The sequence below is a fragment of the Bombus huntii genome, chromosome 8 (assembly GCF_024542735.1).
Source record: "Bombus huntii isolate Logan2020A chromosome 8, iyBomHunt1.1, whole genome shotgun sequence".
Taxonomy (NCBI): Eukaryota; Metazoa; Arthropoda; class Insecta; order Hymenoptera; family Apidae; genus Bombus; species Bombus huntii.
Window position 1 is genome coordinate 11873299 of NC_066245.1, and position 123824 is coordinate 11997122.

The window sequence follows — 123824 nt, forward strand, 5'->3', positions numbered from 1 at the left end:
TGCAACGACAGAATTCCATCTGCTTTATAGATTGTTTGACAGACTGCTTCAACTTTTTATTGACAATTTATTCGCTGCTTTTAAGGTTCTTTCCCCATGATGTTGATACGCTGATTAAAAAGTAGCGGAAAAGGAAGAATACAATAGTTCGATGAAAGACGGTCGTTAGGAAAAGCTGTGAATAGGAAGAGGATTTTCAACAGAATGGATATAGAATAAACAACGCTCGATGTTCCACAAAGATTCTTTGATTTATTGTAACCTATCGTTGAACACTTTTACACAAATTTCTCCTTGGCATTTTACACGACGAATACACTTTGCGACGACTTTCTTCTCACATAAGCATATTAGCAGTCATAGCCTCGTGGGATAAAACAGAGACACACCATCGAACATTAACGAGCCACTCGAGACTTGGCCGCAGACACGAACAGACGCGACGAAACACGATTGTTTAATCACCCATAACGAGGGAAAAAGCAAGCCGGCGGTTATAATCGATTCGTTGTACTCCTTGTCCGTATTTCCACTTCCACTCTCTTGACGATTCTATCGTTCCTGATCGCTTCATTCCGTCACAAAACCCGGAGAAAACAAGCAACGGGGAACCCTCTTTAACTAACGAGTCACATCAACTCTTCTCCATCGTCGATTAATTCAAAACATACCTAGTCCGACTAACAATCAACGCTGAAACATAAAAACACAAGCGGAGAAAAAATAAAGAAGAGTAATAGTTACGGTCGAAAGAAATTACAGTTCGGCATAATCTATATTCCATTCGGGGAGAAAAAAAAAAATGGACCGAGTGAAAAGCACGGAATCTCTCTAGAATCGGGCGTGTTCCTTGTTCTATATTAACGATTCATCGACTTTCTAGTGGGAGGATGCAATGCAGCCCGGCGCCGTGGCCCGATAGAATTTGAAGCGTTACATTAGTCCAACTAATGACCGACATGACTATCCGTGGGTAGATACCGGTTCTTCGAGATCCAAGAGAACCAACAACCATGCCCTCGAGAAGATGGTTGTAGACGGCAGAGCAACGCAGAGGATGATCACCGTGTCTGGCTTACGTGGAGGGCGCCACGTACTCGAGCACATTCGACGCGATTGCACGTATACACGCTGCAAACTATCCGCCCTATCGTCCTTTCTCTTCTTTCTAATTCATGTATTCCGATCTGAACGTAATACGTAGTCTGTTTAAACGTCTGCGTTCGTCCTCTTCCGTAAGTCCACGATTTGGAAAATATCTACATACACGGATGAGACGTTTAAACATAGAATCATAGGAAAAACGAAATCGTCATGGCAGACAAAGGAAAGTGCCTATTACAGATTCCATACGAAACGAACCACTATCGATTACTTGTTCTAAAAGAGACTGCTTTTTCTCTCAGCTTGATAGACACTTGGACAAGAAGAAGCTTTCTACGCGACATCCCTTTTACCGAGCACGAGGAATTATTTGCACCCGCGAATAGTCTCGTGAAAACTAGACGAAGATTAAAATCTTCGGAAGACGCGAAAGCGCCACACGTCGGAGAAGGGAAACGCGGCGAAGAGCAGAGAGAAACGATGAGGGCGCGTGCCGAAATTGAAACAGGAAACGAGAGGACTAACGACGATCGTAAGTCAAGAAAGCACTCTCGCTCTTTTAAAAGCCCCCGCGCGTCTAGATGATAAAAATGGGAGAAAAGAAAACGACGAGGGACGCTAATTCATAGGACTCGAGGCGAATCGTGATCCGGACGAGCCTCCTCTCTACCACGCGCGGTTCTGCATTCGCCCGCTCGTGCCTACAGCTGTATGGAAATTTTCAGCGACGGTAATGAGGCTTAAGGGACGGTTGTGTAATCAGTGTGCTCCAACTCGATAGAAACAATGTTGCCGTGCACGGTGAGGGCCGTCGTTCGTCGTTCTGGAAATTAAATTCCATCCGAGTTTCGCAATACCGCGCCACACTGGCCGCGTTGCTATTTATCACGCCGCTTGCTTTTGTTAATGAACGTCAAACTGTCTTTGCCGGCGCGTACCGCCGCAACGCCGGCCGCGACGATCTCAGAACGGTTTCTGGACACCCCGGAATCCTCCGGTCCCTGATTAAACGAAAACACATTGTCACGAACTTTCCCTAACTCGATCATCGTGTTCGTTGCCGTTTTCATTAAATTGCGGAGGGTCTCGTCTAAATCGCCACGAAAAATAGAAGAGTCACGGTCGGTATAGTCGATAAAAGGAATCGATTACTTCTCAAAACGAATCGCTTTTGTTTTTAAGTTAGAAAGTCGGTGCCGGATACGTAACGAGGTGTTTTGACACGCGTCTGCAGAATTTTAGGAAATTTTTTGACAGATTATTTCAAGGGAGGATTACGTGGATAGATTTTCTTGATACTACTTACGTAATGATAGAAGTTTAACCCTCCACGATCCGAATTCCGTTTGACATTCTATCTCGACCGATTTACGTCCAATAAGCTACTTGCACGTAGTAACTCGTCTAAATACGTTGACGTATCTCTCGAATAAATCGAATGATAACACGAAAATTACAACACTGGCAATTTTATAACTACGCGCGATATCGTAGCTGGAAATAAGAGCTTACGATATTGCAAAAACACTGGAAACTTTGAAATAAAAAATACGTCACACTTTGTAAACTTCAAATTTCTAAACTTCACTGGAATAGTAAGTACTAAAACACAATCGACCTAAACTGCGAATGAATACTGTTTAAGTTAAATACTTGGATATTTTCTATCGATATGTAACGCAATAAAGCGCAGAATAGGTTTCTTTCCAGGAAACTAGAAAGATCCGAGAAATAGAATGGCAAATAATTATAAAGCGATATTCAACTGGCAATTGATAACTCGTTTAATTATTAACTTCGAACCTCGGCAACGTACAATTGAGAATTTATATATTGAGCTTTTACCGCTGTCGAAAGTGTGATACAATTTAAGAGATCGTTACGATCGCGATCAAAGTTTCGGTAATCGTACACCTTCGACAACTACAGTGACTACGGTAAAAGTTTTTTGCACACGACCGAAACACCCCGTGCATCCGTGTACGAGGCGATATTAAACGAGTGCGTTGAACGATAACCAAGGATCTTAAACAGGAAATTACGTATCTTATCAACGGCGCGGTAATTATGCGAATTTATTTAATAGTGTTCGATCGACCTCGAAAACTTGGGCCTCACGGGCCAAACATGGCACGCGATGAGTAGAGTTGCCCCCCCCCGCCCCCCACTAACGCCCCACGAAACGTAATTCCACGGGAAAATTGCTTTTAAAAAAATCCAATTCCCGCACCTCGTGAGCTCGCTGCGATGAAATTTGTCCGAAATTCGCGCCTCTCCTCCTCGTGCCGCCCCGATCAAATACTCTCACGTTCACGGTCCGCGCCCAACCGCCCGCGAACTCCTACCCAACCTTCCGCCACCTTCCTATCGAAATCACCTATCGTCGTCGACATCGATCTGCACCTTCTCTTCGAAGATATACATGGATGCCTGAACAACGTCGATCAGTTTACAAATAAACCTGTCAACCGAGAGAGTTCGGTTGAAAACTCGAACAACTACGAACTCGAAACTGAGAACTGCTTTTCTGGCGCGACGCGATGGACCAAAGAGCGAAAATTCACCGCGTGCGATCCACACGGGTGGTCGCGACGATTGCAACTCGTGCGAGAAACGAGAATCTCGCATCGCGTACCGACGACACTCTCCGTATTCGCAGCTTCGAACCGAGCTTCGAGACGAAGCGAAGCGACGGGAACACGCTCGCAGGGAGAGCCACTCGGAAACTCGCGTCTCGCGAGCAGGCGGCGTAATACCGCGTAGTCGCGGACCAAGGCAAGACACGTCGGCGAAGCCACGGAGGGAACGAGGGTCCTCGGGCTTCGTGCGTTTCCGGCAACGTTCGGCGCTCCCCGACACCCCCGGTCGTCGTTCGAGTCTGCCGACGCGAGACGAACGGCCGCGACAGTCCGCTCGGCCGACAGACGCGTCCGCGACACCGTGCAGGAAGGTACCGTTCTCTCTGCGTTCACGGGGCTCGTCTCGACGCAGCGAGTGCCTCTTAAACCATTGCTCGAGTCGCTCCTCGACGCGAGTAACGCGTGTCGGCCTACGATCGTATCGAGGCGAGAAGTCGACGAAGAAGTTTTCTCAGTGTTCTATCGTCTTCCTGGATTTACACAGAAACCGATATATCGGTTCGGATCTCGCGATCGAACAAGTGAGAGAGCGTCGCTCCGTTTCACTGGTTATGCGACCCGTGCGGATCGTAAGTGCGTGAGAAAGCATACGGGGGTGTGTTCCTGGTGTAAAAGGGCACCGCTCCGTTTCGCTAGATTTCTGGTGCTGGTCCATCCGTGAGATTTCACGGTGCGATCTCTGACGACTAGAGTTTCTTGTTCCTTGTTCCTGGTAGCTGCCAGGATTGTCACAGAGGAGACACTGGTGCTTTTATCGTTCAGTGAGAGTTTGCGTTTACAGTGAGAAATCTTCGATAGTTACTTAGCCGAAGGTTTTCATTCATCTGAAGCAACGTCGATCCGAGAGAAAAGGGTCGCTGGTGAGATGCTTGGCAGGTTCACGGTTGTACGGTGATTCGCGTGATCCCGTCGCTGAGCGTCGGATACCCTCACTGTCCGCGAACGACAGCTTTCCATCTATCGAACGGTGGATTTATCGTAAAATCATCCCTCCGATGCGCCGCATGTTCGACGAAGCTATTAGACAGAATCCTCTATCGACAGTTCGTCGTCGTTTCTATCGGATTCCGGCAAAGTTAGACCAATGAGAGGGCCAGTAAGGTGCGCTCCAGGTGAGAGAAACACGGGGTGGACCCATGGAACGCGAACCACGGTGGGCACCGTTGGAAACAGAACACCGGAGAAATTTCGCCGATTCTAACGACCAATCGCGCATCACCGACGATTTCATCAAAGAATTTCGCCACTCGTCGAGTCAACAACGTTCGACGACTCTCTCGATCTGTTAGACGCTCCGGTAGAACGCACCGAACCAGAGGAGCGTGCAAAAAACGTGGGAAGATTTGTCGGTCGTTGAAAGTTGAACGAAAGCTGAGAGTCGCGAGAGGAATGTATCGAGGATAAAGAGGGACGAACGAGGATACGCGAGTCCCAGAATTTCGATCTTCGACGTGAGAAAAATAGGAAAGAAAAGAGATAGGACAGGAAGAAGAAGAAGAAGAAGAAAAGAAAACGAGAACCGATTCTAACGAAAATAGTGAAGTGTGGATGTGGTGTCCGTGCAACAGTGGTGGAAGGTGGTTGTGGACGACAACAAGAAAAGTGCAGGTGTCGTTGTTTGTTATTCTTGTTTTTGTCGTGGTTGTTTGTTGATTGTTGTATTCTTGGTGAGCAGTGGTGACGCGGTGCGCGCTGCTCGTTCGTCCACGTTGTTAACGATGGTTTCCACGTCCTTTGTAACTTTGGTGTTCTTCGTCTGCCTGCAAACGATTCTACTCTCCACTGTGAGCAACTGCGCAAAGACGATCAGCATGTACTGGAACACCACCAATTCCATGTAAGCCAAATACAAATTTTCTGCTCCGCGCGAGGAAAATCCTCCGCCACGTGACTCTTCCCGGACCTTGAGACGGTGAAAGATTCATTTCGTTGGCGTCTGCTGTGCTCGTCGGGTCTCGCGCAAATACGCGTACACGCGTACACGCGTTGGCACGCGTGCCAAACGCGTCTCGTAGCGATGCTCGCCGGAGAATCGATTTTTCGCGGCGTCGTGCCTTTTGAGTAACGATCCTGCGCTTCCGGCGCGGCGGAGCTTTTATCGCGACGAAGCCGCGGTATCGTGTCTGCCAAAATTACAGGGGCGCATCGCGACGCCGGCCACGCTTTAATGCGCTCGCGAAATGGACCGAGCCATGGGGATCGTTCCGACGTCGACTCGGTCCAAATCGCCGACGATAAAAGCGAAGAAACGGCGATTTCCAGCAGCTAGAACCACGGGAAATTGCTTTCGGCGTAGCCGCGTGACCGATCAATTTTCTTCGTTCTACAGGAGTGCTTGAACTTTGACTAACTGGCTGTAAAATTCGTTAGCGAGTGTCAACTTCCTTGCGTCGTTTTTATTCGGTACCGATGTTCTTTGCGACTTTAAACCGTTAAACCCGTACGGTTCCTTTTAATGGTTCCGTGCGTCAGTCTCGCCTATATAACAACTGCTCGAACACCGGTGACAGGTGAAAAACGTCGAGATATATTAAACCGCGTTTAGACCATAATTTGCGGCGCGACTGTGATTGTATATTATAGGGCAATAGGTTAACGCGTGCGCTTACCTCTAAACGCGCTATCCGTGGGAATTTTTATTCGGCTTTATCAACGAATATTTTACCAAGTATCGCGTTTTGTTTTTCCCAACTCGACCGATCTTCTCGCGTGGAGAAAGATTACGACAGACGCGTTGCTTTATGCGGAATATTCGATATTCGCAGTCGTCATCGAACGTGCGCGAGAAACGATCGGCTATAAAGCGCGAGAACTAGAACATATCCATGCAGAAAGGGTGGAGAATGAAGGAAGCTACGGTAATTCAAGGTGTATAATACTCGTCAGAATTTACGCGTCACGCGTTTTGTATCGCGCATAAGCATAGTTTCACGCGAAACGTGTAAATCTGGCCGGGTAACGAGGCTCGTTATTTTATCTGGAAAAAAAATCTATAAGTACGTTCTCTGTTGCTCGCTTCCTGCTCGGACGACGAGCGAAATCAAAGTGGCGCTCGTCAAACCGAAGCGGCAGGCTCGATTCACCACACTGCCAATTAAATCCACATTACGTAGTTAATCTAATCTGTCACGGTATTTTTCTACTTGTCCCGGATAACTCGTTTCGTGTGTGAAACAACGGTAAAAAAATCATATTCTCGTCGTGTACAAGAACGTACCGAAAATTCGCGTGTAACTTGGTTAGATTTCGCGTGAAAATCATCCTGGGCTACCGTAACAGTACCCTGTCGACGAATTGTGCTAGTAAGAGGCTCGTAACGTTCCCGTTCTTTTTTTCTTCTCTTTTTTTTTTTCTTCTTTTTTTTCTTGTTACTCGAGGAAGCGGTGTGTCCTTATAAGCAGCTTGTTAGCCGAGCAATTTCTTTGGCTGGTTTTGCCCGGCAATTTGCGTAGTTCGCACTACTTTTTAGTATCCTCGCCGGTGCGGCGGTGAATGCGTAAATTCGCGCACGATACGCGTTGGACAAGAAACACGCTGGTGATTCGCGTCAACGTTATAATCGACGCGATATCGTTTCTTTTTTCGCTCGCTTCGCCTCCTTTTCGACGAGCGTGAAAAACTTGCCAGCCTCGTAATTTTCTCGATCGTCTGTAGTTTCTGGCCGATCGTTTTCTCGATCTCGCCATCGTTGTCGCCGCACATCCCGCCAACTAATTCGGTCCGAGAAAGAACGCTCGTAAAACGAAATTTTTGCTCGCCATCGAACTTTCAAGGACGCGGCCCGAAGATCGGTCGAACTTGGACGAAAAATTACCAGAAATTCGATTGCACGATCGCGAAGGATATTTTGTAGAAGTTCTGCCGTAAAGAATATCTCGAAATCACCACGGTAGAACGAAATTTTCGAAGGAACGCCCCGAAAGGTATCGCGTGGATATTCGACGGTAAGTTAACGTAACTTTTTATCGTGCACGGTGTGCTCGAGAACTTGAATGCGCGTATTCAAGTTGCCCGGCGCATCGGTGTGTGCGTGCACAGCGCGCATCGTACAACGAAATCCGGGCACCCTATTCTCCTCTCTCGTATAAGGCCCCGACGTCCGGCTGACTTTGACGATCGGTTTGAAGTCGCGCATGCATTACTTACAGCCAGGACGACGTGGACTCTGGAACGTGTGCGTGCCCGTACGTGTGAGAATCCATTTCGCGAAGGAGAAGGACGTTGTCAGACTGTCTTTTTCAAGGGACGTACGAAGGGCAGTAAAAAACACGTCCCGCACGGAAAAAAATCGAAAAGGAAGTAACACGTATATAGCGAGCAAAAAGGAAACGGAGAAGATAGGGCAGAAAGAGAGAAAAACGAGGGAAAATATACTGCTGGAGAGAAGAGTGTGTTCTCGTCGAAGAAGCGAGACCGAGCGCATAAAGAGGGTGTAAATCTCGGCCGCTTATTGGAAAATCGAAATTCGCTTGAAGAAATTCAGCGTAAAACAAGGGTAGAGGGGGGAGGGGGTGCGGAGAGAAAAAAGCTGTCACGCGAAGCACGGAGATCAGTGGCTCGTTGATTATCATAAATCCGCGATGTTACATTCCATGATGTTACGCTGGCAAGTGTATTCTCTGCTGGCGGGCCAGAGCGCGCCAGCCTTGACGTTTACTACCTCGTTGTGTTCTCGACGAGAATTCGACTCTTTGTAACTATGGTGGAACGTATTAAAAACGATTGGCATCTCTTTACTTGCCTGTGTCGAACACGTTAAAACGATTTAATATTCGCCGAAAATATGGTGAAAGATAATTCTGCTGGTTAATATGACGACGAAACGTTCAAACTGTTCTTTTAATCGGAGCGGCAATGGATCTAAATCGTCATGGGATCAATTACTCGTTCAAGTTTCGCGGAGATAATTGATTTAAAGAAGAATTTTAAACGATCACGATGTCGTTGGCGAAATAACGACGACAGAGGCACGATCGCGGCAGCAGATGCTGCAGCGCCGCTGGAGACTTCAATGCCGGACAAGAAGATCTGCCGCGGCAGATTATTGAACTCTCTACTCTTCGGAGCGCGCGCGCGCGCGCACGGCTAGACGATTCTATCGGGTCGAGGAAGGCATGGAACGGCCCGTGCAATAAGCGTTTCTGCTTGTCGTTGCGCTTACGGTTTCGTATTCGACTTGTTTCGCACATACGCGTAACACGGCCTGTCGTATTTTTGATCGGCCACGTCGTTAATTCTGCAACAAGACCAACGTGCTGACAAAGTATCAAACTGTACTTTATATTTCACGATAACGGTGCCGGTATTATCGACACCTGAGAGACGATTATACTCGTTCGTATTAGAATATATTTATGACACTCGTTTGTACTATGTACGATATGTACTACGTTCCTGACACTTTATGGCATTCGAACAACGATATTCGTCACAGCGTGTCAAAAATGTCTCGCACTTTACCTAGCTTCGCGTAAACATATCGAGCTCTAGTGTCAAATAATCTGATCGTGTAAATTTATTTTTTTATTATATTATATTGTATAGTCTACAGTGGAGAGGAAGCGATATATCTGGACCTGATAAGAGAACGTTTCCGTACAGTCACCTGTTCCATCGATTCGTCAGTTACTTATAATTTGCTCGCAATCTCGCAACTCGAGTCGAAAAATCACGGTCAATGAAAACCGCTTGTCGCTTTGCAAGCGATAGTATGAAAAATTGAGAAACCAGCAGTTTCGAAGCAGTTCACGACTGTCAGAATTATGCCGTTAACGCGTAATGCTAGCGACAAGCGTGACGGATTTCGTCGATACAATCGCGAATCGAACGTATCGTCCGCGAAACCGATACGCGATGGCATGTTAACCGCAGCATCATTGTTCGTTACATACGAAATATCTATGCGTAATAAATATGTACGCGAAGAAATTGCTAATTGTACGAAAATGGCGGTTTTAGCAAGTCGAGCGTTAACGATGCGCCACGGCCTAAAATTAGAGTGCAGCGTGGCGCGTTACCCCGAAAAATCTTAATTTCGGCGCGGTGTAGATTTCATAAACCGTTACACTTTAACACGGCCTCGGTACCGTTATTAAATTGCCGGTGTACACGCAGCAAGAAGCTCGTTTTTGAAAACCACCGAAGATTCCTATTATCCGGCTCTCGGTAGCTTCGTTTCGTGGCGCTTTATAGCTTCGAGTATTAAGGCAACATCGATTTGCAGCAGCCACAAATCAGTGGTTTCCCCGAGGAAACTAGTACCCTTCGTACCGAAGATCGAGAATTCGCTGCCCGATTCGTGGAAATAACCGACGGCCGGCACGCCGTTGCCGTGTCGAATCACGCGGAAACAAAGAAACACCTTCGTCACGACGGGACGATAGGAAACAACCCGGAGATCACGTACGAATCGACCGATCCTAATTGCTCCGCTAACTCCGACGAAAATAGCAACAAGAATTTCTGTTAAAATTCTGTTGTCACAAAAAAATGTAACTTTAGGAAAGACACGTTGCGGCCTTCGTGCGGGAAAAACGAAGTCTTCGTTTAATCACGCGTGGGAAAATAAACGACGAAACTACGCTGAAGGCAAATTGCACAGAAGTCAAATGGTACGCTGCAAATAGCTCGCTCTGCGAAGTATCATTACGAACAGTGTGAAATCTTTACATTCGCGAGTACCGCCAGCCTGAAGTCATCGGTTCCCTTCTCGTTAAAGCGACGCCCTTTCTACAGGAAAATTGAAATCCGCTTCGCGGAGCGGGCGAATAACGACCTATAAAATCGCTTGTATCCCGGTCTAATCGTTTCATCTAATAACCTTACATTTTATTCCTGATTTAACGACGGTCGAGTGATCGGTAGTTTAGCTATTGAAAATAGAAGACGACGAATTTATTTTAAACAGATAAAATGGTATTTCATGCAATTACGGAAGGAAGCCTCGGAGCTTCTTCGTCTTTACATAAATACGACGAAACCACGACGAACAGAAGCGCGTCATTTTCCTATGATTGAAGTAATTGTAGAAGAAGAAAACTCGATTTGAAGGAAATGTTTCTGTCGAATCAGCTGATTACGAGCATCGTTAAATCGCGTGTGTCTGGAGAATGTGGCGCATGGCTTAACGAGCGGCAAATTAATTATTCATCGTTAAAAGCTAACGGGCCGTAGTGGCATCGCGTCAACGCGGGTCTACGCGAGAAAAACGAGACGCAAGACACACCGGTGACGTTTACGAGTACGCGGACAGCGCGTAAATATCTCCATGAACTTGCAGGACGCCTTCTTCCTGTTACCACGTGTTTAACGTTCTACGACTCGCACGGATCAAAGAGAGAGAGAGAGAGAGAGAGAGTTTCTCTTAATTCTTCCACCACTAATACACTCTTATACACCTCTATGTGGTATTCGCGGAGAACGATTTATGATCGCGAAAAAGTGCGAAAACGTGGCGCGAAACGCCGATCGGAAAACTCTCCCGACTGATTTACGAATTATAAGTTACATCCATCCACTCGCGCGTGATTTACTTTCGACGACGAGACTATTACCGCTTTGTAACGCGACTGTCTCACTAAGAGGAAGTCATCGTGATTAATTAGGCAATAAAAGACGCACAGCAAAAGAAAAGTGGAATCGCGCGTACGATTTGTCGTTAACCGAACTCGATATCCACTAATTTAACGCGAGTTACACCGATAATCCCGTGGCCACGTCTCTCGATGTCGAGGAACCGTAAGCGAAAGGAATATTCCGTTCTCTTCGTCGTTAGCGTTTACTGGCGAAGCGACTCGGAGAGTTCCAACCATGGAAAAAGTTCCTCTTTCTCCACCACCCCTTGTGTCCCTGTGAGTAGCTCAAAGAAAGAGAGAAAGGGAGAGAGAGAAGCTGCTCCAAGAGGCACGTTTATCTCCAGCAGACTCTGGCGGCTGGCAATAAATCCTGGCGTTATCAGTATTAAATATCTTTCGTAAAAATCCGCAAAGAGGCCGAGAAACAAAAGATCATTATTAGCGTAAGCACGCGTGTACATCATTACTCGGTGTGTCCCATGCAACCGGTGCTCTCTCCTCCCGCTTGCTGCTCCGGCAACAATACACGGATGCCTTACGCTCGAGAGTCACCAGCGTAAGGGAGAAAAAGCGTACGTCGGGGCGTTACGAGCTACGAAGACCGCGTTACGGTTAATTAAACGCGAACCGAGCCTTCGACCAATAGCTACGGATCGCCTGGAAACTGGAAACCAGACGCGTCGAGAAAACACGTCCAGAAAGAGAGATGGAGAGAAAGCGGCGGCGGCGGTGGCGCCCATCGCATCCGTGAAAAGGGACCCCGGTAAAATCGTCAGAAAAATGTCCTTCTCGAACGGCAGCTGTTTCCTGTTACAAAACCCCTCTACGGCTGTCCGTGTCTCTGGTCCATACTCGGGGAAAAAGAAGAGGGGCACCCTCGCCAACAGCGAAAAACCCCTGTAACATCGTGGTTAGGACTTACATGCGATTACATGTTGTTGGCGGGGCGTGTACGACACACCGTAATCCGTAAAACGCGTGCGTACCACAGGAATTTATGTCCCAATTCCTCGTGCGCCTCGTTATATTGCTACAAATGGACGCGATGGATGGGTTGTCGGTTAGAGGGATAGAAAGGAAGAGGGAAAATAGCGTCAGAGTTTACGGTAGGATAAATATCACGATATCCTAAATCTTTACTAGGTAAAGAACAGCGTAATACGCGAATTAGTGCTCGATCGAAGCTTCGTACATTCTCAAAATTTCTTCGTAACGTTGCAATTTCAACGAACAGACCGCGTACGCCCACCCCAAAATCCTGCCAGCGGTTAAAATCAATTTTCCCGCCTGTGGAAATTAATATTTGCCCAAGAAGAACCGAGGGTAGGGGAGCGATCGATGGGGACCGGCGGTCGTATATCAGACTTACGAAGTAATCGCGTATTGTGCGTCGACAGATAGCCATCATCTAGCACGGAGCGTGAACGATATTTCGCGTTACCCACGCATTCCATTTTTCCCGGATGATCCCCCGAGTGTGGTCGCGTCCGCGTTTGTCAGTCGATAGGGCGTAGCGAATCGCGACGTTCCCATAGGTTTCGTCACCTGAAGGGCGAACGGATACGCGCAATGAGAAATTTCCACGGCTCAGCAGGTGGCGAACATTTGCACGAGACTACGTTACACGTTTGTCCGCCAGAAAAAAAAGTGTATCGTTTGATTGTAGACGGTGCACCGTAATGATCATTATTATACCAATTAATTCGCGCCTACGTGTATACACTATACGCTGTTGGACGCGTTATCCCTGGTCAGCACGCGATTTCATCTGCGAAGGAACGTCATTAATAGCTGCTCGGATATCGCTATACACTTAAAATAATTGCGGGCCCGAGCAGCGTGTATGCACACACGAGTATTTCACGGAGGCACGTGGCGTTTGTGTGGGTTGCGTGAAGACGAAGCCGCATATTTGTTCGGCCGTAGGTGTGCGCCGAACGGACGAATAATTTTATTCCCACGGGAACTCGCGGGATAAGTCGTCCCGCGTTGGCCCAATTAGCTCGTAATCGACGCGTTCGTTTTTTGTCTCTGGCCAGAAGAGAGCCTCGTACTCCCTTCGTTTGCTGAGAATTTTAACGCATTTTAATGGGGCCCCGGGCGCGGCTATAGCGGCTCAATTATCGATCGTAATTGACGGAGTGTTAGGAACGAGAATGAAAAGCTGTCCGGTTTCTGAAACATCACGTTTCGCGGCCCGGTGCAACGTTCCAGGATGAATTTTAAAATACCTAACGGGCTTCGCTTCGGTTATGAATTCAGTGGAAACGACGGCCGTACTGGATCGAGTTAATAAAGCCGCTTGCCGTATCCTTCGGCTTTATTTTTATCTGTACTTAATTACTTTTCCAACTGACAGAGCTTTCGGGACCTTCGTCGTAACGTGTACGTTCTTTTTTTACGTAGAAATCAAATTCATCGATGCCGAATGAAAGAAACGTTTCGTTCGAGCGTGAAAGACCAATAGGAGAACGGACCAAAACTCGGAGAATTTAGGACAGAGTCATAAATCGCCCTCGTCGCCAAAAAGAAAAACTGCGATGTCGGCTATGTTAAATCGATACCAATCGCGTTAACCGTACCCTTTGTTCCCAGTTTCCTACGTCCTAAATTCCGTTCCACCTTTTGTCGAACGATTTTGCCGCGTCGCTTGGACATCCTCGAGACCGCGAAAGGATTCGTAAAATACCAATTTCCGTTTCACCGCACCGGCAAGAGAGTCGTCGAGCTGTCGATGATTTCCGTGCTTCGAATAATGGAGAGACTCGCTCGATGTTACGGAAGAACATGCGTATTTGCGTGTTGCGTGGGAGAAAGAGAGAGAGAGAGAGAGAGAGAGAGGGGGGAGACGGGAAGCATATGCACATGATGAGTGCGTATAAGTGCACGTTTCGTCTGCAAAACCGTGCAGGAGATTGCACCTCGAGGTCCTGCGGTGCGCGTTCCATGAAGAGACGTTGAACACGCTGAGAAAAAGGAGGATGAAGGAGAAGAACGAACGAGAGAGCAACTGCCTCACGGTCCCTTCCACCGACGTATCCTCGCTCGCTCGTCCTCATTTGTCTCCTCGGTTTTCGAGCCACCGGCCAAAACTCTTCGTGCCTTTCTTTCGGCCTGTTTCGTCTGACCGTGCTCTCTCTCCCTCTCTCCCCCTGCCACCAGCCGCTCCTCGTCTGTTTCTCTTTCCTCCTCCTCCTCCTCCTCCTCCTCCTCCTCCTCCTCCTTTTCATTTTATCGTCCTTTTTTTTTCTTTCTTTCTTTACGCCATCTCGCTTCCAATCCATCGCTCGCTGCTGGGACCCTGAAAGGACTCGCGGCTCCGTCAGACAGAAAGGAGAGGGAGCGCGGGCACAGCAGCGAGGCTTTTTCGAATCGAATCCCTCATTGTCGACTCGGTAATTCGAGGAGGATCGAAATAACCCATTATCCCGTAATGAGCGGTGCATTCACGTCCACACAGGGATGTACGCAGCGCTGGTCACGTGTGCATACGTGTTTCTTCGCGTACACGCGGCCACGCCACGCAACGATGTTACATTTACACAGTCACCGCTCGTGAGTCGTTCGCCTCGGCCGACGTGCAAACGCTGTTACAGGCTTCTTCGTCCGTAAGGAGCTGCGCGTGTCTCGAAGACGTATCCTCTAACCACAAATTCTTCGTCAAATGTCGATAATACGCGCGGTTGTTTGTTCTTTCGTAGCCTTTCGATGGAATCGAAGCAACATCTTGGTTGGAAACGTTAAATAATGCTTCGTGCTAGATGACGCGACTGTCGCAAATACCATTCTACGACGGATTCTTGGTACGTGGACTGTTTTAACGTTACAGGAGGTCACGAGTAATACTTGTTTATTCCGTGTTAAACGTAGATATGGCTATCTATTTTTATCAAGCTAGCAGACAGCTACTTTTATAGACTTCGCGGAAGGGCAATGCATACGATACGGCACAGATACGAATAGAGTACATGAACGCCGATCGATAGTTACAAGCTACATATTATAATCTTTCTTAGATTTCTAGCTTCTAATCGGTTCTTTCCGTGTGTCGAATGGGATCTCTGCACGACGCGTGCTAGCTTTTCGAAATTATCGAAGACTTTTTCGTCACAGGGAACCAGGTATTCGATCGCACATAGTCCACCCGAAATATTATTCTACCAGTTTACCCTGTTTCTCCCCCAAAACACGAGTGGCACCAACAGTTGTTTTATTAGCTCAACGTGAGTCACGCAATTCCCAGAACTAATCAAACGTAATCAATCGTTAAGAATTTGTCGATCTTCTATCGTTAAACCACAATTCCAGTAATGTCCAACTGGAAGGGTCGTCCCTACGTTCTTGCTTCAAAATTCGCCTAAACCTGTTCAAAAAGTCTTTTTACTCTATAAGATCGTACAAAGCTGGATCAAGGAGCGGAAAGGATATTAATTTTATCGATTATCGATTAAAATCTTACAACTCGCCGATACCAATAAATCTCCCGTAACAGTAACAAATTTGCTAATACGAGAAATTATACGTATTAGGTTGTCGGAAAAGTTTCTTTCGATTTCATACCGGTGATAATAAACGGACGACAATTTCTGTTTTACGTTATTTTATCGAATTAGATATGATCCATTTCGTTCTATTTCTGTTATTATGTTCGTGCGTAATTCAATAAACTAATATAAAACAGAAACCATTCCGCGTCTATTATTTCCTTATAAAACGAAAGAAACATTTCGGACAATCTAATATTTACAAATCTCTCTTACAAATGCATTTACAAAAAAAAAAACTCCTTAGTTTTGTAAATTATGGTGCAAGTGGGTGCAAGGATAATTTGCAAAGTGGATGGAACAGTTCGGAAGGTCTTCGAACCTCGTAGAAGCCTTGGCGAAGCGTTTCTTAACGATACAACCGGCGCCATCTCTGGGGCAGGCAAGAAACCACTGGACCGCTCATTTACGACTCTTTCAAGGACCTGGTCGCACTAAATCCTTGCCGCCTGGCACCGTGTGCCCGCTCCCTTGCTGCCGTCGCTGCTGGCGTTCACCGCTGTTCCGCCTCCAAGTCCTCGACATACCTTCGACGAACGGGGTACGACTTTCGCGTTACCGGACGGTAAGCGGCGACGCGTAATGAAGTAATCATCCCCGTTATCGGTCCTCATTAATCGATCCACCTCGAGGAACGGGCACGGTTGCCTTTCCGAGCGACGCCGCTGTCGTTCGTTACGCCCGAAACGATCGTTCGATCCCATCTCGTCGCGAGTTTCGCGATGTTTTCCGCAATGATGCCGTTGCATGAGAATGGAAAACAGGATTCTCGGGATTTTCATTAGGTATAGCGGTTATCGAAGAGCAAACATGTCGATACTGTTACTCGTTAACGAAGGTTCATCGACGATCCTCGACGATCTACGTCTCTTTGTTCCAACTTCCGCGAGCTTCTCAGGATGCCATGCGTTTATCTACCGTCTCTTTCGGCGTTCTTCTCGAAATAACAAGCCGAGGAATATAGGACTTTTCGCATCGATCGTACTACGCTCCGAGTGAGATTTTTCATTTGGTGCCAAGTCCAGCGATAAGGGTAACGATCAGTTTCGAAATTGACACCGAGAAACGCTTCGTCCATGGATACGAAGGGATCAACGATGCGATATTTAGAAAGAGATTTAGCTTGAATTTGAAAAATAAGTGGGTATATTAATATCTTATCCGTACGAGATATCGTACGTTTTTGTTAAGAAACATAGCAAAATTCGCATAGAACGTTAGGACTTATCCTGCGAAAAGTTCGGCCTATCGAATCCTCAATTAATTCAAAAAGCAAGATATCCAGGAATCCCGAAACGAAACCGAACACGTCCGAAGATAGCATCGCGAAACTTTCGTGCGTTTCCATAGAATCCACTCGATTCGAAATACCTCGAATTCCGTCGTTGCCGCGGCTCCACGAATCGTCCCTTACTTATCGGCATCGACGTATCTGTTCCCTCTATTTACTCGTTCGAAAGTGTACATCGTTTTCCTCGATTCAAAAAAAAAAACCATAGAATTTTCCTTCCTCATACCTAGCCGTACTTTGTACGCCTCTAATCTCTCCAACGAGCATCGTGTTTCCCGGAGTTTCTTTGCCCCGTCCATTGTTCTAGCCGGCTCTCGTCGTCCATTCTAATCATCGTGTTAGATTCCATATTCCCTTATCTATTCCCCGACAAGACAAAGAAATCTAACAGAGTTATCTGATGACGTAGAGAAAACCGGTACTCTCGCGGTCGTGTTCCTCCGATCCGCGCTAATGGCCACGGTCTCCACAATCGTGGATTCACGTGGACACACCCTAAACAGCCGGAATTTTGCCTGCTAATGGAACGACGTGTTGACACGGGTTCGGTCTATTTGTACGAATACGATTTGCTAGAGGCGCCGTGCGCCACGAGGTTATTTGCGAACGGACTAATCACGAGTTCCCAAGATCCTATACCCACACACGGTAAGACAATGGAAATACCTGGCGAGAGTGCTTTTTCGTCTTAGAAGGCTCGCGCGCCTCCTTGTTCGTTTATCTCGACAAACGATCTACCTAAAAATGTTTGTTCCGCCGGCCGCCTGAAAATTTTGGTTGCGCGCGAGTTACAGCCAGGCGCCATGTGCTCCGAGTTGGAACGATCCGATCGCGGATCTAAGGAATCTACTAGTGTAACACGATAGGAGGTTTTAAAAACAAAGACGTAAAAACCTAGGATACGGCAACGTAACACCTGGACCTGGCTACCTGCTGCTGGATTTTTCGGCTCACCGTTTTGTCCGGACTCCTCCTTTACACGCGTTTACCTATTCGCACACTTGCACGATGAAGAGCGGATATTTCCTCGAGAATCCGCGTAGATAGGTCTTTGAATATCGAAGAACGTATCCCGTATCAATTTATACGACGTTATCGGATCGTCATTGACAAATAAATAATTTGGCTGAATCGCGCCACCTTCGATACGGCCAGGTTCCGTCGATGCGTTTCTCGCTAATAACGTCAACCTAACGAACGACTCTTTTGTGAAAGAGGACCGAGTTGTGTACAAAGGTTATACCGAACGACCAGAACCGCTCGGTTTTAAAAAAGGTTTAACGTAATTCAATGGGATATAACAAATTCCACGATTCGAAGTCAGAAAATCGAGGGATCGCCTCGGAACGGCCTACCTGGGTCCCTGGCCTCCTCGTGTCCGACCGTTTCCCTGGCCCGGAGATCCTCCTTCGTACATATCTACACATATATTTTTTTTAATTTCGGAGTTTCACCCGACAGAAGAGGATTAATGGGTGCTCCGAAGCAACGAAACCGTGACGCAGAAGGAGAGAGAACGGGAGAGATCGGAGCGAAGTCGGGTATCCTGAAACACCCCATTCCGTCCACCCCAGGTTGCCAGGTTCCTCGAAGCAGGAATGCCATAATCTAGATAACCGAGCATAATAGAATACCTGGACCTGAACTGGTTGCTTTCTACCTCGTTGCACCTTCACCTTTTTTTCTCCCTTCTCAGTGCCAGCTCGTATCTCCCTACACTCCTCTTCGCTGCTCCTCCCTCTCTCAACTTCTTCGCTCTCGTGCTCGTCTCTTCTTCTTCTTCTTCTTCTTCTTCTTCTTCATCTTCGTCTTCTGCTTCTTCTTCCGCTTCGTGTTCCCTTCGTCCAGCATCTGGCTGATCAGGGTCCAGCTTTTCCAACGTGATCGTCAATGATGATGACGCAAGGATACGTCTTTCATCTTCCCGGTGTTCCTCAATGACACGAGGATGAGGGAAGACATTCCTCGTGCTCGACAAGAGACAAGGAATGCCGAAACACAGAAGGAGAATGGAACAACCCTCTTGTTGTACGTCCTGTAGCTGGAACACGTGTTTTCCGCCGGACTACCGACCACCGTAACAAGGAAAAGCGCTGTCGGCACCGACAGACCCACCAAACTACGATCGTATCGAATTTTTGTCCGCTACGTCAGCAGCCTGAACCTGACCTCTGTTTCACACATGTGCATACATATACATATACATATACATATACATATATATATATATATACACGTATCCTAGAGGAGAAATTTCGTGAATGTCCTGATGAGAACTCGCCGGGCAGCCAGTCTTCGTTATTTCTTCGCCTGTTAACGGTTCGACGATAATTCAACGTCCATGCCGCCGTGGGATTGGACCCCGCGGTGGCACGCAGCTTTCGTCGAAACTTCTCCTTTTCTTCGCCCGTACGCTCCACGAAAATTATAGTTTGGTCTCTCCGTTGTTCGTTGTTCACGTGTCTTTCATCTTTCAGGATAATTCACAGAAATTAGTCACACGATAGAGAATCGATTCCGAGCGTACGATAAAGTATATACGAGGGAAACGTGATTTGGCGTTCGATTATCCGCGAGCAGTCTCTCTCTCTCTCTCTCTCTCTCTCTCTCTCTCTTTCTCTCTTTGCCTCTCTCGCTCTCTGTCTCCCTGTTCGCATCCCGAGAACATCTTGGGAATAAAGTGGAGGTCCGGCGAAAAAAATCGATTCGACACCGCTCACCGCGTACCATTAACGAACCGTTCACGAACGAGCTGGCATTCACAGAATTTTAATTCGTATCCGAGCACGCCGGAACGAACGATACAGCAGCATTCCCGGATTGTGTCTACAAGGAGAAGGCGTCGTGCCGCGATCGTTTGCCTTTACGTTTATGTCGCCGTTACGAAATCTCAGTTCCAATTGTCCTTCCAGTCGGTCGATACGGATCGTTGCCCCGCGAGTCTTTATCTAGATGGATCTCGACTTGCCGCGCCGTACCTCGAAACCACGAACCTAGCAAACAGGTCAAAGCTCTCCTTCTCCTTTTCCTCCGTTCCCCCGTTCCCCCGTTCCCCCGTTTCTCTTATCTCTTCTTATTCCTCTTTTGCATTCGTTGCTTCATTACGTTCGAAGATAACCTCGAGGGAAACAGAGAGAAAACATAAGGAAAATAATAATTGTTGTACTATTTCGTGGTTAGAAGGAACGACATACCAAAAACCTAAACTATGCTTTTCGATACTTTCGAGATCGATGTTTTCATCGAAAATCTCACAACCAACGAAACAACAGTTTCGATGATATGCGATTTCCTTATAAAACGAAAGAAACTTTCTGGACGACCTAATACGATCAAACTGTACTTTTCTCTGTTGTCATGGTTTCGTTTCACGACGTCGGCAGATTATCGGAGAAAAAGCAAAAGTATTGTAATTAAACGCACCCGCGCAAAAGAGATTTCTCGCGACGCGCGATCATTAATAAACGCAACACCGGTTGCCTACGGACAGGGGATCGAGTTACTCGGAGTTGCTGCGGAGTATAGTAACGTTCAACTAGAAATCAGTGCCGGCCGATAAGCGCGCGTTCTCGCTGTTTCCCTTCCGGTTATGCTGATAAAGCGAAACGTCGAATGGAGGTCGCGAATGACATTGATATAGGAAGTAGGCTGGAACGATCGGGGCGAGGATCGTCTCGCACCTGGGTCCATTCGCATCTTTCGCGGGAAACCTGTTCGTTTCGACGCTGATTTAACCATGTCGCGCATACGTTGTATGGGTAGAATGAACTTCTTGACGACGAAGGACGAGTTTCGAGTTATATCGAAGCGTGTTTAGAGACTGGCAGAGAATGCAGCCGTGCGATGGTCTCTGTGATTGTCCAGCGCTCCAGATGTTCGTTTCTAAGAACGTATCTTCGTGACAGAGTGATGTCATGGATTTGTAGAATAAGACTGACCGCGTTTGTTCCTATCGAAATTGGAGAAACTCGATACCAGAGATTGCAACAACGATTTCGCTTTTGAAGATGACGTTCTTAGAGGACTGCGTGTACTTTGACATAGATGAAAAAAGGTATTTATGTAAGGCTGACGGTATCTTGAGATCGTACAACGAAGTAATTTGATGTAAGTCTAATAATGATTTCTCTATCCTCCGATACAATGGAAACAATAAGAAATAAAATAAAATTTCGTAAACGTCGAATTTGGAATCATACAACGTGTAATCGCACGTAAAACTAGCAATTTCTTTGTAATTAAATTTCAGAAGAACGATAAGAGATAAAATAGAATTTCGGAAATTCCGCAAGCGTTCGTGAGTAAAACGAACAAAGGATAATTTACATGCGATGAAATTAGATTTTTCTCGATCGGACGTCTCGTAAATTTTCCATGTGGAAATTCCGAGGTTGTCGATGATCCTTGATTCGGCAAAACGCTCATGGACCTCGCATAGAATTCCATAGGCGCGTGGAGCAACGGTACGTGACTCGCGTAATTAAGCGCGTAACCTGACAATATGCGTGACTGCGTGTGCGTACGCGTTATGTGGAACAGAATATTTCGAATTTAACGGCGAATCCTATTTAACACGAGCGCGCAATGAAAGTAATTCCAAGCTTTGCGCAATGCGATTTTAACGAACACCGTAATGACGTTTCCAGGGCCAAATAAAATGTTTGGAAGTAATCAGATAGCTTTCGTCTAATTGTTATGCTCCCGTACGCTCGTTATTACTCGCACTGTATCACCGTATTATCGTTATCATATTATTTTTCATTCTCATTATTTTATGCAAAATACAAAATAATACCGAACATTAGCGATCATTATGACGCAGTTAACGAGTCACCTTAGCTATTCTCGTCGTTGTAACGATCATCCGCTGTTCGCGTTCGACGATTTATTATTCGATACGAGCGTAATAACAAAAACATTTTTAACATAAATTGTATAGCAACAATAACGATGTATAAATTACGCGAGAGATTCGAAAGAGATTTAACTGAAGAGATTTGAACTGAAATCTATAAAAACTTGAAGGAGAGTTTATATACGAAAGAAATCAGCTGCACCAAGACCTTCTCTTCTCTTTTTCTCCTTTTCTCGTTTAATGTTCTTCGATATCTTACTTGGTTTCCAAATGGTATATAGTACGGTTACAACATCCAGTTACAGTTAAACACGATGCTCTGTACCGCTTCTTAAAGCGATTACACCGGTGTTCGTACGATCATCGTGATCACCAAATGGCCAACGAATGCTTAGGTGAACGTGCGAAACTTTTTCTAGGACGACCGTTACCAGATCGCGATTTCATAATCTCGGCGAAAGTACATACGACTCCCACGAAGGAAATCAATCCACTTACAAAATTACCAATCGATAATTACCTTTTGCGTAACTCAACTACCGACTCTTCGTGCATTTTTCAATCAAATTATACTAATCGCTACTTATTAATCTTGGAAATTAAAAAATCCACGCTGGCATCGCCATGTACGTGTTTTTACAGGAAATGTTTCTCTGTAAGTGTATTAGCGAAGCGCGAAAAGATGACGGAGCAGGAAAGGTCATTTCGATACACGGTTCGATATTAATTTCTTCCGACTTTTTGCATTTAAAGGCAGAGGCGCGTAAAAGGGGGCCTGTTGGAAGCGTGTCGGGAAAGAGAAGGAGAAGCGAGAGCGAGTTACGCTCTCGCAAAGCCGGAACGGTTCCCTTCGGGGCGATCGTGGATCGTTATCGCGTGGAAGAGTACAGTCCTCCCTCTCAGTTCGACCTGACAAAAAACGCAAAAGGAGCAGGCCGACTCCAGATGCGCCATCATTTGTAATATTTAATTATGGGCGAGTCCGCGGGGAAGATTGTGTCGCTACTTTAGATCAGAGGAGAAGCTCTTTCTTGTCGTAAGCTTCCTTCCCTCCTCCCTTCCTTCCTTCCTTCCTTCCTTCCTTCCTTCCTTCCTTCCTTCCTTCCTTCCTTCCTTCCTTTCGGCCGTCGATTTCGTTTCTTTGCCTGTCATTTAGACGGCGGCAAGTGACGAGTGCTGATAACGTAAGATACTTTCACCGATCACTCAACCAAACGGTTTATATAGTTCAGGAATACTAGACAGAATCTATCCTCGGACAAATTGTAGCGCAATTAAACTCTATATGCGAATAATTCTTCCTATGTAATTCTAAATCTATTAAATATTTTTAATAGCAATTTTTCTTCTATTTTAAAAGAAATAATCGAAATCCTTTCTGTCTCGAAGGTCACGTATCTCTTACAGGCATTTAGGTTGATCGCGTGCTTCCAAGAATATTTAGTAATCTCCAAAGGAATAAAGCTTTCGAGCATCCAAGATAAAATATTTCTCGCGCTTCCCACGAAAAAACAGACTTTTCAATTTCCTTAAACTCTCCAGGCTAAATATTTTGTAATTTTTGTCGAGGTTAACTGATAGAAGAACGATTGGATAAATTTGTAATAGAAAAATATATTGAAATAAGTATGAGTATAATATGTGCTGATCCAGACCGTTACTCTTACAGTGTTACAATACAATAGAAGAAGCTACGATAGGGAGCACGTTCATATATTTATTACAAAGGACAATTACGTACAAAGGACATTACCAAAAAGTTAACCTTGTAGCTCTAGCTGAAGACTGCAAGAAACTGCGATAGAAATCTACCTATAGCTCTTTTCTTTCTAAACCTTGTAACCCAAAACATAATTTATATTCAAGGACACAATAATATGGACCTCTCCTTGCTTCGAATTTTTTTGTTTCACTAAATTCTATTCTCTTCGTACTCTCAATATTTCTACTATTCTCCAGGTCACGGATATACGAAAGTAAAGATGTAGAGTTTTTCTCGAAGTAATCGCTACAACAATTTTAATATTCCTTCGACTCCGGTATTTCTTAGGATATCGAATTGCGTTATTCTCATTACTATAGTATAATATCGCAATCGTTGACCAGGACCTAATTTATATTAAATATCACGTTCGGCCAAAAAGTATGGAAGACTCGTGAGAGTATCGGAGCAAAGTGCTTGGTTACAGTGTTCGCACCTTTTTCGAATCCACGTTCCGAACCTCCAATTCGGGGTTATAAAAACGTATTGATCGTACGAAACTGGATATCGTATCTGTAACGGTAACGACGACAGCCACGAGTGTTGAAAAGCCGTAGCATGAGTAGTCCATAATATCGGGCAAATTGTCGGGTATGCCCGGTGCAAAATGCGAAGCAACGTTATTTTTCAGCGGCGTTCTTCTAAAATTATCGATAACTTATCGACGATTGACTATAATTCCCCATCGTACGTAGACGTTACCCGATGACGAAAAATCTCGTTCTCCGTCTCGCACGTCCTCGCCATCTCATCTTCGTCTTTTTTTCGTACTTATAACTCGATACGCGATCCTACGTAGTTGCACTTTCGAGCAATACGCGCCCCTATCCTCGGGCTAATAAAGTCGTATCGCTTTATTTCTTCTCTCCCCCCCCCCCCCTCGTTTCCTTTTTCTCCTCTCCCGTGGCTATTTCCTAGATCTTCTTATTAAACGATCCCTGAACGCGCCAAGACAATGGAAACTAAGTATTTCTCCGGATTCGAGGAAACAACGTCAGAGAACCGCGTATCCTGTAATCTCCGCAAATTATCGTAACGTCTCTACGATCGTTGAAAATTCTTCCTGCAATTTCGACCGATAGAATTTTGGAAGAATCTAACACGCTTTTCATTTAGTCGGAAACGTTACATCGGATTGGAAATTCTAGAAAACATGAAAATTGCCATTCCCCGTCAGGATATATTTTGATATATATTACGTATGAATAATTTTAACGTATATATATATATATATGATCAATTAATTAGTCATACATACAAACGATGATATAGACAAACGTACCATCGAGCGCACGCAAATACGCTATATTCTGATAATTCTAATAATAAATTATTCACTCTCCACAAAACGCGAGTGTCTATCGTATCTAGTAACGATTAACGATGCTCGAATCTCATTTGAAAACCTTCTCTCTCTCTCTTCTGTCTGTTTACTGCTGCAAACTAATCTTCCACGTGTCTACCGTTTAGTTTGAAACCTATGCCAGCAATGTCGTTCGCACATCGAAAGTCTTTGCGCCTGTAGAAACGAGAACAAGAACGAGACACGAAAATTCGACGATTACGTCGAAGTTAAATGAAATCGTTCTATTTCGAAAGCCCCGTTCGTGCATCTCTCGACCCTGGTCCACTTGAACGATCCGCCAGAAAACGTCGTCTTGTTGCGTGCCAGAAACGTGGCACGGCCTAATGCGATTCTGATGTACGAAGCGATGCTGCGAAAGGTCGAGACGGTCAGAAAGCACCGGAACGCGTACGTACACGGCGGAAGTGGTAAAAATCCTTTTTCCTCCATGGCGAGGCACGCCGACTTTCACGCGTCCTCGAAAACTGGTTTTCGAGTGTCACGTTTGTCATCCTCTCGTCCGGGTCTTTCTCGCGGAACTTCCTCGTCCATGTATACCCTGGGGCACAACGGAGATAAAGAAGATCGGCCGGGTGCGTGTTTACTACCGTCCCAAGATTTTCGTGCAGCTGAAGTGCTTGCTGAGCGACTTATGTCCGCATTTTCTGAATGGAACTCCGGCGACGGGGGATTTGCGCGCTGCGCCATTCAATGGAGGTTAAACGCAGTGCCCCTCCTCTTCTACAATGCACGAATCGAAAGTTTCGGGTTCCTCTTGCTTTTCGTCGACTTTCGACCGTCTTATGGTGCGCACGATTCGCACGCACCGATACAAAGTGCTCTCCAGCACAGTGTAAACAGCATGCGTCGAAACGTTGAAACGTTGAAACGCAATCCTCTTGAGAAAAGAATGTCTCGTTCTTGTAACAGTTGGGTGACTATCCGAAGAAAAAGCAGGAACGAACCGCGTCGATTGAGAGGAAACTTCGATAATGAGTTTTGGCCGGTTCGTCCGATGAAAGAAGTCACGAGGGGTTGTCGGTGATTAGTTCGATTTCGAAGGCGTATCAGGGAGATTGTAGGGAGTTTTTACGCGTTAGGGTGGGACAGGGGGCAAGATTGGTAAGCCGGGTCCTTTGAACTGGTATATATTCGGAAGTGAAATTTCGCCCTCTTACTTTTTTGTACCACCATGTTATATAACTTGGTCAAACCGGTGACAGCTTCCGACGGTTAAATATAGAAACAGGAGATACGATCGTAGAATCGAATCATCTCATCTTGCGTATTGTAGCGTAGCTACTTCGTAATATAATATTTATGTGGACGTAGTCTCGCAAAAATAGACAAGAACGATTTCAATCAGAGTCGTGAGTGTACCGATTCCATTGGAGTATTTGCAATTAAGATCGCACGCTTTGCATAAGGAATTATTCCTCCCCGGAATTATGCTTACATCGTATAAAACGAACCTGTATACATCTACACGGTAATAAATTAACAAGTCAATAACTCCATTGCCCACCCTTTCCCGTTTCATTTTAATCTCCGATCAGCCCTAATCTCTCGGCAACGATTTTTTTTTCTTTGCCCCGTCAGTCACTTGATCCTGGAATTTTCGTTATCGTTGCACTGCGCCGACCTGAGGCAACGCCAACAGGATCGTCCACGCAGTCCCAACCCCGTCCACTCTCCGTCCATTCAAAAAGAGAGAAACTTTCCTTTCGGCGACGTTTTTCCTTTGAATTTCTTAAAACATATAGGCGAGCACAGTATGCCCGCGCACCGTATGATCAGCCGAAATATTCATGAATATATTTCGTATATTACACGTATCCCGAAATGCGAAAGATGTTATTACGCGGGTCCCGGGTATTCTTCGTACGTAAGGCCAAGAATGGAGATCGGGTCCCGGTCCTTGGAAGGGCGAGTCTTCCAGAGAAAGTATATGTAACGCGTACTACGAAAAAAATGTGCCACGTAATGCGCCGCGAGGCCCGAAACGAGGATGACCACAACCTGGTGAACCGACGCAGAGGGGCAAGAAGGCAGAGGCAGATGCAAGAATCCAGAAAAAGAAGCAGCTGCACCCTGTGCACCCAACTATCCTTTCCCTCTCTCTCTCTCTCTCGCTCTCGTTCACTCTCTCCTTCGTGTTTTCTCTCTCGAATCTTAAGTTTTGATTCTATGCGTCGCCTTCTGCTGCCCCTTTTCAATAAAAGGCAGCGATACGCGTTTCGAAATATCCCAGTGTGTACCTTAAGGCTTTCTTCCGCGGCTTTTGCGGTATATCCCGTGTCCAAACAACTGCGTGAAATCGATGATACCGAATAGCTTAAAATTTCGAATTCGGATTTTCAGAGCGACAGTATACAAAATAGTCAGAAGCATTACAATCGAGCGGAATGTACTCACGACTGCGACTACGTAAGTCAAACGCATGGAACATAGACAATTGACATAGACAGATCGAAACGTTCTGCTAAGAAGAAAGAATTTCTATCGAGTTTGATCAGTTTATAAATGTAGAAAGGATTGGACCAGTGTCGAGCCAAGTGCAAAATGTTGAGAGATAGAGGAACCTGGTGCAAAGGATCTGGAAATCGCGCATCTGGCCAGCTCTACCTTTGCTTTGATAAGAATATATCTCGGATCCGTAATCTCACGGCTGTGCGCGGGCTTATGCTATATTTCTCGTCGAACGTTATCAAATACGCCGAAGGATAACTGGCTTCTGAGAAGGAACAATCTGCCGATGTACGATAAGCTTGTTAGTCTCGAGCGATGTTCCCTCCTCGTGTTCGCCGTCCCCTCTTCCTCTGTTCATCGTCAAGCTACACTGAATCATAACTGACACCGAATTAAAAGCGAAGGTCCCCTTTGCTCTCTCGGCCTCGTCCTACCCTTCCATTCGTCTCTTTCCTTCCAACTCTTTGCTCGTTCGTTCGTCGTGGTAATTACCGAACACCATGTTTATAAAAGGTGTTGCAATAAAGTTAAATTGGCCTGTCTTTTGTCGATGAACGACGCGGATCGGGTTCGTTAAACATTTACAATTTGTCCGTGAAGCAGGTTCGGGCTATCGGAACGCGCGTCGTGCAATCATGTCGGTTCGAAAATTTAGAAACACGGCCCGGTAGAAACGTGTCGCGGCAATATCAAATTACGCTCGTTACGACGCATGACCCGGGTACCGATTAACTCATCGTGAGTCGGTGTATAAACGAAGCGGTAACTCGACGAGTTTAAGAGGTTTAACACGTACCTTTGGTGGAAGAATGCAGATCTGATTAGTCACTTCTAATAAACCCAACACAACTGTAAAAATGGTAGTACACGGTGGACAAAAGTTCACATCCATCAGCGGGATTATACTGAATCTTGCCGGACACTGAACGACAGTGTCTATTCGTGAGACGTACAAATTTTCCCGAGTACCAACAACACCGAGTTAATCCTTAAAAGAAGAACAGAAGGACTCGCGTTCCTCTCGAAGTAAGGTACGGCAGGTGTCAAATCTGTGCGCGTTTAATTAGCGCAACTCGTTTCTCAGACCGTTGGAAATTACGCGTTCGTGCATCTTGCTGGAGAAAAATAGACGAGTAACGGGGGCCCGTGGACAGAGATCGATCCAGAGAAGGGGGAGAGGAGGAGGGGGAGGGGGGAGAGAGAAAAGCGAGAGAGAGTGTGGAGCATCGGCTATCGAAGGTTCAATCTTCGTGCCATGGGGCCGGTCACTATATGGGATTCTGGGGATACGGGGGAGGTAATCGATTACCATGGGACCGATCTTTCTCCTCCTCCTTCCCTTTTTTTCTCTCTTTTCTTTTTCTCTTCCCTTTTTTCCCTTCATCTGCCCACCCCCACTCTTCTTCTCTCTCTCTCTCTCTATCTCTCTCCCCCCCCCCCTCTCTTTCTCTCTCTCTGTTTCACTAGCCTCCTACCCTGGTCTTTCGAACCGACGCCAAAATTTATACCTGGCGGCTGCTACGGAGATGCACCCTCGTCTGAATGGAGGCAGGGCATTCAACGGCGCCGCGAACTGTGAAACGAAAAATATATGGTTTCCAAAAGAACAGCCGTAGGTCGATCCTCGAAAGGCGGAGGAGAGAACGGCAGCGAGAGAGGAAGAAGGACGATCGACGAGAGAAAAGAAAAATGCCAAGGGGTGGGAGTTGGATGTGTGCAAGAAGGTGTGCGAAGAGAATAAGAGGCGAGAAAGACTCGCGAGACCCGTGAGTGTCCTGTGCTAGGAGCTCCGAAAACGAGAATCGGATTCTTTGAATTTTCGAGACCGGCAAGATCGATGCCGTGGAACGTTCTTAGACGTCGGTGACCGTGGCTCCATGGTATTGTCGACAGACAGTTGGACGTCTAATGACGAACGATGGGGGCTCCTTGTCGTCCGAACGGGACGACCCCCGGTGTTATATCGGTAATCTCTGCGGCCGGTCGCGGGATTTAGAAAAGTATCGATGATTCGATCGTAGCTGACATTGTTCATTAGTTTACCTCCGAACGACTTCGCTTCCTTTCCAGCGATACCATGTCACGATTAGAATTTGCGCTACGTCGCTCCAATAAGGAGCCGGGTAACGTTTCAAGTAATAGCAGAATATCACGGTCACTTAGTTATTTTAAACAGCTACATAATTCTCTGTCTCTGATATTCCATCAATCGGTTGTGTAATTTTGCGAATACGTTTGCCATTGCGTGGCATACTTTCTTTTTATCTACCAACGAGTACGCGTATTGTTCTATTCACAAACTTTTGTAAAGTTCGCATGACACGTTTTTTTTTATGTACGCGTGTAATTTATGCCTGTTACGCCGCTAATAGTACGATTCAACGTGAATTCAAAGAAAGAATAACGAAGGATATACAAAAAGAGACGAAGAATGAAATGAAATTATCAGAGGTCGGGATTTGCGAGCAAAAGGAGCTATGTAAACGAGCTGTATACACAAAAATCCTCGTTCAAAGTTCGTACGTGCTGCGACCGCGGCTCTAAACTTGTTTTGGAGCATAAGCTTACAAACTCTAAAACGATCCTCGGTGATCATTACCGTCTCTAATCCCCCATTCATAGACATTAAACTGTTACGCGGAGCCCAGCCAGCTCCGAAAAAGTACTCGACTGGAAAGCACTCCACCAAAAGAATCTCCAAACGACAAAATACCCTGCCAACTATTAACCCACGGCGACAATGCCGAGCAAACAAAACGCTGCACTTCTGTCCGCAATAATTCTTTTTTATCCCTTGCTGCCTCTGGTATCTGGTTCACAATGGAGAACCTTTCCCGGTGTGTCGATCCAGATCAGCCATGGACTATGACGACCCTCTCGGTCGCATTTTCTCCATCCTAACACCCTAATCGAGGATATTCACAATCAAGTAGTCTATTATTTGTTGAAAACTCGACAGGATGGTCGAAAGAAAGAGAAGAAAAGAGAAAAATAGGGGAAAGGGGAGGGGGGGGGGGGGGGGGAGCCAACAAGAAAATCGTGCAAGATAAAAGACACGAAAAGACGTCAGGTATCCTCGTCGAATATCTCCGGGTCAACATAGAGCATCGTTCTCTACTTCTTCCTCGTCTAATTCTCGTCAGGTATACGTAACCTTCTTCTTCTTCTTCTTCTTCTTCTACGCGGGTCCTTGAAACCAAAGAGCAAAAGAAGCCGATGCTCTTGGCGTGTCGGGACAAAAGCGAAGCGAGACGATACGATGGCGGTGGCTCGTGCAAGCGCGCAGAATCTCCCGAAGTATATACGCACCGTTAGGCCCCATTTGTCTAGAACATCAGGATTTATGCCGAGGTTACTCCGCCCTTGGGCCTTCGAGAGTTCCACCGATTTACTTTTATGGCTCCGTACTACCAGCAGCAGCCGGCACGAGGGACCGGGTGAAAGTCGCGCGCTGATGCCATTCCGTGGTGTTGCGCAAGGGAAAATGTTACAGGAAACACGCGAGGGGACCACTGACTACGACAGGGAAGGAACAAATTGTGAAACACGCTCCAAACTGAAAGAGACGACGCGTACAAGAAACCGCGTACATCGCGAGTGCACCCTATCGTGATTCAACGACACGAGTCTCCGACTCAACGATGCATATATCGAGGATAAAAGCGCGGATGAAAACGAGTTAGAGGGTCGTTCGGATGAACTTTATCGACTTCGAAGCTTTCCATAAGATGGAGCATAACGTTCGACACGATTAAATCCTCCATTTACACTTGCGGACAGATTTTCCGTTTCACGCGACTTTAAGCTCTTTTTCGTCCGTTTCGTTTAGTCGGTGGCTCGTCGAAGGTTTCCTAGAGCTCGAGATAAATGCGCGTCATCGTCGTTCGAACAAAGACGAATACCAATGCGCGCACGGAATCCCTGCACCGTTGGTCTTCTGTAACGACGGGATTCATACACGAAGGTAACTCCGCCCTGAACCCGACGGCCGCAGGCCTAGCTATTCACATCCGTTTGCCTCGAGTGTCTGTGCTTGCGTCGAAAAAAGGAAGAGACGAAATAAAAGAGAAACGAAAAGAAAAGAGGGTTCCTCAAGGTTGATTTTTACGCCACTTGTCGCTCGCGTGTATTGGCACGGACATTTTCTTCTACCGCGTTCTCTAACTAAACAGTGCCCCTGCCCCTCCTTCCTCTCGTCCTTACCGAAGGCATCCTAGTTATCCCAGAAGTCCCTTTGTCCCAAAGGACGCCGCATGTGGTGCGTCCAGGTATCAGCCAGTGGACCTTGTAGCTCGCGAACACGATTTCGCCAGGAAAGTCACGTGCGGAAAGCAGTAAACGTAAAAGTCGTCGCCTGGGCCAGAGATCCTCCGAGCCTCAACGAGGACTAAGGCCTTCGTGTTTACTCGACTGCTTAGCACGTCGTAAAGGGATGACGAGTCTATTTCCTTGAAACGAATGGCGAGGACACACAGGGCAACGGGAGAAGGGATTTGATGTATGTGCAGAGGACTTGTCGAAGAAATCCTTGAGTTGTTGACAGAGAGAACGGAACAGGGAGGACAGAGAGGCAATACGAGGCAGATGATAAAGAGGCGGAACGAAGTAGGAGGATGAGACACGAAAAAAAAAAAAAACAGAGAGTCGCGAAGAAAAAGTTATCTGCCGCGAAGAGGATCTGGCGCGGTCGAAGAGTAAACGATAATGACAACTTCCTGATTCGATGCTCGGTCAAACGACAAACGCGAGGAATTCGTGTACGAGCCGCTCCAACATATGCCGTTCGCATACAATTCTGTTTGTTTACACGTCGGCAAGACCGTGCAAGGGGAACGCAGCTACGAACAGCAAATCGACTCTCGGCAGACTGACGCAAACCCCATGAATCGTAAATATTCCCTGATACGGGAATGCTCCGTTGCCACGAACCGACTTAACGCGCCTGAAAATCTCGATAATGATCGGCCCAGTGTTATCGCGTTAAGTGGAAACATGGATCACCAGGCAATCGACGAGAACGAATAGCGACGATTGGACCGTTTTGAAATTTCGTGAACGTTGAAACTACCGGTGCCTGCTCTGCTCGCGTCGTGTTTGCAAACACTGGCTCAATGTGATTCTTGCGAAATTGAGATATACGTTTGGCTACAATTGGTTTCCTCCAAGTTTCATTTCACGTTGAAAGGAAAACTCGTTAACCTTTTATATCTCGCAACACGTTCTATTCTCTTCTCGGTAATCCACGGATAACCCTACAATCCGTAACGCCGCAATTGTAAACGTCGCAAAAAGTCGGAGAGCCAAAGTGTATACACACATGGCGCGTCTGACGTGGCGCAAATCAGCGACCAGAGAGATCAGAGGCTGGTTACACGCCCCGTTTTCCCAGACGAAGCGGCAGAGCCGCGATATACGCTATATACATCTCTCACCGACGCGACGCCGAGCGAACGAAGAAGACTCTGGAAGGACGTGTCGTTGTTCGAAACAGCTCGGAGGAAGGGACGAACGGCTAGAAAGAGTCGGGATGGTGATTTTCCGCGAGTCACGCGAATTCGTGACCGTATGCCGAGAATCTCCGGCGATGTGTCACGCTGGTGTGAAACGTCACGGCACTAGGAAGTGACCCCGAACTGTCGTTGGGCCCGCGTACCTGTGCACGACAATGTCCATAAACAATGGGAGCTATCTCGGGGATATCAACACGATGGCCAGGCCGTGGATCTGACCCAGGAACGGGGCCCTGACCCCGAACGTGCACCGGGACACGGGTTATCTTCCATATCGGCCGGACAGAAATGTCTCAATGCGCAATGCGGATCTTCGTCGAAGGTGCAAATACCGCGCAGCCGGTCTGTCTCTGTCAAGGAAATCCTCTAAACGGACGCGCGCCGAACCTCGCGATCAAACCGCCGAGGGACAGATTAATAACAAGCATCGTGGAATCGTGTCTACGAGATAACGCGTTTGATCGATGCCGGTTTGCTATTGCTCGATTATTTTGTTCGGATAACTCCGAAGCAATAACAGGGCGGAGAAGATGTGTACCGGACTTGCGTTCGAGGTATTACGGAGCTTCGTTTTGCTATCTTTCTGACTACGTTGAAGACAATCGGGTCTATTGTTTGGAAGATTCTCCGTTTCATTGCTTGGGTACACGATTGGTATATTGTTAAACGACAAATGGCCGTTCAACCTTCTTTTCTTAATTCTTAATTTCTCTATCAGAATACACGACAATTCTCGCGACTCTGTTGAATTTCCTATATCATCGACCCATTAACCACGACAGAGTTCGTCGTTTAGCTCATAAGCTTCTGTGCTTATGAGCGAACGATGTAAATAGTAAATTCCAAGGTGGCATCGGCACACTTCCCCTTCCTTCTCAATTTGTGCGCATAAACAATGTGCCTTCTAAATCGTTCGATTGTTATCGATGTTATTCTGCTTTCTCTCCGTACCTTAGTAATATGGTTATATGTACTTACACGTAAGTAGTAGTTACTTTCGTTATTTTCACCTCATAGGAGGTACGATGGTCGAAGTATCATAATGAAAGGTGTTAAAGTTTAATGATCTAAGCTCTAGAAGATAAAATTAAAATATTGTATTCCACTATGTAAAATATGGGTTCCTCTATCTTTATTTCATTCTCTTCTATTCGATCGAATGTTTACGCGTTCTCGGAAGCTCGGTAAAAAAAATGAGCACGCGGAGATTATATGGGTATAAGAATATTTTCCAAGTAGGCGCCGCTACCTGGAAAGATATCGAAACAAAGTATCCGGCGTGCCATAACACCGTATGGCTGCGGACTGTTCGAAAACTGATCCCGACGTTGCGTTTCCCCGTCGTAGGAACAAACATTTCCATAATCGTAAACCTTTCATCGGCTCCCTCGTACACCGAAGCTGGTATCAGCTATAAAACTGAAGAAGCTATAACGTAGCAAGGTCAGGCCGCAAGCTCTACGTTTTCTTCCCAAACTCGAGTGCTAATATACCGAACGGTACTTGACCGAAGAGTGGCTCCGTCTAATCGACGCTCGAGATCGCCATAAAGTTGGCGATCGTAAAATTAAATCGTCGTTAAATGTCACGGAGGGTCGCTCGATCTCTCGTTGCTTTCACGACGATTACAACGTTCGACCAGAAGAAACAAACAAAAATTACTCGGAGAAGAATTTCGCTAAATACTGTTGGTCGCGATCGGTCGCTAAATTTTCAATCATGGTAATTAATACTTTGTGTTAATCCTTTCGCTACGGTAGTTTTCGAGGCTAAGGGTATTTCTGGTATACGGATGAAAGGGATTTGCGTTAATTAAAGATATATATGCATGTTTAAACGTTCATAAGCAACCTGGGTCATTAACACTCGTGCATTTCTTCGAATCGAATTTTCTAACCTTTGAGATATTCGATTTAAAACCTGATTTTCGTATCTTCGTACTCCTACTTGTATACATGTATATATATTTTTTCAACCGATGTGATACAAACTTCAAGTATCGGACAATTTTTAAGGCTTTTCAAACGACGTAAATGGATAGTTTGCCACAGAGAGTTAACTGTTTTATATATAGAAGTAAAAATGATTATTACGTTCGTGGTGAAAGGGTTAAAGCTGTTCACGTCACACGAGGTTTCTCATGTTCGAGCGGATTTTTTCAAGAAACACAAATTCCTCGAGAAAGAATTTGACTAAACGACGACGTTTATAGGCTATCCCGGTGGTTCGTTCCTCGAGGAGAAAAATATTCGGGAACTAATGGTAACCAAAGGTGAAGCGGCTTACGAACGCTAATTGGTAGTTAAAATTAATTAACGAGTCGGCGATACACACGGCTCTATTACCTACGTCCTACGTCTCCGCATCGGCAACGCGCGTACCTTCTCCGCCGCATTAACCGAGTTGGCTGCAACTCGAAGGTTCAAAGGGTGAAAACTGCGGTCGCTTTCGACACATTCGAAACGCCGAGACTGATAAATCTCTGGCCCGCCAGCCAGCCAGCCAGCCAGCCAGCCAGCCAGCCAGTCAGCCAGCCAGCCAGCACGGAACTCCGAGAAGCACGTCGTCGTCGTCGTCGCCGTCGGGATGCCTGAACCACGTGGTTTCAGACTCGACTCCGACCGACTACTATTTTCTTTCAACGACGAGCATTTGATCTCCGATCGGGACAGACACTCCTCTACTTACGCCGTTAGTCCAATTACAAAGGAGTGGCATGCCGTTGCACATAAATTACACGAGCTCTGGGACAATCTGAATCGTATCGAGACTCGGCCATGGTTTAACTCACGATGTTACTCCGTATTTGTACACAAACCAGACTAATAGGCAAATCATAGCCTGTTTCCACATTTTTATACTCGAAGGTTACTTTGTACGGCTCCTAAACGAGAATAGCGAAAATGTTTCGGTCTTAACGTCTCTCAGTTTCCATTATTTTATTTAATAAGAATTTTATTTTATTTAATTAATAGTTATTCTAAGATTGGTTCGATGATATTTTTAGATAAACAGTATTACGACCGTTCGCGGAGAGACGCGGTCGCTAGGAAAAACGCGTCAACGAGAGGCGTAAATTCTCGCTACGATTATGTCAATCGACGCCGCGAAATAGTCGTTCCCCTGTTTCGGTTAAGATAACAGAGGTGGTTTAATGAATGTAACACTGCATTAACAGGTTAACATAGAATAATATATTTTACAATAATACGATGAGTATGTTACAGAACTTTGACTCGACTTTACGATATCTCTAGATAAATTCGTTTGCTCGTAAGATTTGTCAAAGTGTCACGCTTGACTCGTCGGAAGGAACTGATCGCCCTTCGATTATTCCTTTGTCTCATTTGGAAGACGACACCCACTATGCTCGGGTCACGCCACCGCTCGCGCCTATCATCACGTATGCCTCTTCTTGTGTGAAAAACGTAACGGTCAAAAATCGACGTTTCTAGAGCTCGCTGCTTGGCGACAACTATGCTTTCGTCGATACATTGTATATGATCCGGCGAGCAGATAAGACGGTCTGCCTGCCACACTGTAGAACCGCGAGCGACGGTTAGAAAATACAGCCTGTGGTAAGCCTCGTGGCGTAACAAACAGGATAGGCTTTAGTTTGCAAAACATAATTAAAATGTACGATTTTTTAAAGGTATCTGGAATATTTTTATAGATATACGTAATCCTTGTGGCAACTCTACGCTACTGTACAAATCACATCGCATCGAAATTTTATTCGTCATTGATACTCGTTAGTAATTAGTTGGCGATAATTCTAAATAAAATTGACGCGTATACAACCTGCCGTTGAAATGAAATCTAAACTAATCTCTTACCACGAGTGTAACGACTCGACATTGCACAACAAGAACTTACCAATATCCGTAATTTGCTCATTGAATGATATAATACCACGCTAACTAATTTTTTTCAAATATTACAATCATCCGTAACGACACCTACTTAAAAACGAATAAACAGAGACGAAGAAGAGAACAAGACGTAATTACGACAAATATCCTCTACCCACTCAAATACCGCACTACCCAAATTTCCAAATTCCATATTCTCGACTCGAAGCAAACACGATTACATCCGATCTCCAAACTCAAAGCCTCTCCTCTACCTATAAATCGTCGAGCAACACCGTCCTCCGATAAATTCGTATTAAACGAACACGATACGTAAAAGAAAAAAGCATCGTCACCTGTTTGAAGGAAATTCGGCCAGACCACGGGAGAAGAAGATCGTGTTGCGGCTTTCGACGCGGTTGATAAATCGACGCTACGAGACGGAACCCCGAAAACACGTGCGCGGACGTGGCTGCGGTATAATGTCCCCGGCGGACTATTTCTTTCAACGGCGGCCCTCTGATCTTCGGCCGGCTCTGACACTCCGTCTAGCCACTTTAGTGCCTCCATTCCACGCCTCGCGAGGGAGGTGGAACGGCGAGAACGTTTGTACACCGTGCACGGCTTTTAATAGGACGCAACGTCGCGGTACGCGTGGATCGATGAACTTTCGGTTAGAAGCCACACGCTACGCCAGCAAACCAGAATCCTGTGTTGTCTGTTTCGTACGCCACCGATCGACTGTGTTGACCCCGAGCGAGTTTCCACCTCGAATAGAATCGCCAATTCGTCGATTTTTCCTCACCCCGTGTCCTCGAACGTCCTCGAATTGTCTGCGATCTCGAATAACACGTGGTAATTTAATTTGGAGCGCTCCAGGGACAAAAGATCGTGCCGTAGATGTCGAAATTTTTTCCTTTGGCGTAGGTAATGTATCTTTTTCTTTTGATCGTGTGTCGGTTATTTCGATCGGTTAGGAGGCTTTTTCGTAAAAAAAAAAAAAAAAAAAAAATAAAAGAAATACAGTTGATATTGGAAAGAACGGAGAATCGTCGCTGATGTCTTCGAACGTTGTAAATTTCCTAAATGCTCTCGTCGACGATAATCACTTTGTCCTCCCCTCCTTTACATTCATAAAGCACGCGCTATATTTTCTCTCGGAGATTTATCTTCGCGAAACAGCGCCGATTTTTTAACGACCACCCGTTTGATGGAGCTGTATTTTAAGCGGGCTTTTTAACTTTTAAACTACCGCTCCTTTGAACCTCGTGACAAGTGATCGAAATACAATCCGGCCGATCGAATCTACTTTAAACACTTACCATATTTCCAATGCATCGATCAAAATAAAAAAAAGAAAAAGAAAACAAGATACCTACGTAATCATAAATCGTAATTGTACATAGCGAAGATGCCTGTCAATTTTCAGTGTCAGAAATCGACCGCAATTGAAAATAGACGGCAAATTCGATCGACCCGGTAAATGTAAACCGCACGCTTCGACCGCAAACCTCACGGTTTCGGTCGTGTCTTTAAGAAAAAAAAAAAAACAGAGGACGATTCGTCGTTTTCTCTTCGAAAATCGACACGTCACGATTTCGTGTATCTTTAAATATTCACAATTCTCTCAAAATCAGAGTGAATCGATCGATCGTATAAAAGTCGTCGACGAAACAACCGATTAACTGCGACTCGATGAGAACAGTCACGACGGAATCCCGTGAAATTATCAACGCTAACAGGTTCCGTATTCGCAATCGTTGAGCTCTTTAACGGGCGAGCTCGCGCCGGGACAAAATTTTGCCCCGAGGGAAGGAAGAATTACCAGGCGCCTCGTTAACTTTCGTTTCGTCTTCTTCCCTGTTCTGTTTTCACGCGAATCGTTTCTTCCCCTATCTTTTCCCGCGCTCGTAAATCCGATAGATTATCGGCACCGTTAAGAAAAAAGTTGCGGCGATCGCTCTTATCGCTCGATCAACAGCTATCAAATAATTTTGTATACGATTTTTAGCTGCGTGAGTGGCGTCTATTGAGCTAGAATTTCTGAACGAATTCGTAAAAAATTGTCCACGATGATAAGAAGATACAGGACAAAAGATATGTAAAATTCAGGAACCGTAGAAAGTACGATAACAGGAAACGATTCGAATTATCCGCAGGATACGAAAATAGATCGAAGACGAGAAAAATTCATGGGTAGGAGGGGGCGGATGGTCGGTGGAAGAATACGATAAATATTTGAAGTTAACTAATAATAACGCCGGCACGTTCTAATGGCACGGAGAGACGAAAAGACGCCGCCGCCGACGACGCAGACGACGACGACGAAGACGATGACGAAGACAACCACGACGACTGGTCTTACCCAGCGACGTCGACAAGAGAATCACCCGCACTGCTTTTACATAACGCATTAATGTCGTGCATTAAATGGACCGACTGCGCTGTATACTGGACCATCTTGCAGGAAGTTATTATAAATACGGCACGAGACCGTGGAATTCGTTACGGTAGGGAAAGCCGCGGGAATGCAAGCGGTGCTCTTTTATAAATTATTTAAAAGTTCAAGGGGCCCCCCGCTAAAGAACCAGGCCACGTTTCGGCAAAAATGCTTCTGACCCCTATGAGATAGAAATAGATCGACGGAAATCCAGTGCACGCAGCTACCGTCTTTATATTTCTACCGCCGACGAGTTGCGTTGACGTGAATTGTTACGTCGATGCATATGAAACGTCGTAAAATATTTTTTCTTCAAATGAAACTACAAATAAAGCTACTGTTTTCCTTGAAATATATTATTTGATCAAAGTATTCTTCGATCATCGAGTACTTTTTCGATCATTGATTGGTTTTGTTATTCCTAATTTATAAAAAGTGGTAGGTAGCCTCATCTTTAAAGGCTCGAATACTATTTTTACGAGATGTAACTTTCCGTATTAGAATTGAGTTGGATTCCGTCCGAAATCGTTGGCTCTCGGTCTTTATAAAACACAGTTGGAGAGAAGAATTCGTTTAGGGCAACGATTAAATTCGGGCTGATTTACGAGAGCTTCTTGAAATCTTCGAGGAAATAGTTACGCCTTACAAGGCATAAAACGATGATTTCGGTGTAGCAATGGCCTGAATCGAGGAAATCAACTTGGTAGAGGACGGTTCGCGTTCATTCGGACTCGTTAAATCTACGCCCATAAAAACGACGACAATAAACTCGGTCCACAGTCTCGCGGCTGTTTTACGTCGATTTTCAACGCTGAAGAACTGGCTGCGGTTGCCAGCTCCGGAAGAACAAAGGCTTAGTGTGTGCACGATGTAAAAATAAGATCAGCCGAGGGGAACCAATTATGGAGCGTATTTGATGTCGCGGAGACAAGCAGGTGCAAACGAGAGAACCGATACGTTACACCTTTGCCCCGAACGCGATTGATGTTTCCTCTACGTTCCAAGGTTATTCAATGTTACCGTTTCGATCGACTCTATCAAAAGTAATCACTGGATTTTTTAAGATTTGAACATTGGGTTATCACGTATTGTGATAATTAAAAAAATTTAAAATGTTCGATATTTTCGATATCGGCAGACGATGCTTGGATCAATACTCTGAGTTATCACGAAACAAACAAGATCGAAGATATTCTATCTGTCCGAGAATAAGGAAAGAGAAAGAAAAAAAGAGACCAATCAAAAAATCAGGAATCGTTCGAAGCTTCGACTTTTTCAAATAATTCCTGACGTCTCTCAGTCACGCCGTCAATTTTCAATACTAATTCACGCAGACGTTAGAACCACGAGCGTCGAGTCGGTGACGAAATAGAAAGAAGAGGGAAAAATATGCATTATACGGGTACAATGCTTGTCTAAGGAATGAACATGATGAATGAAAGAGTCGAACGATGGCCCCAAAGCCGGTAACGTCCAAGAATGCTTCCTCATAGTCGTTTTGCTTTCTTCCAGTTCTCTTTCTCTCTCTCTCTCTCTCTTTTCCCCTTTCCTACTCCCTCTGTGCGCCCTCTTTGATGCAGTCGCAGCTTTGATATTCCTGCCAGAATATCCCACTTATAGTTAGCGCATAAGCCTGCTCTTCTCTATTCGTTTCTTCTCTATCTCACGCTCTCTCGCTTTTCTCTTCCAATTGTCCTTTCTCACTCGCACCCCATTTCTTCCAAGCTTGCACTATCCCTGTCATACGTTTCCAGCTTTTCCTTCCTCCTCTCTAGCGCACACATTCTAACACACGTGGGTATAGTTTCCTCGACGTTTCTCACCGACTCTTTGTCCCGTCTTCCACGGGACGACGCGACGACGTTGAACGGTTTGCGAAACGTTCCTTGCTTGGTGTTCACCTCGCTAGGATAATACCATGCACGCGTGGATCTCCCCTCTCCTAACGTGATGAAACGCGGGTCAAGGATCGACGATTAAAGGATTCGTTGGCGAGAAGAGCGTGTCGTTTACACGCTGACGCGAATTCCCGCGGTTTCCGTTGCTTCCTCGACGCTCCAAGATTCCTAGATTCCTCGAAGAACGCCGGTAATTACGTCGATAAGAATCTCGCATAATTCACGTGGTTGGAATAACTCTTAGGCATCGTGGCTAATTTTCTTCTCCTATGGCTGGAAAGAGGGAAGGTGTCGATAGAGCTTGATCCAACGTTCGTCGAGAAACGAGAAAAAAGTTAGACACGGATATGTTCGCCGACCAATGAACCGTGTCGATTGGGACACGAAGTTGGGAAAGGAAAGGGTGACGTATAAAATTGGTCTGGCTGAACGATCGACGAGAATTTCCAGAGGTCCCGAAACGATGGAGGTCCTTGATCGGTACACGCCCACTTTTTCGCTGTTCCAATTAGGCGAGGACCCTTGCGCGCACGTTTTATTCGCTAGTTGATTGGTGTCGAGCAGACAGTAGTGGAAATTAATGAAGACGGTTTTCGGGGTAGGATATGCCGAACAGTTATTGGCCCTCGAATAATTTCGCTGAAATTCGCGGATTTTACAGGTGTTTAGTCGACAATGCAATTAGCAGCAACACGGTCCACTAGACTGCTAATAGGATATCCGCGATACACGTGTTTATACGATCGACGGAAATTAGGAATGTGAACGGAGTAAATCGACGATCGAGGTGGGCAAAAATTGAGAAGATGCAAAAATTTTAAGCGCCATTTTTGTTCATGTAAAATGTTACGAAATTCGATTACGACATTTTGTAGGTTTTTCATCTTTACCTAGATATAATGCGCGTTAAGTTTCTCAGAAAATGGATATCTTACTTCCTCGATTTTTTTTTTTTTAGCACAAGAGAATAACATAAAGTATCGTGTGTTCCAAAGATAAATTCTAAAAATAATATTTCTTATACTATCAGTTTTCTCTATCTATCTTCAACATGGTTTATGAACGGTTCGATCTTTCAATGTACATAAAGAAATACCGATATCAGCGTTCGAAAAAATTCGTAAAAAAGAAGAGCAACGATAACGATGATTAAATAGCGTTATCGTCTGTATCGAGTAAAAGCAAAATGTGTTTCTAAGCAAACCTGCGATATTCGCAACCGTATAGGTTTTTAGGTTCGGAGGGGTCATCGAAGACACCCCATACATATTCATACCGACTATTTACCTAAGGCCAGAAAAGAACTGTCAAGAACGAAAGCAACGTATCGCATTAATGCAAGGGTCCTCGAAGATCCTACGAATACGTAGGTATATGCAAATGACACCATTCCCGCCGAGGAAACCTTTAAATCACACATCGAGGCTACCAATAACATCGTCGACGATCATAATACAAGACCGCCTTTATGCTCGCTGTACCAGCAAGAGTAGCAAGATGTTCGTCCTCGACTTTAAAAGGATCACGTTCTAAGTACCGTAACATGCAATAACAGCCTTTCATCGGATATAATTCGTACCAGGATTAAAATAACAAATAGACCAGAGAGCGACGCGTGTTGCATGTCGTAATTAACATACACCGTTCGACGTGGAGCAACAAGTTTTTACAAGAAACGAAGTTTGTTAATCGTTCTCAGGGGACCTGATTCTCGCATAGAATCACCGGACAAGCTATCGATGTCTCGTTCCAAACGAACAATCGAGTAACAACTTTTAAGTTTCACGCGATATCTCATTATACCGTTGAATATGTATCTTATTATGCCTAAATGAAATGAAAGATGAAAAATTCGAAATCAACGTTCGCGCGCGCGCAAAAAAAAAAAAGAGATCTTTTACAAGAATTAGAAAATCTCCGACGATGCAGATAGGTGAGCAAATTACCGTCACGGACAAATTTCAGACAGATCTCGGTTATTTAAATTTCTCTCCTTCCCACCGTATTCTTCTTATCTCAGCTCGTTCACTGGAACAGTTGGAACGCGAAATAAAAGGTAGATACAAAGCGAATCTTTTTTTCCCCCCTTCAAAACGAATGCCCCGGTAAATTTATACATCACAATTCACCGCGCATCGCGGCCATTAACGCGTCGACGACCGGGGAACATGACGGCCATGGTACATCAACCTTCGTGAGGAAACCGAGCTGCCCGGTCCAAAGTACCAAAAGGAGCCACGCCGTGCTTTTATCGCGAGTAATTCGGGCCACGATCGTACGTATACGGTGTCTAATAAATTCGTGAATGGCCAGCCAGCGACTGAAATGTTCTATACACCCACGCGTAACGCACACGAATTGCCATCGTGCAACGGTCGCTCTCGCTCTCTCTCTCTCTCTCTCTCCTTTTTTTCTTTCTATGGGTTTCGTCTATGGTTGTGTGCGCGCGTGCCTCGATTCCCGAGGTTGTTGGCGTTTGGTTGCGCGCTTAGGGTGGGTACCGAGCCGACGAACCGACATGGGGGCACCAAGAGAGAGCGGATATTATCGCCAAACGTTAATTTGGTCGAGGCCCGGCCTACCTTCCAATTTTCGAGCCCTTACACGCCCACTTACGAGATTGTCCGTTAATGCTCCGAAACGTCGGGACGCGTTTTCGACGCCCGCGTTTTACCGCCACGGAGAGCTTCACGGACTTCGCGTACGGCCGACGGGTACATCTCGGACGAGGCTTCTCTTTAGACTTTAGACGCTCTCAGCCTTTGCATACGAGACACACGTGTTGCCAGAGTACCGTATGTGTATACTTGAAAGGGTAAATAGAGTTCAACTCGAGCGGCAAGTCTTAGAGATAAAGGGTAGTGGATCTGCAGGTGTTGGACATTTCTAGACGTATAGAACTTTTTAGAGTTTAGAACTGCAGCTATTAAGACTTTAAATAGCATGCTTTTAAGTTAGACTCTGTTAACTAGAGGTCTAATTACGAGCAGAAGCCGTCTAGACAAAAGGAATTCAAAGTTTTTAAGGTTTTCGTCAAAGATAGCCTGTAATTAGAATTTCAAAGACGACAGGCGAAATACAAGAGGAATAACAAGAGGCGTTTTACGAAAAAGGAAGGGTATTCGCGAATTTAACATCGATAACGGTCCCACGAAATGCGTCGTGTACGCGCGTACAACCTGATAACGCTGGGATAGTCTAACGTTAACGGAGCAAGGGCAGAGTCGTATGACGGAGAGCATCGCGATAAAATTAAATGAAACGTCGAAGAAAGGAACGACGCGTCTCCGATTGGACGCTGAGAAAACAGGGAAAACCGTATTTCAGTCTGTGCCTTAACATTCCCGCGTGGACGCGCGCATCGCATACGCCCGCGCGCCTAATTTATGTAACACAGAACAAATATACTCGTGGTAGCGTACGGCGCGTACGTAAAGCGTGGTAGAAGCAAAGAAAATAAATACAGGACGGAACAAGTGGAACGTCCGCGAGAAGCAAGAAAATAGTTCGCGCGGCGATTCGTAGACCCAAAATAGGGCGGTGTGAACAGCAGGAAACTTTACTATACACCGTGCAACGTGGAGTAGGAGAGACGCGTGTATTTGGCGTGTGTGAGTGCTGTTGGAAAGAACCGGTTATATAGCAACCGTCCTCCACCTTCTCCACCTTCTTCTTCTTCTTCTTCTTCTTCTACTTCTTCTTCTGCTTCTTCCTCCTTTTCTTCTGCCTGTTCTTCTCCTTCTTCCTTACTTTCCTTCCTACTCATTCGCCGACCTTTCGTTCCATCCTCGCCAAGTATCCAGCGAGCTCAGCTACGTAATACAAGCGATTCTATACATACAAACAAGCACGTGCGTGTGTGCGTGCTCGTGTAGAGACTCTGTCTCTCTCTCTCTCTCTCTCTCTCTGTATGTACAGTGTACACTTACGTGAGGTCCCGACACCATGGGCGCCTGCCTATCTGACATTGGGTGCCTGCCTACGAGGGCGAGTCCGCGACGTTTCTTTTTTCTTTCTTTACTGACCTGGCTACCGACGGACGGACCCTGGGCAACCGTGTATTCCTTCCGAGGACCCTCCGGGGGCGTTGGAATTTCGCGAGCGTTTCACGGATAGCCTTGTTTCCGATACGCGGAAACCCAGTCAGAATTCTATTGTACTCGACTCGCAACGGCAGGATAACCCGCGGCGAAAGAAACACCGCTGAGTGAAACGTGACTGTTAATATGTTTAATCGCGCCGATGATATCCGACGATTAATTTTTTACTTGATGCGTTTTGAGCGGCGTCGAGATCCAGGCGTTGGAAATATAAATGATTCCCTCGACTATTGTTCCAACTTCGTTCGATCTTCTTTACTCGTTGTATTCGTGTATGTATGTATCTATGAATGTTTGCGCCTATTTACTATGCGTATACGATTTCCTATATTTCATTCAGCGATACGAGAGTCGAATTATTAGATATATATCGATGATTAATGTTTTCTGTTACAGATTTCGAATAGACAACACAGACCACATAATAGACGTGAACAAGAACAACGCGGCGTTCGAGTACGATCAAGTGAACATAATATGTCCTGTGTACCAGCCAGGAACGTATGACGAGGACGCGGAGAAGTATATTATTTACAACGTAAGTACTTTCGTATCGAATCGTAATGCTAAGAATCTTGCCCTCGACATTGGTAGAAAGATTGTCACGAGTCCGAGCGTGTACCCCGGTCTCGCCATCCATAGTGGGATCAACAGATAAATCGAGTTACACGTCTGTCGACCCATTATGCGAAATAAAAAATTGTCAAAGGGCGTTCCGTGCTGTTTAGACAGCTGCTGCTACTCGAAACTCGTTCGTTAACTCGCTCATATCGGACCCCCAAGAACGACTTCCGCCTCGTAGCCAACTCTTGACATCGCGTTGCCCTCGAGGGGCTGTTCCAACTCTATTTCACCCGCTTTTAAAAATATTCATGACAAACTACCGTGTCGCCGTTATTCCCGAATTAGAGAAACTCGTATATACGAGACCGATAACGATGTTTGTTCTTGAGACGAAAATTACAGAGTTTCATAAATCAAATCGTTGCTAGCATCGTGAAAATCTTTCGTCCCTGTTCTTGCCTTTATCGGAGATTCCAGCGCAGTTTCCAAAAGCTGCAACGCAAACGTCGCCAATCATCGCCGAGATCTAATCATCTTATCCTACCCTTCTCGTATTGTCTCGTTCGAACTCGACGATAGATACTTTCTACCCCCTAATCGTATCTTGAGAGGGCGGGTGGTTTAGGTAGCGAGGAACTAGTGAACGAACGAAAATTAGCTTTTTTCACGGCTAGTCGTTAGAAAGAATGGCAAAGAAATGTCTTTGTCTTTATCTTTGTAAAGAATCTTTGTTTGTATAGACTCGACAAAACGATAAAGAGAACGTTCAAGGACGTTCGACTCGTACGTAACAAACAACTAACGCGACGAATCGATTGGTACCGGGAACTTATTAGCTGCATCGTATGTTTCACAGGTGTCTAAAGAGGAATACGAAACATGTCGGATAACGAATCCAAATCCACGGGTGATAGCAGTTTGCAACAACCCGTATAAGACCATGTACTTCACGATCACCTTCAGGCCGTTCACACCGCAACCTGAAGGCCTAGAGTTCCTGCCAGGCCACGATTACTATTTCATCAGCACTTCGTCCAAGGACGACCTTCATAAACGCATCGGTGGACGATGCACCAGTAACAACATGAAGGTGGTCTTCAAGGTGTGCTGCCGCAACGAGGCTGACACCTCGTCGTCTTCGGCTACATCGCGCAACAATTGTGAGTATCCTTCGTTTTATTGTAAACATCGACACAAATATCACCATTTTCTTGTTAATATCGATTCGTTCGTTTAACCAGAAAAAGATATTCTTTTCTATTCGCATTGACGCGAAATTTTTAAAGACGTTTGATGCACATGCATTAAAGAAACGATCGAATTTGCCAGCGTTTTCACCTTCGGTCCCATTTACGAGCATTCCTTAAATATTCCTATTCCGAAATCGTTTCGACGTGCGAAAACCTTTGTCCTACCGAAAGGTACGCGTTTCGCGTGTACGACCGGTATTCTAATGGGGTCCGATTATCATAATCTGAAATTATAGTCGTTGTATACGTCGTCTACGCCGCCTTTTCATTTCGCGTGTAAATCACGTTTAAAAGCTTCACGGTTTCGCTTGAGCGTGCGAGCTCCCTTCGTACACGCTCGTGGATGAAACGATTGGAAGAAGGGCCGTGTCATAAATTCATTATCCCCTAATCAGTTACAAAGGGAAGGACTACTCGTAACGACAGACGGTCTACGCCGATTCCTTCATCTTCCGCTGCGAACACGATCCACCCTCGATCCCCCTCTCTGTTTTCCCGCTCGTACAGACGGCCAGCCCGTGCTCCTCCCCTCTTAAATAATCCCTATCAATTATAATTCTTAGCCGTGCACACCATTTGTTGCGGTTAGAGGACCAACGCTGACCCAGAACACAATAAATTCCACTATTTCATTCTAGCCCGTTCTCTTCTCTCCCTAATTCGTTCCAACCGTCCTCCCAACACCTCCTCCGCCTCCTACCCGCTACCACCGACCCAACACTCGTCGGAGACGATTCATGCGCCGTAATGACTAGCTATTTCGCCGGCCGAGAACTCTGAACTCCCTTTCTCTCTTTCCCTCTTTCACCGTTCGGTGTCTCGGGCATTCAAGATTCCAGCAGGCTCTCCACCGACCTCGAAATCCTTCCGCGGCTTTCTACCGTGCCGTGTTGCGGGATCAGACCGTGAGCACCGACGCTCGTGTACGATGCCCTACGATTACTATCAGCGGCCACGAACCGCGAGAAATGTTAATCTCGCGGAAAATTTCAGGCTGGCTCCTCTGCTTTGCGCCGCGAGCGCTTTGCGCGGCGAAAGACATTTACGCCGGCAATTAGCCGACGAAAATGCGAAATTAATCTTCGACTTTATTCCACCGGTAGAAGTTCATTCTCCCCGAGGTCTTTGTGCCTGTGAATTTCGGCCGAGAACATAAAGCATTTGTCATTCATTACGGTTATCGTGTTTTCTTTCAATCTTTTATTCCTATTCTTTTTTATTTTTTTTTCTTTTCTTTTTTTTTTTTTTTTTTTTTTTTTGTTCTCTTTGCTTTATCGCCGAAAGTCGATCGGTTTCAGGAATGAACTTCGACCGCAAATTGCGTAAATTTCGATTTAAAGTCGCGTAATAAAGAAGATTATTTTTTTCTTTTATATATCGCATAAACGTTTTAAACGGACATCGGACGCAGTAACAAGAATTCACGTTCCCATCGTTTTCCCGTGGCGATCATCGCGGATGTTCGATCAAACTTTTACGATACCGCGTTTACGGTTATGATTGTAACGGTTTGCGCGCGATTCTATTATTACGTACGATCGGCATCGGCGAATGATCGCCGGAGCGATTAAATAAAATTTAACGGACGCAATCATAACCGCCTGTATTTCGATTCGGGGGCCGGCTTTAAAATATCGACCTCTGGCGAACGCGGGTATGTACATAGATAATTGAAATCGATGTCGATTCACCGGACACTCGGTCCCGTTTACGAGCAATCGTGGAACGGCGGTCGCGTTCTCCGTCGTTGAATCCCCCTGTTGAAAATTACGCAAAACCGATGCGCGATTTGGACCGCGATTGCGGAGTTAAAATCGAAACGCTCGTCGACGCGACGTTATCCTAAATCATCCGGCTGGAAATGCCGGTGAACGACGATGTTGGACGGGCGCTCGCGCGCGCGTAACAACAGTAATCGAGACTGGCTGAAAATTGCACGCAACTCGTGAACCAGCGGAAAAAAATCACTGGCGGAGATTACACGCTAAAATTCAATAGCCGCAACAAAGTATAGCTCTGGCCGCACGATGCAGCCCAGACGAGACTACGTCGTACGTACGGTTCTCTCGAAAGCACGTCGCGTCGTCGCGTCGTGCCTCGCGAACATGACGATGTAATAAGAACGTTAGAGAAAGAGGAATACGTTAACGTTGATCTATGTCATTTTTCAGCCGTAGCTGTAACCAGCAGCACCGTGCCAAGCAGCAGCTCGACCAGCACCGCAGTTTTGGGTGGAGGAGCCGTCGGAATACCACCCCCGCCACCACCGAGCGTCGTCAAGAACGGCGGCCCAGATCGATTCTACCCAGGGGGCAGCATTCATCATCATCACGATCATCATCAACCGGCCACGGCGGCGCCGACCCTGCCCCACGTACCCCCTCCGGCCATCTACCCTGTGCATCCGCATCAGCCTCCGATTCACAATGGACCGCCGTCCTCCTCGCCGCCCAAGACCTCGATCGGCCAGAAGAAGAAGAACAGTACGTATAACACAGCGCCCCACCGCCTCTTGCCACCTGCTCTCTTTGCCGCGAAACGAGTTTCTCGATGCTCCTCGCGACCATTATCTCGGCCAATGATTCTTTCATTTTTTCTTTTTTTTTTTTTTATCCTTCTCTCTTTCTCTACCATTCCGTGTTCCTTCGTTGCTTTCTTCTTTTTCATTCTCTTTTCTTACGCCAAATCTCTCTCGTCGTCGTCGCATCTTGTCGAAATTAATCATGCAAGAGGAGGGTCATTTTATTAATCGACGCGAATTAGATCGTCTATAATGTATCTGCGAGCATCGCCGAGTTGCTCGAATTTAATTATCGAATAGAGTAATGAGAAATTCGAACATCATCGAATAAAATAGTCGACGACAATCGCGTCAGATCGCGCCTATATTTTGCGAGAACGCGTTTTCTAACTTAGCCGCTAACTTGTGCCGCTAAATCCCTTGTCCCTTATCGTTACTTTCGTTTTGTCCGGCCGATAATTATCGCTTCGTATCGGGATTACTGTTGCATAAAATTAAGATAAACCACTCGTACTCGACGATTTTACCGCTCGTTATCGTCGTGTAAATCGTTTTTTCAGGATAAAGGAATTACCGCGTTGTATCGCTACATCGCTATATCGTTATATCTTCGTTATTAACATCGCATAATTGATATTTCTTCTTTTCGATCGGAGCAAGCGTGAGTCCATATTCGCGCGAAAGTCTTTCTTTTCCATCGTTCTTTCACGATAGCTGGACGCGAGTGCGAAAGTCAAAGAGAAGAGTCGTCGTCGCTTCGGTCATTAAATTACCGTTATGTAGTTGAACGTGGCGGTGCACTGCGTGCCAAACAATCATTTTACGTAATTCATTTGGCTTATCGTTTGCTCGTATTGAAACGGATAAAGTAAATAAACGAGTAACGAGCAAATAAATTTTATCAGGTTTTAAAATTATATTGTCCCTCGTCATGTCTTATTCTACTTATTATCGCTACTAATGCATCCTACAAATAATATCGAAAAGGGTAATACGTTGAAAATTGCATTGATTGACCGGACGTAAAACTTCCGAAACATACCTCGAGCATCATACATCCTATCTTTATTTTTCGCGTTCAGATCAAACGTTCTATACTCATTCTCGTATAATTAGAAAAGTATCGAGTATAAAAGTTAGATCAGTTAATACCGCGAACGAAGGAAATTATTTACAAAATTAAGAGTAAAAAACTTAATAAACGAAGGAACATCTTTGGTCCCCAAAACGCGTGCCAGATGGAGAACAATCGAACGCGGTAGGCGACTCGATTCTAGGTGACTCTCTCGACAACCATCTGTCGTCTAGTCGCCCTTCTTGTGTTGTCACCTACGATAATTTCACTTGAAAATGCGCCACGGATATGCACACATTTGCATTCCATCGATAGCCAGGACACGGACGTTAACGAGGCAACCTGCTTGGCTCGAAACGCAACAGGGAATTCGTGTTCCGGAGGTGTTGAATTGAAATTACTCGAGTCGGCCCCGTTCCGCCTTCCTTTGTAACAACGATTCGAATTTCTCCACTGTATTAAAATCGTCCCTTCGAAATCGAATCGTGTCCCACGAAATTTACAACTTGGTTCGTGACCGACGATGTATATCCGTTACGACGCGTTTCGCATCGAGCAGAAGCAAAAAGTACATCAATCTCCAAGTACTCACCAATAAGCCGGAACCTAGATGGAAGTTGAAGCTTCCGCTCCGATATCGCCGCGTTTCCTAGCCCTGGTAATGAAGCAACTTTTTCCCACGGAGCTCATGGAAGTTTCATTTCGAACAGGAGAAATTTAGAGACGTCGTTGACCTCCTTTCTGGAAGAATAACGTGATTATTTATTGGAAAAATAACAAAGAAAAATAAAATTAATCTCAAGAGCTCGAAGTATTAATAATTGCTAACAGAAATCCAGGATCTTGGAATTACTCGCTGTAAAGTATTAATTTCTACATTGTCCAAATTATGCAAGAAGCACTTCTATTTGCTTCTGTTTCATCGGATAACTGAATTCCCAATTAAAAATTTCCATTTGTTAATCCACGTTAATCAATTAAGTTGGCGGATAAACGTGTGTTTTTTTTTTTTTTTTTTTTTTTTAATAACTACGATAAACGATCAAATGGCTATTGTCCGGAAATAAACAATTGATTTTTTCTGTCTACAGAGGAATATTCGGACCATCCGAACGAAGTTGTGAAGAACGAAGAATTGACCTACAACGGGGCGAGTTCCAGCCGTGTTCAAGATCGGTACTACCAGCTGGTGATGGTGTTGACGGGAAGCTTGTTTATCAGCGCGATCATGCCGCAATTATTACGGTGAAGCGACAACACTACCGACGAGAACGTATATCCCATACGTCGAAACCCCTTTTTCTGTGATTATCCTACGTTTAATTAATTTCTTGAGGCACGCGTGCGCGCGCGCGCGCTCGCGTGGCCGCCCCTCAATCGTGAAAAATAAATGAAAAATAAAACGCGCACGATTTATGGTCGGACTGCCTCGAGAGAGAAAGAGAACGAGAAAATTTAATCGGGAGGGAACGAAGACAAAAACGAACAACAATGGTTTAGAGAAAAAAGAAAAATTAAATGAAAATAAAAGAGGATGCGAGTTATAAGAAGAACGAAGAGTCGGCAGAAATAATAAAAAAGAAAATAAACGTAAATGTCAAGAGAAGAGACACGCACGACACACGAGCAGCAACGCCATATTGAAACTATTCGAAAACGAAGAACGAAGACGTAGATAGTAAGATTACAAAGACGAAGAAAGACGAAACGAGGAGAAACGCTACTATTAGACACTATTATAGTATGCCCACTATTATCACTACTATAAATGGTAGTCGTATTGGTTGTCCTTCTTATCATTACGCTAATTCTAGGTATTTATTGGAAATACGAGGAAAGAGAACGAAGTCGTGGACAGCGTGCTAAATATCCTCGAGCGTGGCATACGCCGCATAGTGAATAAATACGTCCGTCAAAGAGAAGCGCGAAAGTTGTTTCGTTTAAATATCATAACCTCGCGCGTGAGGATTTCGAATAATAATGATATCGTACGACTGACATCGACGTTGGTTGACGAACGGTCCTCTGTCATCTATGCCTCGATTGCTTGAGAATTAGTATCGTACTTGAAAAGTCAAACGATTAAGTTAACTTAGAAACTTATATGTATATAGAGAACCAATTACTTACTAGGTTAGTATGATTTAAAACTTGCCATCTTAGTAGATGTATCACTTAGCACTCGTTTTTCCGTTAATATTTTCAGTATCACGCCCGCGCAAATGTAGATACGTCATTTGTTTAACTAAAGATTTCAGATCAATCACGTGACTTATTGCGATAATCGAATCAAACGTTAATCCGCGATTAGTCGCGATGGTCGCGCCAATATTCGGATCGAAATCTATCGAAGGAAACAGTCATGGCGGAGGGTCGTTCGGTTTGCGCGAGCACAGTCGCGAGCAGGATAATTAGCACGCGTGTAAATAAATTCCTAATGAATATGTACAAGTGGCTCTTGCCTCGTCTTCGGGGCAGAGGAATTTAAGAGAGTGCCGTATACTAGGTAAAATCTTATATATGACACACGGAAGAGTGCGATACAGCGTGAGTGAACATTTCCGAGTGTGACAGAGTATGACGTGTGTGGGTGTATTGCGAGGCGTATGTGAACATTCGTGAACACAAAGATCGCCCATTTGGTTAGGACACAAAACTGTGTAAGGTGCGATAAACTTTTGTAAGTTCCGCCCGCGATTCTCGCAATCGTGACACTTTCGCGAACACGTGAAGTATTGTCGGCGAAGAAATTCGAAAATTCCTCTCTTCGACCGAGTTCGTCGAAGGGAAATGGCGAACGAACGAACGAACGAACGAAAGTATGGTGTGTAATGCGTGAGAGAGACTGATCGCGGAGCGAACGAAATAACAATTTTTGTATCATAGTTGTACCATACCGAACTTTATCTATAGATCTGTATTATATTTATTATCCGCTATCATTACGCTACGAATAATCACACTCGATATTCTATATTTACTAGTAAAAAATATCAAATTTAATAGCGAATAAATTGCGTATTCGGCGGGGTAATGATAAAAGAAACGACATGACGCGAGCAAAACGATGAATTCTCGACCCCTGTCATCATCGGATCTGCCATTTGTTGTTTCCTTCTATTTTCTTTAATTTTTTTCTCGTGCTGTATTGCTCGAAAACGTCGAACACGCGCGTTCGAGTGCTTATTTCGACGTGTGCTCGCTATTTCAATAAATTGGCCGTGCGATGGTCGGTTTCATTTCGTCGATTTCGGTATCGTCTTTTGTGCTATGTACATCGTTCTTTTCAGTTGTCCCTATGATTCTCCTGTTTTTTTTTTTTTTTTTTTTTATATACTCTATTTATTGTTCACCGCCACGCAGATTTCGTTTACATCCGCGTACTGACGAACGTACGCGCATGCAAATCGCATTTATTTGTAAAACGTACGGGATTACATGTATACATGCACAGTGGTCACGATCGTTACACGCGATCCCGCTCTGATTTGTCGCGTGCGTCGATAACGACGCCCTCTTCGCTAACGTTCAAGCTCTGTTCACGCTGCGATCGCAGCCGATTTTACGTTATGAACGCCCATTAACGTATAACATTGTGCACGTATCCTGTACGTATCCGTAAGCCCGTGTTTCGCTCGATCACGATCACGGATCCATATTTCTATCGATCACACAATTTTACCATAATCACACGACAAACGTCAACTATGTATCTCGAATTTTATCGCGCGGAATACGTTGTACCGGCAATTAATTATATAGTGCGCGCGCATCTTGCGCATGTCGCGTATCGTATCGTATAAACGTAACTTGTAATCTTTAAAATTGCGTTCCCGCCAATACATTCGATGATTGGCCGCACGGCTACGACGGCGCTATTTTATTGCTTGCGTACTTACACAACTCTTATTTACGCGCATCTCATCTTCCAGAATGCAAAATTATCGTTTTTGCGTCCGACGTCTAGTTTGGCGATCACAATATACCCGACCGATCACAATATACCAAACGTATCTACCGATTCTGTATCGGCGATACGAACAACACGGCGAATATAATTACATACAACCTGGTCTTAAAAATGGATCCGTGAGCACCAGTGTGAATGGAGCTTCAATAAGTGCACATAGTTGTTACCGCGCGCGTAAAAATGCACACACAGCGACCGAAGAGCGTTCGTGGCACGAGGATGCGAAAGGAAGAAACTACAACGAGCAAATGATCGTTTCACGTTGGCCACGAGAAAAAGAGTTCGACCGAACGGCAACTAGAGTAACGAATTATTGTAAATACGAATATGCGGAGAGAATTACGTATTGTATAAGGCAGAGCGAGAGAATGTAAGAAAGATTAATGAGAGCGCAAGGGAGAGAGAGAGAGAGAGAGAGAGAGAGAGAGAGAGAGAGAAAGAGACCCCAATTCCGAATCGTAGATAATAAAGAAAAGATGTATTCTGATGGCTGCTCGATTGACCGACTCGTTTTCATCGTTCATTGATGGTTCATCGTCCTTAATTATACGCGACAATTAAAATGGAAATCAATGACCACGATCAGCCGGGAATGTTGAGGGAAACGATGGAAATTAAATGCGTGTATAATGTTATCCATTACAGTATTGTAAGCCTAAGTATTACATGCCTCCGATCCACGTCTGTTTGTCTGTCTGTCCGTTCGTCTGTCTACAGTTTGTACTTTTTACCCATGTGTTAACCGCAATAGCAATTTCGTACACGTACGAGCGATCGATTACGAGAAAGCAGTTCGCGACGATACCTACGATTCCACGATTCTTAGCATGTAGATTTCTCACAAATGATCATATTTTCGTTTCGTTAACTATAGCTGCTACGATGACAGTTTCTTTTAGTTTCTCTCTAGTCGTTTTCGTTCGCACACACATGTATACACGTGGAATTGTTTGTGAGCCGCTGATCAACCCGCAAAACGAAACCCAAAGACAATCACCTGCACCATTGTAAGGAAAAGCGTTCGAAGCGCTTCTGCGTAGATCAGTCGTCAACTATAGCGTCACGATATCATTTAGGTATATACGATTCGTTAACCCTCTCACACGAAGTAGAAGTAATTTAACACACGATTGTACAAAACGTTTCTCGTACAAGTTCGCTTTGCGGGTCTCAGAGGATATTACATACAGTAACGTACATTTGTAAAGGGACGCAAATAGTAGAGTGCGTTTACGTTTCGATCGGCATGATCGACGATCCATGTAACACGGTTGCACACACGTCTTGAATCGTGGATGTATCGATAGAACTGCTCCGGGCGGCGAATTATCGATCGACTCGAATTAATCGAATTAATCAGAGCCAGCATGAAAGCCCGTAATCAATTAAACATAAATGCAATAGCAATGCAGCAAAGTTACATAGATCCAATGTGAATGGTACTCATTCTTACGGACGATAGATGATACGGTATAACAATAATATAGACTCGAACTATCGATAGAAAATAGACAAGGTCACTCACTGCAATATTTTTTTATTTTTCTCTCCTTCATTTGTCTTTCTTCTTTTCTTCTTTTTTTTTTTTTTTTCGTTTCGACCGATCCGCTCCGAAAGCACCCTCCGGTCCATCCGTAACACCAATCCCGACCACCACCACCCCCACCACAACCACCACCACCACCACCACCACTACTACCGACCACAACGTGAAACGCTGCTCCTCGAAAGTTATTTTTGTAATCATGAACAGGGACAAGCATCGTACCATTTAAAGGTATTTAAATCGTTAGTAGAAAGTATACATAGATAATCGATATAATAGAAAGTTTAACGACACCGATATAACAGAGACACACAGGAATAATCATAAGGTCGATGAACCTGAAGATTACGATTAATTAGATCGCGCGTTAAGATTAGTCTTCGCTCTTAATCGCGTACACAGACCGATATACAGTTACGCATAAGTACGTAGACGCGTTGCAGATGGCACGTTTCGAGCAGAAACACACGAAGAACAAAACGAGGAACAGGTTTCACAGTTTTCTAATCCAAAGACGTCCGAACCTCCCCTTCATTGCGATTTTTATCGTTCATTTTCGCTATTTCATTGTGTTATCCTCTCGTGTGCGTGTTTTGGAACAATGTCAAGAGATTAGAGGTCTTCGCGGATGGAGATCACAGCAGGCGACTATTCGTACGCGAAAAGGGCTTGTTCCTCTCTTCTCGAGACAGGGGGTATAATGGGGATGAGATAAAACGAGGGCAGTAACGAGAAAGAAAGAAGCAACAGGGATGGGAAAGGGAAAAGTATGAAGGGATCGATTAATTAGATTTACCGCGTCGAATTGACAACGTCGCGGATTTATCGAGCGTGAAAATGGGATCGAGATGATTTCGTAGGTACGTCGTTGTAAATAGAGAAATGAAGAAAAACAAGAAAAAGATTACGATCAATAACGATAACACGATGAAATTTATATTAAATACATAGCAAGTATGAGGATAGGTTTCTAATAACAATTTATTATAAAAGTGAATGTACGTTGATGTCTAAGATTTTTAACAAGATGGAAAAAAAGATAAGAAAAAACACAAAGTGGTTATTATTAAACTATGATTATTAACTCATAATCGAGAAACACAAGTACTAATTAAACAAAAGAGCGTTTGAATACAGAACCACACTTTTTAGCCAGGTCATGAATTCTCTCACGTTGCATATATTAATTTTGTAACAGGTAACATTACATGACACATACGATCACGGTCACGGAAGCCATACGGCAGGCGCCACGTTATCACCGGAGCAACCGTTAGATCATTTCTTTTCTCTCTCCTGAACACGGTACACGTATTTACATATAAATTAAACAACAGTCGGGATATCATGTTTATAAAATGGGAAAAAGACGTCGAAAGATGATATCACACAGTTTATTCGATCGATCGATACGATATATCGAGGATAAGAAAAAAGAAAGATATGAAAACCAGCTTGGAGAAAGAAAGTATCAACGGTTTGAATAGTTCGATCGGTTAGCGTTGTCTGACAATCAAACCACCTAGTTTCCAATTACGACGCAACAATATTTATTCAGCCATTATCTCTCTTTTGCCTCACCGTCGCTCGATCTAAATTTGAACCGAGTAAACAGATAAAAAGCAAAAGCTGAAAAAAATTATAAAAATAGTAACGCGGTCCACGTGTGGCATTCGTGAACGGGATCGATCAATTATAGATTGCGTGTGCTCGCTAAGTATGCACGTTCAGTACAGTACAGTCGTTCATTACAAAGCATTACAGATACAATACAAAGTAGCGTAGTGTTCATAATGGTAGTCCACTTGTAGCGAAATAGTGTTTAAACAGTCCAAACAGACAACCAAACAAGCAAAAAAAAAAAAAAAGAAAGAACCGGAAAAACGACATAATCGTCGGAAAAATTACAGGTAACCATAAAAAGTACACAGTAAACGTGAATCGATCTTCATGAAGTACGTGCAAGACACGCACACACATATACACACTACGACACGTGCACACGACACATATACATGTATATTGGCACATATTGCGATACAAACAGTTTCAAACATTGTCGAGGGCGTCGCGAGAAAAGGTGCGGCGTTACTCTAGAGATATGAAGAAAAAAAAAAGAAAAAAAAAGTATATATTTAAATGTACACTCATACACAGATACAGAGACACGATATACACATATGCAAAAGCGACGCGACTTCGACGACCACGCGACGTAAAACGCAAAAGCGCGTGAATTCACTCGCAGAAGCAGAGAAAGAAAGAAAGAAAGAAAGAAAGAAAGAAAGACGAAAGGTGGGAAAAAGGGTCGACGATGCTCTAAACGTAAACTCGTCGGCGTCGCGCGATTTATATAGCTATATTGTATTATGCATGTCGATATACGGTCACATATAACGATGGAAAATGAAAGTAAACCAAACGAAACAAAATAAAAAAAAAAGTGAAAAAGTAACTGGAAAATGTTAAAATGCCGGACAGGGAGACCGGGCGTCCCCCGATAAAATAATAATAATACACGTACATACTCACTCACATAACACATACAAAGTACGTCGACGCGTACGACGAAATACGTCGGCGTCGAAACGTTTCATTTTGAAAGTACCTTGCGCGAGTCGTCTCGAATCGTTTAAGTACAAATAAAAAAAAAAAAAAAAAAAAAAAAGAAAAAGAAAGAAAGAAAAGAAGAAGATGATGACGACGACGATGATGATGATGATGAAGAAAAAGAAATGTTCTTCTCGATGGACGAGATGCGTGCGATCCACGTTCCACGCGATTCAGATACCAGGGTATCGAGTTCTAGTTCGCGGATTCGGTGAAGAAATCAGGTTTCCTTTTTTGCGTTTGAGGCCATCAGCGACGAGCACCATTGCGTGGGTTGTATAGGAACCAGAGGGATTCACAGTGCTGAATGGTAAATTTGGGGAAATCGCGTGTCACGCCTCTTTCGTTGAACCCTCGACAGGCATTAATGAGTTCCTGGAATCAAATTGGTTGTAAAAAGAATTATATTTAAACGATCGTTGCCTGCTCGATTCGAAAGGTTGTAAGCGCATCCGTGAATCCCCTCGCGGTTCATTTCCAAATGTTTCTATTTTTTAAACGAATGAAAACGATTTGCGTGTAAAACTGCATTCGCGATCATTTCGATGGATATTTATTGAAAACGGTGAGAACACAAATAAACGATATATACGCTCTGTTGCACTGATTTTTCCGCTTTTACCGATTTTAGACGTATACACATCTTTTACCGTTGTTTCGAAACGCTGTAAACACGAGATGCAAGAGGAAATTGATAGGTTGAATTACGTTTTTATCGAAGCTCAAACTTTTCATGAAATTTCGTATTGTTTTATATATATATATATTATATATATATATGAAATATATATATATATATACACACGTATACGCTTTGATCGATTCGAAGGATTTCATATGTTTTAATCAATGGTTGAACGCGTGAAATTCAAACGCACAGACGTAAAGACGACGATTACTTCTTGCGTCGCGTGAAACGAGCGAAATGTAATTTAAAACGTAAAACTGCCATTTTTAATTAACGTAATCGATAGCCTCGAAAGCGATTGGTAATTATCGTAGCCGTAACTTATTCGTTGTTCTACCCTGCAAAACGAATGTTAAAAAAAGAGAGATAGAAGCTATAGAGTATGGAGGAATGTGAGTTGGCAGCGAAAACGGATGTCCGGTTCGATCGCATTCTTAAATTTCGCGAGTCTTTCGACGCTGATCATATATAAAAATCGTTTCAATTCGTTCCACGTTCCATCGAAGTTGAAATACCGTCTGTCAAAGATGAACGCGCTACATTCACAAGCAGTACATCTTAAAAAGCACATAATATCCACGATGTCGTTCAATGGAGTGTGTATACATGGAGAATTGAAGATTTTAAACAAAACTTTGCCAGAAATTTCTTATCGCTTTATATTTTATATATGTGACATTAAAGGACATACAACACGTAGAATACTAAAACATATTATTTTGAAATGTTAGATACGGAAAAAAGAAAAGGCAACATTACCTTATCCACCACCAGTTTGAAATGTTAGTAATCTAAAAACAAGATCCACACTGACTGACTGTTAACTCAGACTGAATTCATTGATCCGTCGCTTCATTCCCTCCTTCTTCCTCCAAGTCTTTCATTTAATTCTAAGATATTTTGTCTCTATTCAAACATTTCAATCGTTCAAACTACTCAGTAACGTATGAACCACATCTTTGGAGTTGTAAAAACCTGTTATATTTTATGTCTGAATATTTTATATTTGATAAAATAATAATTTCACCTGAAAAGTTAACTATCGATCCGGATGTTATGTGCTTTACAAGATCAAATGTACATAGCGTATACATAATAGAGAAAATCGCGATGGCGTGTAATATACGAAATCTGACGATTCGCAATGCCGAAAAGAACGATGCTTATGTTTCGAGCCGCGTTGCTTGTTCACGGGCATGCGACCATGCCACTTCCTTTCGATCGATTCGATCCGATTAATCAAGCCCCCATTCGATTCGCCTAAGGCTTTCAGCCGTGTATGCTTCACAGACAACGAATCTCTCGACTTACCAAGCGACTCGCGACTGACAATAGTTTCTGCGATCCCTCGATGCAATTGTTCTAAGTGCAAAACTGTCGTCACGTAGGACAGGACTTATAAATCGTTGAAAAAACAGAGTATTTGGCAGAAAAAAAGAAAAGAAAGAAGATGCGCTCGAACGAATCGTTTCCCCTACTTGAATCTGTAAGGTACGCTCGTCGCGTTGTTTACAGCTATTTATCGATTCTAAATCCGAAGCGAGAGTGTTACACATGAAAACGAGAAATATTTTTGCGGTGCAAAATTTTCGCAAAATGAAAAGTCAGTTCCTCTGTGGCGTGTCGAGATATACGCGAGATTTGGAGCCTAAATCGTTGTACGATTGTTTATATAGAACGAATTTATATTATATAGAACGATGCGAAAAAATGTTAAGTGTGCTTGTAAGTGTGCTGTATGATGATTTCCGGTGTTTACGATATTCGTTTGCGGTCACGCTGAATAAGTCTTGTCTTACACGTTCGCACGCATTCTACTTCTAACCACCAAAGAAATACACTCGCACGTATTTCTTCTCCAAGCGCTTCTCCAAGGCACTTCTATAATGGGAAAGAATGCAACGATAAACTGTGGTCTATATTTATCACAAGTTTTAGTATTAAGTTTCGAAAGTTAGCGTTAACAGGTGCCATTTTTGTGCCATCACTTTCCTTCTTTTCAGGCAGCTAAGTAAGACGAATAGAAAAATTATTCACCGTTAAACTCCATAACAATTTGAGATAACGATTCCACTGGTAAATTTCATTGATTCGCTGAAAATGGAAACAATCGGGTGAGCTCGCGGAAAGAAGAAAACGGAAGAAACGAGAAGGAAAAACGGATAGATCGAACGAAAGCGATGCCTGATTTGAAGCGCGCATAACTTAAGGATCGCGCAACTCGAGAAAAGAAACGCGAGACAAACGAGAGAAAAGGAAAGCATTTTAGGCAACACGTGTCGGAGTACATAGACTTCTCGCGAAAGTAGAGCCAATGGAGAAGAAACTAATCGGGCGGGAAGCAATGCTGCTTATTCGGTCATCCGCGTAGAAGCATACTTGCAGTTATAAGGTTCTAAGTAAGAGTGAACAAAGAAATTTAAATAATGCGAGACGAAACGATGGAAGAAAACCATACCGAAAGGCCTAGGTCGTCGCACTCGTTTGAAAAACATTCCTGCAAGAATGCATACAAGAAGTAGCGTACAATCGCTGTACACTCGTTTGTTGACGCGAATATAAGGGGAAAAAAGTCGATTTGATTTGTATATGTACACGGTGAGCCCGAGGTTCGTGCAAGGACAGGTGCATTTACGTATGAATGAGGAAGAGATCTGGCGAAATCGATGCTCGTTTCTTTCTGGTTCGTAGTCAGTAGACGCGAATAAATCAATGGCGGTAATCACTTCATTCTTGTAAACGCTAATGTCCTCTGCGGCGATCATTGTTATTATACGAACGAACTCAAGACGGCATGGTATACAAGACTAAGAACAAGACCTAAAATGGGGACATAATATTTTATAACTCAACTTTTGTACAGAATAAATAAATACTTGTACTGTGGACCAATATTTCTTTTATTTCATTCGCATGTTTACGACTCGATTTCATTGTAAATGAGATATTCGAAGATAACAAAAAGTCAGATGACAAATGTTATGTGGAAAAATAAATGACAAACATCAACTATGAAATAATAAACAATATATTTTTTTGTTTAATATAGAAAGAAGTTTGTCGAGATAAAACGTGTAAAAAATTATACGATCTTTATTTACCTAACTATTCATATTCAATTTACAACTGTTCGTTTCTTCTTAATATTATAAACTATTTATTCTTTGTTTGAATTAACGGTATTATAACTATAGAATTTTTTGCTTCTGATATCCGCCACCATCTTCCAAGTCTGTGTTCTTGACCAATTCCAGCAATAAGTTGAGTCCCATCCGAAGTGAAACATAGCGCATTGACGAACCCTGTTAGTTGTATCTCAAATAGCGGATTCAATGATCTAAAGGAATCGCCGCATTGCCATAATCTGATAACACCATTTCGCGATCCTATATTCCATAATTACGATAAACGATTAACATTCTTTCATAGAGACAAACGAATCACACATTTAAAAAAGAAAACAGTATTTAATACCTGATGCAACTAGATCTGTATTGAGTAAAGTAGCTATACTCGATATCCACATTGGTTGATCATTGCTTTCATCTCTTCCGTGTGCGTCTAGCACCGAACACAAAGGTTTTTTCTTTAAACAACCCCAAACGCATAATTGTCCGTCGTCTCCACAACTAAAAAAGTGTTCTTCGTTTATAAGCTTTACGGTATCTATGCTACCACCATGTCCATTGAATATAAGTTGCGATTCTTCTACGATTTTCCAAATTCGTATCGTCCCATCGAAACCACCGCTACTTATAGCTCGTTCACGCGCAAGCGCGTCAATCGATGTAACGCCATTTTGATGTCCAAATCTAAGAAAGTAATAAAATGCGACTATAATAGAGTAAGCTACGTTAAAATGATGACAACGATAATGATATACTCACAAAGATTCAACGTATGCCATATCACCTAAATTCCATACTTTTACGCTTCTATCGTTAGAACCGGAATACAACGTGTGCGTATCTCTACGGAAGACTAAGCTGGTAACGCTATCCCTATGACCTTGCAAGTTTTTTATGTGATTCAAGGTATCTCCACAAAATACTAGAATATGTTTACAACCGCTATCTCCTGCTACCTTTCATCGTAAGAAATAGATATTTATATATACTTGTGAATGCAGATATATTATAAATGAAAGTTTATATAATCTTACCAAAAATTTACCATCGGTACTAATTGCCAAACATTGTACACATTTCATTCCAGCCTCTGATTTCCTTTTTCCTTTAACGGCTTTCAATTTTGCTCCTTCTTTTAAGCACCCTATTATGTAATATTCGCTTAAGTAAAATTGTTCTCGTAATTCAATGGTTGTTTTATCAAAAGTAACATACATTTAACTAAACTACCATCCTTTGAACCAGAATATAAAAATTTTCCATTGCTAGAGAGACATAAACAGGTAATTGAACTTTTATGTTCTTTACATTTTAGAACAATTGGTTCTCCATGATTGATATAATTTGAAGCTACAGTCTTCCGTAATCTTCCCTTTTCTTCTAAATATTCCTCTTGTAATCTTCTTGCTACTGCTCCTTCTTCAAATTCTGCTCTATCTCTTTCTATATTTATTTACAAAACTGGCGTTAAAAAGTGAACACACAGAAGAACCATTTCATATAATAATTTACCTTCTTCTTCGATATGCTGAAGGTATTTCTTCGCAAGCCTTACGCGCTTCTCCTGAGCAGTTTCTTCTTCTTCCTCGCTTTCGTATTCTTCGTTTCTTCTATACAAAATAATAATTAATAACAGTTAAAAATAAAATCATTAAATCTAAATTTGGAAATATATAAACACCTCTGATTTTCTTCTGCAAGTTCTTCGTCTGTACTGGCAATACTTTCGTTATCATCAGGTACAGGCTTATTTATCTTCTTTGTCTTCCCCTTTGTTTTAGTATAACCATTAAACTAGAATATGATAAATTTGTAATCCTTTGTAGTACATTACAAATAAATTCAATTGCATCTTGCGACACAGAATAATTTTTATATATCAAAAATCAAATATTTCTAAGTATATACACATTTTTTTATACCTTTCTTTTAATTCCTCCGCTACCTTGTTTATTTCGAATGAAGAATGACATATTTACAAAATGCTTTTTCAAACGAATTTTAACCTATTTCATTCCTACCACATGGCTTATTTTTCTTAAACAAGCACTGCCAGCAACCGTAATCAAGAAAGCCCGGTATTAATCTATGTAACAAACTGCTACATGGAAAGTCACCGGTAGGATCCGGCGATGGCGCACTCTATATTCGATGAACATAGTACACTTTTCGAATAATGCGTAATTGGCAGACCTGACCGGAAAATAATACATTTTTCTATGGCTATTATTTATAGTTTTATTATTCATAGATAATGTAATTATTTGAAAAAAATTAACCCCTTGCCTTGCGATTTAGGTTCCAATAAACAATAAGCAAGATCGGTCACACGTCGAGCGTTCAAAGTTGTGCAGATCGCACATGTCTTCTGATATATAAGTGCATGTGTAACGTACAACTAATTTTATTTTGCAAGATGTTTGATAAATTTCATTACCAATTGATCATTGAACACGGAAAATTTATTATCTTGGAGTAAATAATAAATCAATAACAACGACGTACTACGTCTTTCACACGATACTGTAAGTTACAGGGTTAAGAACCGCTGTAAATTCTTATTGATCCCTTATATTTATAATATTTATGTAAAAAAAAAAAAAAAAAAAAAAAAAAAAAAATATGGTTCAAAAAAAAAGGGTACTTATGGTTTGTTTAGGTATGTTTTAAAATATTTGAGTGTATAATAAATTTAAAAAATCGTATACCATAACAGTAAAAAACATTATTTTTATTTTACAGGGAATATTTGTCGTTCGCCAATAGCAGAAGCAGTTTTCAGCAACGAAATAAATGCATTAGGCTTGAACGAATCGTGGGAAGTAGAAAGTGCGGCAATCATAGGATATCATACAGGTAAATGTCCAGATCCAAGAGCCATGGCTACGCTAAGAGAAAAGGGTATCACTAACTATTCTCATAGAGCACGAACAGTGAGTAAATTTATTGTTATATAAAAAATGTCTAATGTTAGTATTAATTTATTTTGTCGTTGTAGGTCAAGATAGATGATTTTACCACATTTAATTGGATATTTGGAATGGATAATAGTAATATTGAAAAATTAAATTATATGAAACCTGCGAATTGTACTGCTAAGATTGAACTTCTTGGAAAGTATGATCCAAAGGGAGAAATCATAATCAAAGATCCTTACTATGTACATAATTATTTTAATACGAAATGTTAATTTAAAATTTTCTATTATAAAACAAGAGCTAAATTAAAACAGATTTATTTACAGATGAACAACAATAATGGATTTTATAAGGCATATGAGCAGAGTACACGGTGTGTAAAAGCTTTCTTGCAACAACATAAAGGTATTATCAAAAGATGTATTGCACTTGTGATAATTTATAAATTAAATTTAAAGAAATATAATTATAGCAAGCTTCTTATTTCCAGATGAAACTTTAAAACCAGAATAAAGCTTAAAAGCTATTAATATGTATAATTAAAATTATTAAAATATTATATGTGTATAAATTCTTAGAGACAATAAAAATTCATTACAGAATTAAAGTATTGATTCGTTACTACTTATCATTTACAAGTATTCTTTAAACGAAATTCTCAATCGTCTTTCATATATAAAATAACTCTCTAGTTTCATATCATACTAATGCATGTAACTTATACCGATTCTGATTTCTATTAACTTAATACTCGTGTAACTACATATTTACTTGTACAAGCAACAGTTATTTAAGATAAAAACATATATATGTATTTACCTCGTTTTACAAGGTTTCTTACATAACCTTAAGAACACTATTGTATGAATACCTTTTTTTAAAGGTGAAAATTAATTTAAAATCAGTAAACAGCAACATGTCACCAAAAAAGAAAGTGTTAATGGTGTGTTTAGGTATATTAAGAATGTTAATTGTCTGTGCAGAGTAATATTGTAAGCGTATCATCTTTCGTTATACCAGTATTAAAAATTCTTAGGAAACAGCTGTCGTTCTCCAATAGCAGAAGCAGTATTTTACGATGAAATAAAAAAGTTAAATCTTTCTGACGTTTGGGAAGTAAATAGCGTTGCACTTTTACAGTATCACGTAGGTAACGGTCCAGAGCCTAGAACTATGTCTACGCTCAAAAAAAGAGGCATTACAGATTATACTCACATAGCGAGACAGGTATATATAACAAATTGTTTTATTTAAAATGCAAGATAAAACGTGTCCTTCTGTTTTCAGATAACAAAGGAAGATTTCTACAAATTCGATTGGATATTTGGAATGGATAGTGGAATAGTATTTGACCTCTGTCAAATGCAACCGGAAGATAGTCAAGCAAAAATTGAACTTCTTGGAAAATATGATCCGAATGGAGAATTAAATATAAGAGACCCGTTATTTGTAAGAATTGTTAACGTATTATTGTTGAATTATTTTTGTTGTTATTAAATATTTAAGTATTTTTCGATTAAAATAATAGGACAGTGACAGCGCTGGATTTGAAAAGGCATTTGAGCAAGCTGCAAGAAGCATAAAAGTATTTCTGGAACGACATAAAGGTAGCTTTATATACCATGATATTTCATTTATTAAGTCATTCGAATAATTTATTTTTATATTATCTTATCAAGAAATAATTTCCTTTACAGATATAGTAAATACATAATTACACTGATTATAATTGCATTGTCATATATACCTTATATATAAACTATTGTACATTGGAATAAACATGAAATATGTAAGTATTACGAATATGAATTATTCTTATTTAACTTTACAACCACTTATATACACTTCAATAATATTACGATCATCTCCGGAATAAATGAATTTTTGAAATCGTTCTTCCAAGCTACTACTTTGCAAATTATTCAAAAGTCCATCACTTACATCTGTATCCACAATAAGGGCATCGAATTCTTTACCGACTTCGAAATTCCCTACTTGGTTATCCATCGCAAGGGCTAAAGGAATATTGTATTAGAGATTCGGTAACTTGATGCAGTGAATAATTTTGATTTAATTCTAAGAACAGTACTACCTGCTGCACCACCTAATGTAGCCATATGAAATACATCTTTATAATTAACTGCTTTATAATTATCCTTCATTAAGGACAAATGGATCGATACTTGTAAAGCTGATCTCATTGCATCTAAAATACTACAACTTTGTCCACCTGATACATCTAAAAATAAAAACTGATTTATTGAAGTAAACTGTATAATTATCATATAACTATAAAGTTATTAAATAAAAATATTAAATTTATACCAGTGCCAAGACCAATCTTAATCTGTTTGCTTTTCAGTCTTTGAATATCGCAAAGACCACTTTTTAAACATGTATTTGACGAAGGACAGTGTATGATTGCTGTATCACGCTCATTTAATAATACAAGTTCATTATCTGTAAGATATATCCCATGAGCTAACACTGTCTGAAAATAAGCAGTTTATAGTTTCTTATATTTTGTATATATGTAATTATTTATTTTGTATACCTTATTTGTAAGAAGTCCAGCTGCATCATATACAGCTGCATAAGAAGGATATTCAGGAAAGTTATTCTTCACAGCTTTTACTTCATCTTGATTTTCTGATACATGAGTCTGAAATATTTTACATGTATGTTAAAACAATTCATACACATAGAATATTTTGTACATAAAAAATATCTCATATATAGTACCTGTATATGAAGATTTTTTTCTTTTGCTAGTTTTCCTAATTTTTTCATTAGTGTCATATCACAGCTTAAGGCAAATCTTGGTGTTATAATTGGCTTTATTAGAGGACTCTATAATAATTATCATATAAATAACAATTTGATCTTTATAAAGAAGAAGTAAAATATAAATTTAAATGATATTCACAACCTTACATTTAATTTAGCCAAATCTTCTATAAATTTGTTTATATTTTCTATAGATTGTTCAGTAGTTTCATAATAATTATCACTACGTTTTACATTCATACTTATTTTTCCAATGAATGCCCGTTGACCCTTATTAGCTGCTACTTGTCCAAGAATTATAGATGCTTTTGGATAGAGAGATGCAAAATAACATGCTGTTGTTGTACCACTCTTTATAGTCTGTTGCTATAATTTCAGAAATAATACGATCATCATTTATATAAAACATAATCTAAAAAATATTTTGATATTACGTTACATTGAACTCACCACAACCTTATTAAATACTTGTTCAGCAAATTTTTCATCTGTATATTTCTTTTCTAAAGGAAAAGTATAAGTCTCCAACCATTCTAAAAGTTGTTTATCATATCCAACTCCTAAATTAGGAAGTTGAACAGCATGAATGTGACAATCAATAAATCCTGGTACTAAAAATTGACTATTGCTGAGAACACTAACATTTTCGTTTTTTATATCATCCAAGTTCGGATTTATTACTATATTAGAGATCTAAGCATAAAAAAGTATATTACATAATTTAACAAATATAAGGTTTACATTAGGCGTAATATTTAATTTATTATGATAAATAATGATATTGCAGATTAAAAATAAATAAAAATAGACCGATACATACTTTGCCGTTTTTAACGTGTATCATACCACGGTCGACGACAATCAGTTCTCCCTGTTCGTTAGAGTGAATAAATGGACCAACAAATATTTTTTCTCTGGCAGACTGAGACATTGTGTTAATCTTTCTTAATATTCCAAATTTACTGTAACGCGCACCATAAATGTTTAAGAATAAGATAAATGTAATATAAAATAGTTACAACAATTTTTTATCTTTCTTAATATTTATCATTAATAAATATTGTATATTTTTTTTTACTTTTCACCTATTTATTAATATCCTATTAATATTCTTTGAATAGTACGTCTTGTATTGTCTTATAGTATAGTAACGGAAAACATATCGATGTAACAAACAATAAGAAGATAAAACTAATATCGTGCCGAAGCTATACAAATATTTATATTTGTTTTTATATACTTATCTTCGTATATTATACAGAACCCAAAAAAAAAAAAAAAAAAAAAGAAGATGATCGTAAAGAAAGAACAAAAATCTGAAATCTTAAAAAAATCGGATAAGATGATGGATACTCATCGAGAATTTTTGGATATGGATACCGATGAAGAAGATTTTGGTCACCAAGGTACGATAATTAAATACATACATCTTAAAATTTCGATTAAATCATAAAAGATCAGCGATCGGTTAAGATTTAGTTATATTGAATCGAATTACTAAATTCGAATATATTTTGAGGAAATGTGCAAAACAATTTTAAATATATGCATGATAATTCTAATTTCTGTTACGATATCTAAATCTCTGTTCTCTGTAATTGAGAAAATAATTTAAGATATTTAATTGTATTGTAGAATCACCTGATGCAGGCGAAGAATTTGTCGTTCCCTCAGAACCGGAAAAGCCTATTTTCTCCGAGAAAGATTTAATTGCTTTAGTAAGAACACCAACGTAAACCAACGCAATTTGAAATTTTAAAACTTACTTGTTGCCCAAATCGGGTCATCAGAGTCCATAACAAGATAATTTATTGCAAAATATATATTTTTTTTTAATATCTACTTAATATATATGTACAGATAAAAACATTGTGGACTTACGATTATTTATTATCGTTTGATTCGTTCTATCTAAGAAGTAATACTAAATTAATTATGCATCAAATTTTATATAGTATTACAAAATTGTAATAAATCAGTCTAATGAAACATTACTGCAGAACTGATTTATAGTTTGAATGAAAAAGAATTAGACTAGAAGTCACACTTTAGTATTATGAAAAATTCCTATCAGTCTAATGATAGGAATTTACTGTAATGCCATCTACGGCGCGACTTTTAAGATCCTGTTACAGAAGTGGAAATACTTTTGTAGGTTTCATTGAAACGATTAAATGTTTTCGTTTGAATATGCTTTTAGGTGAAATATGTGAAAGATTTAACGATATACTCTTGCAATGGCGTAAGTTGGAACGAGCATTCCGATGAAACAATTCAAGAATATTTTAAAAATCCGTCATATACAGTGCTAACTACATTTTACGATAAAGATGAATTAAATGCTACGTTGGATATCCCGATACATGCATCTAAGGGATTTACATATTTCTTAAGATCATCATGGCAAATTTATACCCCAGAAAATTTTTTAAAGACCGTTTCATTTGGCAGTATTAACAATAATATTAAGAGTAATGTCCTAAAATTTGTGGAAAATATGTATGCACCGATTGTGCTGCACAGCGAAGATTACGCTTCATGTATCCAAATAAAATATTATAATTTTATTATTTTAATTTTGTTCGTGTAGAATAGTATACGTGGTATAATAATTACAAAGTTTCAAAATTTTATTTCTATTTGTTATCATTACCTCATTATCTCGAACAAAAATAACCCATATTAGAGCTACAATTTCCCATAACGAACAGTTTTAAGAAACGACGTATTTTTAAATTTACACGAGTTTATCGTACATCTAATGGAGGAAGTTTATAAACCAATGGGTAGAACTATCTTATACGTACCGAAAGAACGTCTTCTTCAGACATTTTTAAAATCGGATACAGGCAATTATTCTTTGTTGGGTACAAATAAAACAACGGCCATTTCCGAAGAAGATGAAAGAAAACGAAAGTTAGTCGACAGGCTAGAGAAAGTAGTTTGCTTTTGGATCAGACAGATACGTAGAGCAACGATGACGTCGATGAGAAGACAAATTAATAATATACAAGATGAAGTGGACTATTGGAATGCAAAGCGTCAGTTTCTCATTAGTTAAATTAACTTTTCTATCTTCAGCTACACTACATCTTTTCTTAATAAAAAGTATCTGTTTCGAATTCCTTGTAGATTCAAATTTGAATCATTTGTGTACTCAACTTCTTAATACGGAAGTTCGATTAATCATCGACATTTTGAAAAATTTGCATTCTCCAAGCGCGAGTGAATTAGAGAAATTAACTATCCACATTGATGCAAGATTAGAGGAAGCGTCGTCGAATTTAATGTACTTAAATATTCTACTTCGTTTTTGTAAAAATTTAAACATTCCAGAAGATGTCGAAAATTCTGTGACAGAAGCATTACTTCTTATATTATTCATTTGGACGGAATCGTCATTCTATTCTACGAAGTAAGAACAATGACTTATGTTGAAAAATAATATTTCCGTATGTGATATTTCTATATTTCTAGTAATATTTCTAGGCGTAATATAAAAATATTATGTCGAGCATTAAGCTCACAAATAATGGAGCAATGTAAAAGATATATCAAACTGGACGTTGCTCTTGGGAGTAATCCCGAAATGGGAATACAGATGCTAGAGAAATGTATATTTTGTTGTAATGTTTATAAAACAATATATGATAACGTATGCTTTCTATAAAATATACTTTCTTGTATTAACAGCTGATTGGTAGATTATTAACACTTATTGCAGGTCATGATAAATGTTACATGTCGTATCAATCTTAACAGAAAATGGGACATAAACCAGCAAGAAGTTTTTAGCAAAATTAATATTTTTAAACAAAGATGCTACGATGTCATTGAAATTTGTGAAGCTTTAATAGTATTTGGAAGGTATTTGAAAGAAGAAGAAGAAAAAAAGAAAAAAAGTAAGATAGAAATTAATAATCATTTTTATGTGATTTAATAGAGACGTTAAAATAGGATTAATCGGAGGCCCAAACGGAACCGAGTATGAAGCATGTTTACGGGAAATTGAATCTTTATTTTACGAAAACTTAAATGAAATTATAATGGCACGTGACATCGTGTTCGATGTTACAGGATCCATTTGGTTTACAAAGATCAAACAATTTAGGTATATGGATTTGCAATTAGAAAATATGGTAGTAAATTTAATTAATGATATATTTAAAAATGTAAAGAATATAGAAGAAGGTATCGAGGCTATTTACGTTTTACAAAAATTTAAAAAAAGAGAGAATTTACGAGAATTATTGCAAAAAAAATGGATACAGGTATATATCGATGCTGTGTGTATTAATTGATCGCTAGTAAACGTTATTTACAATAGTTATTAATAATAATAAACAAATTCTTAGATATGGAAAATATTTAATAACGAAATCGAATACTGTTACATCAGTGCGATTAATCGATCCAGGGAAGAGACTGATGTTGGTGTAACTTTGTTATGCATTTTACAATACTTAAGAAATCAGCATTCTATAATCACAAATGCATTAGATTGGATAGGGGATTGCGACTTTGGAAAGTGAGTAAAGCAATCTAGATTATTTAAACAGATTTATTGAAATGATAGATTTCCTTCTTTAAATATCTTATTCCTTTCTGCTAAACATCTTTTTTATAACATGATTTCTCTACATTCGTATCTCTGAACAGGACGTATTATGCATGATTTCAGCTGTGTTTTGCAACGATATGAACATGTAGTAGATGTAATTGACAAGAGAAGAAAGATGTTTAACATTTACAATACAAATGGAACGCAATATATATAATGCGAAATTTTATGTTATTGAAACTGTGGTAGAAGGTAAAAATAATTTCATTTTAAGAGAAAAGATAATAAAAGATTGATTTAAAAAGTTTCGTATAACGAGAACCTCTTCTGTCACTTCATTATCAAAATAATGATATTGCTACAATTTCGGACGGGGTACTGTACTCGTAATTTTTCTAAATATATGTCGTTTTATCTTCGACTTAAAAGAAATGATAGGAAATCAAATTAAAAAATTAAGTATCTATCTGACATAATACGGAATATATACCTTCTTATATTTTATTCGATACGAAATATTATATTATTTATGTTCACTCTGAATTTGTGACAGACTTATAACACAATTCACATTGTTGATACTCTTCAGGATAAAAGTTCATTCTACGTGTTTTATTTGTTTAAAATCTTGAGTAATATAGCGTACATAGATCTTTCAAAGATTTGCATTATATGAATTCCTTCTTATCAATCACCTTGCCTTTTTGTAATAGTGTAAAAATAAGATTTGTAATATAATTGGCATAGGATGAAAGAGAAATCTCAGATGGCACTTTACACATTGTGAGGTATTTGAACAGTAAACTAAAGTAAATATTATGCTTTAGTAATTTACCATATCAAATTGAATTCATACAGGTTGTAGTAGTCATAATTGAAAATGATAATAAATTATATTCTATTAAATCATTATTATAAAAATCTTTTGAATAACACAATTAATTATAATAACGCAATTAATATCACATAAAATGAATGAATATCACAAAAAAAGAATGAAATTACAATATTGAAATATATATATATATATATATAAACTTTTAATTTACTTATAGACAGCATGAGTGTATCTTCTGTATTAAAACTAATTAACTTTGGGAATTTTTAATATTATATGACGTTCATGTAATGCCTAAAACAATTCCCAATTTCTTACTTACTATATTCTACCTTTCCATTTGAAAATTTCTAAAAAAATGTTTATTTAGAACATAAATCAAATTGAATACTGTTACAGTTTTTACACATAAATTTTAATATCAAAAACGATAAAACTCTTGTAATTACTCAATTATTTAATTTTTGAAATTTGAATACTATTCCCGAATAATTTACCCGTATTTAGGCACAACATTCATACTTTCATTTCCTAATATGCTATTAGTACCTTTTATCATATTCTGTGGTCCCTTACACAAGTGTAAACACTAAATGTGAAAAATAGATGTAACAATATTGGACACATAACATGTTCTTCTACGTTCTTAAGATACATATGTACTGCATTACATTTTCATGTTTCCCAAAGTTATAGTAGTTACACAGAATATGCACGCGATATATATTATATTTTTTTATACATAACAAAACATATTTAAACGATAAGAAATAAAATATAATGAGTATTTTTGCATGTAATTTGCCAGTGGCAATATGTATAGGGTAATCTATGCAATTAATATTTTTCTGTACTATTAGGCACATAAAATACATAAATTACATACATATAAGAATGCTTCTGAGAGAAATAAATTATTTTACAAAACAAAATAGCAAACAAAATAGCATATTAAGTACTATCAACAAATATAAGAATACATGTATAATCGTGTATTTATGTATATAATAAATTTTATAACAAGTTTCCTCTAAAAATCATACCTATGGCTATAGAGAAGATCATGAAGAAATATAATTATTACTGGTGTAATAAACTCAATAAATCGTCATCAATATTTTACTGGTACATATTATTAGATTTACGTAACTTCCTAGAAAAAATAGATGTTAACTTTTCTTTGTGACTTCTTTAACACGATACGATACAACTTCCAACGATAAAAATATAAAAAATATTTCGTTAAATATTAGTGTTGTTGGTTATATTCTAAAAATAACATAGCGTAATAATAGAATAGCACCATTTATAAGTTCGTTCAGCTTTTACGGCTGAAACTAGTTGTATATTACGTTGAGCTGTGTTAAATTGGAAACTTTGGCATAGATTACCCTATGATCAATTATGCATCTTTACTTAGGAACTATTATAAAATACATAAATATTTTATGTACATATACACGATACTAGTACATGTGCATTCATTTTTTAAATTTTGATTATCATAATGCTATAATCTACTTTTTGCTTAGAGAATTAGAACACTCTTTTGGCACAGATAACTTAAATAATAGTATGTATTTGGTTTGTTTTTACCCTACCTATTTTTACTGCAGTTTCAATTTGATGCAATTACCAGATTTTCCTCACCACTCGTTACCGTAAAAATTGGACTACCCGGTGTGTCCTTATAATCAAGTAATTCACTATCGTCGCTAAACGAGCTGGTACCCGAAGAACCAACTTGTTCTAACCGCGATGGTGGTAAAAGAAATATCAATGAGATCGCTATTATCATATGCCATGCACTATGAACATACTACAAAGAAAATACAAATACTTCTTATAATAATAGAGACAATTTTTCACCTTTGTTAATATATATATATATTAATTTACAATGTACGTACCTGATAATTGGCTTCTGTCTCGACTAAAGAAAAGAGCAATAAACCTACAATAGCTAGTGTTAATCCTGTTAATAACTTTGAGATCCTCTCAGGCTTCTTCAGCCTTCTCAAGTGAAAACAACGATAAGCATATGTCCCCATCTGGAAATATATGAATAACAAAAGAAATAACGCAGTTATAAGTGTTTCTTCTAAATTACTTACTGGGATCATAATGCCCATTCCTAATGGTACTAATATACTAGTTAAACTTGTTTTATTGGATTCAACACCAAAAGCTATAATAAGAACTCCAAACATATGACATAATGATACAAAACGAGTCGGTATTTCAGCCATTGCAACAAGTGTTACCCAAAATGCTAATATACTTGAAAAAAAGTCACTGTATTGCAAAACCTGAAATAAATTTAATAAAACTATTTATAAAAGAAAAGATATGATACAATTGTTATGAAACAATTTACGTACTTCATATTTAGCAACACAATAAGTCATAACATGTTGATCACAAGCATGGTACAGAGATGAAAAAAGCATAGTTGCCAAATAGACTAATCCCTCGGTATATAATCCGCGCTTAACAGCTAAATATATAGCAGGTATGAAGAAACCATTACTCAAAGTTAGTATCAATGTTGTTATAAGAAGAGAAGATTCTAGATTGGCGTTAGTAGCATCAGTGCAGCCCCATCCTTTGTATCCTGTGTAATAAAATATATATCGGTATAATAGAAAGAATTATATGCATAAATTATAAATAGTAGTTATTCTAACTAGTAATCAAACCTTCAAAACATTTGCATGTTGTGTAATAAAGAATATCACGATGAACTTCTTCACAAATTCCGTGATGACCACATGGATAATTACCATCAAATACACATTGCCTAGTTCGTATATTCAACGATACTAACATTACTCCCATTTCACAATTTACAGGTTTTCTATTTAATGGATAATATCATTTTGTAATTGTAGTTTGATTTTAATTTTAATATTTTCTATTTATATTTCCAAAAATATGATCTTACCCGTTAAAATAGCACGTTGCATCTAAACTAACATACCAAGTGTCTGGTTGTGGATATGGAATCAATAGTGTTCCCTCATGTCTATCAAATGAAGACAAGATTATTGACATTTCGGAATTTTCACATATAATATTATTGTTAATTCTATCTGGAATTCGCCCACGCTGAACGCAAAGTGTAACTTTAACTAATTGCCTTGTTGTTTTCTGAAAGATATATATAACAGATTGAATAGTTTATGAAATTATATACAAGAGTTTCAGTAATTATTGCTTACTTCATCCATTTCCAAATGAGCACTTATATCAAGCGTACCGCCAATATCAATTAATGGCAAAATATCAAACTGCGTTATTACTGGATGCGCATCAGTCAAGATTATCCAAGAAGTGAACCATTCTTCGCTCTGAAGATCAGTTTTTTACACAAACACATTTAATAATTAATATATTTCATATTTATTTGTTATATTTATATTCATGAAATGCTTGATACCTGTAGTAAATAGATCCCTGAAAATATTTGTGAGTGCTTGATTCTAGTAAACTGATATCTTGGGAAACATAGATCATCAAAATATTCATCCGGTATACGAAATATATGTTTCGTAACATCTCCATTATAAGATGATTCATTATGTTTATCTTCATCATGTTCTGTTAAATCTTTCATGCTCAATTGAGCTAATGCTTTAGAAAATAAAGGTGCATCGAAATATTGTCTTATAAAAGATTTTTCTGTTATTCTAATCGGGCATTCTGAAAAGAATAAGATAGAGCAGAAATAATTTATAAGTTTAACATTAACTGTTAACTAAACAAAGTCACAAGTAATGTAAATTTACCTGAAGCGACTACCTTCACATTTACTTCAATAATACTATCCGAAATAATCATTAAATAATAATAACTATCTTCATAAGGGGAAGATTCTGTAAAGGTATATGAACCCAGCATAGTTAAGTTTCCAGTTTCAAATGATTGAGAGTGATTGAAAACGGGCAAAGAACGCCCTTTTAGTGCCATATTTTTAATACAAAGTTCATGTACATTACGAGATTTATGCACAGTAAAATTGCAACCCCAAATATCTACACGAAAATTCCATGTTCCTGACGGGATATATATCCTAAATAAGAATACAATATATTAGTAATTCTCAATTTCTATAATGGTTTGGATATGATAGTTATACCCTTTACTTGTAGTAAGAAGTAGATTCTTTTGTTCTCAATGTTTGTTGGTAACCAATAGGAATATTTTCAATACTATTGGTTTGTGTCCATACAGCTATAGAACCTATACTATAGTGGCATTTATGGCCAAGTCCCTAAAGTATATAAAACTTTAGAATTAATATAAAACAATACAACATTGGAAGATAGATAAAATCAAGATATACCTGCTGTTGAACCTTTTCATCCCAGTGAGACAAATATGCTCCAACAAACCAATCTCCAGCTTCTGGTCCATAAACTGGTATAATCGCAGCGGATTTTAGCTCAAATGTTGTAATTGCAGAAACTCTAATGGTATGATTACGCTTATGATACATATCATTAGGAAATGTATCATTATTTATAGATATCACAGGGTAACTGCCCCATTGCAGGTATCTGAAAATCATAATAGTAAAAGTAAATATCATATTACGAATACCTATACGTTCACGATAGCAAAAACAAATATTTACATATGTACTTTTCTCTCTGGGCAATCTTGCCCATCCATAAATGCCGCAAACTGCCAAGTAGCTCTAAGCACCTCTTTTGGAACTGTATAATGAAACATGGCTATATCTGAATAACTTTTGAACGAATGTAGCGATCCTTCCTGACTTGCTTCCGGCATAGTACATTCTTTAGCTGTCAATATAAATTATTTGCACGTTCTAAGTTAAATATAAATTTATTTACATAAAATACATTTCATAAAGATGAAAATTATAACATTCTCCATGCTTAAGTAAACGTTATTTAAAAGAAAAAAGTGTAGTATCATCTTGGAATATAAACTGTTAAAAGATATAAGTCGTTAAAAAATAAAAGATAGGAACAAAATTATCAATTTTGTAAACGAAAAGATCTGTTTTCAAATTTACCTGGAAAAAGTAATAAGATTAAAAAGACGTGAAATTGAAGAATCATGAGATATCGCCTTGGAATATAACATATCGGAAGCATGATAATATTTTTTGACATCATAGAAAGATGAAAATTTTTTTTCGATCGGATGGTTCCATCCACTTCTTATTAATTATCGATCATTTTCCCATTCCTGTGTTGACTGTACATTTTGCACAGACGATAAATCACCGCGACTAGCTAGCCCGCAATGTTTGCGTGTTTAGTCTATATGGGTTTCCTTCGATCAGCTGTAGTGGACGACATATAAATAGCAAAGGGTGGAATGAATACAAGCTGTAAACTCCTAAACGAATGCTAACTTGGTTTTATTGAAAACCTTTATTCACAACAATTTGTGATACTACTACAATGCTTAAGAGTGCATGAATACTTTAATTTCGTCGGTGTTAAAAATTTCCGTGAAGCGCGCACGTGGGACAACTGTACTCGAGATGAGCACCATAGTAACTGCCTAGCGCAGTCGCCCGGAGATAACGTTTACTCCTTGTCCTCGTCTGACAGCAGAAGCTGCTTGCGCGGGCGGTGTTGCTTGAAAAGCGATGGAGACGACGAACGCGGAGCTGCGCTGGCGCAACAGAGCGATAGTGACCTTTGTGACGGTCTAACGAAAATACCATGTGTTGGACCGTTCGCGAAGAGACGCGATCGCGAGAAAGCGCGCCAAAGAGAATCGTAAATTCCCGTTACGATTATAGAATCGACGCCACGAAATGATCGATCCCTTATTTCGATTAGGATAATAGAGGTGGTTGAATTGATCATATCAGAGACCGAGAATAACAGATTACAATGCACTGTATTCCAACAACTTGTAGACAAGATAGTTACGCACGGTACGTATAGATATAAGTCAAACAGATGACTGAATTAACGGCCTTAATTGTAAAATAGAAAAGCTGAGGTTTATGACAGTTCCTTAGGATTATTACGGTCCGACTAATTATGTTTGCACAGGTAATGCACCGATGACTCGCCAACACCACGATATTTTAAACATTTCGAAGAAACATTGTATTCATCTTAGCACAGATGAAATATGTAATGAGAGGAATAACAACATATAAAATACACAAATGAGATGGACAAAAATATAATTACGATAACAAGAGGATAGAAAGAAAATGAAGGGAATATCCTTAGCGCAACATTTTCTTGGCTTTTTATAATACAGTTACAAAATTTACACAACGATATATTATAATACTACAACGTAATATATGAACATTTTTATACAAAGCACATAAAAAATATCTTTTCATAGACTTCTACTTTCTAGAAGATTAAACTTCGATATCTTCTTCGGCAGCAGGTAAAACTACCGTGGTCACAGTTACTGGTTTCGTCTTCGATTTCTTACACAACAAAATCTCTATCCTTCCGGAAATGTTACTCTTCAAAATCGCATTGATCATCATAGGAATCGAAATGGCGTTTGGTAACAAAGGTACGTCCATCACTCGTGGTTTCACTTCCGTGTTTTCGCTTCTGCAAACGATGTACAGGTCCGTATCGGACAATTGGTCGGATATGTTCGTCAATAAAATACGAATCTGATAATTGGGTCCCAATCCCAAAACGGTAGCTTCCATGGTAAGCAGATGTGGTCCCGCGACTTGACTATCGTTCAAAGATTCGACTAATTTTTTGACTACCATCAATCTCAGTCGAAGAAGACCTTGCTGAAAAGTAGAATGAATCTTCTTCGCTTCTGACCTTTCTCGTATCGTTTGCTCAACGAACAATCGCGTTTTCTTCGGTACTAAAAATTTGGTGCTATCGGTTGACGGTAAATTGGATATCGCGTTGTGAATATTGAAGTCCGCAGTCCGTTTTAGAATTTTTACACACAGTCCACCTCCCACGGTGACCATCGCCATCGTTCGTTCTTCTTGACCCATTTTACCGTACTGTTTCCAAAAGACAATGCACAATATTTCTATCTTATTAGTATTCAACTTGGAATAATAATTATTCGTAAATTACCTTCATCGCAGAAACTGGTTCCATGATTTTTAACGTGTCCACGTGATGTTTCCCGTCGTACACGCGGATGCCATAACCAGCGGTACTCACAGCGAGCAAAGAAAGGCCAATTTGCGGAACTGGTAAACTCACCGAATCCAAAATCGCACCCGGAACACGAACATGCCAAATTTTAATTCCCTGTATCAATAATTTATTATTATCTGTAACGATTCGAGTAAAGATATACATGGCTGAAGTAAAAATATTCTACGTACCTTCCTAGAGAAGCCGATCAAAGTGCTATCCATGATGGTAACCGCGACGCTTCCGTTATTAAGGGCTGAAATGGCTACAGCCGGCGATGCTAATTTTTCCCAAAGTTTCACGGGTCTTCCTCTTCTTATCGCGCCTATCTTACCATCTCTTCCAACAATTACTACACTCCCATCGCCGGTCCATAAACCTGTACACGCGAAAGCGACCGGCGGCCATTCCAACAAATGTTTATCCATAACAGAAAATGTTCTGCAACGAAAGAATGGCGAGCGAGGAGCGTTTAATCTTATAATTTTTCATTATTCGTATAAGAATGGTTTTTAAAGGGAAGTGGTACCGAGGATCCAAAATAAGTACTTCTCCGAATTCCGTGCCCAGCACGAGACAACTACTCGCTGGATCGTTCCACGAGTCTCTTCGAATCACAGAAATCGCGGTCAAAGCATTACTTTTAATCAGTGGAACTCTTCTGTATTGTTCCGCGAAGCTAGACCTCAAATTCGGATCCATGGATAGGAATTTTAGTGTTCGCGGTGAGATAAATCCCGCTCCGAGTTCCTTTAACAATAAATCCAGTTCGTCGGCCAGTGTTAACACGTTCAATTCCTCGTCCATTCCAGCCTTATGCCAAATCTACGAATAAATTTATTGTTTCAACTTTGAAAATCAGAGACGCATTGGTCACTAAGAAATCAGAGAATTGCCTGTACCTCCCGTTCCTTCGGGTGTACGTCAATGTGTGGCAAACAGTACTTAAAATACGGTCTCATGTTTTTGAAGATGTAGACGCTAGAACCAACACCCACTGCCAGTACGGACGATCGAGGTTCTCCATTTTCTGTGTAAAATCCAACCACTCCACAGGGTGGATCTATCATGTTGTGTTCTGTTATCTGGTCACCTCCTTTATAAACTCTTATCTAAAGATAAAATATTAGAACATCGAGAATTCCGACATTTTTTTAGCTTTGAAAATTCTATTTCATTACTTTAGGCGAATTGACACCGAGGGTCCCCAGATCGACGCAGACGAGTCTAGCGTCTCCATCGCCGCTTACATCTAGCATATCGAGCGCATTTGGTAAAGTGTATAATCGGGTTGCCGGTTCCCAAAGCGCTTCCAACCATCGACTGGTACCAAGATCACCAATGTTATGTCCAGCTCTAAAAATTGCACGAAATAATAAAAAGACGAATGTACCTATCACGTTTAATCGCGATTAAGTTAACGTTGAATAGAAAGGATTGAAAGAGAGAATCATTTTTTCTTACCGTAAACCGTGCATGTTCGAGAATCCTTTCTTTTTTTTTTTTTTTTTTTTTTTTTTTTTTTTTTTTTTTTTTTTTTTTTTAATGTTCACGACAAACCGTTATCTTCAATCAAAATGCATTATTAGTACGTCTGTCTAAACGTTTACCCATACGCATTCTATGTACAGTAGCAGTGTAGCGCAGCGTATAATAGATAGATCGTCATGTCGTTATTAATACGCCGATGAGTCTTCTTGAGCTGAAAGAATTCTTTCTTCGAATTAATCTAAATGAACACCGTGGCAATTGTAATTTTCGAATGGAGGAGAGATCGATCATATCGGAAAATCTGTTTAGAAAACTCGCTAAACAATGAAACGATACCAATGAATCGCGCTTTGTTGTGAACATTTGTATCCATAGAAATGTTCACGTGCACAGAATATCAATGATCGCGCGCAGCTCGTCTCATTTAATATTACATCGTAATGAATGAGAAGTAATTTATATAACAGATATTGTAGAATTTTAATCAATATAAGGTATCAATATAAGATAAACCTAGATTATCTTTATGATAGATTAGATCGATGAGTCGATCGTAAAATTCAGTTTCTTACTTTATGTTTTCAGGTAACGTTCCTATTCTATGTTTTCAGGTAGATTCTATTTAAAGCATTGTTATTGTCGCGTGTTTCCTTTCCTTCGAAGATTAAATCCAATTTGACCTTTATACAGTTTGTATATATAAAGCGGATTTCGAGATGAAGCATGTTTTCAATGAATTCTTCGCCGGGTAGTGAAGCATCTACATCGAATTTTCGAGACCGATAATTGTTGACCCTTATTGACAAAGTTCATTTTGTAACGGTTTCTCTTAGAATTAAGAATAATACGGGCATACTCGATAATAATGGACGCAACATTCGAACAAACATTAACACCGGTAGGAGCCACAAAGAATGATTCGAAAATACCATTCTGGATATTTTGGCAGGAGAACGTAAAACCGAAAACTGATGACACCAATTCGAACCATCGATCTGGACATTGTTGGAGAAAATATAGAGATTCGAGAAAGGATCACAATTGGGACGAGATTGAATCTCCGCAATTTGTGGATTTTTTTAATCCATCGGATATAGGAGATTCGTTTTTCAGTAAATAAAAATTATAAAGATCGGACAATTCTTGAATCCTGGTGTCCATTCCTCTTTATTATTTTCAGACAAAGCAATTGTAACTACAAGCACGCCAAATCAGGGTCATACAAACACAAAACATCCGAATATGGTAGTAGACGATGAAACGTTGACTGCGTAAGGGTTACAATTGTGAATTTCTTTAAATCAGATTTAAGTTATTTTCTTCTCATCTGATAATAAAAAATGTCACTTAATATCTTTTAGATCTCTAAGCAATTTCTATTTATCCGATATAACATTCGATAATCATGAAAGAACATACGTAAATCGTGATGATTCTCAGGGGCAAAAAGAGAAAGAAAACTATGTGGTTCATAATGCTAGCAAACTGGTATGTCAATTTACATAGCTGATATTGTCATTATTATGATTGATCTGTAAAAGATCGAGGTTAACATTTTAGGAGCCTAAAGCTAACGTCAAAGCATGTAATAAAACAAGAATGATGCAGAGAATCGGGGTCGTATACCCCTTCACTTTTAATTTGCAAAAAAAAAATACGCAAGAGGGAAAACAAGAAAATATTAAAAAGGTATGAAAATCACACCCTTTAATCTTACAGGCTATTAAAAGGATATATACTTTTGTATTATTCTTAGATATTGAAAGATGAGAACAAAGCGAAGGGGGTAGAAAAATCAAATAATTGCAATAAGAAAATGAAGAGGAGTACCGACGTAAGTACAAACAACATCAAACTTCGCATTAACAAGTAATAAATATATTTTTCTGCTTTTGAAATAAACCAGCTGTGGAAGAAACCACCATTTGTACCATATTTGTCAAAACAGAAATTACCACCACCAAAATCTCCACCTTTACGTACAGCGACTCGAGCGCAAGAAAGAAAACGCTTTGACGAAAATATGCAGGAGAAGAACAAACAAAAAGAGCAAATGATACAAATGGTAATAATATTCTGTAATTTTGTAATTAAATAATATTCTGTTTTCAATATTATAGTATATATCCTAAGAAATATATACATATATATATATATATATATATAATAGGCAATTGCTGCTAAGAAAAAGCAAGAGGAGGAAGAAATTGCATTACTAAGAAGACAAATGGTTCATAAAGCTCAACCAATTCACAAATATAAAATTGGTTTACCGCAAATTAAAAAACGACCTTTAACCGATCCTGTAAGTCCGATAGTATTGAAACGTCGTCGCCGCATATAAATATTTAAAATATATATATATATATCTCGGGAATAGTATGGCACATTGTAAAAGATTCTGTATCTCATTCGTATCAGTACATTAGTAATTACGTTTGAATTAGATATTTTTCTTTTTACTCCCTTCTTTTCAAATAAATATATTTATATAATGATGTAAATTAATAATACTTGATATTACACCTAGTAATATAGTAGCACATTCATATACATTTTGACTCTATAAATTTTATCAGTAAAGGCAATTTTCTTAGATCTGTATCTCTAATTTCTCAAAATAACATTTGTTAGGTCCCTGAATACGGGCTGAATTCCATCCCTCGGACCGTAATAATCCTAAGAAACTGTAGTATAACAAAGCATTTCCTTTATGGTTATTGCCTCATCAGGTAAAAAGGGGCAAACGTTTTCCCATAATAGATTTCCACCCGCAAGCGACCAGTGGTGAGGCGATCACCACCCAACAAGAGTTCTCCTCTGCGACAGCATCGTCACCGAACTTCTCTCGTTTCTCATCATCAGATCAGTCAACATTTTTTCACTGGCTTTACATTTTTAACTCGTGTTTGTAAATGCTTTGTAAATGCTAAATAATTGTTAGTTAAAATACTAGAAAAAAGTTTTTGTAGATGTAGATATGATATAGTGAAACTTAGATGTAATTTTTTATAATTTATATTTACCACAGCTTATGCTGGATAAATATTAACATGAAATATTTAACATACATAACAAGCTCGCTCTAATATATTGTAACATAGATATCCATATAGTATATATATATATATATTGTAGATATATGATGAAAGATTGCCAGTGTGCATTCTAGATTAATATCGATATATATTTCTAACATACGATAGTTACAAATATTTAAATAATTGATAAACACATATACAGTAATTACAAAAATGAATGTTTTTTAAGAGCATAAATTCTTATGTTTTCGAAGGCATGATGTTGCACTACATAAACTGTCAATTCGTAGCTTCCTTTTTAAAATAACGAAATGTGTATAAGGTGATGAACTTCATTTTCTGTTACATGCAATAATTTGCAATATTACAAACTTAATAAAAATAATTAATCAAGCTATCGAAAAACATAATAAATATTCATTTAATATTAAATATTGCTGCTATACGTAGTACTAGCTGTACTACATGACAGCTCAAAAGATATTTCTAGATAAATGTTTCTGAAAAGAAAAGTTGTTTTAAATGTTGTCTTATATATTCAATAATATCTATTGATAAAAATCATAAAAACCCGTCAGTCTTTTTTTTCTTTTTTTTTTTTTTTTAGTATATACTTTATACAGTTTATAAATATAGATAATTTTGAAACAAAATCATGTGTGATATCTATACCACATTTCGTTACTTTTTCTTAAATTTAATTGCAGACATACACATCTTTTTATGAGGTTGAAAGCATTATTCGGTAAAACAGCTGAATCGATACCTCGTTATTTTTTAATATGTAATAAATTCATTCATTCCATTAAATTTATTGTAATATTTTATTCGAAAACTAAACAGTCTCTATATGTAAACTTTGTTATGAATTTTACAAACCTATATCGGAAATAACATTTTTTATTTCTTTCCCTTAAACTGGTATAATAATTAACATATTAAATTATTCGTAGAATTAAAGTCTATTTATTTTAAAAAGTTATTTTGTAATATATAAATTTAATGTTATCAAAAAAGGTAACTAAACCTATTAATACTCAAATGTAAAAGATATCTATATCTATGTCAAATTAAATATAAACGAATAATAGAAAAGTTTTAATAAAAAAGTTTAAGTTTAAATGCATTCATAGATATGTAAATGCAAGTCTAACAGTACAATAATCTATCAGTATCATCAGTTACTGTTACGTCCGGTGACTCTGCGTAGTCCAAAATCTATCCCTCGATCGGGGCGGTCGATAGAATTAGTCGGACCGCAAGGAACAATCCTAGGATTATTGCGGTACACAAAGTGTCACCGGACGTAACAATTACATTAAAGCTACATCTATGAATATAGAGCAATTTCAAAATTGTTTAGAAACCGAAACTAAAATAGATCGTAAAATATAAAACAGTCTGCGATATATTTGGCACATAAAGCCTGACTCATATCACAATGTATACAATATGCATATTCTTGCGTAACTGATAGGAAGCCCACTGAATGTTAATGATAGGCAAATATACAAATAATTATCCTAAAACTATTTTGAACACAGCCAATGACACATTAGTCACACACATTATCATAGATTATATAGGACATAAGTTATACATGAACAAGTAAATTCATCGGTTTAAAATCTGGAAGTGTATATATCATATCATAATTATTTTTTCCCCTTTTGTCTAAAATATGCCCATCTTATCACTTAATCTTCATCTTACTGAAGTAATGCTGATGACGGTGATGGAGGTAGCGATGGTGATGGCGGTGGTCTTGTGAAAGTTTCTATTTCATTACAGTGGAATTGACATACTGTACTAGATGTACTTAAAGTAGATTCTGACCACATTCCTCTTCCTTTAATCTTTCTTCTAGCTCCACTATTATCTGTACTTGATTCAGGCACATCTCCAGACTTGTTCTTGCGAAGATATTTCCATAATAGATTTAATCTGCATGAATTTGAAATGTTAAATTATATAAACATTTTAAACTGATACTTGCGAAATTACTTGCGAATTACAACTACGCGTTATTTACCTGGGATGTTGAAACTGAGCAAACTGAGACGATGGACCTATTACAGCTAATACCGAACATAAAAAAAATGTAGCATATATCCAACTTATACTCATTACAAGGAACAAAAAGATTCCAATTTGTATATATGCTAATACACACGAAGGTAACATAAGAACACCAGCCGCACCGCTTGTGAGAGAAGCCATTAAAGTTGGACCAGCCATCTGTGCAAGAGCCGTTTTTACTTTATCTTCTTTCTCTTTAGAAGTACATGCTCTGTAACTTACTACATAATGTAAACTAAAATCTACAGTCAAACCTAAAAATAATATATGTTCAGTTATGTACATTATGAAGATTAAAATTACCTATTATTAAAAAATACCTATTGCTGTAGATATTGCGACACTTTCTAGGACATTTAATTTCCAACCAAGAAGAATCAAACCAGCAATTGTTACTACAATTGCTGCTCCAATTGTTACAATTGCATAGAAACTGATAAGAGGATTAAATGTTACTAAAGCTAACACTATGAGAGCTAGAACCAATGAAGCGCCCATTGCCCAAAGCGTTCCTTCGTACAATGTTCTCTGTAATTCATAAAATTCTAATCTACTAACGAACCAACCACCGCGCATTCCTAACGGAGCTTTTTTTAACTGATTTTGCATCCATGTTTCAACCTGTAAAAAATATAATTTTTATTAATGTTTTATCAATAACTAAGCATTATGATTGCTTCCAAAAATATGAAATATTAAAAAACAAATATATATATATATATATATATATGTCGGAGACGAAAGGACGTCGGAGCCGCCCATTGGAACTTCAGGATAACCCCCCGACATTGTAATCTAGACTACTAGTCTATCTAGTATACTAGTCTAAGCTAGTCTACTATAGCTGTAATTAAACAACCGTAGTCACCCAAGCCGATTGTAATTGTCCGGGATTAGTGACAGTGAGCTTTGGCTCGGGGCGACAGTCTGTCGCCCAACGTAGCCGCGGTCAACGGGACGAGCGCTTCGTCTAACAAAGGTGTGGAGTGATGTTATGACCCTCATTAAAGGAAATACCCATAGAGCTACCTGACAGTAAATACCTGACAGTAAAACATGCCAACGGTTCCTTCGGACAATGAATACCAAATGTTGAGGCACTTACACAGCACAAAGGCACTTCCGTGCTGTACGAAGATGGATAACTTCAGTGACGAATCATTACCTACCCCAAGTCCTCGCCGCGATAGCGACTCGAGCCCGGACTCGGATCGTGACTCGGATCATAACTCGACATATATATATATACATACTTACGAAATACGATTTTATTTTACCTGATGAAAAAACTGATCCATATTTGCAAATGAAAGGCTATAATTATATATGCTGTCATACTCGACGACTAGAGCTTTAATTTTAGGCGTTGGCATTATTATAGAATTTGTTTCATTTGATACTTGTAATTGTTTAAGATTTGGTTCATTCAAAAATTTTAAACCAGCAGAAACACCATTACGAACCCACAAATACGATGGAGTGCTATATAATTTTGCATTTGCTTCAACCGCACATCGTTGTAAAGTGCTAGCATTATATGGAAATTCACTTTTTTTACAACACGGTGCATAATTAATATGTGAATCAATGGGATCTTCACAACGTCTTTGCATCCAATGATGTAACGATTCAATAAAACAGTTGGGTAATAAAGGTCCTAATGTATCGCGATAGAAAGGTTGAGCTCGTAAATCGCGGCAAAATTTTTTAAGCCATACTTGTGATTCTGGATGAGATACATCAAAAGATTCATCCCATTCTGGCATACCAATTAAACTAGGATCTAAATAATTGCCATTATCAACTGGTTTAATACCCCATACAAATCTTAATGGTAACACATCTTCATTATCAATCTGCAATTATTAATTATTCAAAATTTTTGTGAGAGATACATTAAAAGAAACTTTGTAATTTTCTGTACATACCATCCCATGTTTTTCAAACCAAAATTTTCGCGAATATACTAAATCATATTTTTCAAATGGATGAGAACTATCAAATAATTGGAAATCAGCAGTATCCGGCAACTGTAAGCCAGGGTATTGAAAAACAATGATGCAACATGCTATTGCTATAATACCTAAACTTAACGACCAGCACCATCGAAAATTTATAACTACCCTTGTAAGGATAGTATTAAAACCTATCGTCATTTTATCTCCAAATAATCGTAAAGGTCGAATAATTTTTCGTGTTATAAAATTTGCAGGAGATAAAACGCCTAGTTTGAATCGTTCCGACACAACGACACATGCCGGCAGCCAAGTAATCATTAAGAAGAAGTTTGCAATAACAGTCATTCCTGAAAATAGACTGTATTTATGGGATTAGTAAAGTTCATATTTCTTTATTATTTTTATATTATCTTTCCTTAATATTTTAATATTAGTTAAATAATTATTTCACATACCTAAAGCAATTTATAGCGGTAACGTTACTAACAACTGATGCAAAAAATGCTACTGCAGTAGTTAAAGATGTAACAAACATAGATGGAACAGCATGTTTCATTGTTTCTTGCACCAGTCTGACCAATCCATTATTTGATATCTTTTTTTCTTTTTCTTTCTCCCAAATTTTACAATATATAAATGCATCATCTGCTCCTATTCCTTTAAAAAAATAAAATTGTATGTTAAATAACTTTTATTATTAAAAATCGTAAATTTAACAATTTTCATACATTCTTTAGTTTCTCACCTACAACAACGACGATTGCCAAGAGATTCATGAATGGGAAAAACTTGATATGTAAAATTAAAGTGTAAAATGCATATGAAATGCCAAGACTAAAAATTACAGCAATAATGGTTGTGACAGTTAATAGAAAAGAACCAGTATATGCCCATATGCAAACTGTTACAAAGGCGAAACCAACGAGCAGTAAGATAGAATCTGACACTAACAATTGGTTAAACAATGTACTTTTTAAACCCAATTGCATGCCCTTCACGCAAAATTTTCCATAGGATAGATCATTATCACCAAGTCCTTTATAAAAGTCTAAAGTTGCTGAGCTTGTAGCAATCGGTAAAAATAACATTGCATACTTCAACGTTGAGTTTTGTTTATTTTGAGGATCTTGTCTCTAGAACAAAATATGAAACATTTTATTGACAATTGTTCTATTCTTCATAATAATTTCTATGATATAAAAGTTTTCTCTTACATGATCTGAAATAAAATCAATATCTAATAAGTAATGCAACAAGTGATAGGCTGCATTGTGCGTATAGCATTCACTTGGAACATGTTTCTGACAATTTAAGTCTTCTTCACAATTTGATGTTAGATGACCATTTTTATAATAATAAACACATTGTTTCAAAAGAGTTTCTACACGGCTAAGATCGTTTTCTGTTACACCCAGGCAAGAACTTCGATTAGACAGAAGTGCAACGTAATTTGCCGGTGACCAACTTCTGCAACACTTTTGTCCTATATTATTATGTCCTATTTGTGTTTGACATAAAGAAGGAAAGTGTGGGTTTGATCTAAGTTCTGCATCAATATAGCATTGCGCTAGTACACCTTCCATTGACCATAAGTTTGAATCTTCAGACTTTCTACCAATAACCACGCGTGCATAACCAGGTAATGGTAGATTACAAAAAAATTTCTCATTTTCAATATAGTCTTGACTCGCATTTTTATTTTTTAGCTCTATTAGTTCTTCCCATTTATCTTTAATTTCAGCTTTATTTACTTTTTCTTCTTTATTAGTTACTTGTTTTTGATACTTTTTCTTTCCTTTTCTCTTATTTTTGGGTTTTGTTCTTACGTTTAAGTTCTGAAATATTGTAGTGTTAGTTTGTAAATCCAATGGCTTATATTTTACGTGCAATATCCTAAGCAACTTATACACAGTTAAAATAATATATTACATACAAAGCTCGACAGACATACCTGTTGCATATAATGATAATGTTCCAAAGGATTATCAATCAATTGACCGCTTGGCTTATTTGATTCTAATAAGTTTTGCCAAGCAATAAGTCTTTGTGCTAACATTGTGCCTCTTGCTTCAAAACCCTTAACAGCACAAATAAGGTATAAATTAATAAAAACATTATACACATATATTATATTTCTACCTTAATTTTATATACTTACTAACTGAGGATCAGAGAAGTCAGGAAACTTTTTAATAGCTAAGGGAACAATCACACATGTTGAAGAAAAAATAAATATTGCCATTAGAATGGTATAAGGATGATGAGCTATTACTCGAGAAATCCACCATATTTCCATTTTGACAATTATATCTTTTTTAACTTAAGTCATATTTTCTTATAAATTATTGTAATATACAAGTTACTAAGGCAGGATTGCCTTAATCTTTGTCTAAATCATACGATGTTATAGCTTTATTTTTTAAACAATTTTCAGATTGGAAAAACTCACATTAAAAATTATATTTTGTAGTATAGTACTAGCGAAAATCAGTTTTTGACGCGTATAGTTCAATAATGAACCACTGAATAGAACATGTACTATAAATAACTTGAAGTTTCATACATTTTTATGTTTTCTTTTATTGTAATCGTCATTAAATTTGTAATATTTTCGCATAATCATTTTGTCTATTTTTTGAAGACTTATAACTAACTAATAGATATAAATATTACAAGAGTGAAATTATAGCCACTATTTATGTAAGGACTTCGAAATATAAACGTAATTTTATATAAAACATTGAAGCATGGTTGTTCAATTTAAAAAGCAACATGGACTTCCCACTTTAAGGAATGGCACGTGTTCACATTGCAGTAACAAATGGGATGATCCGTAGAGACAACGACCGTGATCCGTAGGCTATGGTGGATAGATATACATACACATGTATATGTACATATACAATATACACTAGTATACTGATATATATATGTACATATATACGCATATATGTGTATAATTCTCTAGAGTATAAAATAAAAACATTTTATTCTGCTAATATAGTATTAAAATATTCTTTGCTTTTTTAAAGTTTAAATTTAACTTTATCCTAGAAAACTACAGGGACAATAAATAAATTTTCTTATTTCTGCCAGCTTCCATATATATTGTATATATTTGTTTAAATAAAATGAGTTTAGATAAGGATAGCTATGAAAAGTTTTAAAAACTGTTCCATACATTTATTGAAATTTATGTTTTATGATTTTGTTTAGAAGATTAGTTGATTTTTGGAAGATCGATTATAGCTGGTTACATTGTTACAGTTTTAAACTGCGATAATGTACTGTGTTGTTGCATTCAATAGTGTCTTTTTGCATTTAATAGTGTCTTTAGTCCATATTCTTTTATATTGGTATCTCTCAAAGTGACACGTGATGAAAGCTTATTCGTGTTTTGTGGAGTATTTAAGTATATATACGATAGTTAATATGTATACATCAGTACGTATGTATAAAATTATAAGTAATATACACGTGTCTTCTTCAGCGTTAAAAAATAGATAAATATTATTAAATATGTTGATTAAATACGATGTAAGTATAAATTAAATGTTTACAATTCCATTTCTTTATATTATTTTTAACAATTCAACTTATTAATGCATATTTTCATTATAGATGAAAATTCTAATAGTAACATTTTCCCTCTTTCTCACAAATGGTTTTGTCAAAACTGCGGAAATTGACAATAAGCTTTTAAAATGTTTAGGTATGTAAAATAAGTGTTAATAGTAAGTTATAGCTATTTACCTTGAATATAAAGAATGATTATAATAAGTTAATATTTGTAATATTTGTAGTTTGTAGGTCAACAGTAAAAGAAATTGAAGAAGAATTAGCAAAAATTGATCCTTCAAGAGAAATTGAGATAGGAAATTATAGATTAGATGCACAAGGAAATGCTATTCATAAGAAGGTAATAATAAATTTTTATATTTCTTGGATTATAATCAAAACATATTTCTACATAAATACCTTTATTTAAAGATTCCACTTGCACAATCTGAGGTACATATATCTGACATCCTAGATAATATTTGTGAAAAAATGTCAGACTATGTAAGAGCAACATATAAATCAAATGGTCAATTAACAATCTTAAATTTAATGAGTCCATCTGGTAGTATGAATCCTGAAATGAGCAAAGTTGATATTATTCAGGATGGCGATTTAAATAAAAGTTTAAAATATTATGTAAGTTTTCTCTTTTTATTTATACTTCATAATAGATTTTATCAGTTATTATTTTGATGTGCTTTATTTCAGTGTGAGGGAATAGTGGAAGAATTTGAAGACTCTATGATTTCACTATTTATTCACAAAGAAAATGATATTAAAGAACAATTATGCACAAATGTTTCAAAGCTATGTAATTCTACAGATCTTAATGAGGATGATGAAGATAATGAGGAAAATGATATAAATGAAGAACATTATGAATTATAGTAATGTATAGGGGAAAATGAGATACATTTGTATCTATATATATTTTTGATATTCAAAATTTAAAAAATTAAATATACTATTTATAATGTAGCATGTCTAGAACAGGAATAAACTACAAAAATATAAATGTTAAAATATAAATTCACTTTTCTAAGAAAGAAATGCGCTTATATGCTAGGTATAAGTAACAAATGTAAATACGTACTTTAATAACAAAAGACAATATTTATTAAAACTATTTATTAAAACCGTTATTTTATTTCATTGATTTCCCGATAGAGAGCGCTCTGATCGACGAATCAAATACGTAGGGGTTCTAAGAAATCGTTCTGTGAGTTACGGTCATTTATACCCAGGCTTCTGTGCGCGATTGTTTCGTCTTCGTTCGTCGCCATCATTACGAAGACGAAAGAGGTTGGTTTCATTCATTTTCGTGTGGCAGTGTCATTATACGAAATCCAGCACAAATGAAGATGGTTGATAAAATAGACATGAGTCTCGACGATATTATCAAGCAAAATAAAGGAACAAGACCACGCGGCGGCAGTAGCAGACGTGGAAGAGGTGCCGGTAATTCACCACGTAGAGGAGCACGGAGAACCCAAAGAGTTGGTGGTGGCGTCATGCGGGGACGCAATCGTGGTGGCATTACAAGAAATTCTCTTCCATACACAAGGGTAAGAAATCAAATTATTTATTCTTCTTTCTATTATTATCGTCATTATTAATGTTATATTAATTTTGTCACGTGTACCGTATATGAGAACCTATCGTATTACTTCCGCCTTAAGTGCTTATGTATGAAACAGTTTAATCATGAGATAGATTAACGATCGTATTTTAAGGTAAAATAATTGTGTAAGATAGAAACGTGATTCCTGTGATTCTTATACTGTTCAGATGAGGAATACTTTACGTATTTCGAGGGAGTATTCAACTTAGAATTTTTCGGAAATGATAAAAGTCCGCGCTTTTATGGTGGGATGTTCGTTAATTTTAAAGACGACCATGTGTATTTTTTACATATTCAAATGTTAATGGAATAGCATGGAATAGCTTATTATATAAAATAATGTGAAATGTTTAGTAAAAATATATATATATGAAATGTTTTTAGTTTTAGATGTAATTGTTATAGATTTAGTAATTTTTTTAGTTTATAAAAATACACATGCGACTAATACTATGTCCTTAAGTATTGCAAGATACCACAAATTTTGTACAGTAATAAATAATTTTCATTCATAGGGTGATGTAAACAGTGCTTGGAAACACGACATGTTTGATGGAGTAAAAAAGGTTGGCCGAAGTTCAATAGGTAGCGCAGGGACAACCAAGCTCCTTGTATCAAATCTAGACTTTGGAGTATCCGATTCAGACATTCAGGTACTTTTTATTATTTCACACTGGAACTACCGACATTTGAGATGTAGTTATCTCTACCAAAACCAGGCAAAATGACCGGTCTTTAAAAAATACGTAATAGTAGAATATTTTTATATTTATTGATTTATTATTACCTTGCAAAAGGAACTCCATGTTCTGAGATAAAAACTATATAATAACAATAAGTACAGTAATGAAGGATATTTAGTACCAAGATCTTTGGTAACAAGAATGTTAAAATAAATTTCCATTGGTAAATATAAGAAGTATAATATAATAATAAGCATAACGGAATAAATAAAATACAAATATAACTTAAATTATTAAGTACAAAACTTATCATTCGTCATATTTCTTACAAAAGTAAAAGTTCTTCCGCGTGTACCTTCCGCATACATATTTTTTTTACAAAGATTGCAAATGGCGGTGGTCTTATTATTATTACAGTACCCTATCTGACGCCATTTGTGTGAATAAGGTGAGTTCTTTGACATATTGTGGATCTCGGATGCTCTTTGTTCTATCCATGATTTTTCATTGTCAGTGGAAAGTTCATCTGCTAATTGAAAAATAAAATCTTTTCTGGATATCTGCTCACCTGTGGTTTCCTTATATAAAATCCAGGCATTTATGCCAGCTAAATCTAAAATATTAAAAAATACTTGAAGTGTCTGTCTTCTTGATCCCGACTTCATACCATATTTTTTCGCCATTTAGTCTGCTATATCTACCCCAAATTTTGTTTTATTATAAAATTCGACCATTTCAGGTAGGCCCTTTTCGTTTTTTCCAATTTTGTATAAGTAGCCATGATATAAAATTACTTTTATTTTAAATGAATAAAACAAAATTAAAGTTTATTATATTATTCCTTTAGCTATCCCTGTAAAAGTCATTACGTCATTGCGGAGAAGAAATATAACATGAAATAGAAATTTTAAATAAAGTTGTCAAACCAGCCATTTTGACTGGTGTGGTAGTTCTAGTGCTCCAATATTACTTCAAATTCAAAAATTAGATAAATTTTCAGTCTCAAGTTCATAAAAATCATTTAGCTTTTTCATTTTTAAAAAGTTACTATAAAATTGCAATAATCTACGTATTTGTTTGTTCTAGGAATTATTTAGTGAATTTGGCCCCTTAAAGTCAGCAGCAGTACATTACGATAGATCAGGTCGATCATTAGGGTCTGCAGATGTTATATTTGAAAGAAGAGCAGATGCTATTAAAGCAATGAAACAATATAATGGCGTACCCTTAGATGGTGTGTAGTTAAATTTGTGTCTGTACTATAAGTTTTGCTTTGAATGTCTCTTTTTAATTATAAAATTCCGCCTATATTTAGGGTTTCAGTATCACTTATTAATCTGGTCTCCAGTTTATACCTAGCAACATACAGTTTGAGCATTTTCTCTTTTATCCTTCCATAAATACTCCAACATGGGATGACATTAAAGAAAAACAAATTTCAAAGAAGTTATTGTGAATTATGATTTGCACAACTATTCACATCTATTATTGCAATATGTGGTATACATCGGCAGGTCGTGAAATGAACATACAAGTTGCTACCTCTGAAATACCAGTCACATCTATCCGAGGAGGACCGAGACTTAGCGGCAGTAATTTTACACAGAGACCTCAGTCCCGCTTTAGGGGTAGCCGTGGAGCAGGATCCGTCAGAGGTATGTAATTGGTGTATATTAAAAATGAGGCGAGTGAGTTATCAAAAAGTACATTAATATTTACTTTTTTAAAGGTCGTGGAACTGGTCGACGTGGTGGCAGAGGCGGCAGTCGGCAAGTAACGAAAACTCCTACGGCTGAAGAATTAGATGCAGAACTGGAAGCTTATGTGAAAGAAGTAAAGTAACAACGTCACAAATCTTCGCACTTAAGATTTTGTTCTGATCTGACTTAACACAATACAATGTGTTTCTCTAATTTTCACGAGAATATATAAAAATAAGTATAAATATATCATTAGCAAAATGTTGTAAGAAATTCTTTTTAAGTGGGTATTTTTTATTTTTGACAGTTTCTTTGAAAATTGGCGTACAATTTTTACAGACACTTAAGAAAAATGATTTGTAGGAGTTCATAGATTTTTTTATGGTATCGTAACAAGAACAAAAAAAATAATAATAAAAAGTTATAATGTAAAGACTGTATGGATTTGTATGTACTATCGTGCGTGTGTGGTTATCAGATGAAAAATACAGTAAAATTCATCTTTACAAGTTGTTGTTTATCTAAGTACAGAAGTGCTTCTAGCCCACAATCTAATTAGTTCATATGAATAATTAACTATCAAAATATTCAAAACCTATCTTTGAACATAGTTTATATACTGATATACGTGTATCACTATGTTTAGTAGCATCAGATCTTTGTAAATTATGTTTAATGAATTGTTTTTTACCATGAATAATAAAACGTACGCACCACTATATGTAGCTAATAGCTTCTAGTGGAATAAGGCTGTGACATACTGTTATCGTCTAGTCATCTACTAATGAAATATTTTACTGCGCAGTAATGGGCTTGTAAGGCAATGTACATGGTTTTATTCATGCAGCATATGAATGCCAATGCAGTGGTACAAGACTGAAGCAAAGAAACTGATGAGCCATTACCTAATAAAGAATAATGTTCTTGAAAATGACCATCTTCATTTCTCACCTAATCAAAGATTTATGTTTAATTTTCTTAAGTATTGCAGAAATAAATTTCATTTAAAAAGTATACAAAATTAGTGCATAATTGCAAATATTAAAGTAGAAACAAAACTTTTATTTGAAGAACACTTTTTATTTAATTTAAATAGTCACATGAGGTATCATTTTGTACATATGTAAAAATATTCGCTAATAGATACCACAGAGTGGACTATATTATTTTCCACTCCTGATTGTAAAGTAGATCACTACAAAGTTGTACTTGTTTGTATCTTAGGAAGTCATTTTTAATGCTTCTAGAATTATTAATTTTCTAAATACTTAATAATAAGATCAGTCGAGTTTAGATAATAAATTTTTACTATGCAATAATTGTGTACAATATGAGGCAATGTTACCACACCAGTGTTTTAAATTATAAAAGATAGATAAATTGTGTTGATTTTTTTATAATCTTTTGAGTGTCCTCTTCTTGTCCTTCAATATCTTTTTCTTTTCTGCTGATAGTTTTTTATCTCCTGCATGCTTTTTTGGGAGGGGTCCTCCGATTTCAGAGGATGTGCAACTATCCAGACCTGCTTTGCTGCCTTTCCCGCCTCCCTAAAACATAAATGTATTTTTCATTATTTATTATTATGTATGCGAAATTCAATTTTAATATATGTATATGACAACAGGTTTACCTGTGCATGTATTTCTGTCATCATTTTTGCTCGTTCGGAATAATCGTCATACCTTTCTAATAATAATTTACCAGCTTCTTCATTTAAAGCAGATTCTGCATTTGGCACTATTAAGAGACATTTTACAGTCTGCAAATATAAAATAGATATGTTAATTCAATAAATCCATTAAATATCTCTTGTATCAGTTATACCAATTAATAGCTTACTAGTAATATATGTTTAATTCCGAGATCTGATTTCCAATCCTTTTTTAAGGTATTGACACAAATTTCTCCATTTTTTGCAACATTTGGATGAAAAATTTTTGTAAGGAAAAATGCCTTTGGTGGTCCTTGAGGAAAATCTTTGCCAAGAGCTAATTTTACTCTGAAGAAACCGCCAGCATATGGCGTTCCCGCTAATATTAGGAAAATTTATACTTTTAACTTATAAACATTATAATATACACAAACCTCCATAAATTTTAATGAAACAAATATCCTACATGTATATAAATTTGTGAAATATGTAATGTTAAATAAAAACTTTCAATGACATTGAATTATATCTGAATAGATGTGAATATTAAAAGTTATATTATAGAATATATAGGTTTTTATTAGTATTATTTCTGTTGATCTATCAAATTGATTATGCAAATAATATTTTCTCTTATAATTGATAGAAATAAAATTATATGTATATCTATATCTGTATGTATGTATGTATGTATGTATGTATGTATGTATGTATGTATGTATGTATGTATGTATGTATGTATGTATGTATGTATGTATGTATGTATGTATGTATGTATACATGCATAAATGTATTTAGGTGTGCATGTAAATCTGACATTTGGATAGGTTATACTTCAATAACTGTGCGATTTTTTATATAGTACATAATACTTCATTGAAATTTTGCAAGAAGAGTTTTTTAAATGAACTTTAATCTTACAGGGTCCTTCTATAATAGCTTGAATGTCAGTAACATCTTCTTCGTTTAAAACAACTCGAATACCCTCGGGTGGTTGTTCAGCTAATTCACTCATTTCTTTAGCCACACGTCGAATAATTTGTGGAGATAAGTTTTCGACATTTGATATCTGAAATAATAGACGGTGACAGATGATTTATTTATTTGAGAACGAAGATATATTCAGAGAAACCTGTCCCCTTAACCAGGACATAAACAAGAAGTACCGCTGTTAAAGTTCGCAGACAGAAATTAATACGTATCATCGAGTACTTACAGAACTCACAGCAGCCATATTTAGCAAATTTTGAATAAAGTTTCAATTAAACGCGTTTAGGACGCGATTGTTTGAAGTATACTGTTAGAAAATCTTTAACGTCACAACATCAGCACAGTATCGCCTGCAATAACCAACATTTTGAACTGATAGCCAATCGCGTGCGAGTTACAATAATCTCGAAACTAGAAGTCGATTCTTCGTCATTTCGTGTGTTTTCAAGCAAGAAGCATCCGGCGTCTCTGAGTTTCATCGAGGGCACATCACGATAATCAAATTAAAGAACAAAGAAATGTTTGAATGAAACGGAATATAAACCTAGATGATGTGAATAAATTGTAGTTGCATTGTACTATAACTTCGGCGTAGTTTCAAGTCTTTGTCGTATTATACTGTTTCTTCACAGCGAATTTGAATACTTTATTTAGTAGCCAGGATGGCTGATAGTGCAGCAATAGAAAGGGTAAGACTTCACATCTTTTAAAGGTTGAATATTTAACGTATGATCAATGCGTTTTATTGAATGTTTAATCAATGCCGGATTTTTGTATTATACCATGTAGTCTTACTATGGTAGAAAAATCAATGACAGTGACGCTCATTTTTGTCCTCAAACAACATAATCTCATTGCAGGAAAAGCATATGAAACAATTAAAACGTAGAATGGAATGTTGGCGTGAAGTAATACTTCCACTGAATTCCATTCTATTATGGGAACGGTCCTGGTACCCTGGCCTTATATTTGGAATTACAACCATAACATTTTTGTGAGTAGAAATTTTAAAACATATAACCATATATATATTTTTTGTCATAAGTTATTTGTTTTATGTGTTATTTTTTAATACTATAAAAGAAATGCATTTTTTCCTTATTTCTCATTTTAATTGTTTCTTAACATTGACTTTAGAATAAAATATTAATATATACTATACTATATGTATTACTATATCAGTCATTGATTATTTTTATATGTTACATATTTGTAAATAATTATATGTTAATATATATTTTACAATGTTCATAAAAATTTGCTTGTAGTCTAATATGGATGTTGGAACCTGCTATACTTACAATAATATCTATAACCCTTCTTATATTGGCTTTGGTTGATTATCTTGTACCAGTTGTATTATCATTGCTGAGCCCTGTCAACAAATGGACAGGCCAGAAAGAGAAAAAGTTAAATGAGATATGTCAAAATTTATCTGTAACAATCTTACAGTTACAAAGTTTGTGGAAATTGTTGTTAAAAACACGAAATGATCGTCCCAATGTGGTGAGTTAAGAAGCTATCCTAGATAAAAGGAATCTTTGTTTTAGAAGATATTTATGTAACAAATATTAAGTACAGTATTTACAAGAAAAATTGCTCTAAACTATTTTTTATCTTCTGCAGTATTATCCAGGCATAATACTCTGTCTTGTTCTTTGTATATGGATTGGAAGCACAGTTAATAACTTGCTTCTATTTTATATTGCAGGTAATAATTTTTTAATTAATTTATTTGATATTGTATTTTGTAAGATGAATGTATGTTAATGTAAACTTTGCTTTACTTAAATGTTACAGTGAGTGTCCTTTTACTTACACCAGGATTCAGACATAAGGGACGTGCGATGTCAGTTAGTATAGCATATGTGTGCGAATTTCTATTTCACGAAAGACAATCATAATCATCATTTTGTATGTGTTTTCCTCTGACTTTAACTACAATAAATTAATTTGTAATTTATTAATTCATAGTTAGGGATAACTAGCTTTTCAGCTTTTTAAACGTACAAGTACTGTAATATAAATTGTGTCTTCATCTATTTTCATCGTTTTATGTGATATTTAAGATTGCAGTTCGTTTTACACGCACTTTTATAAATATAAATACACTTCCACATTATTCTCCATTCATCGATAACAATAAAATTATTTCATCTTTCATCAGACTTTATTTCCACGAAAGTGGTTACTTAAGTAATGAGATTTCCGTTAATGAGATTGGATTAAATGTTAGCGTTAATTTTATACTTTTATGAACATGTTTTATGAAAATGTTTGAAAATGGCGGGTTAATTAAATTAAATATCCGATGGCGCTAGTGGTATAAATAAGAATATTATATATACCTAATTTTTCGAAGTGGCAGTTGCTCATTTAATACTATAATTTATGTATAATTTATGTATATTACGAGATAAACATTGCGACCGAAGCAAGAAATGCATAGCGTCATTATGTTGCAAATAATCGTCAATGTGGATTCTTTGATAATCATTAGTAAACGGTATTTTACGTATCAATTCGTTTAGAGTAAGTTATTCAATATGAATATTAATAGTTTATATTAATTGTTTATATGTGCTTACAAATAAACGTTACTATGGTGAAACTCTCATAAATTACTTTTATATAAAAATTTATTGCAATTAATCGTTGCGTTTTGAAATATATCGTTCATTATGGATATAGTAATAAAGCTAAATGAGCAAACAATAGGCAGAGACAGAATTATCAGGTATATAATTTATTTACTTCTGAAACATATTTAACCGCATTAAGAATAATTGATTTAATTGATATATATTTATTATACGATCTAAATTATTTTGAATTGATATAAATTTAATGGTACGTTTTACATAACCTAAATTTTATTATTTACCATTATGTTTAATGCTACTATTTTTCTCATAATATATTCAAAAATGCATGTTATTAAAAATTTCATAAAAACCTGTATATTAATTTTCTACATAAAAGAATATACTAATTTTATTTAACAAATTTAGTACAATTAAAAGTAAATAGATAATATTAACATTATATAATTACTTTTTAATAATACTTTTACAGATTGCTACAATATGGAAGCAGAGCTTATTGGTATTATGGTCAGAATATTCGTAGTACACAACATTCTGCAGAAGTCTTAAGAAGTTTAGAATATACATTTAGTTCCTTTAGAAAATGTATTTAAAGCGATATTTATAATTTTAATACAATTACTATCGATAATAACAGTTTATTCCCATTTTCTTTATAGTGTTACGCCTAGGGAGATGTTTGGACAGTTTATATTCTGCTTTAAAAATGATGAAATATCCAGATCTAACTATAAGAGCCACTTTGACACTATCAAAAATTGCCAATGCTCTATTCTTATTAACGGATCATATAATTTGGGTCGGCCGTGTGGGTTTATATAGGGTTAATATTGAAAAATGGAGCAAAATATCTAATAAGTATTGGTTAATGGGTATTATAATGAATCTAATAAGAGATATTTATGAAATCATAAAAATTTTTGAACATGAAAGAGAGAGTGTATTAACGAGGACATCGAAGTTCTCGCATCATTTATGGAAACGATATAAATTACTCTGTCATTTAAGAAATCACAAAGATGTTGTAATGGATACAATTAAAAATGGATGTGACTTGTGTATTCCTCTAACAGCACTAGGTTTTACCAAATTTACCCCTGGAACAATTGGTATACTTGGTGTGATATCTTCAATTGTAAGTCTGTATACATTAACTTATCCTCTGTATAAATTAACACCAACTTAAAATTAATCAACATAATTATTTTTTATGTACACGAATACGATTACAAAGCATTTATTCAAATTAAAGGAAGTATATCATTAAAATTAAATTAATATTTTTTTTATGGATTTTCATGATTTCTATATATATTTTTGATGTATATATTTTTACTGTGCGTCTAGAAAAAAAAACTATATGTTTCTACACTGTGATACTTAAATAACTATTTTGTGACCAATTTTTTGCAAATTTTTAAATAAAGTATCATGAAAGTAGCATAAAATACTATACATAAAATTGAGAAATCTGTTTTATATCATAAAATTATATTTCAGTAAATATATTTACATAATATTTACAATGTAACTTATCTCTATGTCATGTTATTATAAATAAGTTTATATTTGCAAACAAAACATTTTTTATAAATACATTTAATAAAAATACTCTATATAAAAATTGTTATATTCATTTGTATAAAAAATTCTTAAGCATTATCTTCTGTTAATATGGCTGGAGAGTTTATTGCGATAATTAATCCATATTTGTGAGAATAGTACATCAAGAAAATTCCCCACTTTCCACAAATCATAGACCAAATAGCTGATATCGTTGTACTTTCCCCAATGGGTACAATGGCTAAAATATCAGGAATATGTGTACGTGTTTACATTTACTTTGCCATGTATATACATATATATATATGCATATATATATATGTACAGTTATATATATATATATATATATATATATATATATAACTGTATTTTAACTGGAGATTAAATAATATACATACGGATCTTGTAATAAAATGTGAGGAAGAGATACCAAATTAGCGCAGTAGTTCCTGCTACAGTACTGACAAAACCAACGACATTTAAATTTTTCAATGTAGATGTGGTATGCCATCTTTCTAAAATTTCTTTTCCTTTAAGCCAATGCAGGTGAAAACAAACCGCAGCTAACATACCTATGTGATACGTGAAGTAAAGCAAGATTTTATTTATATTAATTTTGTGTTAAATTTATTATATAAAAATATCTCTTAGCATACGAATAACTCTTATGTACTATTAAGAATATGAAATTTCTGAAGTAATAATTTCTACTATTTGTAATATGTTTAAAAAATGAGCAGAGGGTAATATTCCTACAAATATTACGAAAAATATTGCCTAATTATTGAATGAAAAAGCATAGTTCCATAATTAAAACCATAATTATTAGAAGATAAATATGCACAGCAATAAAGAGGTAATTTTTATTTCGTATGTAATAAACGAAGAATATGGTTTGTTATTACTGTAAAATATTTGTCTGGTGAACTTTCAAATCGTTTGCTATTAATTTTAAACCATATTTAAGGTTGCAAAATTAGATAATTTATATAATAAGATGTTCATCATGTAACGCGTGATGCTAACCTGATAAGATAGACCAAAATCCAACGTCGAAATTCCCATACACAACAAAGAGTACAATAAATGCTGATATAGCAAAAATCATACCAAAGACGCTTATTATTAAATGTATTATAACACCTCGCGGCATTTTTAGGTTCTTGTAATTATCTACTACGTAGTGCACTAGCCGACTATATCACGTCATGCCTTAAGGAAACTTAGTTTGCTTGTGCAGATGCCCGTCTTGATATTTCAAATTGTACAAAATAAGCTATTGGTAATTAATAACAATATTTTTTACAATTATTGTATTAATGAAGTTTCAGAAGTATTTTATCGAACCTTATTCTCTAAGTTGGATTACATTCTAAACATTTGTGAATAACATTTGTGAAACATATGTACTGAATAATTGGTGAAATTCATGTAACCAAATTTAATACCATTAAATGAGTGTCATTCCTTGATAAATCGATGCGCCATCTATCGAGGTTACGTGGAAACGATGTTTGCCAATTTTGCTGCAATATTTTCTCTGACTTTAGCGAAGACTTTACAATCTCATTTAGTTTATTTAAAAATTATTGTGAATAATATTATTAATATATTCGCGGAGAATATAATTTATAGATACTTGGTCTGCGTGTTTCGGTTGCGTAAAAATTCCTTTGTGATGTTTCATATTCGACAAGTGAAGAGAAATCGAGGTACAAGAATTCGATTACTTTTTACATTTGTAAGTTTTTTCTGCTATACCTACATATATGTAACATTGCGTAAACGATGACTTCACAAGTCTTTTAATTACCAAACGATAGATAAGTGTTTTCTATGGTTATTCGTGCAATGTAAAAGTTTCCAAATAATTGTGTCACTTATGAAAGCAGTAAGAGGCCTATTTTCACTGTGTACGTTGCGTATGTAGTAAATGTACAACAAATTTAATATAAATATAAAGAAAGGTAGAAAAATTAAATTATTTATTTTTTATAATCAAGATCCGCGCAAGGATCTTTCGGTATTTTTGCATTTTTGGAAGTTCTTGCCTTTTTCTTCTCGTGTTCTTCTATAATTATCGTCGCACCTGTACGACTGAAAGTATCTTGGTATATCGAAAGATCTCCGTGCAATAGTTTCGGTCTTATATAGCCGAGCACTATATACATTTAAATATATTTAGATGTATTTTAGTAGTTAAAGTTGAAGTTGTATTTAAAAATCTTTGTACTCGCTTCTTTTTGCCGTCACTGGAGGTGCAAGAACTTTTTCATCTTGAGCATTGAAATATAAATCATGAATATACGCTACTAATTCACTTTGCAGATCCTTTTCTTTGATCTCTTCCCCAACTTCTCTCGTATCGCGCGGAGCCTCTATACTTCATCATGTACCAATTTTTCAAGAAATCGACTATTTATTATGTCATTTCTATACGTTATTAGCTTACTAGGATGTCTATAGGTGACTTGATAAACAGATCGCAGTCTGTCGAGGATATGTTTACGAACCAATTGTTCAGCAGCTTCGTCCAATCGTGTAGGGATCGATGCTATACGAGGATCGATTTCTCCTTCTTCTATACGATCCGTAAAATAATCTTTGTGATATATTCTGAAAATATATATAATTCCTGTTCCTAGATAGAATTTGTCCATCTGTTTGTAATTTCGATAATATACATCTTTTTTTCTTACATCTCGGCTGGTTGTAGCTTTTTCTTCCTAAAGTTGCGGCTATATTCCGTAGAAAAAAATTCACATAAATCTGTCATTATGAAGTGGTAAAAAAATAAAAAAGAAAAAAAACGCGAGATACAAAAAAATTAGGTTATACACATATGATTCCGTCGGTTTGAACTTAATTGGTTATAATAACAAATAAATGCTAGTAATCGTATGTCTCTTTTTTTTTTACGCTGAATTTTTGGGGAAATTTAAGGGATTCGTATCTTTTTTTCTTATACATTAGAAACACGAGAATGCGAGCGAATAATTAACAATTGTATTCATATAATCGAATATTTGTACAATAAAATATTTGAGAAATCGGCAGTGTCTGGTCGATGAGAGAAATTTTTATCATTCGAATTTATAATTTACAGTCCCCAAATCTTCTTCTTGACGAAGGTAGCGGTTCCAGATATTGTTGTCGATTTTTTATGTTACTGAGACCCATCTTGCTGATAGTATCCATGTATTCCGAGCGACCGGTGAAAGGTGTCTCCCACATAGAGAAAGATTCTGGAACTGCAAATGAATTTTCATAATATTAAATTCTCATCGTTTAACTTCTGTTATCGTAGAAACATTCGCGAGCAGCAGCCTAATAACATTCTACAAAATATCTTTCCTTCGTAAAAATTGTATTTTATTTAGGAATCTTTTGTCGAGCAGGAACGTCTGCCAAAACGAAGTGGCATTTTTTGTTATAACAGTTATCGATCAATAATATAATATACACGCATACGTCTAGTCGCTGGTATTTAATATTCACGCCAAAAATATTAAATATTTTTTCTTAGATTAAAATATAACACTTTTCCTCTAATAATATCCGTTTCATCTACAATGTTTGGAGATTTAAAAGGAACGGGAACATTCGAAAATATTTCATACCTTGGAACAAATTAATCGTTTTGGCTGGCTGAATATGCGGTCTTTCGATGGCGGTGTATCGAAATCTCGTTGGATCTCTGTAACCCTCCTTTATTTTCGTAACTTCCGCCGGAAAAGGTGAACAGTACGATGAGTCGACCGCAGCCTGTAGCTGTCTGTACACTTTGATAGGCAATCCTGAATTCATTCGAACGAGTTATTTGCACGATATCACGTTCCTTCGATGCCGGTCCATACCTCTCTTCGCGTAATCCGTTTTATAAATACTCTTCATCGTCTCGTCCATTGGCTCGCAGTTAGCGTCTAGCATAGCCTTCGTGAGATTCGTCATTTCACTGTTCACTTTCTTCAGTTGGTCCAGAAATTGTCGTTCCTTGTCAGCCAGGTATTTGTATCTGGATGCATTTTTTTAAAGTATTACTTTAAATTGCCATTCCTTCGCCACGGATAACGACGTCGAAAGTCGTGATTTTAATTTAATTAATTTAACGAAGGATTATACAGCGTGCAGAATATTCATATCGTACAAATCACTTTGTATTTTCATTTTACTTTTACCTATCCTTATTACTCTGTTGGCCATGTTCGTCGCACGAACAATCCTCGGGATCGATTCTGGGGGTGTATAATCGAATTCCCGTACTCTTCGGTGGTTGTGCCGGTTTCGTAATAAGAGGTACAGGATACGGCCAATTAAAGTCACGATGAGTGATCGTGATAAAATTTTCCAACGCGGTGGTCATCGTGTATACCGGTAATTTAATCGCGAGTTAGAGCATACAATCAGGATTTACATGGGTCTCTGTTGAAAGAATATTCGTTTAAATGTACGATATTTCTTCGCCGTACGAAAATACAATTAACTCGTCAAAAATGAAAGAAGAAAAAATAGAGAAACAACAATTTTTCATTCGTCGAGGTTAACATTCTTTTTAAACAAACATTTATAATTAAAGGTTATAATAAAAGGTAAAAGATTCTGAATTACGTCATACCTGGTTAATCTTCATTTTTATCGACGAAATCAACGGATTTCGAAGGAAAATTTGTCTCGGCAGAAATTTCTTCGCGAAAAAATAATAACAAAAAAAAAAAAAAAAAAAAAGAAACAGCGACTAAACGTTACATGGCAATGGGGACTGAATCGATTCGTCGGTTCTAGTATTACGAAATTTCATCACCTTCCGGAACAGCCAAAGAATCGTTTCTTTGATCAGCATGATCGTGGCAATGACAGCTCTGTAAAGCGCGTAATGTAATATAGCGTTTAAAAACGTGATACCAATGTGCGCGATCACGGAATCGGTTGTTAATCTTAAATCGTTCATCTTGAAATTTGGGAATTATTTCGTCGTTTTAGTCGTTTCAAATGTTCGTAGACGTAATAAGCTTTGTATAATTCACTGGTGATTTATCGAAACTGACTCGTGTTCTACCAATCTGATATTTGATACAAACGATTCAGTTCGAAGAGTTCACGTTTATTAAATACTTTCAGGTAATTTCACGATGCCCGAAACGAGAGTAATCGATATGACAATTTTCATCGCTAATAAAAGTACGCATCAGTACGACATATCGTTGTTAATTATACACGAAATACAGTACGTTTAAGTAGAAAATAAATTTGCATTTTAATACGAAGTCGCTGATGTATCGCTAAATTTTCGTTGAGGGGACGTTGTTCTCGAAATATGTTCGGATATCTTTTGTTCCGGTTCCTTGTTTTTCTTCTCGTTTTCCGTCTCAAACTCCTGATCGCCGGCAGGAGAGATCTTCGGGCACATTCGCGAGTCCAGGGACAACCGTTTCTTCATTTTCGCGCGATACGTATCCTTAGGTTGCTCCAACGACGAAAACAAGTGTTCCTGGGGGTTCAACGAAGTCAACTTCAAAAGCTTCTCATCTTGAGATAGATTGCATTTTCTCCTTTGAACACGGCCCCTTGCCGTCGTAAAAATTGGCCTCGTCGTCTCCTGAATACACCCACAGTCCAACCGCGTGATCGTCGTCATTGTGCCACATGGCTCGAGATTCTGAATCGTCAGACAATTACGATGCAGTCGATCACATATTAATCGATTAAATACAATTAAAATATATTTTAATATTTTCATTCCGTTAAACGCTACATTTAAAAGATACTCTTAACTACAGTGGAAATTTGATTTCGTTGTTAACTTATTAACCTTTCGGATATAGATGTACAAACACTAAAATCCACGATCTCGAACAAATTGTCTTTACTCTTCGTTTTTAATTTCATAATTATAGAGGTTTATAGTTAACAGATACGTTAACAGATGCAGTTAAGCATCGAGCAACGAGTTTCCTAACGTAAAATGTTATACGTATAAAATATTTTATGTCTAAATAGTAGTTTGTCTCTCGACGATACTTTACATACGTTTTTCAACCGACCTCCCGAAGATGGATGAAAACTGGAACTTTGCAACGTTCCGGTGGTGAACTTGGAGGACGGTGAGGCAACTCTCGGGCCGAAATAATATTCGCCGATCAATCGTTTGATTTCTTGCGAGTAGTATCTTTCGCTAATGTCTCGTTTCATCTGCAGCTCCTTCAGCCTTTGTAATTTTTGCATCGCGGTTACCGCCTCTGGCATATTCAGCTCCGAGTAATCGTTGAATCGTTGGTATCTCTCACGAAGCGTGGCGTGGTTACTCTTTGGCAGCACTTTGCCGTAAACCGGTTCATTCGGGTATGGATTATATATCTATACAAACAAATTTTCCGCCTGGTGAAATTGCAATGGACGAAAGCTTCGAATAAAAATTCCCACCGCTCGTTTAAACGAATCGTAATTTCTTTTCGATTCATAGGTCGAACAGATTAAAAATCGTTGGTCCATGCTTAACACAGGGATAACAAGAACACACGAGAATCGTAGAAATCTAATTTCGTGTTCAATTTCTACTTAATTACATAAATATAAACAGAAGGGAAAACCACTCGCCTGCACAATACCAAAAATTTCATTTTTGGCACTTACAATGTCTCGCGTTCTTACGTCATATAATTCGATTTATAAATACGCAACGATGCTAAAATAAACGCCGTTTAATCATACGTTGTTTTTATTAATGCCAGGTTCCTCAATCTCGGAGACACTTTCCACGGAAGATCTCTCTTCTGGCAATCGGATATCGTGCTCGCTGTTGTAAGCCTCTTGATAAGCGTTCGAAGTACTATAACGTGGCAAATTATGGTGTATTTCTCTATGCGACGATGTTTCCCGATGATTGTCCATTTCGCTTTGAAGGTACCTTCGATTATAGCGTTACATAATATTACACGGTAAAATTAATAAATAAATATATATGTAATAAGAGAGGTAAATAGAATGTAAATAGAAACAAAGGAGATAAAAGTAAAGAAATATACGACGAAAAAAGAAAAAATAATTACGATAATATTAGTTTCGAAGAAAATTCGTAAGTTACAGCAGATGTAGGTTATTAGAGGAGGGAGATTACTCGTTGGATAGTTCGTTGCGAACACGATTCGAAGAGAAAGTTGCTATTTTAATTTATTCTGCGAAACACGTTGTCGAGAGATGCATAGCGCTTTTGTGCATTATTACACAGAATTTGATGTACTATATTATTTTCTAGTTCTACGTAATTTGTCCGTCTTCCATACTGCGAGCAGGCTGACTGAGTTCCTCGAGCAACTTCAAGGTTTTAGATATTTCTGAATGTCTTCGAATATTTCGATATTATTTATTTCTGCGAGGAAAGGGACATTACGTATTTCTGTGAAATAAGAACGCTCTTTTACACGTATCGGCAATAGGAGTGAAGATCGCGTTAAACGTATTCGAGAACTGGATCCGGATGGAATATCGTTTATTGAACACAGCGATACAATTAATTTCTACAAGGCAGCTGCCGCCCAAGCTGGTGCACTATCGTGTTTTTGATGAATGTTGTATTTTAGAATCGATTGGCCTAGTTTACTGATAGTATCTTGGTATTCCGATCGCCACGGAAGTAATCGCGTTTCCTGCGATTCGTCTTCAGCCCCGGCCACTCTCTTCGACCGCCTCTTTCCTATTTTGTCTCTGTCATCTCCACTAGATACTTTCGATAGCTTAGCTCGAGTAGAGGGTCGACAGTCTATGTCCTTTGCTTCTTCTTGTCCGATACCACAGGGAGCCCCCGTAGAGATATCCTCCATTGGCGCGGCTGTTGTAACATCGAACGACGATTCAGGAAATTTGTTTTCCGATAACACCGAAAGTAACGCACGGCGCGTTCGTAGGGAATAAAATAGAACGTATCAGGTATAGACTTTCAAATTACAAGATATTTTACAAATTCTTCAGCTGGATCAGAGTTTCTACGTTTTTATCTCGACCGACAATTACGTTCTGCGGAATTATACGCGTATATTCTTGGTTGCGTTCTCGAAAAAACTCACCTTTGTCGGAATAATCCAACTGGTATGTTGTCTTCAGTCGATCTTCGTCAACGCGTTTAATTACTTCGTCGATAGGAGTACTCTGTAGAACTCCATAGAGATTAGGATGTTTCTCTTCCAACTGAAACGAGCGTCTCGACGTAATGCGATCGTAAGGCGATTTACACCATTATTGCGTTTACCTTTCTCATGTACGTGGCTGGTTGATCGAATCTCGTGGCTTCGGTTTCCGGATGCGGTCCCGTTTTTGCAGGATAAAGCTTTGGGTCCAGAAGCCGCCCCATGGGACCCGTGCGACTCCAGTCGTAATCGTCCCCGCAACGTACCAGCGGCTTTATCTCTCGTGGACGATCGTGGCATTTGCAAGAAGCATATTCGCTTAGCGAAGTTATCTTGCGTTTGTACCTGGTCGAGGGCCACGTGTAATCCTTTTTATACGTCGTAAGGTATCGGGCCATAGCGCGTTCACCTCTTATTTTCCAGCGGTGATTTTATTTTTGAATCGATGGTTCATTATAGACTTTTTATATCTCGCATTTTTCATATCAGTCTAATTTCGACGAAAGGTATATGCGACGAAAGGTGAGTCATGCGTGTTATAATTAAATTTCGCGTCGAATCTTTTCGTACCAGGCCATCCCATAAAAAGTATCATCCGTTGCTTTACTAGTTCGAATTTCGAAGGTAAAATCAAGTGGCAATTGCTGAAATTTACGATCAACAATTACGATCAAAATTCGTAGATAGTAGATCTAGAAAAGATCTAGAAAAGATCTACTATCGTAGATAAAGATCGTAGATAGTATTAATACGGAATAATTGTTTGATCGTGACTACTACTACACTTACATCTTCGTTCAGTCGCGATATCTACGATTAACCCCCATATCTTGCGTATATTTGCTTACTAGAATTTCTTTCAGAGATTATCGAATGATCCAACGTTACTCCGTCGTTTGTATCTGCGCGTGTGTTTCGTTGACTAATGGTTTTATCTTAATCATCGTAGTGTTTTATGGTACATGTTTTGGTCGATGTTAATCGGCGGAAAATTTACGGACAAAGTTGACAGAATTTGATCGGTTAAGCAGCAAAGTTCTGGCAGCGAAGGGGAACCATTGGCGACATTCAGGCGTTTTCATCGTTCCCGAACGTCGTAACAGTCGTAACAGTCGTAACAGTCGTAACAGTTAGCGACCCGAAAGTTCACTAATTTTGCCAGTTCAAACAAACGGCCGCAGCGGTCGTACAACTCCCGTCTGGAGAACGGTGTTGGCGCGTGCGATTTTAAGTTGCAACGTCCGCTGTGCAAATAAACTTTGCCCAATAAATAGTCGTAGACTACGATACTGTTCACGCGTTTACGTGCAATCGCAAACAAAGATGCCACACAACATGGCACCGTTCGTTTAAGATTATTGTGTTTGGCGTAGTGCCACTTTCAATAGAAGTTATCCATTTTCCAGGTCAATATTTCAGTCCGACCGAATCACATCGAAAAGAGAAAAAAGAAGAAAGATATTCTTCTATGTTCTTTCGTCTTACGGACGACTCTATCGGAGAACTTTCTTCTCGTCTTCTCGTCTTCTCGTCTTATTTTCTCTTATATCGTTCCAACGTGAGATACTCGATATCCATATTTTCCTTTTTACCAAATTCCTCTTTAATTACGATTATTTTGTACATTAGAGACGGCTGCGCGGCATTAATCTTATTCTCACCCCTACCTTTTCTATCGCGATTGGCCCGGCTCCAAGACCAACAGATAGTTCAATGTAGACTCTAGACACAGGCTACCGACTTCAATCGACGGTACAACCAAAGTCGTGCTCGCTTTATTTAGAGATACATCAATTCGAAAGTTCGGTCACTCTGCTTCCGGAATCCGCGCTGTCTTCTCCGTCCCGGGGACAGACAAACGAATGGATTCCGTTCGAATCACGGCACTCATTCTGCCCAGACAGTGACATACAACTTGCCTCATCGGGATACCTTAAGCTTTCCTTTGATCCTAGCCTCCGTATAAATTACTCTCGTTGTAAATTAATTCGAAGAATTAATACAAAACTATTCGTTCGCATCTTTCTTACGACTCGTGCCTTATTTTTCACCTATACGAATGTATCCAGCTTTTTAATGTTTCAATGTTTCTATAAGTTCCGAGGAGACGTTAAGTTAGAAGAACGTCTCCGAAATAATATTCGACGTTAATTTAACAAACGTTAGATCCTCGGACGACGTATCCGATGCATCTGCTGTTTCGATTTAGTCAAACGATGATGTCACAGGCTATCGAACGCCCAGACCACGAAATAATCGGTCGAAACGAATCATCCTTGTCGTCTTCGTTCATCTTTTGGCAAAACGTTCGGTCCCGTAGGAAGGAAAGCTCGGAAACGGACTGTACTACCGATGGTTGCTCTAAAGATATCGCTGCGTCCACGCGGCCAGGAATAGAACCGTGACGTCGTTGTTCGTCGACGAACGAATACTAACTCTTCGGTTCGTCGTACACCGACAGTTAGCCAATGCGATACGCTTCGAGGTCGACGATGAACACGATCCTACGAATGCCACCCCGTGCTTCTGATTTTCTTCCAAACGCTTCCTACTTTTCCTCTGATTACGCCACGATTCCAAGTTTTACGAAAACTTTCGGTCTCGATCGATCTCTCAGCAGTCGTGTGCTTTAACGTCTCGATCTTGTCTCGTGATCTTGGAATTTAAGATCCGGCCGAGTATTATTTATATTCGTCTAGATTCGGTAATCAAAGAAATTTAAGAACACGCGTTTAACAGAGCAGATTTTATTTCCTCTTTCACAAGAAAGTGTCCCCTTCTCATCGCAAATTGTTACGTTCGTAAGCGTAATTCAGGTCGACGAGTCGAATTATACTCGTTCAAGCGTCCCTACAGAGACCCGAAAATTTACATTTTACAGCAAAAGTATCGCTTTCAACATCCGTATCGATTTTGTAGCTTCTTTTCTTTTCTCAACAAGTCGCTACAAGTCCTTTCGATCTTAGATTCTGTTCTTCTTTGACAACCTTGTCCGTGTAGTCGCGAGCGTTTTTGCTTAGTTCGGCGATTAAAGGTAGCGATAATCGGATACGAAACTCATAAACGTAATTACAGATATGAAATACGATGTCTCTGGACGACAAAGACGAAAGCGAAAACCTTACTACAAGTAAGTAGTAGAAGTAGAGGTTTTTAGTACGAAAGAAAGATCAAATTCAGACACCAGCAACTGATAATTTATCGGCAAACCGTGCTTCTTCGTTCCGTGGCTTAATTTCCCGGTTTGCAAGCTCGAAAAGGCAGACTGAAGGAAAAGGGTGTGAAAAGTAAAAGAATAACAGGGGGACGACACCGGCGCTCACATAGCCGATAAAAATCGTTGACAAGAGCCGGACCGTAAATTTCTTAGCGGAAAGAATTATCGCTGTCGGATAAAGACGACCAGGCAACAACGAAGATCTGACCAAAAGCGCACGTGGAGAACACGAAGTCGCGGAGAAACGTGGCGTTACTGACGCCATTAAGTTACTCGCTTTTCGTTTCTTCGATTTTTGAAGTGCCGCGTTCCCGAGTGCTACGGTGTGACTCAAGCACAAGGGAAAAAAGAGTCGATGGACTGGCACGGAGAACGCCGTCTGACTCGAAAGAACTCGCTGACAAAGAGACTCGCTGCAGCTTGCTTCAAATTAATCCGTGTATTATTTTCTACTTGTTCTCCGGGGCTTTTCGACCCCGAAGCGCCCCGTTTCGTGTCTTTTCTCGCATTCTTCCCACGAATGGGAAGAATCTTCTTTGCTCCTATCGAACTTCCAAAACGAACTTCTACCATGAAACTAAATATTTCGTACATTCTTCTTTCTCTATGTATGTTATTCGATAAATTAACCTGTCGACAGATTTTTCCGACACTTTTCGTTAATACCGTAAACAGATATCACAAACAGATTGGTTCTTCGGACGAAATAAAGGGTTAGTTCGCTTACATAACTGCCTCCCGTATCTATATCGAGAGCGAAAGGGGTGATTCAGAGCGGATCGACGGGAGGTCGTGGTACGCTAGAGAAGGACCGTATTCCAAGTATGAGGGCGTCGTTAATCAGACGTGACGCATCTTCCAGAAATCCGTGCAATTGGAAAACTAAAATCGTATAGAAACAAGACGGATAGTGGTCTGGTCGACTGTCGCCTACTCATCTCTCCGCAGCAGGAAGCAGACCAACTCCATCGAAATAGCTCGAAACCCATTAGCATTCATTAGTGCATTAGTGCCTCTGTCCTCCTTCCAACCACCAAATATTATCTTTTATATACTCGAAGAGGAATGATACTAAAGAGCGATACGAGCAATTGCAAAGAAGTAAACGATCCTCGCAAACTTATCAACTCGCAGTTTTTCGCAGCTCGTATTTTTCAGCTGACCGTCGTATCATCCCGGATTTCGTCAAAGATTTCGCTCTTTACGAAGACAGATTGTGCGGCTGTTGCGTTAAATAAAAAATCGCGTCCGAGTGGGAAACAATCGCGATCGACTGCCTTCGTATTTTCGTTTCGTTTCGTTTCGAAACATATTCGTTTTTATTTCAAGGAACTCGTACCTTCTCGTCGTGTCGTTTCACCCTCGATCGAAGACTTCGCTGCTCGTACACGTTGCCCCAGGCAGACAAATTGGGCGGGTGCGGCGTTAAATTAAAAATCATTCGCGTTTTACACGCGGACAACGGGTAACGGGAGGAGTCAGGCGAGTCTCATTAAATTTATACCGACGTTCGCATTCCTGTCCGGCGACGTAGCACCCAATTAAACGTTTGATATAGGGTGGGCCTCCGTGTTTTGACTTTCGACCGGCATCGTGTCCGCGCGACACTGCCGCCACCGGCAAAAATAATCCGCGTTCGAAGGGGACTCACCGGAGAAGGGAATTCGCGACGGAGGTTCGCGGAACCAGACGCGATTCCCCTTTCGTACAAAGCGCGAGAAATTACGGCCACAGTGGCAAAGCTTGTGCACGCCAAGGCCGCCCTTTTTCTTCAGCCTTCTTAACGACGTCGTTACGCGTCCTTCTTCCTTCCAGCGATGGTTTTATCACTGCCGGGCAGTTAAGCGATTTATTCCTCTTACAGCCTCTTGCTTATTCCTCTAATTTGTTTTCGTAAACGTTTAGTGGGTAAATTTTGTCGATTAGTCAGATTGGAGAATCGTTCGTTAGTCACCTTAGCGTGGTTGGTTTACGGGCTTGGACTCGGATCGTTTTTACTCGGACGCTTCTATCGCGATTTTACGAGTCACGATGCTTCTTTGTTTCTTTTTAATTTGTTAGTCGGTTCGTGCTACTCTTTTTCTATCAACGATAGATACGACAGAGTTTTAGGTTGATCGTGATCCTTGAAAGGGCAGACGATACGATGTATTCTTGGCGTAAATGGTATAAAGGCAAAAGATTATAACATCGGACTAAGAAAATAGATTAGAAATATTTTATATAATGGTTTTGTAAATATCAGCTATAACACAGTGAGTAAGAAATAAATTTCCGAACTTTGGATTATTAATTTCTCGCGTTTCTCAATTTCTCTCTCTCTCTCTCTCTCTCCCTTCTTCGTCTCGTACGGATCGTCAAGACGAATCGCCGCTATTATCGTTATTTAGGATAAGAATTACGTTTGTTTCTCACGGTAAAACGTTTACTCCGATGTTCTCGAATTTGTCGTCGGGTTTGAACACGACGCTTCTTTAATATCATTTGATTTAGAGGGACACCGGGCCTCGCCAGAGAATCGAGAATGCGATCCGATGGTCAAAATTTCGGCATAAAGTAACACCGAGGATCAGCCGCAGCCTTTTCTCTGAACGTAAAACGACTACTTGATATCGTTACGGGCGATCGTGCCGTCAAATTAATTCGTCGTGATTCCTGTTTTTCAACCGTGTTTCTTTCGCGTTTTCAGTACCGCGCGAGATGTTGGAGATTCATGCGCGTAAACGTCGGTCTTTCAAACTCTCTTCTCCCCTTCGATTCAATTTTTCCCGCGAATAACGACTGCCAACGTGCGTTTCTCTTCCCAACAACGAAACATCGTGTTACAAATAATTGCGTTGCACACGGACATTTCATATTCTTTTTATCACCGTTTCCTCCGTAAATATCTTTATATAGTAAAATGGTAAGAAAGGAGAGCTAAAGGGTAGTCAGGTTTTTAAGGCCGGTGTCTCAGTTACATTATGGCAACATTATTCTAGGATACGCTAACATGGCAGAACTGCCTCCGTAGAAAGTAGCGTTAGATATTCTTGGCACGTACTGCCCTTATTGGGACAACGAACTGAAATGATTCCTGGAACATTATGAAAGTGTTGACGAACGATCGTCAAGATCGCGCTTCAGATAAATACGATGAAATAATATGATATAATAATATTTACAATTTGTTTGTCAACCTTTCAATTTATTTGCTGGTAATTTAGATATTTAATACACACACACAAGCGCGCGCGCGTTTTACCATATAACTTGATTATCTTTTCTTAACCAAAACATACTTCTCAGAATCTATTTCAAATTTTTAGTTTCCGTAATATTATCAAGATTACTTTCTTCCAAGTAATCCCAACTTCATCGAGGAAGTTAATTTTCAGGAACGATTCTTGCTTTTCGCACGATCGTTTAGAACGTTCGCCGTTTCACAAAATATCTTCGAATTTCGTCGCTTTTCTTGCGACTAGCGAACTGATTCAGTTTCTTTGTTCGAGGAAACACTACTCGGTAGGTGTGAGGACACCGATGTAAGCCGGTTCAAAATCCCTGGAATACGAGTTCGATGCCGGTGTAGCATTTTTGGATTTCGAGGAACATCCAAGATCAAGCATAGGCGCGACTGTATGCAAACTCCCTTTCGAAATCTCTTCCTTTCAAATGGACCATTATTCGGTGAACGAACATCGTTCGACGAATAACGTGTTCTCGCGGAACCAGGGTTATTGTCCCAGCGTGTCGCGATTATTTCAACAATGATCAAAGTCACGTGAAATAAGATTCTGGTTAGAGAAAATGGAGGATCGATCTTCGAACGTGGCTCGTTTCCACGAGACGATCATTTATCTTGAACAGTTAGTTAGGCTTTTTAATTTTAGATAGATTCTATGAATTTTGAAGAACCATGAAAAGACAACCGAGCTTAATCTGTACGTTTTAAATTATCGATATTAGGGTCTCCTAAAGTCTATCTCTTTCTTAAATCCTTGTTTGTCGGGACATTAAATTATTATTATTATTATTACAGTTGTTTCAGCGTTTTCTATTTATGGATCATATATATATAAATTTCGGTACTCGTCGTAATACTCGAGAGACTAAATCCTCGATAATAAGAGGATAAAATTACCTTATTATTCGCGCTGTGCCCACTTTCCAGCCACGAAGATATCGTTTTAGAAACGTTTGAAAGCGGAAGACTCGATTAATAGAGAACTATCCGAGCGTCGAAAGATTCCCTTCCAATGGAAAATCGATTCTTCGATTTGTTCGACTTCTCGTTGTTCCGTCCTTCGTCTACGAACTATCGTCAGAAAAACGCAGCATCGTTGCTTCGAAAGCACCAAGGGAACGAGTTAAATACCCGAAACACAATGTGCAACTTGCTTAATTAACGGCTGCAACGCTGCTTATTCTACGCGAAGTCGCACAATTTTTCAATTTAATTAGGCGTGCGTCTGTCGACAAATCGACCGGGATCGCGTTACAAACGGACTTGCCAAAATCCTCGTTAACAACCTGCTAGTTAGCGCGATGATGCTTGACGATAATCCATCGCATTCCTTCGCGCAGGAAAGTAAGGAAAATAAAAGATAAGCAAGGAAAAGGAAAACGGGTTTGCTCGTGCGTTCTTCGTCAACGCGTATAGACACACGAGGTGTTTCGTTATTTATACAGTCGTGACATTTTCCGTTTCGATCCCTCTAACATTCGCCGACAGGTTGACGCTTCGCGCGTCTTCCGTCGCGCTTAACGTCTGCCAAAAAGCTCGCCTAACCGTGCTGCCAGTTTACACGAGATAACGCGCAGCGGGCGTACCAACGGCAAACTCCATTATAGAACGCTATTTCTATATTCTCATTATAATTAGACTGTTTCTAAATATGGACGTTTAAATGCAACCACCATGTGTAACGCAAGTATTTCCATGACGAATGAAATTCACTCGTTAATGTTGCTCGCTAGACAGCCGAGCTTAATCGCGATGCTTGCTTGCTTGTGCTATTCTGATTGGCCAACGTTTGTCGTCTGATATATGCTTTACGTATGTATACATATACACGTATACACGTTATACAATTGCTTGGTGAAATATCGTAGTAGGTGATAGATAGATAGTATAGATATCGATGCATCGATTTGAAGGAAATAATCGAATATGTTACGAACAGATCGACTTATATCCGTACATTCCTCTTAAACGTACAGATAGATTTTACAATTTCAATAAAAGAATCGATTTCATAATCTATGTGGATCGAATATCTTTTACTCTTTTTGATGCATATCGGTGAATATAAGTATATAAAAGATGTAGGAAAATTGCGTGAATGAAGGAAATGTTTGTGAACGATAGCGATCCGTGTTTCGTGTCTTTTCATAATAGTAAAGAAACGAGAAATTTTGTTCATGCGCAAAATTTGAAACAGCGTGATCTTTCTTTTTTTTTTTTTCTATTTTTTGTTGTCGAAATGAGCGATTTTTCGTGAAAAAAGTTGAATCACGTTCTTGTTTCTCTAGAAGAAGTTTGGTGGCTTTCGTTCATTGCCTTTTAGTCGCAAGTAAACGATCCCGAAATCGCTCGTAGTTTGTAGAATCACGCGGCCATCGTCATCTTGACACTCATCGCGTTTCGTCGCGTGAATCCGAGGTCTGCCAAGAAACCCGATGACACAGTAATCGGCACAGGGTTCGACCAGTGACTCGTTATCGTGCAACATGTAGATGTAGGTCGTTAGTTTTATTTCCAATCGACTACCGCGTTGGTCGAAACAATTGATATAGAACGATCGATAAACAATTGTGTATCGTTTAACGAATATCGTGTTCGCTACGATACGTCCGATGCGTAGTTTTGCGTACAATTTTTTAGAAAGCTGTATTTGCCAGCAATTTTACTTTTTTTATGTCCTTTACATTTTACAATATAACGTTTAGCGTAGTTTAATACACGATCATCTAACATCGTACAACTTTCGTTTATAATTACGTTCTTTTTCCAAATAAATTTCCAACGAAAACGGAAAAGAAGAATACGAGTCACGTTGATTCTACCTTGTCATCGAACAATCGATATTACACGCCAAACTTTCAAATTATCTACGACTATTGCATAATAGGATAACATCATACACGAAATCATCGTCAAATTCTAAAATGAAATTACTACGTATAGAAAAGAATCGTACACTCGGCCACGGAAGCAAAGTATTATTTTCATTTTAATTATCGATCTAGTAACTACGTACATATCCAACGTTCGGAACACCTAACACGTGGTATTTTGCAAAAACGAAATGTCAACGATACCAACCCGTCGTAAATTATCGATCGAAATACGCAAGCTTTTCTTCCCTACACGAATAACGAAAAGAAACATCCAAAGTTAATAAAATAGAAAGGAAAAAGGAAGCCAGTGGTCAGCACGCGTTTCGCTACCCAACGAGCCTTTTTCGCGAAACTCGATCGTTCCTCAGGGTTGAACTCCCTCCGTTATAACGGGCTCCGTTATAACGCGTCATCCTTTACTCGCTACGAGCGCGGTAAAAGGAGAAAACGTTCCAGCTAGCGGCCGGGAAGTTTCTTCCATGGAAACCAGCGACAGTTCTCGGTTGACACTTGCCACGGTCTGCCAAGAAGCCCGATTACACGATATCGGCGCTCGTGCGCGTCGTTTACGAGCGTGTGCCGCAGGACGGTCGCCCGAGTTGGAAGGACAGCGGTTTTAAAATAAGCTCACGAGAGTCCCAGCGCTCTGCCAATGCCTATCGGTCCAACCAGTCGGTGCGCGCTCTCCTTTTCAGCAGTCGTTGATCGTGCACCGTCCTCGCAACAACCGTCGTCGTCGTCGTCGTAGTCTTCGTCGTTCGGCCACTTGTCGTCACCGTACCAGTTGTCGTCGTTGTTCCGACTCGCGCGCGAGCTCAGAGAAAACCGGACGCGTTAACCGAGCGAGCGTCCTCGTTGTTGTACGTGTCGCGCGCGGCTACTAGTGCAACGATCTTCCCTTCTATCTTCTATCCAACCGATATTTCGCTTCTCCGCCGACGATAATTACCGTACGATAAAGAACACGGTAAGGTAAACGGTTCGTACAACGGTACAGAGAGAACGAAATACAAGTCGAAGTTATCCGAGCGATCCGAGCGATCCGAGCGAGCGTGTGTTTGTGTGCCAGGTGACACGTGGTGCCGGTCGGTCGTGTCCGGCGGCGATACTCGTCACGGATTCGCACGGGTTCCACGCGAATGATTTATTATAGAGTTGACGGGTACGCGGGTGTATCGCGTAGTCGCGTTTGACAGCGCGTCGCGTTACGCGGCTACCTGTGCTCGCTGTGCATACGATACACACGGTTGCAGAGAAGGTGATTTCCTTGAAAGGATACTCCCGTGTCAGCTACGAAGGAACGCGTACCGAACGCGTACCGAACGCGTACCGAACGCGTACCGAACGCGTACCGAACGCGTACCGAACGCAACAGTAAAAATAGGAGGTAATCAGTGTCTCGAATAGAACCGAGTTCGAACAGATCGTTGGGAAAGTGACTCGATTTAAAGTGACCAAGGTGTACTACGATCGTTGCTGTAAGAATTCTACTCGTCCGGACACTGTTAATTCGGACGAACGTTTATCTAGTGATTTATTTAACGGAATGTGAACTGCAGTCGAAAGAGATCGTACCTAGTAGAATCGCATTGGGAATTTCATGAAACGGAATTTCATTTAGCGCGAGAATAACACCGATCGAGAGTCTATTTATCCAAATGCGAGCTCTGCTTGAGAAAAGTTATGGTAGATATACGTCTATTCGAATTCCATTGGTAAAAACGAAACGAATTTCCACCGACTCGATTCTCCTTTTCCGAACGCGAAATTTCTTTAAACGAAATTTCGTTGCTAATAGAGAGAATCGGCAAACTACTATTATACAAATAGCTTGTCGCAGGTTCGGGTGAACGGAGGAGTTCCATAATATTTGAGTTGGCAGTGAAGATGTTGGAAAAATCGTTCTCGCAAGCCAGACCACCGGTATCGTTCGTCGAACGTGTTTGGTCGACGGTGTTTTCGTTATTTTAAGACAATGCTTATAGCGAAAGAACGAGTCGCACTACCCAACACCGGACAGGAAATAAGGAGAAAGTGAAACGATAAATTCACAAAAGACGAGGAAGGCTGGTTCTTGCGAAAGCCTCCTTCGACTTGTACATTAACGCGAGGCGATATTAGAGCGGCGCGAGTTTGTACACAAAGGCATGGTCGATGCAAATGGGCGATCAAAGGGGCAATGTTTCCAGTAGCACTTCATTAAACGCGCAAGCGTGTTTTTCGCGAAATGCGTCTCCCGCCGCGTCTCCTTTGTTTAGATGAATATATCGCACCTTTATTTTTAAACGTGACACAACCCAAAGGACAGTAGTTTTTCAAGGAAATATCAAAAACCATCTTTCGATGTAACGGTACATTATTTCGTTAACGAAGTTTACCGAAGAAAAGAAGAAAAGAAAGAAAAAGGAAAAGGACAACACCTATAAAACGTGACTCGAGATTCATCAACTCATTAACTTACTAA

General features: G+C 39.1%; 19 protein-coding genes across 28 annotated transcripts; 9 read left to right on the forward strand and 10 right to left on the reverse strand.

Moving 5' to 3' along the window:
• The first annotated feature begins 4031 nt into the window (after window positions 1-4031).
• On the forward strand, window positions 4032-62494 carry LOC126868970 (uncharacterized). Its single transcript, XM_050625005.1, is given in 6 exon segments — window positions 4032-5352; window positions 5355-5580; window positions 45779-45920; window positions 46803-47106; window positions 49368-49679; window positions 51884-62494. Coding segments are annotated over 6 exon segments (1203 nt in total). The 5' UTR covers window positions 4032-5291; the 3' UTR covers window positions 52042-62494.
• A 180-nt stretch (window positions 62495-62674) lies between these two features.
• LOC126868967 (U3 small nucleolar RNA-interacting protein 2) lies at window positions 62675-64840 on the reverse strand. 2 transcript variants are annotated; one of them, XM_050625001.1, is made up of 8 exons: window positions 64657-64840; window positions 64416-64528; window positions 64247-64341; window positions 63950-64177; window positions 63769-63878; window positions 63494-63690; window positions 63081-63418; window positions 62675-62992 (listed from the first exon to the last, which is right to left on the reverse strand). In XM_050625001.1, exons 1-8 carry the CDS (start codon window positions 64705-64707, stop codon window positions 62760-62762), a joined length of 1365 nt encoding a protein of 454 aa, XP_050480958.1. In that variant the 5' UTR covers window positions 64708-64840; the 3' UTR covers window positions 62675-62759. The 2 variants fall into 2 exon arrangements, with proteins under 2 accessions (XP_050480958.1, XP_050480957.1); XM_050625000.1 differs by having other exon boundaries at window positions 64247-64344.
• A 64-nt stretch (window positions 64841-64904) lies between these two features.
• LOC126868972 (low molecular weight phosphotyrosine protein phosphatase-like) lies at window positions 64905-66259 on the forward strand. Its single transcript, XM_050625007.1, has 5 exons — window positions 64905-65393; window positions 65477-65667; window positions 65733-65894; window positions 65979-66057; window positions 66143-66259. Exons 1-5 carry the CDS (start codon window positions 65357-65359, stop codon window positions 66163-66165), a joined length of 492 nt encoding a protein of 163 aa, XP_050480964.1. The 5' UTR covers window positions 64905-65356; the 3' UTR covers window positions 66166-66259.
• A 138-nt stretch (window positions 66260-66397) lies between these two features.
• LOC126868973 (low molecular weight phosphotyrosine protein phosphatase-like) lies at window positions 66398-67441 on the forward strand. The gene is made up of 5 exons (XM_050625009.1): window positions 66398-66605; window positions 66689-66879; window positions 66940-67101; window positions 67181-67259; window positions 67350-67441. The coding sequence occupies exons 1-5, from the start codon at window positions 66569-66571 to the stop codon at window positions 67364-67366; spliced, it is 486 nt and encodes a 161-aa protein (XP_050480966.1). The 5' UTR covers window positions 66398-66568; the 3' UTR covers window positions 67367-67441.
• LOC126868968 (guanine deaminase) lies at window positions 67441-70542 on the reverse strand. Of its 3 annotated transcripts, XM_050625003.1 has the most exons (10): window positions 70206-70308; window positions 70081-70125; window positions 69260-69401; window positions 68890-69132; window positions 68587-68805; window positions 68395-68502; window positions 68207-68314; window positions 67978-68143; window positions 67745-67891; window positions 67441-67667 (listed from the first exon to the last, which is right to left on the reverse strand). In XM_050625003.1, exons 3-10 carry the CDS (start codon window positions 69368-69370, stop codon window positions 67468-67470), a joined length of 1302 nt encoding a protein of 433 aa, XP_050480960.1. In that variant the 5' UTR covers window positions 69371-69401; window positions 70081-70125; window positions 70206-70308; the 3' UTR covers window positions 67441-67467. The 3 variants fall into 3 exon arrangements, with proteins under 3 accessions (XP_050480960.1, XP_050480959.1, XP_050480961.1); XM_050625002.1 differs by lacking the exons at window positions 70081-70125; window positions 70206-70308 and adding an exon at window positions 70321-70542; XM_050625004.1 differs by lacking the exon at window positions 70206-70308 and having other exon boundaries at window positions 70081-70200.
• On the forward strand, window positions 69408-73315 carry LOC126868974 (uncharacterized). The gene is made up of 10 exons (XM_050625010.1): window positions 69408-69845; window positions 70075-70157; window positions 70640-70979; window positions 71151-71480; window positions 71572-71854; window positions 71929-72094; window positions 72164-72306; window positions 72383-72710; window positions 72795-72967; window positions 73121-73315. The coding sequence occupies exons 1-10, from the start codon at window positions 69731-69733 to the stop codon at window positions 73215-73217; spliced, it is 2058 nt and encodes a 685-aa protein (XP_050480967.1). The 5' UTR covers window positions 69408-69730; the 3' UTR covers window positions 73218-73315.
• On the reverse strand, window positions 72983-79431 carry LOC126868965 (transmembrane protein 8B-like). 4 transcript variants are annotated; one of them, XM_050624996.1, is made up of 14 exons: window positions 79228-79426; window positions 78883-79155; window positions 78475-78646; window positions 78184-78397; window positions 77984-78111; window positions 77627-77910; window positions 77278-77540; window positions 77060-77188; window positions 76783-76988; window positions 76538-76695; window positions 76220-76452; window positions 75953-76147; window positions 75749-75889; window positions 72983-75657 (listed from the first exon to the last, which is right to left on the reverse strand). In XM_050624996.1, the coding sequence occupies exons 2-14, from the start codon at window positions 78983-78985 to the stop codon at window positions 75457-75459; spliced, it is 2427 nt and encodes an 808-aa protein (XP_050480953.1). In that variant the 5' UTR covers window positions 78986-79155; window positions 79228-79426; the 3' UTR covers window positions 72983-75456. The 4 variants fall into 4 exon arrangements, with proteins under 4 accessions (XP_050480953.1, XP_050480951.1, XP_050480954.1 ...); XM_050624994.1 differs by having other exon boundaries at window positions 78883-79426; XM_050624997.1 differs by lacking the exon at window positions 75953-76147 and having other exon boundaries at window positions 78883-79431.
• Window positions 79432-79642: 211 nt separating this feature from the next.
• Window positions 79643-83291, reverse strand: LOC126868966 (Bardet-Biedl syndrome 1 protein homolog). The gene is made up of 7 exons (XM_050624999.1): window positions 82442-83291; window positions 82159-82333; window positions 81880-82089; window positions 81507-81802; window positions 81169-81418; window positions 80912-81091; window positions 79643-80835 (listed from the first exon to the last, which is right to left on the reverse strand). Exons 1-7 carry the CDS (start codon window positions 82453-82455, stop codon window positions 80209-80211), a joined length of 1752 nt encoding a protein of 583 aa, XP_050480956.1. The 5' UTR covers window positions 82456-83291; the 3' UTR covers window positions 79643-80208.
• Window positions 80238-84911, forward strand: LOC126868971 (targeting protein for Xklp2-like). Its single transcript, XM_050625006.1, has 8 exons — window positions 80238-80372; window positions 83418-83580; window positions 83649-83739; window positions 83830-83956; window positions 84029-84157; window positions 84225-84302; window positions 84375-84533; window positions 84639-84911. The coding sequence occupies exons 3-8, from the start codon at window positions 83711-83713 to the stop codon at window positions 84810-84812; spliced, it is 696 nt and encodes a 231-aa protein (XP_050480963.1). The 5' UTR covers window positions 80238-80372; window positions 83418-83580; window positions 83649-83710; the 3' UTR covers window positions 84813-84911.
• Window positions 84912-85634: 723 nt separating this feature from the next.
• LOC126868977 (protein dispatched) lies at window positions 85635-92430 on the reverse strand. Of its 2 annotated transcripts, XM_050625017.1 has the most exons (11): window positions 91705-92430; window positions 91498-91623; window positions 90761-91381; window positions 90292-90679; window positions 90002-90203; window positions 89517-89904; window positions 88866-89444; window positions 87909-88209; window positions 87683-87842; window positions 87542-87587; window positions 87263-87453 (listed from the first exon to the last, which is right to left on the reverse strand). In XM_050625017.1, the coding sequence occupies exons 1-11, from the start codon at window positions 91840-91842 to the stop codon at window positions 87400-87402; spliced, it is 3003 nt and encodes a 1000-aa protein (XP_050480974.1). In that variant the 5' UTR covers window positions 91843-92430; the 3' UTR covers window positions 87263-87399. The 2 variants fall into 2 exon arrangements, with proteins under 2 accessions (XP_050480973.1, XP_050480974.1); XM_050625016.1 differs by having other exon boundaries at window positions 85635-87453; window positions 87542-87842; window positions 91705-92429.
• A 498-nt stretch (window positions 92431-92928) lies between these two features.
• Window positions 92929-94247, forward strand: LOC126868992 (protein seele). The gene is made up of 5 exons (XM_050625063.1): window positions 92929-93083; window positions 93168-93258; window positions 93350-93465; window positions 93537-93743; window positions 93816-94247. Exons 1-5 carry the CDS (start codon window positions 93066-93068, stop codon window positions 93993-93995), a joined length of 612 nt encoding a protein of 203 aa, XP_050481020.1. The 5' UTR covers window positions 92929-93065; the 3' UTR covers window positions 93996-94247.
• A 79-nt stretch (window positions 94248-94326) lies between these two features.
• Window positions 94327-98042, forward strand: LOC126868986 (THO complex subunit 4). Its single transcript, XM_050625049.1, has 5 exons — window positions 94327-94672; window positions 95244-95381; window positions 96498-96645; window positions 96926-97066; window positions 97141-98042. The coding sequence occupies exons 1-5, from the start codon at window positions 94463-94465 to the stop codon at window positions 97251-97253; spliced, it is 750 nt and encodes a 249-aa protein (XP_050481006.1). The 5' UTR covers window positions 94327-94462; the 3' UTR covers window positions 97254-98042.
• A 358-nt stretch (window positions 98043-98400) lies between these two features.
• Window positions 98401-100127, reverse strand: LOC126868990 (ubiquitin-conjugating enzyme E2 S). Of its 2 annotated transcripts, none has more exons than XM_050625056.1 (5): window positions 99979-100127; window positions 99684-99831; window positions 98951-99141; window positions 98742-98870; window positions 98401-98658 (listed from the first exon to the last, which is right to left on the reverse strand). In XM_050625056.1, the coding sequence occupies exons 1-5, from the start codon at window positions 99994-99996 to the stop codon at window positions 98506-98508; spliced, it is 639 nt and encodes a 212-aa protein (XP_050481013.1). In that variant the 5' UTR covers window positions 99997-100127; the 3' UTR covers window positions 98401-98505. The 2 variants fall into 2 exon arrangements, with proteins under 2 accessions (XP_050481013.1, XP_050481012.1); XM_050625055.1 differs by having other exon boundaries at window positions 99929-99981.
• Window positions 100128-100292: 165 nt separating this feature from the next.
• LOC126868993 (ADP-ribosylation factor-like protein 6-interacting protein 1) lies at window positions 100293-101913 on the forward strand. The gene is made up of 5 exons (XM_050625064.1): window positions 100293-100441; window positions 100613-100746; window positions 101021-101258; window positions 101379-101463; window positions 101553-101913. The coding sequence occupies exons 1-5, from the start codon at window positions 100415-100417 to the stop codon at window positions 101654-101656; spliced, it is 588 nt and encodes a 195-aa protein (XP_050481021.1). The 5' UTR covers window positions 100293-100414; the 3' UTR covers window positions 101657-101913.
• Window positions 101914-102069: 156 nt separating this feature from the next.
• LOC126868988 (peroxisomal membrane protein 11B) lies at window positions 102070-103632 on the forward strand. Its single transcript, XM_050625053.1, has 3 exons — window positions 102070-102489; window positions 102828-102943; window positions 103018-103632. The coding sequence occupies exons 1-3, from the start codon at window positions 102434-102436 to the stop codon at window positions 103542-103544; spliced, it is 699 nt and encodes a 232-aa protein (XP_050481010.1). The 5' UTR covers window positions 102070-102433; the 3' UTR covers window positions 103545-103632.
• A 196-nt stretch (window positions 103633-103828) lies between these two features.
• On the reverse strand, window positions 103829-105371 carry LOC126869000 (heme transporter hrg1-B-like). Its single transcript, XM_050625072.1, has 3 exons — window positions 104948-105371; window positions 104320-104493; window positions 103829-104162 (listed from the first exon to the last, which is right to left on the reverse strand). Exons 1-3 carry the CDS (start codon window positions 105072-105074, stop codon window positions 104011-104013), a joined length of 453 nt encoding a protein of 150 aa, XP_050481029.1. The 5' UTR covers window positions 105075-105371; the 3' UTR covers window positions 103829-104010.
• Window positions 105372-106913: 1542 nt separating this feature from the next.
• LOC126868989 (uncharacterized) lies at window positions 106914-108304 on the reverse strand. Its single transcript, XM_050625054.1, has 4 exons — window positions 108100-108304; window positions 107779-107936; window positions 107542-107718; window positions 106914-107172 (listed from the first exon to the last, which is right to left on the reverse strand). The coding sequence occupies exons 1-4, from the start codon at window positions 108282-108284 to the stop codon at window positions 107015-107017; spliced, it is 678 nt and encodes a 225-aa protein (XP_050481011.1). The 5' UTR covers window positions 108285-108304; the 3' UTR covers window positions 106914-107014.
• An 861-nt stretch (window positions 108305-109165) lies between these two features.
• LOC126868400 (uncharacterized) lies at window positions 109166-110809 on the reverse strand. Its single transcript, XM_050623760.1, has 3 exons — window positions 110630-110809; window positions 109949-110275; window positions 109166-109577 (listed from the first exon to the last, which is right to left on the reverse strand). Exons 1-3 carry the CDS (start codon window positions 110807-110809, stop codon window positions 109176-109178), a joined length of 909 nt encoding a protein of 302 aa, XP_050479717.1. The 3' UTR covers window positions 109166-109175.
• Window positions 110810-111414: 605 nt separating this feature from the next.
• Window positions 111415-112741, reverse strand: LOC126868987 (uncharacterized). Of its 2 annotated transcripts, none has more exons than XM_050625052.1 (3): window positions 112164-112741; window positions 111982-112063; window positions 111415-111746 (listed from the first exon to the last, which is right to left on the reverse strand). In XM_050625052.1, exons 1-3 carry the CDS (start codon window positions 112437-112439, stop codon window positions 111436-111438), a joined length of 669 nt encoding a protein of 222 aa, XP_050481009.1. In that variant the 5' UTR covers window positions 112440-112741; the 3' UTR covers window positions 111415-111435. The 2 variants fall into 2 exon arrangements, with proteins under 2 accessions (XP_050481009.1, XP_050481008.1); XM_050625051.1 differs by having other exon boundaries at window positions 111982-112102.
• Between the last annotated feature and the right edge of the window lie 11083 nt (window positions 112742-123824).

What these genes read in the sequence shown, in the direction of transcription:
- LOC126868967 (XM_050625000.1), bottom strand. Translation starts at nt 64,707, where the DNA reads ATGTCATTCTTCATTCGAAATAAACAAGGTAGCGGAGGAATTAAAAGA. An exon ending in CTTGCAGAAGAAAATCAGAG is followed by an intron (nt 64,345 to 64,415) that starts GTGTTTATATAT and finishes TATTTTGTATAG; the next exon opens with AAGAAACGAAGAATACGAAA. An exon ending in TCAGCATATCGAAGAAGAAG is followed by an intron (nt 64,178 to 64,246) that starts GTAAATTATTAT and finishes AAATAAATATAG; the next exon opens with AAAGAGATAGAGCAGAATTT.
- LOC126868972 (XM_050625007.1), top strand. Translation starts at nt 65,357, where the DNA reads ATGGTTCAAAAAAAAAGGGTACTTATGGTTTGTTTAG. An exon ending in GGTACTTATGGTTTGTTTAG is followed by an intron (nt 65,394 to 65,476) that starts GTATGTTTTAAA and finishes TTTATTTTACAG; the next exon opens with GGAATATTTGTCGTTCGCCA. An exon ending in ATTCTCATAGAGCACGAACA is followed by an intron (nt 65,668 to 65,732) that starts GTGAGTAAATTT and finishes TTGTCGTTGTAG; the next exon opens with GTCAAGATAGATGATTTTAC.
- LOC126868973 (XM_050625009.1), top strand. Translation starts at nt 66,569, where the DNA reads ATGTCACCAAAAAAGAAAGTGTTAATGGTGTGTTTAG. An exon ending in AGTGTTAATGGTGTGTTTAG is followed by an intron (nt 66,606 to 66,688) that starts GTATATTAAGAA and finishes AAAAATTCTTAG; the next exon opens with GAAACAGCTGTCGTTCTCCA. An exon ending in ATACTCACATAGCGAGACAG is followed by an intron (nt 66,880 to 66,939) that starts GTATATATAACA and finishes TTCTGTTTTCAG; the next exon opens with ATAACAAAGGAAGATTTCTA.
- LOC126868968 (XM_050625002.1), bottom strand. Translation starts at nt 69,370, where the DNA reads ATGTCTCAGTCTGCCAGAGAAAAAATATTTGTTGGTCCATTTATTCAC. An exon ending in TACACGTTAAAAACGGCAAA is followed by an intron (nt 69,133 to 69,259) that starts GTATGTATCGGT and finishes TTTTATGCTTAG; the next exon opens with ATCTCTAATATAGTAATAAA. An exon ending in AAAAAAATCTTCATATACAG is followed by an intron (nt 68,315 to 68,394) that starts GTACTATATATG and finishes AAAATATTTCAG; the next exon opens with ACTCATGTATCAGAAAATCA.
- LOC126868974 (XM_050625010.1), top strand. Translation starts at nt 69,731, where the DNA reads ATGATCGTAAAGAAAGAACAAAAATCTGAAATCTTAAAAAAATCGGAT. An exon ending in AGAAGATTTTGGTCACCAAG is followed by an intron (nt 69,846 to 70,074) that starts GTACGATAATTA and finishes ATTGTATTGTAG; the next exon opens with AATCACCTGATGCAGGCGAA. An exon ending in CAGCGAAGATTACGCTTCAT is followed by an intron (nt 70,980 to 71,150) that starts GTATCCAAATAA and finishes CATAACGAACAG; the next exon opens with TTTTAAGAAACGACGTATTT.
- LOC126868965 (XM_050624996.1), bottom strand. Translation starts at nt 78,985, where the DNA reads ATGATGTCAAAAAATATTATCATGCTTCCGATATGTTATATTCCAAGG. An exon ending in CCAGAGAGAAAAGTACATAT is followed by an intron (nt 78,398 to 78,474) that starts GTAAATATTTGT and finishes TATGATTTTCAG; the next exon opens with ATACCTGCAATGGGGCAGTT. An exon ending in CAGGGATCTATTTACTACAG is followed by an intron (nt 77,189 to 77,277) that starts GTATCAAGCATT and finishes ACTGATCTTCAG; the next exon opens with AGCGAAGAATGGTTCACTTC.
- LOC126868966 (XM_050624999.1), bottom strand. An exon ending in GTACTTATTTTGGATCCTCG is followed by an intron (nt 81,419 to 81,506) that starts GTACCACTTCCC and finishes CTTTCGTTGCAG; the next exon opens with AACATTTTCTGTTATGGATA. An exon ending in AACCAGTTTCTGCGATGAAG is followed by an intron (nt 80,836 to 80,911) that starts GTAATTTACGAA and finishes TTTTGGAAACAG; the next exon opens with TACGGTAAAATGGGTCAAGA.
- LOC126868971 (XM_050625006.1), top strand. Translation starts at nt 83,711, where the DNA reads ATGGTAGTAGACGATGAAACGTTGACTGC. An exon ending in GACGATGAAACGTTGACTGC is followed by an intron (nt 83,740 to 83,829) that starts GTAAGGGTTACA and finishes AATATCTTTTAG; the next exon opens with ATCTCTAAGCAATTTCTATT. An exon ending in AACAAGAAAATATTAAAAAG is followed by an intron (nt 84,158 to 84,224) that starts GTATGAAAATCA and finishes TATTATTCTTAG; the next exon opens with ATATTGAAAGATGAGAACAA.
- LOC126868977 (XM_050625016.1), bottom strand. Translation starts at nt 91,842, where the DNA reads ATGGAAATATGGTGGATTTCTCGAGTAATAGCTCATCATCCTTATACC. An exon ending in GGTTTGAAAAACATGGGATG is followed by an intron (nt 89,445 to 89,516) that starts GTATGTACAGAA and finishes TAATAATTGCAG; the next exon opens with ATTGATAATGAAGATGTGTT. An exon ending in CGCAATATCTACAGCAATAG is followed by an intron (nt 87,843 to 87,908) that starts GTATTTTTTAAT and finishes TATTATTTTTAG; the next exon opens with GTTTGACTGTAGATTTTAGT.
- LOC126868992 (XM_050625063.1), top strand. An exon ending in TAAGCTTTTAAAATGTTTAG is followed by an intron (nt 93,259 to 93,349) that starts GTATGTAAAATA and finishes TAATATTTGTAG; the next exon opens with TTTGTAGGTCAACAGTAAAA. An exon ending in ATAAAAGTTTAAAATATTAT is followed by an intron (nt 93,744 to 93,815) that starts GTAAGTTTTCTC and finishes GCTTTATTTCAG; the next exon opens with TGTGAGGGAATAGTGGAAGA.
- LOC126868986 (XM_050625049.1), top strand. Translation starts at nt 94,463, where the DNA reads ATGAAGATGGTTGATAAAATAGACATGAGTCTCGACGATATTATCAAG. An exon ending in ATTCTCTTCCATACACAAGG is followed by an intron (nt 94,673 to 95,243) that starts GTAAGAAATCAA and finishes TTTCATTCATAG; the next exon opens with GGTGATGTAAACAGTGCTTG. An exon ending in TGGAGCAGGATCCGTCAGAG is followed by an intron (nt 97,067 to 97,140) that starts GTATGTAATTGG and finishes ACTTTTTTAAAG; the next exon opens with GTCGTGGAACTGGTCGACGT.
- LOC126868990 (XM_050625055.1), bottom strand. Translation starts at nt 99,967, where the DNA reads ATGATACGTATTAATTTCTGTCTGCGAACTTTAACAGCG. An exon ending in AGCTATTATAGAAGGACCCT is followed by an intron (nt 99,142 to 99,683) that starts GTAAGATTAAAG and finishes TCCTAATATTAG; the next exon opens with CGGGAACGCCATATGCTGGC. An exon ending in TGACAGAAATACATGCACAG is followed by an intron (nt 98,659 to 98,741) that starts GTAAACCTGTTG and finishes TTTATGTTTTAG; the next exon opens with GGAGGCGGGAAAGGCAGCAA.
- LOC126868993 (XM_050625064.1), top strand. Translation starts at nt 100,415, where the DNA reads ATGGCTGATAGTGCAGCAATAGAAAGG. An exon ending in ATTACAACCATAACATTTTT is followed by an intron (nt 100,747 to 101,020) that starts GTGAGTAGAAAT and finishes ATTTGCTTGTAG; the next exon opens with TCTAATATGGATGTTGGAAC. An exon ending in GCTTCTATTTTATATTGCAG is followed by an intron (nt 101,464 to 101,552) that starts GTAATAATTTTT and finishes TAAATGTTACAG; the next exon opens with TGAGTGTCCTTTTACTTACA.
- LOC126868988 (XM_050625053.1), top strand. Translation starts at nt 102,434, where the DNA reads ATGGATATAGTAATAAAGCTAAATGAGCAAACAATAGGCAGAGACAGA. An exon ending in GGCAGAGACAGAATTATCAG is followed by an intron (nt 102,490 to 102,827) that starts GTATATAATTTA and finishes ATACTTTTACAG; the next exon opens with ATTGCTACAATATGGAAGCA. An exon ending in ATTTAGTTCCTTTAGAAAAT is followed by an intron (nt 102,944 to 103,017) that starts GTATTTAAAGCG and finishes TTTTCTTTATAG; the next exon opens with TGTTACGCCTAGGGAGATGT.
- LOC126869000 (XM_050625072.1), bottom strand. Translation starts at nt 105,074, where the DNA reads ATGCCGCGAGGTGTTATAATACATTTAATAATAAGCGTCTTTGGTATG. An exon ending in ATTTTGGTCTATCTTATCAG is followed by an intron (nt 104,494 to 104,947) that starts GTTAGCATCACG and finishes CGTATCACATAG; the next exon opens with GTATGTTAGCTGCGGTTTGT. An exon ending in CACATTTTATTACAAGATCC is followed by an intron (nt 104,163 to 104,319) that starts GTATGTATATTA and finishes CTGATATTTTAG; the next exon opens with CCATTGTACCCATTGGGGAA.
- LOC126868989 (XM_050625054.1), bottom strand. Translation starts at nt 108,284, where the DNA reads ATGACCACCGCGTTGGAAAATTTTATCACGATCACTCATCGTGACTTT. An exon ending in CAACAGAGTAATAAGGATAG is followed by an intron (nt 107,937 to 108,099) that starts GTAAAAGTAAAA and finishes AAATGCATCCAG; the next exon opens with ATACAAATACCTGGCTGACA. An exon ending in AACGATTAATTTGTTCCAAG is followed by an intron (nt 107,173 to 107,541) that starts GTATGAAATATT and finishes ATTCATTTGCAG; the next exon opens with TTCCAGAATCTTTCTCTATG.
- LOC126868400 (XM_050623760.1), bottom strand. Translation starts at nt 110,809, where the DNA reads ATGGACAATCATCGGGAAACATCGTCGCATAGAGAAATACACCATAAT. An exon ending in CTGGCATTAATAAAAACAAC is followed by an intron (nt 110,276 to 110,629) that starts GTATGATTAAAC and finishes TTGTTTGTATAG; the next exon opens with ATATATAATCCATACCCGAA. An exon ending in CGGGAGGTCGGTTGAAAAAC is followed by an intron (nt 109,578 to 109,948) that starts GTATGTAAAGTA and finishes CTGACGATTCAG; the next exon opens with AATCTCGAGCCATGTGGCAC.
- LOC126868987 (XM_050625051.1), bottom strand. Translation starts at nt 112,439, where the DNA reads ATGGCCCGATACCTTACGACGTATAAAAAGGATTACACGTGGCCCTCG. An exon ending in CAGCCACGTACATGAGAAAG is followed by an intron (nt 112,103 to 112,163) that starts GTAAACGCAATA and finishes CGCTCGTTTCAG; the next exon opens with TTGGAAGAGAAACATCCTAA. An exon ending in GTTGGATTATTCCGACAAAG is followed by an intron (nt 111,747 to 111,981) that starts GTGAGTTTTTTC and finishes ATGTTACAACAG; the next exon opens with CCGCGCCAATGGAGGATATC.